This window comes from Pecten maximus, chromosome 11 (genome assembly GCF_902652985.1).
Source record: "Pecten maximus chromosome 11, xPecMax1.1, whole genome shotgun sequence".
NCBI lineage: Eukaryota > Metazoa > Mollusca > Bivalvia > Pectinida > Pectinidae > Pecten > Pecten maximus.
Window position 1 is genome coordinate 2395952 of NC_047025.1, and position 144179 is coordinate 2540130.

The following is a 144179-nucleotide window of genomic DNA, read 5'->3' on the forward strand; positions in this document are numbered from 1 at the left end:
CACTTTATTGGCTCTCATTCCTTAACATCCTCGCCAATTTCCAGCTTAATGGCACCAGTACTAGTGTAACTGGAGAAGAAGTTTGAAATGTGTTTTTCAAGATGGCTGCCATGGCGGCAATCTTGGATTTTGGATTTGCCCGAATAATAACATCACTTCGGCAGGACAATCTCAGGATCATTTCTAGTATGTTTGAGCTGAATCCAATAGGTGGAATTTGAGAAGAAATTTGAAATAGTTGTTATTCAGGAAAACCATGATTGTGCAATCATGTGGTGGCTCGTTAGGGCCAAGTATCAAATCTCGCATTCTCGCATTCTCGACCTTAGGTTGAAAACGCGAGAATGCGAAAACGCGAGAATGCGAAAACGCGAGAATACGAAAACTTGACGGCGAGAATGCGAAATCGCGACGGCGAGAGTGCGAGATTAATCTCGCGTTTTCGCCGTCGCGTTTTCACATTCTCGGTAATATTGTTTTCGATTTGTTTCTATTGTTATAGTTTTCAACGTAAAAGTTTATGCCTGGTATTTCAACTATTATCCATTCAATTTGGTATATTTATCAGTTACTTGTCTACGCATTGAAAACACATTTATCCAAAAAAAAAAAAAAAAAGAAGCGAGTAAAAAGAAACGTACCTTGAATTATGGGTATCCATAATTAGAATTTTGTGTGATATTTGCTGATATAACATTGTACAGCATAAAACCGTAGGATACATGTCATTTGGGTCAATTTCTCTTTTTTATTCAAGCTGTAACAGCAGCGCCACCTTACAGGTTTTGCTGGAAGTCCACAATTCTAACCTTGTCAGTTTTTTGTTTTTTTTTGTTTATCTAACCCAAAGATTTTAAAAGTTTGTTTATTTCCAAATGCAGAGAGCATACAGGTAGCATTAATACATTATTCAGAGAGAGAGATTTTAAAGGAGGCGGAGGACATACAGTTGATTTAATATCTTGTTTTCTGCATACGCCCCATGTCACAAGCGACAGCGGTACGACTGTGGGGTCATTTGAGTGACTTCTGTAAATGTTTCCAATTACAACTAGTAATTGTTCTTTATTTTATTATACCAGAAAATTGGCACTAGAACACGTTAAAGTGCTCGAAAGGCCTATAAAACAAGAAATATCTTTAAAATAGATAAACGGCATAGTTTTAATGCTTGTGATTATAATGTAAAACAGCTTGTGAAATAAATCAACGAACTACATGTAATGCGTTTCAGCACAGATAACAAAATTGTTAAATGCATATCTGCTTTTTGCATTTACCGCTACAATAACCAATCACATACATCAACTTGACCAGTAACGCCACCTGTCGCGTCATATCCGGGGCCCAAAGATCAGTTGGTACCTTCGGCACCACATCTGCGTACACATCGAAACAGGTCTAGCTACGCCACTGATACGAAATATATATTTGTCAGTGCTCTTACATAGACAGTTAATCTATAGAAGGAGTTGACGTGAATAAACTCACATTTCAAATTTTTGAACACTGATTGAGTTTAACTGCATGGTGACGTTATATAACCGTCATTGGTTAATTAATTCGATCTCGTGTATATCTAATTTTAATGTTGGAAATGTAAATGTTTATAGTGTCTCGTAAGTCTGATAAGTTTGGACATTTTAATGTATTATATCTATGTGCTTTAATGTATTTAAAAATGAGTGACACTTAAATATCTTATATTCTTTAAAATTATCTTCAATTTAGATGTGTTGGTAGTTAAATCAGATGACACATGTGTAATAAGTCATTTCCTTCAATAGGCTTCGTATTATTCTCTAGCTGTAGTCATTTAATTGGTCGTCTACTAATTGCCAAGATGATGACACCACCAAAGTGTAATCAACCAGTATACTATACCGGTCAGTTGAACCAACCATGGTATCTGTGCTGCTAGACAGTGTGTCGACGCAGGTTGTCGTTGAAATAATGAACACTAGTACTGTATCGCTAAATCTTTACCTAAATTAAACAAACAATTGCAGCATACATTTGTGTAATATACTTTGATGAATATCTCGTTTTGAACATATTTCTCAAGTAGTTGAATTTCTTTCTTCTTCTTTTTCTCTGTAAAAAAAGACATCAAGTAATTACTTCCTTTTATTTTACCTTGGTAAATTAAACCGTGATATTAGTATGTTGATTTGTTTTGAAGATTCACTCCATGCAGATAACCTTTCCTCGCGAGGCTTATTCCACCTTTCTATTTCAATAGGAAATTTAGAATGTGAAATTCTTAATATATATAGCTTACGTTGTTTTTTTTCGTCCGTAGCAAGATTTGGTTCAATTGGAAATTTAATGCTGGGTAATTTAAACTCTTGGATATGCCAGAGACTTGTACACGTCTCTGGATATATATTATTCCGGTATCAAAATGATATATGATAAGTCGGTATTCATATGAATCACGTAATGTAAAAAGGCATTGTTTCCATGAAAGAAGTTAAACTTCAATATGTCTCAGTATTACGTATAATGTGAAGGATCCAATATACTTATATCGTTTTCTATTTAATATATTCTTATCAAATGCACTGACTACCTGATAACGTACTAGTAACCGTCACGCCCCTTTGTTTTTCCATTGGCTTGGGTATAATCCATTAATCAGTCTCGACAATTACGACCCACTTTCATTTATCAACTATATACGGTCTATATTTCACCTATCGTATTTCGGAACTCCTCGTGCATGTGACCAATTCTACTGGTATATATAGAGGGCGCTGATATATGGATATCCATAATTCATTTATGGATATTTAAAATTGATTTATGGATATCCATAATTCAACTTGAATTATGGATACCCATCATTCATTTTTTAATATTTATAAATCTCTTGCTAATATCCATCAATGGACGAATTATGGATATCCATAAATACGTATTTATGGATATCCATACATCGAATTATGGATATTAGAATTAATTATGGATATTTATGATTATTTATGGATATACATAATTCATTTATGGATATCCATTAATAGTGACTTTTTTCCACTTTGGCTTTCCATACCTGGTGAGCCATATGGCCTTCTATCTATCATGTGAACATATAAATAAATAAATATTTTTTAAATGCACTAAACGTATAAAATTAAAAAGATGTTCTGAACGTGCAAGCAAATGATGTGTCTGTCATATAATTATATTTTTTTTTAATTTAAGTTCGATTCCGGATATTTTCTGCCCCAGCTTTAAATTTACACATTGCATATCACCGGAAGTAGATCGAAATGTCAAAACAACATTGCGTAAGCCTCCTGTAGGAAGGTCGGTTTCATAAAGCGAACGGTGTCGGCAGGTAAGATGCGCTTAGCACCGGGAAATGCGAATCTTTAAAATCAAACTTGTAAGATCTAAACATTTTCTACAAAATCAGACAAAACAATGATTGGTTTTCTGAATCTTAAAAAAGAAAAAATGCACGTACGCTGATGGAAGTTGATCCGGCAAAACCTGTGCACGTGTCGTTAAATTATACTATATTGTAACGTTAGTCATACTTAGAAGAATTATTTTATGGAAGACGAGATATGTTAATATTATCCCTGTGGTTACATTAAATGAAACAGCTGTTATACACTTGCTGTACATGTACGGCCGATCGTGACAAAATTTTAATTTTCTCATTGAGATGGTATACGTAGTGTCAGAGACATATATACAGATATATGTCTCTGGTAGTGTGTAAGACTTCTGTATGCATTGGATATTTTGCTGTCACGTCCGAGTTAAATTAAGATTTCATATGAAACCCATGCACGTACACGTGCCTAAATTTGCTACACTCCAATATTTGAGATATAGTGACAGTACATGTACAGCTAGACGATAGAGGGAGACTCCCGAGTTTGGATCTGAAATATAGACATAAATTGTCAGTATCTGAAGGTAACACTCTTTTAATACCTCATAACAACTGAAAATTCAACTAGTCTATTGTCTTGAGCATGAGACACAAACCAAGTTTTTATGACATTCGTGATCTTCCAAGTACATATAATTATAATGTAGGAGTGGAAAAATGCACGGCCAGACCAGAGTTCGAACCCAGGACCTCCGAACACTACCCGGATGCTCTACCGATTGAGCTACCTGGTCGCTGATGATCCACCCGGTCCAGTTCCACTACAATTGTGCGTGTTTTAATGGTTCAATCATGGAGATGGACATTTCAGCTGCATATATGCCTATATAGGGCAGCTACAGCGAGTGGTTATCGTGTCTTTACCAGAGTTAATTATAAGCATGGTCAGCTCTTGATGGGTGACCATTCCGTTGTACCCCCAGAGCACATTTGATGTACGATGATGTGTACCAATCACTTGGGGTCAAAATGAGATATAGCTAGTTATCGTTAAAAATAGAACTCATGATGTACTTTCTAAATTAATTGTGTATGAGCATTTCAATGAATTGTTATAAATCTTAGATTTGTTAACATCCTTCACCATAAGTGCTTCTATGTATCAACATTCTAGAGCTGTATAAAATAAGGTTACTGTTATCACGGACATAAACATTACTAATATATACATGTAGATATAATAGATAATAAATTGTTTTTATCCTTACGGACGAATTATAAAAGTAAAATAAAAAAAAAAACTTTCCGTTAGCGCTTTCGTCGCGTCATGGCGACTCTTCAGAATGATTTTATTTTCAAAATAGATGATTATGACGTCATAGACGTAGACATAGAGACAGTAATACACAACACAGAATGGCAACATATATTTATATATATATATATGTCCATGCTATAGAATTTCCGGTGTTTATACTTTATCTAATTCTGATAAAAATATGAATTTGACTGGGCAGAATGCTGGTGACCAGTAGCTCAAATCGTTGGAGCATCCGTCTATATTAGAGTTCAGAGGTCCCGGGTTCGAATCCTGGTCTGGTCATTGCATTTTTCCTCTATTGTTACATACTAATAGTATTCCAATTATTCTGATGTGAGGAGATTTGATTGAATATAAGCTGCAGTGTTTTGTTGTGTTGGAACAAAGCAGGATTTGGATATTGAAATTTAAAATGTGGTATTGAGCTCAATGTATGCAGTGTGTTACTGAAATGTTTTGTTTATTTATTTTTTCAGAATCACATCATCAAATCAGTTCAACATGGGGAAAGGAAGGAACCTGTTCAACTGTGGTGAAATCAATATTTTTGTATACTTTGTTGTCGCCATGTTTGGTGTTGGATCCTGGGTAGCGGTGAATGGATTGTGGGTAGAACTACCGGTAATGGTTCCCTACCTACCAGAGGGCTGGAAACTGCCATCGTATCTGACTGTGATCATCCAGCTAGCCAACGTTGGACCGATTCTGGTGACATTTGCTTATACATGTTCAAAAGATTCCTTGAATGAGAAGGCCATCGTGTATCTCATCCTTACAGTTGGAGCAGTGGCTTGCCTTCTATTAGCATTTTTCTGGCGGGCTACTTCTTATATTGCAGGAGAGGAACACAGCACAGCTTTGTTAGTTTTACAATTCTTCCTCGCCTGTGTGGACTGTACATCCTCTGTATTATTTTTACCATTCATGTCACTGTTTCGAGTCGAGTATATGACAGGATATTTTATCGGAGAAGGTCTAAGTGGATTAATTCCAAGTTTGGTTGCCCTTGGACAGGGAGTAGGCAAGATGACATGTCAAAACATCTCAATCGTAAACGAGACTACAAATATCTCTCACTATGAAATTCAACCATTTTATCATGAACCTACATTTCCAGTGGAGGATTTCTTCTTTTTCCTATTTGCAATGATGATAATGAGTGGATCGGCCTTTACGCTACTGAATTATCTCCCTTACTGCAAGAAAGAACATACAGTTGAATATGTGATGGAGGACAACACGGAGTCCAGCAGCTTAGGTAGCAACAGTAATAGTCATTACGAACTCTCCAGTGATCAGGGTACATTTCAGGGTGATTCGTACCATGACCCATCCACGGCAGGGCATTCCAACTCGGAATTAGTCCTGAGCAATAAAAAGAGGCCCAGTCTTGCCATATGTACTGATACCCATTCTGTATCTGCCAGAGAGTCGCTCAGTAAAAGGACATATATTTATTATCTGATTCTAATCGCATGGATCAGCGCTATTAGTAATGGAGTGCTGCCCTCAATCCAGACCTACTCATGTCTACCTTACGGGAACAGTGCGTACCATCTAGCAGTCACGTTATCCAGTATTTCCAATCCCGTCGCTTGTTTTGTAGCCTTTTTACTCCCAGTGGCCACCACGATTGTCATAAATGGCCTCACCTTGATTGGAACATGCCTGGCTGCGTTTATTTTGGTGACGGCCGTCCAAAGCCCCACTCCTTTGCTGTATGACAGTGAGGCTGGTCCAGCCGTAGTGGTAAGGAATTTGTTTCAAATATACATAAAACACGTCCAATTTTTAAGGATATTGAATCGTGTCCAAGCAGCTGAATACCATTGGGATAATGTTTTCAGTCAGAATACATATATATAATGTTCTGATTATGCATAAATGTAAAACAAGAAATATCTTTAGAAAAGATAATTCTGATTATGCATAAATGTAAAACAAGAAATATCTTTAGAAAAGATAAACGGCATAGTTTTAATGCTGGTGGTTATAATGTAAAACTGCTGGTGAAATAAATTATCAAACTAATTAATAAATGTGCAGTTTCAGCACAGATCACAAAATTATATCAGTTTGAATCATTTTTGGTGATAATAAGACTGTATTTGAATCAGGAATATGATTTTATTAATGTGTCATTTGAATAGATACATCTACTTAAGCTTATTCAGCTTGCATTCAATCTTAATTTTGTTTCGTCTTTAACTGCATGTCTGCATTGACCAATCGCATACTTCATCTTGACCAGTAATGCCACCTGTCGCGTCATATCCAGGAACAAAAGAAAATTATACGGCTATGCCGAAAAATGATAATAATAATGACATTATTATGTATGGAAGACCAGACAATATCTGCAGGCAGATTTTTTAACAGATTTACTATATATACATATAGCTAGTTCTTCTGGTCTTCTGTGATTATTATTTTTGCGTTTTATGTAGCAGACTCTACCAGTACTAACATAGAGAACTACCAATACCGGACGTTAGATCTTGTTTTCTTTGTAATGTTGAAAAATGAGTGTAAAGTCTTAAAGGCAAATAAGTTTATAAAATACTATGGTCCTTACAACACGGTTATGTTTGTGACGGATCAATATATGTGTATTGGGAGGGGATCTGGAGACTTCCAAGTTGTGGAAAGTTAGGTGGTAGATGAAATGAAAGCAAGCTATAGGTTTTCCTTTTGATCTGTGTGTGAAAGGTTTGTTCAAGCTCCCTGATTTTTTAATTCTTTTTTATTTTTTTTTTTTTTTTTTTTCAGATTATAGCCTGGGTCACATTTACGGCACTTATCTCATATTCCAAGGTTTCCATAGCAACATTCTTTAGGAAAGAAGGAAAGCAAGCTCTTCTGTGGTGTGGAGCCTTGACACAGGTGGGATCCGTTATTGGTGCTCTCCTCACTTATTTATTAGTTAATGTGTGGACTATTTTTGAAAGTGCTCCAGCATGTCCTTGACCTTGAGACAGGATAATGTCTTAAATATAACATATCAAGCTACTATGGTTACTATGATGTCAACTTCTTTATGATAAATGTTCGTTTGTGCCTTTATACATAAAAAATGTATATTACATTAAAATATGAAATTACGTATCATGTAAACATTACATTTATGTATGTATTACATCATATGTCATGAAATAATGTATGTATTACATATATGTACATAAATATTGATCAAGCAGAGGATTTAATGCATAGCAGTTATCTCCCTTCCTCTGTAATTACATCTATGTATATACATATATACAGTCAAACTTCGTTAACTTTAACTCGGATAACTCAAAGACCCTGTTTAAATCGAAGTATTACTCCAGTCCCAGCCAAAATTCTTATTTTTCTTAGTAATAAAAACTCGGATAAGTCGAACTCGGATATTCCGAAAAACTTGTTAATCCCGAAGTAAAATGTTGGTCATATCTTGTTATGATTATTATTTTAAATCAGAAAAGCGTGTTTCTGTTTAGGGATTTTTTTATTTAAAGATAGATATACCAATACGTCTACCTTGAAACTCGGTTAACTCGAAGACTCCGATAACTGAAAGTTTTTTCACGATCCCGATGACTTCAAGTTAACGAGGTTTGACTGTACTTTTATGGCTGGTGAACACTTTTTTAACAGAATAATTAATATTGAAGTAAAAAGGATTTCACTGAACTCAAGGTTAAACCAATATTATATTATTTTCATCTCAGTTAAATGTAAAGGTATGATTACTGTAAACTCATTCATTTTTTGGAGGAAGTTTAAGTTTCTTTTATTTTGTTCAAAATACTAGTCCTCAAGAAATTCTTTAGCAACGAGTTAATGTCCCCATGAAATAACATTTTTAGAGAGAAATATGAAATTGAACCCCAGAAAAAATATGAATTTATATTATGTATTTTTTATCTTATAAAAATTTGACCATGTAATATTTCATGTCTTGATGCCAAAAATCAAAAAACATTTTCATGAGAAACTACTGTTCTAGTTATACTTTTTAAAACTTTTTTTGTCTCATTAATAAATATGTTATGTATGTATTTGGGACCAGACTTATACTTTGATTTTAGATTTTAGGATTTCTTTCAAAGAGTGATCTGGATGTTGTTTTTGTGTATGAGTGTGTTTGAAGTATATTTAACCAGAGAACAATTTTTTTATATTTTTATTATATTTAAACAGAGCATGTAGCTGAATTTATTTGATTCTCAAATTTTATCAAAATGCATTATTAGCACACCTAGCTTTAAGGGCCAAGTGAGCTTATGCTGTGGTGCATTGTCTATCGTCCATTTGTCTGACATCTGTTGTCCATTGTCTATTCAGTGTCAAATTTTCCATTTAAACAACTTTTTCTCATTACTAAAGGGGCCTGGAGCCATGATATTTGGCTGATAAAAGCCTTTTGGATGAGCCCCCACAAAGTTTCAAAAGGACTAGAATCAAAGAATTTGACTGGTTGAATGTTATGTTGAAGCCAGACAAATTTTGTGAAAAAATACATTACCCTTGACTTAATTCAAGGTCAAAGGGGTCATATGTATTTGTTAAAATCTTTAAATGTTTAATTTGACTGAAAGGCCAAGAATCATGATATTTGGCTGGCTTCTGAGAGCTGTAGAGCCCCACAAAGTTTATGAAAAGAAAATGACCAAAATGCATATTCAAGGTCACAGGGGTCAAATTTGTTTAAATATTCCAACAACTTCTTTTCACAAATCAAAAGGCCTACAATCATATGTGGTGAATAAGTAGGCTCTTGGGATAAAGCCCTACAAACTTTGCTAAAAGGAATGACCTTGAAAGGCCTAGAATCAAGTTATTTTGATTAAATGAAAGGCAGAGAATCATCATACATGTCAATGCCAGGTGAGCAATGTCAGCCCATTTGGCCTTTTGTATACAGTAGATTCTTGTTTGTTCAAACTGACCATAATCACAGAATGAAGCGCCAATAATCACACAAACATGTATTGAAATGTACATTTGATGCGATGGACGCTGTATGAGATTATCTGAAATCCTTGTTAAAGATGAGACAGGTTGCTTCATTAGGTGCAGCATTGTCATGGTGTCCACCTATGTAAATTGCTTAAGGAGTGACATGTACAGGGTTATACGTTCATATTAAACAATTTAGATACAGAATTCTTATACATTCTAATACTGTTCATATAACTAGTAGTTTTAGACATGATTCCAATGATATTTTTTTGATTTTCGTCAAACTGATTTTGATTTGTTTTGATGACCTGGTATTGGTGAGATATAGGGATGGAAATTCACTAGTGAAATACTAGCTCTTGACTACCAATGTTCTGCTATCATTGGGGATGGATGTTTTGTCAAAGGACTAGCACTTGGCTGTACCAAAAATCTGGTATCGTCGGGAATGGAGGTTTATCAAAGGGCTAGCCCTTGACTACCAATATTGTGGTATCGTTGGGGATTGAGGTTTCTTCAGCTTCGCTGTACCAAAAATCCGGTATTGTCGGGGATGGAGATTTTATCAAAGGGCTAGTCCCTGACTACCAATATTGTGGTATCGTCGGGGATGGAGATTTAATCAAAGGGCTAGTACTTGGCTGTGTCAATATTCTGGTATTGTTAATGTTGAGGAAGGAGGTTTTGTCAAAGGACTAGTGCTTGCAATTGACTGTACCAATATTCTGGTATTGTCGGAGATGAAGGTTTTGTCAAAGGACTAGTGCTTGCAATTGACTGTACCAATATTCTGGTCTTGTCGGAGATGAAGGTTTTGTCAAAGAACTAGCATTTGGCTGTACCAATAACCTGGTATCATTGGTTATGGAGATTTTATCAAATGACTAGTATTTGACTTTACAGATGACCTGGCCCCTGTTTCATCAACTTAAAGAAATTCCTTACCTTTAACAGATCTTAAAGCATTACAGTATTTAACGGGAAAATCTTAGTTATGGGACCTTATCTAAATTCTATAATGCTTTCATTTGCTGATAAAACTGGTCCTGGGTATTGTTGGTGGAGCTTTTAATTTACGATTAAAGGGCTATTTACTTGACGGTATCAATATCATGGTAATTTTGATCTGTTATCAAATCTGATTGTTAAAAGTCAGCTTATAACTGGAATCTCTTTTTATTATTGTGAAGTATTTTATACAGGTATTTGCTGATTTCCATTAGCTTTGTTTTATTATAATGTACAATTTTATTCCGAAGTTTATTGTTATTTTACATAGATGTTTTTTCTGGTCATGTTGATATTTTTTTATGTGTTCTAGGATGTAAGCCTAATTACACTAATATTATAATCCAGCGGTTAGAGTGAATGTGTACCCATCTGTAGATTTTCTATCTTACTTCTTTCTGTGATGTTTCTTATATTAGTCTCCAAATGATATATATATATGACTTTAGCTGCGATTATGTAGCCTTGCCAAGAGTGTATATGTCAGAACGAAGACAGGATAAGATTATTGGTACTAATATGACATGCAAGTTAGCTTTGTATGTACTACACTATACACCCTGTGCAAAATAAAAGATAAGTTACTTTTTTGTTCTATTTGACTTTGAATAGTCCTTACTGTACACACTCTTCATTTAGAATTTGAATCTTTTTGATTGTGAAAATTGCCCTAGCGCATATTATTTTGATATCAATTTTATCTCGGAACTTCAAACGAAGGTAGATTGATCGCGGAAATTTCCCCCGCGCGTATTATTTTGATATCAATTTGCGTAGTCTCCAACTACAAACAAAGGTGGATCGATCGCGAAAATTATCACCACGAATGTAATTTACATATTGAAATTGTGAAATTAACCTCCCGCGAAAATAACCACGTTTACAGTATGACATATAAGAAAATACGAGAGACACGTTATATACTATTCAAACCAATGAACATAAAGCAGATATTATGGAAGAGCGTGTCTGTAATGGAATCTGAACGTTACAACAATCTCTGTCATCCCTAACCATCTGTCATAATATTAAAACAATATGTTCAAACTCTAAGTGAAGGGTGTGTACTGTTGTATAATTATAAGGTATGCTGTGTCATATTATATTTAATGTAAACATTCCACTGTCATACTGACGGGACCATGCATTATAGCGTGTTATTGGCTTTCAGTGCTCTTTTGTTTTTTGTGTTAATTATATATTTTTTGTACTGTTCAGTGTATGGATTCAGAGTACAATTTATTTTTATTGACAAACTAGTCATGATAACAGTAACGTTTTGATTTTCTGTCCTGCAGGTAGGGCGTAAGAATTGTACCTGCTGTCCCCATTGCATGATTTGTGAGAGGCGACTAAATTTGTTTTTACCTGTATTTGTGAACTAGTCAAAATAACAACAACATGATGCTGTTGATATCTTTTAAAAAAAGATCTAGGATTGAATAAAATTATATACACAGTTTCACATGTCGTACGGATAGATCAGTTTAAGTAATTATCCCCTCCTTTGCTTCAATGGGATCTGTCAATCCATGTGTCTGTGCATCCAATATTTTATGAGCTGCACTGGTATACCTTGAGCACCGTTAATGATCAACTGCTCTCCACAAAAATGTGCTCATCAGGCAACCACATTTGTATTTTATTTGTTAAGACTTCAATTTTGATGTTTCACACCTGAAGTACAGATAAGTCAGCCTGAGTATAATTATTCCCTCCTTTTGGGGGGTGTTACAATCTGTCAATCCATGTAACTGTTAGTTCGATATTTTACTAGCTTCATTTTGAAAACCGTTCAGTTGATCTCTACAAAACTTTGTTAGCACAACAGGCAAGCGCCTAAACGCCGTACTTTTGTATTTTATTTGTTAAGATTTCATTTTGATCTTTTGTCTGTTAACATGTCACCTATTCATAAAAACTTAAGGACACTTTGACATTAAAGTCCCATTTGTCGATTTTGCAAATGGTGGTCTCTATTTTATTTGAAAGGTTCTACCAACTACATGTCTAATCATTATATTGCCTAACCATATTGTTACGATGCATTGTAATCAACTAAGATTGACTATAGAAAGCTGGAAAAAATGGATTTGATTTTCAAAATTCTCCAGTTTTGGGAACAAACGTATGCACTGCATGGGCATCCCATCATTAAATGTTACAGGATACATGTTATTGGTATCAAACATCTTATTGAAATATGTTGAAAAGAGACGGACATTTTATTAATTTACATAAAAGGTAGAATTACATTGAAAAGAACAATGCTGAGTTTCCAAAGGCATGTGGTTAACGGAATTTCGTCGGATATCCATGGTCGATTATGATACACTATGCTAATTTAATAACATATATATACATGTATAAGGAAGCGTGTAGTTGCAATAGACCGTGGGTATCTGACGATGAACGAATATGTGATGTTTGCAATATATTTCACTTTTGTCGTGTAGGGTTTGCTGAGGAAGTGTTGACAGTAGTAAAACTTGAAATAATAAAACAGAATATACCAAAAAAATGGTGGTATTGTTTTTAATATGACTAGAATATCACGTTTAAATATAAATCCTGTCATTCAATGTTTTAGTAAAGATGTGACTTTATAATTCCATAAAATGAACTGAATGATAAAATTTTAGCCAATGATAATTATTGTATGAAGTTTTAGCCAATGATAATTATGGTATGAAATTTTAGCCAATGATAATTATTGTATGAAATTTTAGCCAATGATAATTATTGTATGAAATTTTAGCCAATGATAATTATTGTATGAAATTTCAGAACGTGAACATTTATTAAGATTATGTGTCTCCACCATACGGTACAACTTATATCAACTGACGTTATGACTGATGTATATCGATTGATGTATGAAATGGCTCATTTGGACCATTTGCCCTTGTCCATGTGGCACTGAAGAATTGTCCGTCAATGTTTTGTCTATTGTACTTTTATGACCGATGTAAGAGAACAGATTAGGCCAATTTCCCATGTCACCTCACGGGAACCAGATCCCAACTTACATGAACAACTGATTCGCTATTGACCATGTACTTTCACAGGAAGACAACGAACTAGACTTGACAAACACCGAGCCTTCTATTTTTGAACAATTCCAGTCTTTAACTGTAAATACCTCACTTATAACAGATGCTGATCATGATTGTCCATGTATAAGTATCATTTGTCACTGAAAAGGGAGATTAAAGAAACACAAAAGAAAGTTATATTTAATGAAGCGAATTGGGAACAGGTTATGTCGGACCTTTCCATCACCCATAAGACTGAAAAATACTAGACCAGTATTATTCATGAAATCTGACCACATTCAAATCAAATCTGAACAAATCCTCCCGGTAACTATCCTACTAAAACTTAAATACAAAATGTCTTTCCCTTGGGTAACACCATCTCTACAGTTAAAAGCTCAAAAGCTAAGCAGATGCAATCGGTTGAAAATGGGGGGGGGGGGGGGGCACAGCCATACAATACAAAAAGGGATTCGAAGCACACGTGGAAATATATTTTAATAAATGTTACTTTAATAGGACACCTATCCCTAAAAGTATGTATTATTGATGGACAATTCGTCATTCCACTTTGTCCACTCTGGATCTGTCCCCATGACTGGAAACTTATCTTCAACAAATCACTCCATCTGGATCTGTTTCCTGTTTTCTGTGACACTTATCCGGAAATCTATCTCCAACTAATGACACACTTTTGGATATGTTCCCACGACTAGAAACTTATCTTCAACAAATCACTCCATCTGGATCTGTTTCCTGTTTTCTGTGACACTTATCCGGAAATCTATCTTCAACTAATGGCAAACTTTTGGATATGTTCCCACGACTGGAAACGTATCTTCAACAAATCACTCCATCTGGATCCGTTTCCGTAACTGGAAATTATAATTAAGCATTGAACTGCTTTCATTTGGAAGTTATGGGCTGATGAATGCCAACTGGACAAAGGCAAATTTAATGACGTCATAACAAAGATTTGGAAGTTATGGACTCATAACTTCCAAGTGAGCTTGGTAAAGTTATATAGTGGGGCTGCAGTGTAAATGTAAATATTATTCAGTAAACACTGCATTTCAGATCTGTTTCCCATGACTTGAACTAAGCTCAAGTCTGAACTGGTTTTAAGAAGAGACAAACAGTAATATCATGTAAAGTAATGCAAGTTTTATCTATTTTACCGCGATTGTGGACCAAGTTATATCAACTTATGCATTGTATTAATCAGGCTTGTTAACCAGATTGAAGCTTGAGAGGGGTCTTACTGTGGCAGGAATCCGTAGTAACCAGGGGAAACCCACGTGGTCGGGCAGGTGACCCCATACCCATATCTTTTCACCTCCGATCGGAGAATCGTACCTCAGTCGTCTAGGTGAAAGATGTGTTACCAATCTGCCAACAAACTACCCAACAGCAGTAACATAATGAAGCTTATTGCCACAAAAACACATTTGATATAATTTACAATATAGATTCCACCGTGCTCGCTCTTGTAAACATCAGCTCATTTCTTTCACAAAAGACTGGTTTGTAATCGAAATGAAAGTAATCAAACTGATCACATCAGTATGGATTTAATAGTCAGCTTTCGACGAGATTTCTCACAGACAGAAACTTAATAACAACACAGTATCAGAAATAACACTCTCAACTTGATTTCTTCTTTTCTATCAAACGAACCCATCCTGTTGGTTTTCATGATGAAACCTCCCAATACTGTCACGGTTACCTCTCGAGTCCCCGAGGGAATAGTCTTAGGCCTGATATTGTTTCAGATCTATATAAAAGATCTGCATGAATATCTTGAACAAAGTACCCTCCATCTGTTTGTTGATGACAATCTACATTGTCATAAATTCACCTGCAGATCAACTAAAACGTCAGTCTTAAATCGGAAGCTGATTGGTAAGTTACCTTTCATGTAATCAAATGTTCTATCCTCACAAATTCAAAAATCAACATTACATCCTACATAGACATATCCTTGAAAAGTCTGATTGATGTAACATTATTTACACGCAAACCTAAAATTGGACCAATACAAACTCTCTGAAAGTGTCATTTAAAACTATTCAACCATTTACGTCGCAACCTAAAGATAAAGGCAGAAAATTTGAGAACCATACGTACAAAGCCGTCAAGTAAAACGTCAAAGAGTATATACAACAGGTGCACAGTCTGTGATCCTCTTAAAGAGTTGAAGTCATCAAATAGAGAATAGCAGCTTGATATGTCTGTTATAGATGCCACAACACCAATTTGGTATCGGAGATGATGGAATCCCTACAATGACAAACCCTTCAGACCCACATAACTTCAGGTCAAATCCCTTACTCATACAGACAGATATTGACAACGAAAGACTCTTGCAAATACTTCATTTACAGCTTCCCAATGGAATTCAATAACAATCCAATTTGTTTACGGTAGTTCTGTGGATGAGTTTAGTTATGCCTTCCCAGATCACGTTTCAAAGTTTGTTTTAATTTCCGTATATAGCCTTGGTTAAAAACAGCACACAACCCATATAATTTACTCTTAAATTGTTGATATTCGGGGCATGTACAATTTTTAGGCTTGTTATACAAATTACGAGACGTACAAAATAACTACTGAACATAATAGACCTAAAGGTTTAAAGCTCTACTGGTCTATTTATATTTTAAAGGTATAAACATTTTATTTCTCCTGTATAGCCAAAACATTACTACTGTTCTTACAAGGTTACAATTATTTGAATTGTATGCATGCATGCATGCGTTTAAAAAACATTAAGGTTATCTTTTGTATTGCGTTACAATGCAGGTTTGTTTTTGTATGACGATGTCTCGACTGCATGGTTGATAGCCCTGCCATAAAAACACGTCACGAACTACGAATTGCTTGCGTAAAAATCTACTACGTTTTGGATATAAATTCCCGGGCATTTACTGTTCAGAATGGACAACGGTCAATCAGCGATAGGTCAGTATACTAATATTTATCTTATACTGTAATGATTTATTATACTTATCAGATAATGGTACCGTTAGTTTGCACTTAAATATTGGAGAATGCACATTAAAACACACTGGTTCATACTACTACTGAGCACTGTATAGCTATATACACTTATGTTTACCTGTGCAAGTGTAATAACAATAATGGTTACCTGTGTAAGTGTAACGATAATAACATTTACCTGTGTAAGTGTAACGATAATAACATTTACCTGTGTAAATGTAACGATAATAACATTTACCTGTGTAAGTGTAACAACAATATTTTTACCTGTATCAGTGCAAGAACAATACTGTTTACCTGTCTGTGTGTAAGAACGATAATGTTTGCATGTGTATTTATAGCAGCAATAATGGTTACATGTGAAAATTTTACAACAATAAGATCTACCTGTTTATTTGTAACAGCAATAATGTTTCCTGTGTAAGTTTTACCTGTGTAATAGTAGAATCCGACAGATGGTATTGATTATAATGAAAGAAAAGGTTCTCATTGTAACAGTATGCAGCGAATTAGTGACGAATTTCCACATGACTTGCTGGAGTGCCCTTCACTGTCTGACTATAGAATTTTATATATGAATATTTAGGTCACGACCAAACATAAAAAATGCATGAATGAATTAATACCACTTACATAAAAAATACTGTAGAAAGTTTGTCCATTTAGAACATTATATGTCCTTCTTGATACAAAGGTATAACTAAATAACTAGATTTATTGATTGGTTTGACAGTATGAGGTCACTCCATTAAAACATGTACATTATTGCGAACACGGATATATATAGCGATTCAAACTGAAATAACAAACAAAGACACAGTCGTTAATAACATTTACATATAAAACAACATTGAAGTTACATTTTCTATTCACTTTTTCTTATATTCTTTCACAATACAATATATAAAGAAACATATTCTAAAATACAATATATAGTAATTATAGTGATCATCTGTAGTGGACCTTACTTTTTCATAATAAATATACATTTGTATCAAGAAGGACATATAGTGTTCTAAATGGACAAACTTTCTACAGTATTTTTTATGTAAGTGGTATTAATTCATTCATGCATTTTTTATGTTTGGTCGTGACCTAAATATTCATATATAAAATTCTATAGTCAGACAGTGAAGGGCACTCCAGCAAGTCATGTGGAAATTCGTCACTAATTCGCTGCATACTGTTACAATGAGAACCTTTTCTTTCATTATAATCAATACCATCTGTCGGATTCTACTATTACACAGGTAAAACTTACACAGGAAACATTATTGCTGTTACAAATAAACAGGTAGATCTTATTGTTGTAAAATTTTCACATGTAACCATTATTGCTGCTATAAATACACATGCAAACATTATCGTTCTTACACACAGACAGGTAAACAGTATTGTTCTTGCACTGATACAGGTAAAAATATTGTTGTTACACTTACACAGGTAAATGTTATTATCGTTACATTTACACAGGTAAATGTTATTATCGTTACACTTACACAGGTAAATGTTATTATCGTTACACTTACACAGGTAACCATTATTGTTATTACACTTGCACAGGTAAACATAAGTGTTGTTACACTTACACAGGTAAACATTAGTGTTATACTTACAATGATAACATTATTGTTGTTACACTTACGCAGGTAAACATTGTTGTAATAACACTTACACAGGTAAACATTATTGTTATTACACTTAAACATGTAAACATTATTGTTGTTACATTTACACAGGTAAACATAATTGTTGTTATACTTACACAGGTAAATATTATTGTTGTTACACTTATGCAGGTAAGCATTATTGTTATTACACTGGCACAGGTAAACATTATTGTTATTACACTTACACATGTAAGCATTATTGCTGTTACACTTACACAGGTAAACAATATTGTTGTTACACTTACACACGTAAACATTATTGTTCTTACACTGGCACAGGTAAACATTATTGTTGTTACACTACACATGTAAACATTATTGTTGTTACACTGGCACGGGTAAACATTATTGTTGTTACACTGGCACAGGTAAACATAATTGATATTACATTGGCCCAGGTAAACATTATTGTTGTTACACTTACACACGTAAACATTATTGCTCTTACACACAGACAGATCAAAAGTACACTTGTATTGTTTTTATACTGGCACAGGTAAACATTATTTTTTTACACTTAAACATGTAAACATTATTGTTGCTACACTTACACAGGTAAACATTATTGTTATGGCACTTAAACATGTAAACATTGTTGTTATTAATCTTACACATGTTAACGCTATTTTTGTTACACTTACACAGGTAAACATTATTGTTGTTACACTTACACATGTAAGCATTATTGTTATTACACTGGCACAGGTAAACATTGTTGTTATACTTACACAGCTAAACATTATTGTTATACTTACACAGGTAAACATTACTGCTGTTACACTTACACAGGTAAACATGATCGTTGTTACACTGACACAGGTAAATATTATTTTTGTTATACTTACACAGGTAACCATTATTGTTATTATACTTACACACGTAAACAGTGTTGTTGTTATACTTACACACGTAAACATGATTTTCTTGCATTATTTATGTTTGAATTTTACATTCCAACCTTCTAACACGTCGACCGTTGAATATAATGTTTATAATCTATTTCCTTTTCAGATTACTACTGATTGTCATTTGTAAAAGGGAATAGCAATGTGACATTATCGTACATCACACCACAGATTGGTCAGTCGAATTCGAAATACATGTATACCGAAACTCTTAAAAATCATAAATCTTCGTTTGTTTCCTATTTTAGTTAATACTTCATGTATAAGTGCACACAAACTGTTGTTTGACATCAAATTTAATTTTAGCAGAACTTTTGGGTATTATATATTTCATACTTAGTCAAGTGCATGCGAACAATATTCCTTGTTTTACATTTAAACCAAATATACATAAGGATCTATGTGTATGAATTTAGTCCTACACAGTGTATATTATGTGACCTGAGATCCTATATAATTCAATCGTGTTGGCTTGAGGTTTTCCAGATAAACTAATCACTTATTTTGGTTATAATGGAACATTTTCAAAAGTTAATACTGCACTATATGATTAGCTATTGCGGTTCATTGGTTATCATGTTCAATAACAGTGTAAATGAGAATGCATGTAGGAAAAGTATTGAAAATCACAATAGATATCAAGATAAATATGCTTTCAAAATGTATTCATTAAATTATTTGACCTATTTTATAATCGTTCATACATGTGCCTTGGTTTCAATTGTCCTTTGTTTGGTCAGCGAAAGACTTTTTTCAAATTTCCTATTTTCCTCGTAATCAAATTAGATCAATTGGAACCTACACTTGTAACATGAGAGAATTCCACGGGAACTTTCAGAGGAATAATAACTAGCATCAAAACATCTCAATATGGCCGCATATCAGTCATTTTATTTCTCCAATTAATTCAAAGACCAAAAACAAAACGTGACTATGGGGAATCTCTATATTAAGTTTAAGAAAAATCTCCCTGCTCTTCTTAAGAAATAGTGACAATCATCCTAACTATCAAAATCCAAGATATCTGTCTGTCTGTCTGTCACTTTATTTTCCCTATCAGGCTCAAAATTGATATCGACAGAATTGTGGATAATGGGAAACCTATATATCAAATTTGAAAAAAAAAAATCCTTCTATTACTTTTCCAAAAATAGTGGGACAAGGGGTGACGTTTCCTAAATGAGAAGTTTGAGAAAACTTATTGTATTTCCCAAGAAATAGTGATAGCAACAATGGTTTACTGACGGACGGACGCACGGACGCACGGACGCACGACGGACAGAAGACGTTTTGAATAGCTTACCAGCTGATGTTAAGCTAAAAACGTCATGGCGATAACATTATGTTACACTTGATAGTATATCAAAGTGTAGGAGTGTGTAATAAAGTTTGCGATTTGATTGTAGATGAGAGAGTGATACTACAGAAGAATTGGAAACTTCAAGATGCTTCGCCACAAGGAATGATGCTGAATACCAGATCGGCTGAGCTTTGTGGCGAAGATGTTTCTGAAATACTGTCTTATTTACCTGAAATAGAAGGCTTGGATGTCGTAGAACTGGGCGCAGGGATAGGGTAAGACTTAAGATGTCATATGATTAAACTGGAATGAAACATTGCATGCAATTGTTTCCCTCGTTTAAGCAGGATCGCATAACACCACAATTTGGATTCACATGGCCATAATGATATTACCTACCACTTAGTAAATGTTTGCCATCGGGAAATCGCATTCGGTAATTGGTTATTGCAGAAGATGTTCAATGTAGTATAGGAAATGTTCACGCGAAGAACAAAGGACTTTAACTCTGTTTATCGGAAACTAATAATAGCACTTTACCTCGTTCTTTTGATACGAACGTTCGCACGCCTTCACCCGCACGCCCTTAAAATGTGTAAAGTATGTGTATGATTTCGTAAAGATAAGCAATACAAACGACTATATTAAGCAATGCTCTGTACAGGTTTTATAAGATATTTTCAATAAAAAAAGTTGTCAAAAATATCCAGAAATCTATTTATGGAAACCATGCGCCTCAATTTACCAAAAAAAACATATGTTTATTATTATTATATTTGTGGACATTGCTTAGTCCTAGCAGCCCTTAATGTGTCATAATAGTTATGCGTGGAAACAGCCGAACATTATGAAATAATAATGTATGTGTGTCTCGAAGAAATCTCAAAGAAATTTACCTAACGAAGTAATAAGATAGTGATCCTAGCAGAACTTATACGTGAACAGCGTACACACTTGTGATACAGTGAGTATTTATTTAGATGGTCCAATTTTATGGTGACCAAGAGGCATTGCCAACAATTTCGCTTATTAATCTTAATAGTCGTAGACAGTTCTTAAAAGGTACAGAACAGCAAGAGATTTTGCAACTCGTGCGTATTATCCCTTTATGATGTCAGCATTACAATGACAATGATAAAAAGTGAATATCAATAATTCAATACCTTAATTCTAGCTTTTTTTTCTACTTACAGTCGTTTTACACGGTATTTAGCACAGAGAGCCAGACACGTGCTTGCTGTAGACTTTGTGGAGAAATTCATCGAGAAGAACAAGGAGGCCAACGGCAGCTTTGAAAACATAGATTACATCGTCGATGATGTAATGAACGTGCAGATACCTCCGACTAGTGCTGGATTTGTCTTCACCAATTGGCTGTTTATGTATTTTAACGATACAGCCGCTCGCCGTCTTCTTGAGAGGATAATAACTTGGCTGCCAGACAATGGACATATCTTCCTGAGAGAGTCTTGTATACATGGGTCAGGCATGTGAAATCTTCTTTCTCCTACATTTTATTTCGATAAGATGTAAATGTACGTTGTAAACAGCTGATGTAATACGTAAACACAAAGTCCATAACATTGGGTACTTACTAGACTGGCCACCAGCCCCTAAGTTTTTTGTTAGAACTGCTCCACTAAATTTTATACTAGATTATCTCCCCCTAGAATCAAACATATCCTAGTGACCAAAAGCATAAAGGTCAATTTTATTTATAATTTTAATATTCTAGAGACAGGGAGCCAGTCTAGGTACTTACTATCGAATTGTTTATTTTTACATGTCAGACCTTCAGTAGATCGCGAGTATAGCATTACTAAACACAACTTGTAAACATTTTACAGTAAACACCCCTATAGGTATATGCATGAACATATAAAGTATTATCAAAATTCGATGAGTATTTTATTTTCGCGTTATATCTAATGACCGTGAATATAGCGAAATGATATTCCCGTGAATATAAACAATTATACAGTACCCGTTAATTTTCATTGTCTTCCCATTATTTATTAATTAAAACATTCTTGTACAGATTTCTATATATATAATGTAGGACACATCACTGACTCCTTCACCTCAGTTTATGAACATTTATATGTAGATGATGGACGTGAGGTGTCATTTTAAGATTCCCTCTAAGATAATCAACATCACAATGTCAGCTAACGTCATGCATTACATATAACAATGTCTATTGCCAAAACTGATTATAATTCAGTAAGGATATCTCATAGCAATTTTTTATTACATCATTATCAAGTTCAACGAAAATCATAACAAACAAAAAACAAACAAAAAACAGGAAATGTAATATAAAGAGATAGGTCACAGTTTCATAACTATTTAAGTTTTAATTGAATACTACACATGTACATGTATATGTACCATTTAAGGTCAGACACATTATTTTGTGTACCATTTCGGACTGTAAAGAATGATTTATCAGGTGAATTAACATTTTTCAGGTGACATATCCCTCAACAACTCCACCACTTACTACCGTCACCCAAACGACTACGAGACACTCTTCCTCTCAGTTACTGAGCCCACAGATGATAAACAGGCTGTCTACGGTTTTAAGGTCATTGCTACGAGGCCTGTGGAAACATACCGAAAGGTACGTATACTGTAAGCGTGGAAATTTACGCGAGTGGAAAGTTGGGGTTTCCAGCGATGTTAATTTCCCTTAGAGGTCGACTTGAATAATTTTTGTCGGTAGACACCGCTCACCGATACAGGGCCTTCTACCACCAAAGTTGGTTCCCTTGGCTATATATTTCACCCATGTTAATTGATAATGCACATGCTTAATTGAACTAATTGCGTAGCTAGCTAGATTACTGAACTAAGACGCATATTGTCTGAAAACAAAACATTATTTATTTCAGCGAAATAGGAAATGTTAGACCATAAATCAAAAGCCAAAAAACACTAAAACAGTAAGTTCACCCCCAATAATAATTTTGGGTAAAATAAAAAACCTAAAAAGTTCGTGAACAAATGACAATTTTAATATATTCCATTTTCAGTCCTTTCAAAATGATTTAGCGTATAGCGAGCTTTATCATTCACCCTGACCCTTCCTAAAACTCACAACTTTACCATTTGTGCAAAGTGTTGATTTTAGTCTTAGATGTGTGTCACCCCAATGACTTGTTATATATAGGATATTTAACATGTTATTTTCACCATGTTCATTTTCATTTTCTGAAAACAAAGGACTATACTTTTTTTATTTCTCGCACGAAAAGTGCATATATTGTATATGTTCACGTTTGGAGTTAAATGCGAATGTATTCCCGTATGACTACAGAGTCTACTAATAACACAAACAAACTATTGTATTTGCTTCGTAGGGTATTTTGAAACACGACCTTAAAAAAATCAAACATATTTTATTCGGTGATGCATGAGGTATGTACGGAACAGGTGCAAAACCCGCGGATATAAGCCATTAGTACAGTTGCTTTTTTCATGTCGAAAGCTCGATCAAGGTAATATAAAGTTATCATATTTTTGTTTGTTAATTTGTTTTTTTTTTTTTTTTTTTTTGTTAAGCTATTCTTTAACAGGCACAATTCTCTGTTAAGGTGATGAAAAATGGAAACCAGATCACATGGCTTCTACAGAAAGTGAGGCGAGACGTCGATACCCCTTAGCTCTCCACGGAACGGAACTGGCTACGGATCCTCTAGTATGAGAATTTTAGCACGGTCATTGCAAAAAGTGTATATCACGGATAAAAGACACATGTATCATACGTTGATTTTCATATCGGTTGATAGATCAAACAAATGGTTCATTTTCAGCCAGTCCGTGGAACATTGAAACTTAATGTTTTGTAGATATTCGTGTTTCATATCTTGAGCATTATTGTTGGCACGGTACACATTAATATTTTAACTTTGTCATTTTTTATTTTATTTTTGTTTTTTTGAGACCTCACAATGCAAATGCAGGTGAACTATAATCTGTCACATCTGTGAGGAGCGAACTGTCTTGATTGATGTTTCCTACTTAATGTGTGTTACGACATTGAAAATACAAAATATTTCATCTCATTCATACGACAGGGGATGTTTTGTTCAAACTATTTTACTCATAATGAACATTTTTAATAAGGACAAATTTTAAAGGGATTCCATTCCACGTTTTTTCTTACAGAAGACATTGATGGTATGTCCTTTGTATTTGTCCAGAAACCTTGGTACTAAAGCAGAAAAACACTTGTTTCCGGGGACTTGCGGGCCACAAATATGACATACGGGCTCTGATTGGAAAACGTCAACATCATTTATATATTATATTCTCTTGTTGTGAATATTGCAATTAAAATTGTTTTCGTTTTGAAATTTTTTCTTTTTTACTGAGACAATCTTAGATAATTCAAGTATTCTGATCACCTGTCTTATGTGGCGTCATCACAGTACTGAGTACGCCATTCGTTTTCTCTTTTGTTTTTTATAACAAGTTGCATTTCAACATTTGAATTTGTAGGAGACCAATACTATATACATAAGTGTAAAATGATTCAGTTAAAATTCAATATATTTTACGGAAGGAGATATGTCTATATGAATATTTTTATCCAACCGGAAGAACGGAATTTACTACATCTGTTACTAAATCCTCAGGGGAGGCAACACTAAATAATTAATGCTATATTAAGTAGTTATTAGCTTACTCTATAACATGATAATAATGTTAACATCCCACTGTATACATGGAAGTAATTGCGTGATATAAGGAAATGAAAGTAGAATAATTTCGATTGGTTCTGAGGACGTGACCTTCGATTCACTAAAACATGGCGCTGATAACGAGGTTATATGGAACATTTTCTTTCGGAATGGCGATTCTGATAGAGGTACTGTAAATGGTATACTTGGTTGAAATATTTTTAAAAAGCATGATATGAAAAAATCGCAATGAATGACAGGACGGTAGTATCATTCTGGCAAGGCCTCGACCTCATGGCACGTGCACGATGTTTTGCACCTGTAACATAAACAGATAGGCCCAACAGAACAATGAAAGCATAACAAAACAACAAACAAATAATGATTATTAGGTAGTATAGCATATTTCTCGAAACTTTTATTTATGGTAGAAAGTTAAGTAATGAAATGACAAACAAATTAATATGCCGACAGTCGTGTTAACACGAGTAAGAGAATGGCTGTGAGGGATACGAATTGTGACGTTGTTTTATCGAATTTGAGTCAGAATTATGGCTTTGTTATTACAATATATGCCGGTTATCTGCTGGTTTCTTCCTGGAAGATGATTAGGTTAAGCTGCCACATTACTAAAGATTGTACTTTTTTATCCATCTTCACAAATATATTTGAAAATTATTGTTGCATATTGTTTGTTCAGGTTTGTGTTCAACATAATATATTTTGCAGTTGTTCCGAGACTTTATACCGTGATAGCTGAAACAGTGAGCGTTTACCTTGGTAATTTTAACCAAAGTTGAACCTAATTCAGTTGAGAGGAGAAACCTTTTCATATCAGACGAAGTTTTAACTATCGTTCATGTACAAATATATATTTGTTCATTGAATCACTCTATCCATTAACATGAGACACGTCGTCACCATCACTTTAATAAACAATAGTTCATTTTATAGTTTTTCTATTTATAGACTATATTATAACTTTTGCTATGAGAAGCACGCTTGACACTAATATTTATCAATCATGTTGCTAGTAGATTTAGCATAAATAGTTCATCTCAGTTGCACTGAACAGAATGTGGTGGGCCTTCAATATTGTTTTCAGCGAGGTAGCCATCAATCTCCTCCTCTATATGATCCTGACTTTTGATGGAGCTAATATATACCCTTAGGCATTCAACTGCATTCTGATTCGGGTAAATAATCAATTAAATGTAACTCAATGAATGGCGGAGTGTTATTAATGGAGAAAAGAACTCTTTTTTTCTGTATTCCATTAATTGCTACACTGCTTTCAGGATTGAGGTAATGAGGTATTCTTTGTCGTACATTTATTAGTTTACAACCCATATTATTTACACACATTAGTGCAAATGCCTAGTTAATAATATATATATTCTAAATCGTTTAACAATGAACAAACAAACAAACAAGATTCTGGTCAATGTGGCCTGATTCTTTCTCCGGGTGAAAACTATTCCAGAGTTGTACGATAGGAGACTGAAAGCGATGTCTTAAACAAGTAAATACATTAACATGATGTTTGACTCCACAATTGCTTATTAGATTATAAATTAAACCATTTCATTTTTTGCTATTGGACCTTTTTTCAATAGTATCCATTAAAAGAAGATAATTTTGTGTAATTAGGCTGGTTCTTTGTATGTATATATTATATCGAGTTAAGAAGTAATTCTAACAGTGTGGACGTGAAGAATAGACATACATTATTGTATGTCATAATCTGTCTTTAACTAATGATCGTGGTAAACACTTTTGGACAAAAAAAAAGGTATTCTTAACGACGTCTTTTAAATATCTACACTAGGTGTACGTACACTTTGTATGTCTCGATCTAACAGCTATGAGTACAAGCTCTAAAATATATTGGTTTCGAGATGGTCTCCTACAACTGTTAAAATTGCATGAACAGGGAGATAACCCACGGAGAAGTGATTTACAGATTCAAACACGTAATAGCAAATCTGCAATAAAATATGGTTATTATGGTTTTAAAAGACCATAAACATCTAAATATAATGCTTGAATCTAGTTTCTAGACGTGTGTCATTCAATCCAAAAAGGAAGAAGTTTTAAAGGGATGGTTCGAGCATGATACGCTATGTGACAGTTTACAATGTAATAATCTGCCTTCAGGACCCATCATATACTTAGTAGGTTTTTTGTATCATTTACATCACTTCATCTTAATCTGCAAATTTACATTAAACTTAATATTGTGTCAGATTTTAATCTTTTTATTTATCATGGGTTTCAGACATGGTAGGTGTTTGTTGGACCCGATGCCTGTAATTATCGTACCTGTACGATAGCATCACGGCTAAATATAGCGACGGTGTCCTACATATTGAATGGCTCGTCATCATTTAGATGTACTTCCCGTCCAACATAGATAAATAAAAAATATGATACAAACCTGGATAATGTCGAGGTCCTTCAACGGTCCGATTGTGTGAATATTAAACAACAACAAAGATTTTACTGTTGTATGGCAGCCAGCTATTGAGGACTCCCATTAATCTATGTGTATTTATTTATAGATCATCCTTAGTCGGGGATTTACGAACTTGTGCTACGATACTTATAGGTTTAAACATTGGGTTTGAGCGATAAAACTACTGTTATTTATTTTATACTTAACTTATCATTAAGTAACAGACTATCTATTAAAGACCTGCGCCATGTCTGCTGTATCCAACACGCTGATGATGACAATCGCTACAAGTCTGCTGACTTTCGTTTTACCTCAGGAGATGTTTACTTCGAAGATAGCTCCATGGGAGAACGAGGGTGATGTCTCCTTTGATAAGGTAAATGTTTAATACTAGGAATGTATATCTATAATGTATTCTACGTATTTATGTCAACTGATAAATCTGCTGTTTGTTATTTATAAAGCCTTGTGTAATATTGTGTGTCATGTCTGTCTAGCTATGGATAAACAGTCAAAGAAATATTGTTCTTTTAAAACCAATAAGATATGAATGTACAAACGGAGAATTTAGTAATCCCCATACTGTATGAATGTATTTATAGAATAAAAACAAATGTGCTTCTAACCACCGAAATAAAACAAACGGTACGTGGATAAAGCACTTGTGTTAGATCTTAATATGAAATGACGTCATAGAGTTATATATCTTTCCTGGTCTGTTCAGTGATGCAAGAGGCCAAAAGCGTTTGCATATAACAGGAAGGTCAGTAAAAAACTAAAATGGGTCAAGAATAAAAAATAAACATTGATGGTATATCTCTATTTTAATCTCTATGATAAATATATACGATAATACTCTATGATAAAGCCCTATGATAAATCTCACTAATAAATATCTCTGATAAATCTCTATGATAAATATGTATAACTTTCTCTGTGTTAAATCCAATGATAAATATGTTATAAATCTCTATAATAAATATATATGATAAATCTCTATGATAAATCTCACTAATGAATATCTCTGATAAATCTCTATGATAAATATGATAATTCTCTGTGTGAAACCTCAATGATAAAGCTCTGTTATAAATCTCTATAATAAATATCTATGATAAATTTCTATTATCAATCTCTACAATAAATCCGTATAAGTCTCCATGATAAATCTGTATTATCAATATCTATGATAAATGTTTATGATAATTCTCTACGTTTCATCTCAATAATAACTCTTTATGACAAATCCCTATTTTAAATCTCTATGTCTATGGTAAATTTCTCTATGATAAAGTTTTAGGATAAATCTCCCTGATAAATATTTATGTTAAATCTCTAAAATACATCTCTACGATCAATCTCTATAAAAAGAATCCCTGATAAATCTCTATAATAAATCGCTACGATAAATATCTATAATAAATCACTATGATAAATCTCTATGATAAATTCCTGTGATAAATGTATGATGTTGTATATAACACATGTCTCAACATTGTTGTTGTGGTATTAAGTACCGATTGTCTCATACAAAAGGAACCAATTGTTATTATATTGGTGTTATTCACATACTGCACAATAGAATGAACCTAACTCACCGAAATTGACTTCATACCTTATGTTAGAGACTACTATTGTTTCCATGATACAAAGACAATGATTATAATTAGACACGTGATTTGTTGTGACTTTTTGATTCAGGATGATCAGTTCCACTGTACAGAATACAGAATGCAGGTTAACAAGTCCTATATTGGTAAGAATACATAAAAAGTAGTCCCCATAAATCTATTAAATTCAATATTATTTTGTGTTCAGTATGAAATGGTAATACACATTGGATAAGAACAAACTTTATTACATTTTACCAGCGAAATACCGAAAATTATTCACTCTGTAAAAAATATGTTTTCACTAGTGAATATCCTATATACCCATGAACTCATAAAATCAGTCTTCAAAATGGCAAGAATTTGATGCTATTTTGTGTGCGTCATTTAAAAAAAAAATGACTGTATTTTAAAAGTTACTTAGCATTTATTAATTTTTTTTTAAATCAAATATACTTAATCTATTATGCTGTCTTAGCCCTTATTCTCGATTTAACTCAACGTAATATTGCAAATTTACAAGGCCTAGATTTAGATTTACATTTTATTTCACATGCATATATTGGAATAAAACAATAAATTATTTCATAAATTTAGTGTAAATATATAACACGTGTTGCTTGTATTTGTATAGAATATAACACACTTGAAAAGTACGAGGGTATGTTTTGGATCCGACTACAAGTAGCCTATGTACAATAACTTGTAAATCCTGCGATTGAGCTTGAAATTTTCATTCAAAGGTTTTATAATTGATTTTCCATTGTTTGTACGCAGCATGCGGCTTTCTGATTGGTTAAAAAATCCAAAAAAATTGTACATGAAACATGTTTAAATTTTGAAAATCAATTCCAAAAAATAATTATAAGCGTTGATGTCAAGTCTTTTTTCAGTTTCATAGGGGTATAGAAAAAAATAGTTTTTTTTCATACTCCAATGAAACTAAAACAATTGACACCAATGCTTAAGTATTTAATGATTAATTTCTTATTGGATTCTGTGTTTTTATTACAGTTCAGTACAATCCACTGAATGATGTCAATATGGCTCATCACGTCCTGGTATTTGGTTGTTGTGAGCAGTACAATACGGAAGGAGATGGAACATGGTTAGTTTTTATTTGTAGATATGAGATAAGTACACAGATAATACTCACTCACTTGAGAAACAATTACTGGCTATATGATACAAGGAATTAAACAAAAACTTTAGTTGAAATATTAGACAGTCAAAGTCAAATGTGGGACAAGTCTTGTTAACGTCTTTGCCCGAGCTTTTTTCATGTCTCAATACCAGGAAATATGGTCATTTGTGTGTTTATCAGTATGACATTTGTTGGGAGTAAGAAAGTGGTACTGGACTATTCATTATACGATTTGACGGACTAGACATATGAGCGTGGATATGTTTTACAAACATGTCCTTAAGGACATTAATCAAACAGGATGTCAGTGGGTATGACGTACAGACATGGCCTTAACGACAGTTACCGTACAGGATGTCAGTGGGTATGACGTACAGACATGGCCTTAACGACAGTAACCATACAGGATGTCAATGGGTATGACATAGAGACATAGCCTTAACGACAGTAACCTTACAGGGTGTCAGTGGGTATGACGTACAGACATGGCCTTAACGACAGTAACCATACAGGGTGTCAGTGGGTATGACGTACAGACATGGCCTTAACGACAGTAACCGTACAGGATGTCAGTGGGTATGACGTACAGACATGGCCTTAACGACAGTCACCATACAGGATGTCAGTGAGTATGACGTACAGTCTCGGCCTTAACGACAGTAACCGTACAGGATGTCAGTGGGTATGAGTTACAGTCACGGCCTTAACGACAGTAACCGTACAGTATGTCAGTGTGTATGACGTACAGACATGGCCTTAACGACAGTAACCTTACAGGGTGTCAGTGGGTATGACGTATAGACATGGCCTTAACGACAGTAACCGTACAGGATGTCAGTGGGTATGACGTATAGACATGGCCTTAACGACAGTAACCGTACAGTATGTCAGTGGGTATGATGTACAGATATGGCCTTAACGACAGTAACCGTACAGAATGTCAGTGGGTATGATGTACAGATATGGCCTTAACGACAGTAACCGTACAGGATGTCAGTGGGTATGATTTACAGACATGGCCTTAACGACAGTAACCATACAGGATGTCAGTGGGTATGACGTACAGATATGGCCTTAACGACAGTTACCGTACAGGATGTCAGTGGGTATGACGTACAGACATGGCCTTAACGACAGTAACCGTAAAGGATGTCAGTGGGTATGACTTACAGACATGTCCTTAACGACAGTAACCGTACAGGATGTCAGTGGGTATGACTTACAGATATGGCCTTAACGACAGTAACCGTACAGGATGTCAGTGGGTATGACGTACAGACATGGCCTTAACGATAATAACCGTACAGGATGTAAGTGGGTAGGACGTACAGACATGGCCTTAACGACAGTAACCATACAGGATGTCAATGGGTATGACATAGAGACATAGCCTTAACGACAGTAACCTTACAGGGTGTCAGTGGGTATGACGTACAGACATGGCCTTAACGACAGTAACCGTAAAGGATGTCAGTGGGTATGACTTACAGACATGGCCTTAACGACAGTAACCGTACATGTTGTCAGTGGGTATGAGTTACAGTCTCGGCCTTCACGACAGTAACCGTACAGTATGTCAGTGGGTATGACATAGAGACATAGCCTTAACGACAGTAACCGTACAGCATGTTAGTGAGTATGACGTACAGACATAGCCTTAACGACAGTAACCGTACAGGATGTCAGTGAGTATGACGTACAGACATGGCCTTAACGACAGTAACCATACAGTATGTCAGTGGGTATGACGTACAGTCATGGCCTTAACGACAGTAACCGTACAGGTTGTCAGTGGGTATGAGTTACAGTCACGGCCTTAACGACAGTAACCGTACAGTATGTCAGTGGGTATGACGTACAGACATGGCCTTAACGACAGTAACCGTACAGGACACCAGCTGCTTCATTTTCGTTAGACACCTGCATACTTGTTGATAATGGATATAATATATTCACAGGAACTGTCGGAAGATTTGTCGCAGTACAGAGCCTATACGGTTTGCCTGGTCCAGCATTACTCTTAGCCAAGGTGAGCATTAAACTATTAACAGCGACCAGCTTTACACACCCAGGCCTTTTATTTACAGAAATTTCCATCTTTAGTTATTAACTCCTGAAGAATACCGTGAACGCCGTTATTTTATCATGTTTTGCCTTACTTTTGATTTTCAATAATTAGTGTTTACAGAAAAATATCAAGGGTTGGAGAAAGTTTTATTCATAGCTTAAGGCAGATGGCCCATCAGAGAAACAGAGCAAAATGCATTAGAAATGCAATACAAAATAATAAATAGAGAATTAATCTCTTACACAATATTCAATATATTTTTTGTTATCGAATCAAGAACATATCAAAGTGGTTCTTTGCTTATTTGATTCAAGACTAAATTTACCTTAAGTTGACAAGTCTCTGTTGTTCTGATTATGGGTTCAGTACTTCACTTTGATATGCTTTCTATTGTCACGTGTTTGTTTGTTATCGTTAGCTTTCTGATGTTGTGACCATATTTACATATCTATTTTACGAAAATATTATAATATCACATTTAATTATAAGCTCTGAAAAAACATAATCATACCCCGCTTCGCTTGGTAAAGTATCATGCCCCAGCCCCTAACCCCCAAATCCACCCAAACCCCCTCCCCACTGAAATCGACATACCTCAGACAAATTCGAATCCGGTCGTGATGATCATGGTCTGGTCTTTTCCAACAGACCAATTATATTTGGTGATGACGAAAACGGATCAAAATGAAGAGTTAGCAAGTGCTGTTGGAGAACAGCATAGCTCGTCTCGCAAATGTTTGTCAATACATAATTAAAATATATTAATTGTTATGATTTCGCAAATTGCATTAATAATATAACACTGTAACAGTTCTGTAGCATTCGTATCTTCTGAATATTTTGATAAAACACTTCATATGTGCATGTATTGGATATATCTTAGGAACGTTCGGAATCGGCTTGATTGATAAATTATCAAGGTCATTTACTACAAATAGTTGGGTTTTTTTAAAGACAATTCATTCATTTGATTAATACACAACTGACTATATTGATTGTCAGAGTAAATTATAGAATATCCCGTTTTCTTGTTTCCGTTTCCTAATTACGACCTTGGGTTACTAACCGATACATTTTACAAATGTAAAAGGACATCCCAAGAGTCGTATCAGTAGGACTGTTGACGTGACTAGAATATATACGTCCGTCATATCTGGTTTGGAGTTTGCTTTATTACGATGGCGGAGCTTGTACAAGAACAGGCACTCCTGGGACCCTGGCTGTTGTGCAGACTTTTAATCCTAAACAAACAGACCAACACATATCATTGTTAGTATTATGGTCGTTTTGACCTCATCATTTACAACTATCGCCAAAATGATGGACAGCACCAAAAAGGTCGTAAAACGATTGAAGCAGTTAGGTTTAAAGTCAGAACAAACAATGCTCACAAACAAAGAAATAAAACAATGTCATAAACATCTTACACTGACGGCTGTGATCATATTCAATGAGTTATTTCCGGACACACAACTTCTTAACCGGAAGTGCGGTTTCCTTCTATGCGTGGGCTGGCTGTCTGAACATCAGTTAGACCTATATATATCAAACTGTTACATTTCACACGTATGGTGGGGGAAATACAAAGGAATTATTCATTTTATTTTCTACAATAGATAAAGAGGTAAGTATAGCATGCGTATAAAACAATATGGTTTGCTTTTCGGCAAAAAGAATGATGCTTGGTTTTACCAGTTGAGGATGCTTGTTATACTAGATAAACAGAACCGAATAGGTCGTGTATTAAACTCTGTTGTAGACTTTAGAGCACTAGACATTGACGAGATGTATCCATTTTTAAAATCTTAATATACATGTACTTCGTATGATATTGTAGGTTATGGTTATGAAAATACTCTACAGGCTACACAAGGTTTACCGCAAATGGTATGATACATACAGGGACCAAAGGTGGCCGAGTGGTTAAAGTGTCCCGACACTTTATCGCTAGCCCTCTATCTCTGGTTGCACGTTCGAAACCATCTTGGTTGCGAGTTCGAAACCCACGTGGAGCAGTTGCCTGGTACTGACCGTAGGTCGGTGGTTATTCTCCGGGTACTCTGGCTTTCCTTCACCTCCAAAACCAGGCACTTCCTTAAATGACCCTGGCTGTTAATAGGACGTTAAACAAAATAAACCCAAAACCTGATACATTTCTGTACTTACCAAAACATGGTCTGATACAACCTTTGCTTTACCACAAATGGTCTGAAACTTCATTGGCGTAACCACAAATGGCCTGACACACACTGTGCTTTGTCAATCTTTATTATCTTGACCTCTTACTGTATCATTACGATAACACGGGATGTTACTCTTGTTTTTCAATTTCCAGAATCTGATGGAGAGATCCGATTCAAGTAATTCAATTTTATTGCGGATATACAGCTCTACCTAAATTTTATATATTTACGTCTATAATACTTGTTAAATGTTTTATAGCAAAACATATCCTCTTCTAAATTATTAATCATATTTTACTCGCCCCGTTCTTTGTGGGTTATCTTTAATGCACATATATAACAATGTATTATAGTAACGTAGACATATTTACGTACCAGTACATACTGAAGTGTCAATATACAGGCCTGACCTCAAGTGTTGTTATCATGTTTCATAAAGGTCAAGGACGCTACTTCAGGACCGTCTTTCTTTCTTTAATATACACACGAGTTACGTGTTTTGATTATAGTATATATAAAGGAAAGTCTGCTGACTGGATGCTGCTGGTCTTGTTTCTGTTAAATTCATATTGTATTTCCATTTTGTATAAGTGTGTGAAGGAGAATGAAGTGTGCGAAATATTTGACATTGTGAATGGAACATACTATCTGTTAACATAGAATTTGAAAACATTAGGTGTATTTTATACCAAATCTCACCATGTTTTGTTTGTGTTATTGTCTTAACCGTTTTGCAGATTTTCTTTGTTTCGTTTCATTGTTTTTGTACTACATGTGCATACCTTCTTCGTTCTGAATTTATTCAACTCAAAAAATAATTATCGGATGGTTTATCATTAAGAATTATAAAATATATCTCTTAAATTATATCATGCAACCAAGCAATCAAAGATTTATCCAATATGTTAGCATTTCTTATAATGGACAGGGTTAACTGTGTGGATCTTACATGTACCATGCATGGTATCGACATTGAATAAATACAGGATCGTAATGTGTGTACTTTTTATATTGATATGTTCCTCTTATAAAACAAAAAGTTGTCTTATGATTAATTGTCGGGTTTTGTTTTGTTTTTGTTTTTTGTTTTTTGTTTTTTTGTTTTTTTTTGTTTTTTTTTACTCAAAATATTTTTCCGTGTGTTTTTTTAATCATCAAGATGAAGTATTTTATTTCGCTCCTTATTTCCCAGATACAAGGATATTTCCTTATTTTTTTATTTTGGATCTTATCATACCGAGTTTTATAGTCACACTGTCGTATTGATATGGTTTCTGATATTGAATATATATATATACATGTACATGTATATATGTCAGGTCTATTACACCAATATCACTATTAATATCGGTTTAGGTGACGGAGGTGTTGTGGACGCCGTGAGTGGAGACGAATATATCCCAACATATGGTGTTGAGGAGGGGGAAGAATTGACTCTAGTCAGGGAGTTGCTGGTTTACGGAACTGACACACACTTACAGATTCAAGCAGAGTAAGGTTCTTATACCATACGTTTTAAGGCACGATAAGCCTCCTGTTAAATTTGATGTCATGCAGAAATTAATGTTCCTTTCTGCCATATCTATATATGTAAGTATATAAATCCAGAAATTGGCATGGATGACCCTGGGATAATGAGTTTTTTTTTTAAATTTATAATTTGATTTGACACGAGCTTTCAAGCATATAATTCGTATCAAATTATCCAATGTGTTAATACACGTAACTTCTATTTGACATGAACGCAAATGTAATATTATATTTACTCAATTAGTCATATCTATGCCGTTTCAATGTTGATAATTCGTGTATGTCTTGTAGGTACGCATTGTTTGCAGTAGAAGTGATAGCTCATTTTATGAATTCTTATATAGCCATTTTATGTTATATATAAACAGTGTTTTGGTATATCGTAAAGGTATTCACATATAAATTCTGATAGATGTAAATTGATTTAAATATGAAATCAAATATGAAAAGATGTAATATTGGAATCAATACAATGTTTGTATTTGATTGTATTTCTCGCGTTTGATTATGATTATGATTTAATAGTTTAAACAACAGAAACATATTTCGCTTTTAATTGATAAAATTTGTTTCATCAGGGAAGATTCATCACAACCTGACGTCACCATAAACTCTGATGAATCTGATACCGAGCAATATGATACGGATACAGAAAAAGGTACGGTTTTACAAGTTATAATGCACGTTTATCTGTTCCTGTTGGTGTTGATGATTCAAGTATCATTCTTTTTAAATCAAGGCAACTCGGAGCGAACATATGCAGGTTATCATCGGCGGATATTGCATTAACATATTTTTGATAATGACTTTCCATTGGCTACACACATGGGTACCTTGACGCGATATAGGGGCGCTATCAAATATGACGTAAGATTGAACGTCAGTGTATTAAAATGTCCCTTGTTACATTTGTGGTGGATGCAGACAGATAAAATGGCTGACGCTGAGAGGGTGTTATTGAGATATTCAGTTGAATGTTGAAATGATTTAATTAAAGTATCAATGTGATGTATTTAATCCATTATGACCTTGTTGATGGGATACTTTTGCATGAAAGTATTGTCTAGTGATGGGATATTGCCCTATCAGGCCCTATCCAACCATAAGACAATACAACGATATAATAGTGTCCCTCAAAATGGCAACAGAAGACGATAATATTCATATTGCCCTTATCACGATTATCGAGAATGAAGCTTCGCCAAATATCAATAAAACTGTTGATACATTTTCTGACAACGTAAGTGAAGCAAAGAAGCAATGGCCCGAATGTAGAATAAGTATAGATGAATGATTTGTTACATACTTATTGGTATGCCTATTGATTCAACTGTCCCCTCCCTAAATATCATTTGAGATTGTGATTTGACACGGATTTGAGCCAGATCTGTATGGCGGGAGTCGTCGATGTAGCAATTGAAGCTTACTCTTCCAGAATGCATGGTTTTATTCTCTTTTGCAGGAATTACTATTAAAAAATCTATATTATAATGTCAGTTTTCTTTGTTGCTTATGAGTTTATTACTCAAAAAGTTGAATTTGATTACGAAAAAAAAAACACGTTTTTTTTTTGTTTTTTTTTAAGTTTTCTTGAATCTCTTGTTGCAGATAATACCAAATCGTCAATGAAAGAGTACTGGAATGAGCACTCGAAAGATGCATCAATGGAGGAAATGATGCTGGACAACGACGCTGAAGAACTCAGTAAAGATGAACTACCTGAGATATTATCGTATCTTCCCACATATGATTACTTGGATATTGTCGAACTTGGAGCCGGTATAGGGTAAGTACGACTAGTGAAATTAGTTTACCATACTTATCTTTAACTCTGACTGCTTTATAAGACACAAACAATGCCATTAATACACATTTCATTTGCATAGCAACGTACCATATGTCAATTAAACTTTCTAATGCTTGCAATACACGTTTATCATCACTACACCTGTAAAGGTTGTAAATTTCTAACTTGCTTTATATCACACACCAATACCGTAAAACTACGGTATATCGAACTCTGATAACTCGAAATCCCTGCTATTCTCGAAGTAAAGCGTAGTCAGGGGGAACAACTCTTATTACTCACTAGGTGGCGTCATCACCACCTAGTGTCAGTTCTTTGCTTGACAGTATTGTATATATTTGTTAGTTTTCTGTTTATACACCTTAATTAGTTGGTATTTGGTTAATGTTTTATGTGCAGCTCAAGTAGAGGACATAGGTAAATATTCAGAAATAAAACTGTTTACATTTTATTTATCAATTTGTTTATTAAATTGTTTCTATGGTAAAAAAAATTATCCATAGATGTTTTTGGTATCTCAAATACTCGGTACATCTCGAAGTCTTTTATGACCCTTCTAACTTTGAGATAGCTAGGTTCGACTGCAAACTATCAGGTTGTTTTGCCTCGATTTTGAGACCATAAAACAACGTTATACAAACACAGCTTACTTATATTTTTATCTGCCTAGACGATTTACTACTCACTTGGCGAAAAGAGCGAGGAAAGTACTGGCTGTTGATTTCATGGAAAATTTTATCGAAAAGAATCGGGAAATCAATAAGAATTTTACAAATATCGACTACCTTGCTGAGGATGTGATGGCCATGAAGTTAAAAGCTAACGAATGGGACCTTGTGTTTTCTAACTGGCTGTATATGTACTTGGATAATGACGAGTTGACCTACTTCCTACAGAACTCGCTGACCTGGCTCCGTACAGATGGATATATGTTCTGTCGGGAATCCTGTCTTCAGCAGTCCGGTATATCTACATTTTCCTTTCTTTACAATAGTTCAAATTTTGTACGTATCATTTTTTTTTTTTTTTTTTTTTAATATTTGGGGACATATTGTTTTTTGCTCCGTTTCTTTTTTTATTAGTATTATTCTTGTTTTTTCCACTTTCTTTGGCCATGCTTCCAATACGTTTCTGAATAAAAAGCCGAAGGGAGGACTTGAATGAAAATTTTATAAGTGTTTGTGTAAGACCGATTGTGCGCAAGAGTATTTTCATTTTTTTGATCCGTCATCTGAACGGTCAGCTGGACCGAAGCCTCTGATTGGTCAAACTTTAAATATTGTCCTGTTTTGATGAAAGGCAAAAAGGTACAGTAAAAGGTAGCTTAAAAACACTATTGGGATATCAGCTACTTTATTTACGACTGCGGGGGTCGTTTTGGGGATATAAGTAATGATCCTCGTTACGACAAGAACTTGTTGTTCATGCAATTAACAGAATGTAAGTATCTTAATTGCACAGGATTGCTGTTGATGTGCATAGACAAAGCTATAGACATCATGTTTATTGATATTATACTGTAAGAGCATCTACATATAGGTGTTTGAAATGTACATTTCATAAAAGAGATATCTTATAGCTTGTACATTAATGATTTACATTACTGATTCTTTTGTATCATACGTATCTTTCATGGCTCTGATTTGGTTATTTGAATTTCACCTTTAATTTTATAAAAATAACTTTTCATTTCAAGGAAGCAAGCTGAGAACCATTAATCCGACCTACTACCGAGATCCCTTGGTGTACGACTCTTTGCTCGCTAGTGTTACCATTCCCACAGAGGACGGCCAGGCATTTTACGGATTTGAGAGAGTCTTCTCTAAATCAGTCGATACCTATGTCAAGGTAATAATAATGATAATTCAGTATTTAGTTTAAACAATATTTTGTTGATATTCAAGTACTTGCACACAACATCACAATACAAATCATACATACATATAGGATTGGAAAACAAGTTAAAAGTTTATACTAATTCCTTTCCTTACTTAATTATTTGATAAGTATTGTATGGTTTAGTTGCCAAAATGTGTATTGATGTGGTAGTGAAGTTGTCTTTGGTGAAAACTGTTATCAAAAGGAAGTCATAGACATTCAAACTGATATGCAAGTACGTTTTTTGAATGAAAACGTTTTCATTCAAAAGACGTCTATTTAATGAGTATCGGAGTCGGAAGCCTTTTTTCGGCTATGAATCAATTCACCAAAGACATGGTTGAAGTAATATTAAATCATTATTTGCAGATTCATGAGATATCACAAGAACAGAAAAATGAGATAGGTTAGCGACATAGTCCCGTAACTTGGAGACGCTTCATGACAATATTTATCTTTTCTTTTAAAAACTGTTCATTATATTTAAACGGTTGCATATTTTTTAAACTATCACGTGTTTTCGAGATGGTTAATTGATATAGACATTTTCAAACAAAAAAGGAGAGCATGAAAAAAATATGGAAAAAAAAATAATTAAAAAAGAAAAACAAAGGTAGATTTAAGGAACAAGAAAAAGAAACCTCGACTTCATAGAATGCATCTAGCGTAGTAAGATAACATTTGAGCTGTTTAATTTTTGTCAGATGAAAAACAACGATAATCAGTTGGTATGGTTGGTACAGAAGGTTCGGCGTCTATACAATACTAGTAAAGACTTTGTTCCTCTCCCTGAACTCAGGGAACAGCGACATCTTGAAATGTCTCGCACTCTACGTCGAGAGGAATTGGTCGGTAAAGGATTCATTAAAACTGGCGGAATTGAAATCGCTAAGGTTTGTATTAATATGTTTATTAATCCTATACCGGTGGACCCGGGGGACTGTAGGTTTCTTCTCTGCCCATCTGCTTGTCTGTCTGTCTGTCCGGTCTGTTCGTCCGTCCGCTCAATTTTCCGCACTTTTCTCAGCCATGTTTCAAGGTATGTTAATGAAAGTTGGTATGTAACTTCAGCATGAGTAACTTCAGATCATGTTCGTCCTTCAGGAGTTTTTCATCAAGGTTAAGGTCACCGTTACTATTTTTAGCGGGGGCTAGAAGAGGGACATGTACTCCTTAGCAATACTCGCAAAATGTTTGTTTATAAAACAAGCAATAAAAATAAATTTGATGCTGGTCCATGTGTAGTTTTGGAATTAACAATTTCCTTACTTTAAAAAGATAATGTATCCGAATTGATTTATCGTTTGCGTCGTTGTGACTTTCCTGCCTCGTTACTTTTAGCACGCGATTTAAATTGCATTTGACATTATTTGAGATTACGAATTGCGACGTTGAAACAGAAGACGGTTACTCTTCTGGAGCATTGGTCATAAATGTATTGATTTACTCTTGTTTCCCTTATTGCTATATATTCCATGTTTCATACATATGGATTTTTAAATTATTCCTTCGCATGGTATTATCCTTTTATATTACATTATATATCTTCACAACGTTCTTTATTATATGTGTAATTAGATATCAAGGAATTATCCACTATATTAGTTACACATCAGCTATTACAATTAAGTAACAAATGTCGCAAATGCGTTTTACATTATTTTCAGCGATGTTGGGATGTAATGTCGATTTGATCTTTTGTTAAGATGGCGGCGGACATGTTAAATCTTCAAGAAGGTCAAAGAGTTCTAGACTTAAGTTGTGGAATCGGAGGATTTAGTATATATATTGCAAAGGTACATGGATACACTTTTACATTATCCTTCCAATAAAAAATGTATAAGTTACCTGTCCTAATTACATATTACAAAGTATTTTATTGACATTTAAAATCCGTATTGTTTGATGATGCTTTCGAAGAGATACACGCACAATTCTGTACATAGATTAGGTAGGTAAGAAAAGCGAAATTGTTGTTTATATATTTAAACAGCAGAGAAATCAACCATTTTTGTGTATTGCCCTAAATATATTTTCAGATAATTTCATTAATATTACTTAGTGTTTGGCACACTTGCAACTTATAATTTTCTCGTCTGTCTTTATCCAGACGTACGGTGTAGAAGTTGTGGCTAGTGATGGTTCATCAACTGCGATACACATTGCACGTGAAAGAGCAAAGGAGGCTGGCGTACAACAGGTGAGTGTGTCATACCTAATACATGTAATGTTATCCATAAAACCCCGATACTTAAATTAACAAGCTCAGGAGTAATGTATGTTTTTGTAGGTCTTATGTACATTTCATAGTACATTTATATGCAAGGGGCCGCGGTGGCAAAGTGGTTAAGTTGTCCCGACACTTTATCACTAGCCCTCCACCTCTGTGTTGAGAGTTCGTAACTTACGTGGGGCAGTTGCTAGGTACTGACCGTAGGCCGGTGGTTTTTCTCCGGGAACTCCGGCTTTCCTCCACCTCCAAAACCTGGCATGTCCTTAAATGACCCTGGCTGTTAATAGGACGTTAAACAAAAACAACCCAAATTATGCGCAACTTAATATGCAAATACGTAAAATTATATACATATATATATTTTTAAGATGTTAAATGAACAATTTTGAAAATTCATGTGAAAATTCTGCAGCAGTTTATAAACCTGTGGACGAAATCGTTGATTAAGAGTTCACTAAAACCAATGAAAATTGTAATATAAAAAAAAACACACACACACACACGAAAATTTGAGATTTTAAAGTGCAATTAACTGTTATTTAGGTTTTCTGAAGTTTGTATTTAGATCTATTTCAGACGTTGATGTTGGAACAGGCGTACTTAACTGTATACAGAAGATTATTTTTATGGGTATAGAATGTGAAATAACTGTAGTTGTTGCAACTGGCTAACACTTTTCTCTAAAACCATTCACTGATATGCATTATATCGGTAGGTTCTCAGTTTCTCGGCGTGATCTCAGTTTAATGTGTGCTGAAGACATCGACTATTATGTATTTCTAATTAAAAGCTTTTCTAGTAATGTTTTAATGTTATGTATGTAATGCTGACAAATCGGTCTTCAATAAAATAATAAATAAACTAACAAAATGCAATATCTACCTTACTTTTAGCAGGTTAAGTTTGAGGTCGCATCTACAGAAAGACGAATACACGCCCCTGAGTCATTTGACGTCATATACAGTCGTGACGTCCTCGCAGATGTCAAAGATAAAGTGTCATTGTTACAGCGTCTATACGTAAGTTCTGCCTGAATCTGTACTTGGGGAAATATATCTTATATTTCGTATAAATTATTTTTGTTCCTCTTTTATTAAACTAGTGTTGCATATTTGATACATGATTATATATTAGCAAGAGCTGCTAGCTAAATAAGCACTTAACATATTCTCAGAATGTTTGCTCTTGTGTATATTTGGTTCAATTTCAAATATTGACATTAAAAGAATGATTGAATTTGTAACAAATCTAAAATTAGTTCAGAACATACAAGACAATAAAAAAACAAATATGTAAGTATCTAATTAACTACTTCTAATTTATATTATTATAGGCTACCAGCATTGCATGGCAGTGTAATGTTACATACTGACAAATTTAAATTAGGTTTTAAAGTCAATATTCAATTATGACCGTCCAAATTATAACATTTGGCTTATAAGTTCTAAATGGTAGACCACTAGAATTCCTGTTTACAGATCATGTTATAGACTGGCCCCCTGTCTCTAGAATATTAAAATTATAAATAAAATTGAGCTTTATGATTTTGATCCCTAGGATATGTCTGATTCTAGAGTTTCAAACTAGGGGCAGATAATCTGGTATTAGAGTTTAGCTTGGAAATTCTTTAAAAAAATTAGGGTCTGGTGGCCAGTCTAATCAGGTTAATACATCAATCAGGATATAAAACCGAAATACCCACGACCAGAATCAAAAAATAATGTCAAAATTGCCCTTCAATTTGAAAGCCAAAGACTCAATCTTCTAGTATGCGTCCATTTTGTCCATTAAATCCATTGAAATTATACAGCGTTTTTCTTGATCACCAGGACGCTTTGAAGGCGGGAGGTAGAGTGTTGATGGCGGATTTCTGTATTGACGATGATGTAGAGGATATAGAATTAGATACTGATGTATTCATAGAAGATCTCGACCATAATAGTAATGTCCCAAGCAAGGTATGTCAGCCGTTTCAGATCATCGTCTTTAAAACAGAATCACTCGTTAACGATTTTGTCTATTGAAATATTTTACATTCAGCCTCAAATGGCCAAATCTCCTGTTATTCTTGGAGTTGCATGGACAATGCACATAATTATTAAGAGTTAAAGAATACATGAGCATGATAAAAAATGTTTGCCTACATTGAGAGTGTGACAAAGAAATCTCAACTCGAGGGCCAGATTCTTGGTTGCCTAATCCATGGCCTCGCCGATGGCCATTTGATATGTTTAGCCTGAGGGTTAATACTTAATTGTAACAATTCATAATTGCCATTATTTTTTTTCCATTGTTAGCTACATTGTTTTTTTCAACTATTATATCCATTGTAATTTCCTTTGTCCTTTACAAGTTATGTGTCAATTAATACTCATGTGTGGCATAACAAGGCAGTCCATCTCAAGCTTTGAAATCATACCAATAACATTATGCAAGATAATATAGGTGTCAAATCACTGCCATTTATAGAATACTAATATTGTAATTCATATACTATTAAGTTATATACTTTCAGTCTCAATTTCATATCGATGTACGTTTACAAACATCATAAGTTCTAATGGCAAGCGTCTGTTGCCATATGAACGATATGCTTTGCAAACATGCGAGCTTTTTCAATAATTTCACTCCACATATTATGATGATATAATATAAAATATATGTAATGTCATGCGGATAAGTTTCAGTGATACTTAGATCACGTTACAGGTACTTTCAACGGGAGGAATGATTGACATCATGAAAGAAGTTGGCTTCGTTAAGGTTTCAGCTATAGACAGAACTGATGCTATCCTAAGGGCACTGGAAAACGAGTTATTTCTCGTTAAGGTGAGCAATGTGTGTGCTGTGTAGTAGACATGAAACAGGAAAACATGCTTAAATATATTAAAAATAATCCCGAAATAAATCACTCAACAGTTTTTCCACATTTACAGTATATTTCGGACAATGTTGTATTTCGCTTTTTTTTTTTTTTTTTTTTTTGTGTTTCTGCTTTCTTTTATTTATTTGTTTGAATTACCATTGAGTTATAAGTGGACGAATTATCCACAAATATTATCTTTTTTGTATTGTTGTACTATATTTTCATAAACGCATTACTACAATATGTATTCTTCTATGTATTTGAATATAGGTCATACATCTTAATATATTTGTATACAAAGGGCAAATACCTGGTGAGATACGAAGATTTCCACAATGTTGACATACACATAAGAATATGAATATAAAACAGAAAGTTTGATATCACTGGACAATTTTATTTCGATTTCAGGAACAATCAAATGCTGAATGTTTGGACACACTTACGATTAGGCGACAAATTCTCAACAAGCTAAAGAGTGGCAATTCATGGATGATGATATACGCAGAAAAACAAACGAAATAAACAAATAATACACACATATATATAAACATGTATATACAACATAAAGATACACCATATCATAATTCCCACAATTAATATCAATTGCCAAACATGACTCATTGGACATCTCTTTTCTACCGTCACATCGTACCCTCATCTTCATTTTTAGAGATAGTTCCGCTATGCGTTTCGCTTGATATATTGTCAACGTTCAGTATATCGCCGAAATTGTGTCCAATAAGAAATAACATTATGAATGGAACATGCTTTACTTCACACATACGTCATCAATATGGTAGCTTTCTGAGACATTCCGTTATTTGTTGGATACTATACAAACTATAAACAATTATAAACCAGAAAAAAAAGTGATGATATATCTATTATTATTTTAATGTTTACATAATATTTATAAATGTACGAGTTGTCCTCTACTTAGCTCTTTAAAACGAAATGTCATATCAATTTTACAGTTTAAAGATTTAATGCTGTAGCCTATATGTGATCGAGAAGCAACCAAGAAATATATGCACTTAAATATCAAATATGTCTTTATTATCCGGTTTTATTGGTCAACTCAAAACATATATATGAAAAATGTATATTGATGATAAATTGCCTTACTTTACAGTGGTTGGCATGCATCAGCAAAAACACTCGGATAGTTATTAAGAAAAGTTTTCCAAATATTTTTGGAATTTTTTTCCCCCACTTTTTCCTGACATGTTAGGATATGGAAAAATATAATAAATGATATTAACATTTACTTATTGGTGTACGTATACATTTGCATTGATGTGTTAAATCACTAATACCATTCATTTCCATCATCAGTTTTTGAATGAATCTTATAGCATATAATAATTCATACGTTCCCATATCATGATTCATGATTTATAACAAATAGGAACCATCGTAAAGGTTTATACCATCCTACGTGTTAGCGCTACTTCAGTAAAAGGGGTTTTTTAAATGTTAGAATAGTGAAATGCTGTTATTTATTTAATCTTAGAAAAAGCCCGCCCGCTGCTGTATATACATGTTCCATTATTAAAAACATCATCAGCCAGACTAACGCTAAACTTGTTTTGTATTTTCTTGACAAAATTTAGGAGGAAATCATTCTAGCTACAGTCTCCATGTTATCACTAGGTATATGAGTGAATGACTTCCCGTTAAGGCTATCTTGCATAACTTTATCTTGATACGTTATTTACATAGCGATAGGGCAATGCTATCCAGTACATGTCGACGATACTAGGCATTCCCATACACACATACATATACACACGATATCAGCTACACAATCGCTGATAAACCGGATCTATTCATGATTGTTTCACGATTCAGAAAAGGAAAATGAAGAGGATCGTCACACATATCCGCTTGTCATTACACATTATGTGGTAAGTTGAGATATTTCTCTATATTCTAGCTAATTTTGTATCAATTTAATAAATTTCTGTAAGCTTTATTTATTGATAACAATTGCGAAATCAAGTTATGTTAGCTTATATTCACTACTATTGTACTCAAGAATAAATATATTTATGTACGGGTCAGATTTATCAGCGGTTATTTTCCATCTAACACTAGATCCTTGCAAACGCATGTCTGCAGGATACACATTGTTTTAAATGTTAATATGGGGCAAATAATTAATCCCAAAATTATGGACAATGAAAAAATGTTTTCATTGTTCACACTGTTGGAATTACTTCTTTGTTCCATATATTGCTGTACATCTATATATATTTTGTCCATCTTTGCATCATTGTGGTACATAGTAGCTATAAAGTTACAGAAATATTCAGGTCATAAATATAATTAATATTAATTGATTTCAGACTGTGTAATTACACCAACCTATATTAAGATATTATTGCGACATTATCTATCAACATGGTACGGACCCACGTGGAAGTTCGCTTCATAGTTAATAAGAATTACGAACTTACTTTAGTTTATTAACAATGTATGTGTTGCCGAATGATGTGATGGTTGGGTATTTACCGTGAAAAAGCACACACGTTATATATTCTATTTACAATTAGATGATTGAATTTGTAACGGAAATCGACCAGCTAAAATATTTGTTAAGACGAATAAAACAGGAAGATACTGGTAATGCATCTAACTGGATACGAAACGTCAGCTTAATATTATCAGGATTCACAAGGGGAAATAACTCTTACAAGCTGTACTCAAATGCAGGTCTCACGTTCATCTGGAAACCTTTTTCTTCAGAGGTAGCATTTCATGAGTGTTCGATATCCGGATATTTTCTTCTTGGTAAATTTGTGCTAACTTTATTAAAACTTATAAATACTGGCGGATCCGTGAAAATGTACAGATAACCAGGTTGAATCCACAACAGAGTAGCAAGTATTAACTTATAAATCTAAAACAGACAAACAAGATATCAATATCCAAAAATTGCTGAAAATGCATCATGCAGCTGTTTTGAAGTGATTTAAAACTTTAATAAATATTTTGAAAACAATGTACATGTATTGACCTATTGTACATTTACAGAAGCAACTACTGACAGTTTTCGAAGATGGATAGACGTAATGGATGTAGTAAAAGTGAAGTAAACTTCGTCGTTTATTTCATTGTTGTCTTGTTCGGTATTGGATCATGGGTAGCAGTCAATGGCATGTGGGTGGAACTACCCATCCTGGTCCCAAACCTACCAGAAGGGTGGAAACTACCGTCCTATCTGACTGTCATAATCCAACTGGCAAACGTCGGCCCACTTCTTGTCATCGTATCCTATCTGTGCTGCAAGGACAAGCTGAATGAGAAAGCCATGATATATATCATTCTCATAATAGGAACTGTAGCTTGTGTGCTGTTGGCGTTTTTCTGGAAGGAGACATCAGATGTATTCGGCGAGGATCATAGCGTTGCGTTGTTTGTCCTCGACTTTTTCCTCTCCGTCGTCGATTGTACATCGTCTGTATTGTTTCTTCCTTTCATGGCACTATTCCATGTCAAGTATATGACTGCGTTGTATATTGGGGAAGGCCTAAGTGGACTGCTCCCAAGCCTAGTAGCCCTTGGACAAGGAGTTGGCAAGGTGACTTGTCAGAATGTTTCGGTTACAAACCAAACGACAAACATTTCAAATTATCACATAAAGCCTGTGTATCAAAATCCTTCGTTTCCGGTGGAGTACTTTTGCTTCTTTCTTTGCGGTATGATGCTGGTATGTGGTTTGGCATTCACGTTGCTGAATTACCTCCCCTATTGCAAAAAAGAACATATATCACGAAAAATTACCACTGGAAATGAAATGTATGAACTGAAAGGCAAAGACGAATCACAAATGAAGGGACATTCCAAAAGCATCGGCCCTGCAACAATGGCCTTATACCTATCTCTCATAGCAGTGATCAACAGCCTCACAAATGGCGTCTTGTCTGGAATTCAATCTTACTCGTGTATACCATACGGAAATGACGCCTACCACCTGACAGTAACTATCTCTAAAATTGCTAATCCGGTTGTATGTTTTTTGGCCTTTCTTCTTCCGGTCTCATCCGCCATTGCTATCACCATCTTTGTTACTATGGGAACGGGAATATCTGCCTACATCATACTGATGGCTAGTCAAAGTCCGACTCCGTGGATGTATGACGAACCAGCTGGTCCACCATTGATGGTAAGCATATTGTATCACTTATTTCAAGTTTAGACGTCTTTATATCCTATATCCTAACTCCCATTCTAACCCACCTTCTAACCCTAATCCTAAGTTTTATCCTAACCCCCATCCTAAACTCCATCCTAACCCACACCCTAACCCTCATTCTAACCTCCATCTTAACCCTCACTCTAATCTCCATCTTAACCCTCATCCTAACCTTTATCCGAACCCTCAACCTAATGTCCATCCTAACCCTCATCCTTACCATTATCCTAACCCCTATTCTAACCTCGATCCTAACCCAAACCCTAACCCTAATCCTTACTCTAATCCTAACCCTCATCCTTACCCTCATCCTAACATTCATCCTTACCTTTATCCTAACCCCTATCATAACCTCCATCATAACCCCCATCATTACCCACAGCCTTACGCTAATCCTATCATTTTCCCTCACCCTTATCCTAATCTTTATCCTAAACATATGTATCCAGTAATGTGACTTTCCAGAATCGCATTCGTAACCAAGTGTAAGCAAATTACCCTGAAATATTTGAATTTCAATAATTCTCATTTTTATCTATTTATTTATTTATAATTATTTATTATTGATTAGAGCACTACATTGTATATCATTATTTTGTGTACAGATATCTGCTTGGGTGATAATGGGCTCCCTGATGACGTTCTCGAAAGTCTCCATCGCCTCTATTCTGAGACAGGAAGGGAAGGCGGCCTTGTTGTGGTGTGGTGTTGTTACACAGTTAGGCTCACTTATCGGTGCCATTCTGAGTTACATTTTAGTCAACGTGATGACCTTTATTTGAGAGCGCACCTGTCTGTAAATAAGGAACAATTCATTGATATCAATTCCGTCACCGAGATTGAACCAACAAACTAGCAAAGTACAATGCATAAGTTTTCACAATAAGAGATGCTGGATACGAACCATTTGATAAAGTGTTGTGAAATGTTAAGACAAGAGCGCTTCGGTCAGATACTGTAAATTGTATATTTTAGCGGTTTTCTGATTTTAATATTTTCGCTTGAATTTGTGTTAATGCAACGTCTTCCTTTTGTTTTATAATGATTATTGTATCTTACATATTTATTAAAAGTGTCGTTCTACTAACTTATTAGTGTGTTTATCAATTAGTATTTGATAATGCACATAAATTTTCAATTCAAAACAACATATTGTTTAAAGTATATAACATTCCAGATCACCTTCTCATGTTTCATATTTTCAATTTAGATCAAATGTACTTATTTCATTTTTTTACTTTACCTGTTTCAGCTCTCAGAACACAAGAACAATCAATAAATTGTATATCTAATTCTATGTACATTTCTATTAGATTTGGATTTTGAATGGTGTTTGCTATATGTGAATGGTGCGAGTGCATTTGTCCTTAACATTTATAATCGAATTGTTAGCAAACAACGTCCCATGCTTAACTACGAAAAATATAAACCGACATTCAGCTTGTCTCCACATGAATGACTGGTTTGCTTAGAAACGCGTGCATTTGTGACATTTTCATTTCATTTAAAATATAGTAGTGCGTTAATCATGACAGTTACATGAGTATTAATGTGGTCACCTTAAACCATGACAACAACAATATGAACCTCAATAAATTGTGTAGTTCAACCTATTGAAGGAGTAAGTTTTTGTTTTCACTGTGAATCCTGTTATGATGATACTTGTTTAATCAGAAATATCTTATCCACAGAAACCTTAAGGTTCATGACCAGACTTCCAGTAAATATTATTTACTTTTGAAATAGTTTGTACAAACACCAGGGTGTTTGCGAGATTAGCTATGGTTTTACCTGTGTTTCTTTTGAAAATGGAACACTTTGTATTCACAAAGGCCTACCAACTCGTCCTAATAAACCAAATTGTTGATTCGTTTACAGAGAGAAAAAGTAGAAACTTCTTTTTTTAAATCCAACTCAAAACAGGTAACAGGTACGAAATTATACTTTTCCATGGATAACCATATTACATTTACAAAGGTACTCCTATGCTTGAATTTTTAAATATACATTTTAGATTTTAAATTTCAGTGTTGCAAACTCACCTACCCTATGTAACAACAGACCACTTCAGAGGGGGTTGGTACATGTGTCAATGATTTTTTTTTTTTGGTATCTATAATCAATACTCAGGTAAAATATTGATAGCAGTACCTTTCAGACAAATGGATAAACAACTTGTTTTATTTTTATAATGATGCTAGTTCCAGAAATGGCTCTGGATTTTTTTGAAAGTAAATATTTTTTACCATTTGATTTGCTAATATTGGGCAATGTATAGGTGAAATACACAGATGGTGTGTCCTTGGATTGTAAAAGTGCAAGGTAACCTTGGGTCCACTGCGGGTACAGTATACATTTTCAATGGAATCTTACATAACAACGTGTGTCAGCTTCGTTAAATACCCAACGCAGTACCTCACCAGCAAAACCTGTTCGGAAGCTAGAAAGGTGTCTGCGGTCAAGCATGACGGTGTTACAATAGGATTCAATGAGAGTGTTGTCTCAATAGCCCTGGGCATATACGGACCAGGTGTGATTACCGTAGTCGCTTCGTAAGAAGCCCTGGGTTTACAGGTAAAATAAACCTGAACGGAGATTTATGTTAGAAGTGTGGACATGTACCTTAAACTATTTGATAAGAAACGATTCACAAATGTAAATGTACAAAAAACAATGCAATGAAGAGCACCATCAGACATCCATGGTTCTATGAATCAGTAGCTGCGTTCATTGTTCTTGACTACTGAGAATAACTATCTGGCCATGACTTATCCCTATGAAATAAAGAGGCCCGTAAGTTAAGGAGATTTGTAAAACGATACCTTGGTCAATATCTCTTATTTGACATTTCTTTGATATCTTACTAAATTGATGTGTAAAGATGCTGTTCGATGATGACCAAAATTTAGATCTGAAGTTCCTTCATATATACAAGCCTAGTAAAGGTCACTTTCTGTACCTCATTGTTATAAACATGTTTCTTTACCGTCTCGCATAAACAGTCTTCAAAGGCTAAAGGCACTGAATCAGTTAGATATCAGAAATGATTTGAGAGTAGTATATAGAAGGAAAATACAACACGAAATACCAAAGAGATGCTGGTTAATCAAAAATGTAGGAAAATTTTATAATTGACATCAGGGTCTCATTTTGAAACAAATATTTTGATATATCATTTTCATTTATACATATTGGAAACATTTACAAAGGATGAATGATATAGCGGAAACATGTTTCAGGAACATAAATATTTTAGCGTTGATGTTATTTTAACGGGTTTTGCGCTATAGGCCTTCTGCTAAATTATTATTGTGCTAATTTCAGTTTATCTGCATTTGTTTCTATGGCAATCCTAGTTGGTGGGCTAATACATCATTCCGCTTATCTGTTTTAATTTGGTTTTCCGCTAACTTTTGAGTACGCCAAAATATTTATGTTCACAGTATAACATAAATAGAAACGTTGATAATAATCTACCCATCATCTTCTCCATGTTGCTGATATTCAGATGTGTTAACAAATGAAGCTAATGTAGTAGAAGTAGCAAAATGCACGGCCAAACCCTAATTGCTAAGGGAAAATTAAATCTCGAATGACGACGTGCAAATATAACGGAAGGTAACTTATCATCAAGGTTCTATTCTACAGAGAATGACTAACTTGGAGTGAGGGTGGCTGAATTATCAAGGTTCCACTCTACCGAAATTGACTTACTGGGAGTGAGGGTGACTGGATTATCAAGGTTCCACTCTACCGACATTGACTTACTGGGAGTGAGGGTGACTGGATTATCAAGGTTCCGCTCTACTGACAATGACTAACTGGGAGTGAGGGTGACTGGATTATCAAGGTTCCACTCTACCGACAATGACTTACTGGGAGGGAGGGTGACTGGGTTATCAAGGTTCCACTCTTCCAACAATGACTTACTGGGGGTGAGGGTGAATGGTTTATCAAGGTTCCACTCTACCGACATTGTCTTACTGGGGGTGAGGGTGAATGGTTTATCAAGGTTCCACTCTACCGACATTGTCTTACTGGGAGTGAGGGTGAATGGTTTATCAAGGTTCCACTCTACACAGGCAATATTCCTTCACGTGAAGTGAAATTTTTCACGTGAATTTCACGTGAAAAGGGCAAAAAAGTGAAGTTCACGTGAAATTTTTCACGTGAATTTCACATGAATTTCACATGAAAAATTTCACGTCAATTTCACATGAAAAAAATCACATGAATTTCACGTGAGCTTTACATAAATTTCACATGCTGTTTACATTAGTTTTACTTGAAAAAAACTAATAATCATTGTATTGATAAACAAGATGCTAATATGTTATAATTTATAAAGAAGCCTTTCAAAAATATAGCAAACAAAGCAAAAAAACATCAAATAGATTCATAATGTTTTATTCAATCAATATTTAACAATATAACAACATTTACACACCTTATTTACTTAACATCTTCTACCCTCCCTTCCATTCTCATTTTCGGTCATGTGAAATTTATGTAAAGCTCACGTGAAATTCATGTGAATTTTTTCATGTGAAATTCACGTGAAATTTTTCATGTGAAATTCATGTGAAAAATTTCACGTGAATTTCACTTTTTTGCCCTTTTCACGTGAAATTCACGTGAAAAATTTCACGTGAATTTCACGTGAGGGAATATTGCCTGTGTACCGACATTGACTTACTGGGAGTGAGAGTGACTGGATTATCCATATTTCGATCTACTGATAATTACTTGGTGAATATATTTTAAGCGGTTTGCTTCAGATGACTTGCTTTTTTAACGTTTGCGGCTTGAAACTATATAGCCTATATTATGTGTATTTGATAAGTAATTGTATCGATTCCGCTGTGGACTCTCTCCAGCCCTTTATCTTTTCTAGGCCTTAGAAGAGTTGCAAAGAGGTGATATGATATCGGCTCGTTATTGCTGATTGCCAGTAGGTGAATTAGATACTCGTGTTTATTTAAGGGGCTTGGTTGAATATTTGGACCAGATTTCACCCTTTGTTAAATACAACGGACGTTCTACAGCCTACTTATTTATAGAAAATGAATGTGTCTAATATAAAAGAAAATGGAAATTCCATAATTGTCAGTGTGTTTACGGAAGAGAGTTTTTACATCAAACGTAATTGTATTAGTACTTGATGATCAAGCTAATATTAATGCAAATCAGGCGTGTAGTCTTTCCTCCTTTGTGTTGGATTCCATTACGCCATTCCATATATTGCCAGGGTTGTATGAGTGATTGAAATGAAAGGCAGCCGATTACAATAGTTCCAAGAGTATTGTGAAAAATGAATATATATAGATATTTTTAAGCGGTCAGGTCATCTGAAGAACAATTACTTTTGATAATATTAGTGAAATGCAGAAGAGAAACATTTCGTTTTTTGTTAGTTTGTTTGTTTTGTTGTTTGTTTGTTTGTTTTGTTTTTTTGTTGGACCTGGTGTCTAGAGTGCATTAAATCTCTTTTAGTTTCTAACAGCACTGACGAGTCCTATAAAGACAAAACAGTTGTATGGTGTCCCTAACATCACTGACGATTTCTATAAAGACGAAACAGCTGCATGGTGTAGTTTCTTTCATTTTAGCTTTGTTGTATCACAACTAGTTATGACCCCATAGCAAAAAATATTGTTTATCATCCAAGATCATATGTTAGAATTTGTATTGATATTAATGAAGTGACGTGCAGAAACGTTGTTTTTATAGAAAATGCTACGCATTTAGTATATCGTATGTGTTGATAAGTGTTGCCTTAATATAGTAGAGAAGTTGTCCTAACCGCAAAATATATATCTAAGTCTATAGCTACTGATATTATAAGAAAAGATCGTAGCATGTTAAATGTCAAACGATCTTATTAGAATATGCATTGTCAATACACACTACGCCATGGATATCCTCCGATGACCATTAAGGCGTCATATTATGGTCATCTTACAATCAACAATTAACACAGCTGACAAAGTTACCCCCGGCCATATTGAGAGAATAAAAAATGAGGATATCTTTGAACTGCGTTCATGGTCGCAGGTTAAAACTTTTTATCTAATTGATTTGATTAGATCTAATGAAGTTGTTTAGAAAGAAATGCATATTACAAAATTAATATCTAAAATTATTCGCCTGACCTTTGAACAGTGCTGGGCGATAAGCTCTACAACTACAATCACCCAAGGTTTGACTTTACCACGCAAGGAAGTTTAAAATCTTAAAAAGAGTAGTACCCTTTGACAATATAGACGTCATTTTAAAATGATTTGGTGTATAAAACTTCTGAAATCGATTAAGTGATGTAGTAAACACACATCACATTTTCAGTATTTTAATATCAGTTTACAATTTTCTATATTCCCTTATCAATTTTCTCAATTTTAGAGCCCAGCATCGACGTGTCCTAGAAGGACGAAACAGGTGTACGATGTCTCCAACATCAATGACGAGTCCTAGAACAACCAAGAAATTATATGATTCTCTTGCATCAATGACGCATCTTTGAACAACAAAACAGGTATATGATATCTATACCATCACTGACGAGTTCTAGAACGACAAAACGGGTATATAATGTTCCTAGAATCAATGACGAATCCTTGAACGACAAAACAGATATATGATGTCCCGAGCATCAATAACGAATCCTAGAAGGACAAAACAGGTATTGTGTAGTTCTATTATACTTAAACTGTTGCTTAATCTATACATTGATGGTTTATTCCTTCAAATATCATATTATATCAATACAGTGGAATTACATAATAGACTACTCAACATGACCATCCTTCCTTATTCATGTATTTTTGTAGACACAATGTAAAGTCGAAATTCATACATTTGTGTTGAATAAAAGAGCAGTGAAATGAATAGCGGACCTATCACTACTTCGATATATTATAATGTGGCTGACCTTTTAAACGGCTATTGCTATCCTTAAGTATGGCTCGGGTACCATTTATATGTCAATTGGATATTGAAATGCCAATGAAACAAATTGTTGGCCTTAATAGAATCCGTACGAACCCAAATAATAATGTTCAATACTTTAACTGAAAACAGCTAAACGGATCAATAAGGGTATAAAGTCACCATCGCCACGGCGCTTTGATTAGTTGAAGGGACAACATGAAGTTCTATACTGTAGTATGTATTGTCTTGTGTAAGTATGTACGGTTATTATTTATTAAACAAATAATTAATTTGATATAGTGAATTATACAGTTACATCAACTTCTTTTAGTTTAGTTGTTCGAAAGCAATTGTTTCATGATTTTACAATATTGAGCCAAAGTCATGGGGGTTTTTCAATGTTTTTACGACGTGAAAGTCATCAGACCATGGTGGAGAGATGTTATTACGACGTGAAAATTGTCGGACCTTGGTGGAGAGATGTTATTACGACGTGAAGATTGTCGGACCTTGGTGGGGAGATTTATTACGACCTGAAAATTGTCGGACCTTGGTGAAAAAAAGCGACACGTCTAAAAGTTGAAGATTTGCTGATTTATACTTATTATCAGTCAAACAAAGTTTTAGATAATTAAAATATTGTATTTCATAAGTCGTATCGTCATTTTTTTTACAAATTGAGACAAATTCTTTGTGAGCAAAAACTATTAGTTGATAAATTAATCGCCTGTATTGAACTTATTTCTCTACATTTACAGTTATGGATGTTGGACTTTGCTTTAGGATCCGTAGACATGATATCAGACGTATACTTGCACTACACAACAGTCTCCGGCAGCAACTAGCAAATGGAATTTACAACTCCGCAGTGGCGAACATGAAGAAAATGGTAAATATTATTTCTAAATTCAAAAATGGCAATTATTGGGTGAAGACAGAATTTTATACACAAATGTCGGTGGCTAAATTGTATCCAGTGAAGTGGATATGCTTTGTGGTGTAAGGTGTGATGGGAGAAAGATGACATTAAAATCGGCAGGACGATTCGGTAACATTTAATTCATTTGGACACCACGATATAAAAAACGTACGAAATAACATTCAAATCGGCAGGACGATTCGGTTACATTTAATTCATTTTGACACAACAATGTAAAAGATGTACGAAATGGCATTCAAAGTGTAGCAAAATAAAGATATTTCGTTACACTTACGTCACTGAGGTCAATCAATGTACGAAAACATCAACAAAGGGGGATGTGATCTATAGTTCCTTTAATTTGTTTTCATTTTATTTGAGATTTCATGAACCTCGTCTCGAGATTTTATTTATTTTTTCTTGCTAAGGTCTCGTAAAACAATAAAATTGTAAGACTAGTTTCATAAAATATAACATAAAATTAAAACTCATCTAAGATTATATATATATGTGATTTCGATTTCTATTTTTGATGCGGTAAAGTTGTCCTACAACTAGGGCAATTCAAAGTAGTCTAATGATTGGAGATCAGTCATTCACGTTTAAAATTTTCTGATGATGATGTGGAATCTATTCGTACACCCGAACCATCGAATCTACTGTAAGCACAAATGTACTCGTTAGACAAGTAAGACAACCAACATGAAAGCTTCATTTTCAAAAATAGAAACACCTGGAGGAGTATACCGTTATATTTTAAAACCAGCAGACCGTCCACGAGCCAAGAGCCTTGAGATTCAGAACAAACATCTTTGAGAACCATCAGCAGTTAATTTGTCAAAATCATGTTGATGAAAAAGATCACCATTTGTTTTGTAATTGTATTCCGCCTTTTCTGTGAAATGAACCGATAAACAATGACAGCGTACGTGGCCTCAAAAACTGACCAACGCTTACACAAACATCTTATCAAAGAGATGATCGATTGCGGCATTGTATCTTTGTATAATATAGCTGAACTCTAACGCCTCTTTGCGGCGTTCCATGGGATATTTATGACAGCTTTTATGAATGACTGCGTTCTATAACTCACGTCGTTGGCTTGATCGATACACATATCAATATAGTTACAATGAAAATCTACCATTGTACTCGTAGAAATATCAATTATCTTTGTGTAAATTGTTAAGTGCGCGTGTTCTTATATTAACCTAGGTATACAAATAATAATTAAACAGTTCACTTTCTTTCCCTGTACATCAGAGCCGAGTGTCTTAAAAGGTGATAAGCTTAATCACTTAATTAGTGAACATTTATTTTCTTCTTTACTTCAAAACCTGTGTATGTGTGTATTACTGAGGAGCATTATAGCTTCATAATTTGATAGATACAATTTAATGTTTATTTACCTGAAATCAGAAAGATGCCAAGCGAAGCACAAACGGTAGGAGGGTGGCAATAGTGTAAAGTATATAACACTTGGAGGGTGTGGGTGCTAATAGTGTAAAGTATATAACACTTGGAGGGCGTGGGTACTAATAGTGTAAAGTATATAACACTTGGAGGGCGTGGGTACTAATAGTGTAAAGTATATAACACTCGGAGGGCGTGGGTACTAATAGTGTAAAGTATATAACACTTGGAGGGCGTGGGTACTAATAGTGTAAAGTATATAACACTTGGAGGCCGTGGGTACTAATAGTGTAAAGTATATAACACTTGGAGGGCGTGGGTACTAATAGTGTAAAGTATATAACACTTGGAGGGCCTTGGGTACTAATAGTGTAAAGTATATAACACTTGGAGGGCGTGGGTACTAATAGTGTAAAGTATATAACACTTGGAGGGCTTGGGTACTAATAGTGTAAAGTATATAACACTTGAAGGGCTGGGGTACTAATAGTGTAAAGTATATAACACTCGGAGGGCGTGGGTACTAATAGTGTAAAGTATATAACACTCGGAGGGCGTGGGTACTAATAGTGTAAAGTATATAACACTTGGAGGGCGTGGGTGCTAATAGTGTAAAGTATATAACACTTGGAGGGCGTGGGTACTAATAGTGTAAAGTATATAACACTCGGAGGGCGTGGGTACTAATAGTGTAAAGTATATAACACTTGGAGGGCGTGGGTGCTAATAATGTAAAGTATATAACACTCGGAGGGCGTGGGTACTAATAGCGTAAAGTATATAACACTCGGAGGGCGTGGGTACTAATAGTGTAAAGTATATAACACTTGGAGGGTGTGGGTGCTAATAGTGTAAAGTATATAACACTCGGAGGGCGTGGGTACTAATAGTGTAAAGTATATAACACTTGGAGGGCGTGGTTACTAATAATGTAAAGTATATAACACTTGGAGGGCGTGGGTACTAATAGTGTAAAGTATATAACACTTGGAGGGCGTGGGTACTAATAGTGTAAAGTATATAACACTTGGTGGGCGTGGGTACTAATAGTGTAAAGTATATAACACTTGGAGGGCGTGGGTACTAATAGTGTAAAGTATATAACACTTGGAGGGCGTGGGTACTAATAGTGTAAAGTATATAACACTTGGAGGGCGTGGGTACTAATAGTGTAAAGTATATAACACTTGGAGGGCGTGGGTACTAATAATGTAAAGTATATAACAATTGGAGGGCGTGGGTACTAATAGTGTAAAGTATATAACACTTGGAGGGCGTGGGTACTAATAGTGTAAAGTATATAACACTTGGTGGGCGTGGGTACTAAAAGTGTAAAGTATATAACACTTGGAGGGCGTGGGTACTAATAGTGTAAAGTATATAACACTTGGAGGGCGGCGTGGGTACTTATAGTGTAAAGTATATAACACTTGGAGGGCTTGGTTACTAATAGTGTAAAGTATATAACACTTGGAGGGCGTGGGTACTAATAGTGTAAAGTATATAACACTTGGAGGGTGTGGGTACTAATAGTGTAAATATATAACACTTGGAGGGCGTGGGTACTAATAGTGTAAAGTATATAACACTTGGAGGGCTTGGGTACTAATAGTGTAAAGTATATAACACTTGGAGGGCGTGGGTACTAATAGTGTAAAGTATATAACACTTGGAGGGCGTGGGTACTAATAGTGTAAAATTTATAACACTCGGAGGGCGTGGGTACTAATAGTGTAAAGTATATAACACTTGGAGGGCGTGGGTGCTAATAGTGTAAAGTATATAACACTCGGAGGGCGTGGGTACTAATAGCGTAAAGTATATAACACTCGGAGGGCGTGGGTACTAATAGTGTAAAGTATATAACACTTGGAGGGTGTGGGTGCTAATAGTGTAAAGTATATAACACTCGGAGGGCGTGGGTACTAAAAGTGTAAAGTATATAACACTTGGAGGGCTTGGGTACTAATAGTGTAAAGTATATAACACTTGGAGGGCGTAGGTACTAATAGTGTAAAGTATATAACACTTTGAGGGCGTGGGTACTAATAGTGTAAAGTATATAACACTTGGAGGGCTTGGGTACTAATAGTGTAAAGTATATAACACTTGAAGGGCGTGGGTACTAATAGTGTAAAATATATAACACTCGGAGGGCGTGGGTACTAACAGTGTAAAGTATATAACACTTGAAGGGCGTGGGTACTAATAGTGTAAAGTATATAACACTTGAAGGGCGTGGGTACTAATAGTGTAAAATATATAACACTCGGAGGGCGTGGGTACTAATAGTGTAAAATTTATAACACTCGGAGGGCGTGGGTACTAATAGTGTAAAGTATATAACACTTGGAGGGCGTGGGTGCTAATAGTGTAAAGTATATAACACTTGGAGGGCGTGGGTACTAATAGTGTAAAGTATATAACACTTGGAGGGCTTGGGTACTAATAGTGTAAAGTATATAACACTTGGAGGGCTTGGGTACTAATAGTGTAAAGTATATAACACTTGGAGGGCGTGGGTACTAATAATGTAAAGTATATAACACTTGGAGGGCGTGGGTACTAATAGTGTAAAATATATAACACTTGGAGGGCGTGGGTACTAATAGTGTAAAGTATATCTAATTGTTTGGAGGTCGTGGGCGGTAAGTGTGTGAAGTATGTAACATTTTGTATTTTGTACAAAAGTTAATAGCTGTCTAGTCTTGATTTAGATCGATCCTCTTACGCTTAATCGGGCATACAGCACCTTAAATTTCGATAATTTATATATAAATATACATCCCTGCTTTCAATCGATCATGTTTACTTTGTCGGCAATACAGCACATTCAGGATATCGCCCAAAGATAGCAATTTTTTTTTTTTATTATTTTATTTTTCAGACGTGGAGTACCTCCCTCCAAGATCAGATGGACGATATATTGAACTGTAATATGTTGACAAACAGTCGACTCAGAAACCTCGAACTTAACGTCGGCCAGCTCCGTGGTAGACATTACCAAAGTGTAATTCAAATATGGTTTCACGAAATTGTATTTTTCCGTCCTGAATACCAGATGTGTACCAGTTCAGACCGGTGTACCCACTTATTAAAGGTGAGTTGCCCTACTTATTAAAGGTGAGGTGTCCCACTTATTAAAGGCGAGATGTCCCACTTATTAAAGGTGAGATGCCCTACTTACTAAAAGTGATATGTCCCACTTATTAAAGGCGAGATGTCCCACTTATTAAAGGCGAGATGTCCCACTTACTAAAGGTGAGATGTTCCACTTACTAAAGGTGAGATGTCCCATTTATTAAAGGTGAAATGTCCCACTTACTGAAGGTGAGATGTCCCACTTACTAAAGGTGAGATGTCCCACTTACTGAAGGTGAGATGTCCCACTTACTAAAGGTGAGATGTCCCACTTACTAAAGGTGAGATGTCCCACTTACTAAAGGTGAAATGTCCCACTTACTGAAGGTGAGATGTCCCACTTACTAAAGGTGAGATGTCCCACTTACTAAAGGTGAGATGTCCCACTTACTAAAGGTGAAATGTCCCACTTACTGAAGGTGAGATGTCCCACTTACTAAAGGTGAGATGTCCCACTTACTAAAGGTGAGATGTCCCATTTATTAAAGGTGAAATGTCCCACTTACTGAAGGTGAGATGTCCCACTTACTGAAGGTGAGATGTCCCACTTACTAAAGGTGAGATGTCCCACTTACTAAAGGTGAGATGTCCCACTTATTAAAGGTGAGTTGTCCCACTTACTAAAGGTGAGATGTCCCCCTTACTAAAGGTGAGATGTCCCACTTACTAAAGGTGAGTTGCCCCACTTACTAAAGGTGAGATGCCCCACTTACTAAAGGTGAGATGTCCCACTTACTAAAGGTGAGATGTCCCACTTACTAAAGGTGAGTTGCCCTACTTACTAAAGGTGAGATGTCCCCCTTACTAAAGGTGAGATGTCCCCCTTACTAAAGGTGAGATGTCCCACTTACTAAAGGTGAGTTGTCCTACTTACTAAAGGTGAGTTGCCCCACTTACTAAAGGTGAGTTGCCCCACTTACTAAAGGTGAGATGTCCCACTTATTAAAGATGAGATGTCCCACTTCTCAGACATATCACATTTATAGCGATTTTTAACAGAAGCGATATAATTTCCTTTCCGGATTCCGGCAAGAACAAAATTTTCAGTGCTCCTTTTCTTTCTCTCTCTCTTATTTCTTTTGCCAAATCATAATATTTCGAAACTGAAGTGTATATTGTGTCCAAGTGACGTTCATAACAGGGAAGAGTTATCGCCCTTCGCACGTTCTTCTACATGTACGTGTGATAGGAGGTTTCAAGCATCCTTAACCCCGAGCCCCCGAGCCCCCGAGCCGCATTGTTCCGCCACTGATATAAAAAAAATTGTTTACAACATTTTCTTTGGCGTATGTAGTCTCAATCCTATCCTGTTGCACTATGTTCATTGACATATATTATATTATGTTTCCAGATGATCAAAGCCAATAACGACCAGGTCGGTTGTTCTATCAAACGATGCTCTGCCAACAGAAATATGTTTGGGTGTCTTTACAGGGCAAGGTATTGGTTGCACTCGATTTTTTTCTTTTTTTTTTTCTAAACTCAACTTTATGTTTTATGTAATCTGAATGACTACTATTGACCGTTTTAGTTAATATCAAGCTCAGCGTTTGTCAAAAATTTACATTAAAAGTACATTTTACACACCGATTCCTGGACACATCGGCTCGTTAATTAAGGTATCTGCGAAAGCAACACACAAAAAACAGTACAACCAATTATTCCGTCATAGAAGTATTGCTCACACATCTTCTAATTATATTCCCAATTGTATTTTTTCGGTCTATTGTCTTTAAAAACAATAGAGAATACCGATATAATAAAAGAATCGTAATCATGACTCAAAATCAATCAACAGGGGATAAATATGATTAAAAGGAGTAAGCGAATTCTTCGTTATCAACAAGATTGAGTTTGAAACTTGCTTTAAACTATACTGATATTCTACACGTATATGCATCCGTAACTCTAATCCCGCCGTGACCTGTAGCTCATTTTAGGTAAAACTTATATATATATATTTATATTGACATATATAAATCGTATAAGTTTAAATCACTCAGGGTTTGTTTGTTTTTTGTTTTTTTTTCTGTTATGCTTTTACTTGAGCATATTGGAATATTCACTATATCGCTATTGTATCAGTAGAAAGTTTGTTTTCTGCCGTGTATTTAAGCATCTTTGTATTTTATGTTTAGTGTAGAATCATTTTCACCTTATCCGCTGTACAGACCCGGAGAAGCTTGCACTAAATGCCAAGGGGACACATCCTTTTGCGAAAATGGGTTATGTGGTAAGGAAATGTTTTACTTTTGTCACTTCCGTCTGACGAAATCCTTCTAAACAATATCAATTGAAATATCACCATGGCAATATCAATATACGTTGTACATATTATGTTATGATAAAGCTTTTCAGTAATAATTATTGAATTTTTTGTCTCTGATTTTAACAGTACCCTGTGATACCCATCCAAGTAGGTGCGGTAAGTACATTAATTATAACTTTTTTTCCTTGCTGTGAATTTATATCTGTCAAAACAATTCTGAATAAAAATCATTTGATATTATTTTAATGAAAGTGTGACAATATTTGCATACTATGTGTTTTTTATTACATATATCTGAAGCAAGAATATTTTAGTCTGAAAAAACGTTTTTACATGCAAATATTCAGGTGTTTGGTTAAAAATGTATTATATCGTCATTTAAAGGGCATTTCTTCGTTCGGACAGCAGAAACACGCAAAATTTCTATTGATGAAATCTATAATCGAGCAAGGATTAATTATATGAGTGTTTGTGCCTCCTAGTAATGAAATTAACGCCGAAATGTACAGAAAAAAAAGACTAATCGTACACAAAAAAAGTCTGTCTTTGCGGTAATTAGTGATACTTCAGGGTGACTTAAGACTATTCAGGACTTAATACTTGAAGAAGTTCGATTTACCTTCCGAGTAAAACTGTCGTTTTAATGTAAAGATTATAACTTTTACTACTTGGAAAAAATACAGATTTCCATTAAGTTACATTTTGACGACCTAAACTTTATTCAAACGAAGGAATGTCCCTTTAAAACAGAAAACTGTGACGGTTTTAGCATGCAAATTATGTTTATATCAAAACACATTTGTTTACAAGTAAAACAAGCAGTCTCAAACACCAATATATATTTGACATTCACAGATTGCCGAAAAACATGCCATAAGCATTTAATCGGGTCGGGCGTCCTAAATACCACGACGTGCCAGTGCCGGTGTCGGTACGGAATGGGTCCAAACTGTGACGGTAACTTCGATTCTTTGTCAAATCTGATTTTCACTCTTTTTGGCCCCGGATATGACGCGACAGGTGGCGTTACTGGTCAAGATGAAGCATGTGATTGGTCAGTGTAGCGGTAAATGCAAAATGCAGATATGTAGTTAAAAACGAAACAAAGTTAGGATTGAATGCAAGCTGAATATGTGGATGTATTTTTTTTCAATTGACACATTTAAACTTATATTCCTGATTCAATTGCAGTCTTATTATCACCAAAAATGATTCAAACTGATTTATTTCCATTGCTGAAACGCATTAGTTTGTCTATTTATTTCACCAGCAGTTTTACATTATAACCACCAACATTAAAACTATGCCGTTTATCTTTTTTAAAGATAGTTCTTATTAATTCTTTCTCTTGTAACAACTCTTTCCAATAATTTCTATTGGTCCCTGATATGATATTTTCCTTGTCTTATTTTAATCCGTTTATAATAACTGGTTTTCAATGTTGGGAGTTCCGTTCTATTTTAGCAGCATATTACCTGATAAACTCATTCAATTTTGTTATTGATAGATTCTATGTATTTTGGTAGCTTATGATTTTTACCTTTTTCTTGTATTTAAACTGAATTATGGCTTACAAACGGTTCATTAACGGTTATGTCACGTAACAAACAAAATCTTTAATGTGAATGGCTCCGTGTCAGAAATTCATCATTAGCATATATGCTATTCTTTATGTGAAGAAAGTTAAACTGACATTGGGTCGCTATTTCTATTAGCACAATGTATCGTATACACTATGTGTTGGTGATCCGAAGATATAGATTTGAATTTCCTGTCCTAGTTGTACCGAGAGAAATATATATAATATATGTACAATTCGTATCCATGTATGTAAATACATTGCGATCCAGGTATTCTATATCACCTTATAGACGACTTTCACAATGATCATGTCAGGGTATCGGGCCGACCATCACTGCACCATTGAAACGTTCTTTTTTTAAGAGCAGCGGTATAGGCTGCGGGCATTTCTGGCTAGGCGATTGGGTGCCGTAGGTCGTGAGTTCGAGGCCCGGTCAGGGCACGAGTCAAAAAGTTGTCTTCCTTCGTCATTTGTGTTGCTAAGTTATATATATATATATATATATATATGTAAGTGGCACTTGAATATCAACTTTCTTATTGTTGTTATGGGGACTAAGAACAGTATTTGTAACTTGTGGCCTCTATAAGATAACTTGCCCCATTTTATAGGTGTGTATGATGTTCTATAATGCATCTAAGATTTCACTATTTACTAGGATACATTTTAGAGCTTTTGAGAAGGTGACTTTAACCGGCTTTGACCTAGATCTGTAAGGCGGGTGTCATCAATGAAATAGAGGACGCTTACCCTATCCACACGCCTGGTCATATTCTCCTGTACGTTTTGAAGGGTTTCCACGAAAATCGATATTTTCATTGAGTTTTGCCTTTGTTTTGTCGACTGTATATTGGAATGATAGCTTCGTTATTCGGTCAGTATTCTTTGTTTTGTTTTTGTTTGTTTATCGTCTATGTCCGCGCCTTGGCGACCACTTTTTCAGAAGTGTGTATTTTTAAATTCCGGTTCGCCAAAATTATGTTACATAAATAACTTTTTTTTTGTTATGCTTAGAAACGATCACAGAATGTGATGGTTCATTTAGACAAAAACAAGGAATACCGACATAATACCGAACCGAGCTCAATATCAATTAAACTTAGGCAAAATATAAACAAAAAATTAGAATTGCATAGAGACCATTGAAACCGTACAAGGAGAATAAGACAAGGCGTTCCGGAAGAAAAAGCGTCTCCCAGGACTAGATATCTGATATAAGGATATATACCTCAATTGTATAGATAGTAATATATATCCCTTTTATCTACAGTGGAGTGTATCAACCCAGAACAGTATGAAGGTTGGGATATATGTTCGTTAATCACTCCGGAGGAGTGCGCCTCGCCCGATCCAGATGAGAGGTCAATGTTGGCGGAATTTTGTCCGGAGCAATGTTCTTGCCGTAAGTACATCACACACTCAAAATTCACGTGACTATTGTTAATTTTAAACAAAGCGAGAGATGTTAAAAAAAAATAGGATTGGCTGTATTCTGTATTCATATGAATACATCCCCAAGACATAAATTGTCATCAATACCAATTCATGCTGTCGGAGGGTCCGTACTCTTGAATCCAATGGTCTTCGTGCTCAAACATGAAATCTGTGTTAATCTATTTTCGGTAAACTCGCTTAAATCACGAAATAATGCTTTAAGAGAAAAGCCTTAACATTGGAAAAATTCTTCATTTGAAGCCTTTTGAAAATGTCTTCACATCATTGGAAAAATATTGATTCAGATATAATATTTATTTACCAAAATCATTTTAGCATTTGAGCATGAGTACGGTTTCTTACGAACTCGCAATCCAGAATTGGCAGAGTTCGAAATCTACGTGGGGCAGTTGCCAGGTACTGACCGTAGGCCGGTGGTTTTTCTCCGGGTACTCCGGCTTTCCTCCACCTCCAAAACCTGACATGTCCTTAAATGACTCTGACTGTTAATAGGACGTTTAACAAAAACAAACCAACGTACGGTTTCTTAAATATGGTCACAGATCTCCCTGGAAGTCGTGATGTTGCCGTTTAACACACATAAGTTCAATTACCAAATCCCAGCGGTTCAATCTCATTTAAATCAAATCTCGCATTTTTTTTTATCCTACCTTAACTGAAGATATGGATGTTTTATAGCAAATGATAGATTTCTATCGTAGATATTGAATATTTGTGATGAAAACAAAGACAGAATAGTGAATCACAAGAACCACCGGGTCTTGGTCATTAATTGGTAATATCAAAGCTTGGATTTGAGTCATTATCTTTCTGAGAGTCTTCAATTTTCACGAATCCTTCAGACTAATTATCTTCACATAGGAAATACGTTGCGGCCGTTAGAATGTCTGCTGGAATCTACCTTCCCACCTCGGGGAGATGCGCTGTTATGTAACGTTTCATTTGTGTTTTCAGAACGCTATCCCACAGTAGCAAGCTCAGACGAAAAGGATTAAAAGCCTAAATATGAAGATTCTAAAATCTTGGACAATGGATTTTGGACGATTCCTTAAAGCGATATCTGCGAATACTCATCGTTTTGTCATGAACAAAAGTTCCTACATCATTTTGTCCGCTTCCAATCACTCTGCGTCGACAAGAAGAGGACAGAAACTCCATGGAATGACTATCCGGACCCCTGTGCTCCTTTCGGAACACAAGAGTAGCCAGAAAACGCAATTACGTGAAATTTGTTTTTATGCAACTATGGCACAAAATATTCATCAATGTCAGATTTGTATTATCTTCGTCCAAAAAAAAAATATGATGTTTGAAAAATACTTTTAGAATTAATACCATGATTTCGAAGAGCATGTGCTAATGGCGAATTTCTGGGGCTTTACTGTTTAAAACTGTTCTGAGGAGGTATTTTCATTGACGGAAGTTTTATAACTTAACCATTTCATGCGAATTTTATTCAATTTACTAATTCTTCGCTGCTCTTACAAAATGTTCTGAGAGGAAGAATTTTCATTGACGGAAGTTTTATAACTTCAACATTTCTTGTGAATTTAATATATTTCATTAATTTTGAGTTTTCATGCGAATTTTATTCAATTTACTTATTTTTCTCTGCCCTTACAAAATGTTCTGAGAGGAAGAATTTTCATTGACGGAAGTTTTATAACTTGACCATTTTTTGTGAATTTGATTTATTTTATTAATTTTAAATTGATGTAAATGTAGTAGTTAATAATCCTATTAGTTACACGGATTAACGATAGCTATATTGGCTAAATGTTTAAGTTTTTACACCGTATCCAACACCTTGATGTACATTCTAGAAATATCGAAAGCTCCATGTCCGGTATTACTTGTATATAAATCATGATATTAAAAACACGTATAGCATGTAAGTCTAACAATTTAAAGCGCATGAAGATATAATGAAAGTGCTCATGCTTAACAGATAAGCGTGTTTTGATATTTTATATATATCATATGTATAATATACAGGTGTCCTAATATGTGAAGTATATATGTATATTGTCCTCAGCACGTGTAAAATTGTCTTCCTTAGTAATTTGAATTTCTTTTGATAGTGTATATTGTGTAACCTGGTTTAAGAAAGGATAACATAAAACTCTTTTCCCTGTGATTTCGTTGACATTTTGCGTCCGGAGATAACATTCAGCAGTTTTCTCTGTATATTATATTTTTACATTTTTTGGAGTAAGACAGAATAGAGCCAAACGGATTAAACATCATCACTCTTTCGACCTTCTAGGCCTCGTCATTGGTGCTAAGGGCCTAATGTGATCATGGGAGACGACCCAAACTCGAAATAGGTCAAACAAAATTGAAAAAAATGGGGGGGGGGGGGGGGGGGGGGGGGCAAAACAAAAAACAAATACAACAACAACAACAAACAAACAAAAGCAAAACAAAACAAAAATATAAAAACAAAATAACAATAAAAAGCGTAATTTTCAATATTGGATTCCCAAAGAACGTCAAATACATGTGTTTATTATTGAACAGTGTCACTATTCAACTGAATTAAACGTGATACGCCGGTTACAATAAACATATGGGCCCCCCAAAAAACCCACCAACAGTGTCTACCACCTGCAATTGCAATGAATTCGTACAAAAGACACCCAAGATATTAATACATTTTAAAACAATTTGAGAGTAAGGTACGGTAGAGACAATTTGAATCAAACTGCACCATATACAAAAAATGTAGCTGTTTCATCCTTCTAGGTCTCGTCAATGATGTTAGGGGCATCAAACAGCTGCTTCGTCCTTCAAGGACTGAACAGAGATGTTAGGGACATCAAACAGCTGCTTCGTCCTTCTAGGACTTGTCAATGATGTTAGGTACATCATACAGATGTTTCGTCCTTCTAGGACTTGTCAATGATGTTAGGGACATCATACAGATGTTTCGTCCTTCTAGGTCTCGTCTGTGATGTTAGGGACATCATACAGATGTTTCGTCCTTCTAGGACTTGTCAATGATGTTAGGGACATTATACAGATGTTTCGTCCTTCTAGGTCTCGTCTGTGATGTTAGGGACATCATACAGATGTTTCGTCCTTCTAGGTCTCGTCTGTGATGTTAGGGACACCATACAGATGTTTCGTCCTTCTAGGACTTGTCAATGATGTTAGAGATATCATACAGCTGTTTCGTCCTTCTAGGTCTTGTCAGTGATTCTAAGGGAGGCGACCCTAAAAATGGTGAGTTACTTTTACTAAGGTAATTTCACCGCGACTATTTTTTTTATTATTATTTTTTTATTTTATTTTTTTTTTACTCCGGATACGGATGAGTTCTTGATTTAGTTAATTATCTCACAGACTAAGGAAAATAGACATCAAACGCAGAAATATATATGAGTAGAACATATTCCCATATACAGATTGTCGGTAGTATTACTCTGACGAAAATGTGTAAGCTGTTAATTTGGGTTATCCCTCTTAGATTACCGACAGTTTGTGGTTACAAGTCTGTGGGAGACAATCATCCATTGTATCTATTTCATTCCTTAAAGGGACATTCCTTCGTTTGAATAAAGTTTAGGTCATCAAAATTAAACTTACTGGAAAATTTATTAAGTCCTGAAAATTCTTAATTCGACCCGAAGTATCACTAATTACCACAAAGACATACGGTATTTGTACATTTGAATACGACACGCCTTTTTTCTTGTACATTTCGGCGTTAATTTCATTACGTGTAGGCACAGACACTCATATAATCATCGTTCAGACATAGATCAATAGAAAGTGTGCATGTTTCTGATGTCCGAACGAAGGTATGCCCCTTTACATTGGTCCGAATATCAAACAAAGTATTCAGTTCTGTCGAATATTTCACGACAAAGAGAGAAACGAACATCAGGTGTTTATATCAGCGTCACAGCGATTTCACGTTTAAGAGACGATTGTCTAACATGACAAGATAAATGTCAATGATTTATTAAATATTTCATTCCTTTGGACCGTATTCTTGTAACCATTCTCATGCCCAAACATGAAATCTGTGCTCAGCCGACCTTTCTTTAAACTCACTTAAAGAATAAAAAACGGTTTAAAAGAAAGACTTAAACATTGAAAAATATCTCACTTTCGGATATTTTGTAAGAAATATTAAAAATATAATTCAGATATCAGATTTATTACCAAAAGTATCTGAGCCTGAGCACAAAATGTGTATTTTAGAACGAGCATGGTTCCACGACTACGAGCCCAGGTCAATGTATTGTAGACATTGTATGTCATTTTATGTTGTGTAATATGTCTGTTAAGACCAGAAAAGAAATAAACTGATATAAATATACAATGTTTTAGATTTTCTCTAAAAAGACAGACTTAATTAAAAGAAGAAAAAGAACGTTGCGGTAGTTGTATACAAGACAAGTGTAGCTATATATACAGTTGGTTCCGACGTCGTACTCGGTTGATATCTTTTTCCGGGGTTAATAAAATCGTGTATCAACCTTACCAAAAGGCTATAATTTTAAAACATAATATACTACAGTTTTGTTGTGTTTTTTTTTTTTTTTTTTTTTTGTTTAACGTCCTATTAACAGCCAGGGTCATTTAAGGACGTGTCCGGTTTTGGAGGTAGAGAAAAGCCGAAGAACCCGGAGAAAAACCACCAGCCTACGGTCAGTACATGGCAACTGCCCCACCGTAGGTTTCGAACTCGCAACCCAGTGGTGAAGGGCTAGTGATATACATACTAGAGAAGAAACTTCTTATTTAATATCAGATAACTTTACAGATCTTACAGCGACCCTTATATCACACAAAGCATTATATTCATAGAACTGTTCATTCGCTTTCATATGTTACACGTTTGTTACAACTAAGCTGTATGATAAGCCTCATTTTTCCATTTCTAGATAGTAACACACCAGTTTCCCCAATTTACGATAATAACACGATATTCAAGGACATGTTCCCATTATCACGATTACCGAGACAGATGACAACTAAGACAATGGAAAAGTTATATGTCCCGTTTGCAAATAATCTATTTCCTTGTGAGATATGACGTCAGACCTGTCTCATGCTTGCTGATATGCCTATTTTTACACCCTAATTCTCATTTTGATACTGTCCCGGATTTGACCTAGATTTGTATGGCAGGTGTCATTGATGAACCAGGAGACGCATACCGAAACGTCTGGTGTTATTATCCAGGTAATTTTTCAAGGGTCTCCATGCAAATCTATATCTTATCAATTTTGAGTTAGAATTATTGTTTCGTTATCATGTCAGTTTTCCCTGTTTTTTTTTGTTGTTGTTGTTGTTTTGGGTTTTTTTTTTTTTTGTTTTTTTTTTTTAATATTTTAACAACATATGTATAGATGTTTACTTAATTACAACACAATAACAATGAGAAAATGAAATGTCTGAAATCTTTTATGAAAACAATTAACATGTGTTATAAAAGCGTATGTATTTACTGATTTCTTTCACGGGAACGCACATTTTCATGTATGTAAAATGCTACATCTGTTACTATGCATGTATGTAAAGCACGCGCGTGCACGGCTATGTGGCGCACACTGCCGTCACTATCGCCTTACACCATCTTATCTCCGCACAGTGGCAGACAAAACATCGAGTGAAACCCCATCATCTGTTTATCGCCCCTGTTCATCTACAGCTCATCGAAACACGGTGACTAAGCTTGTCACGTGAGGTCATCGCCGTCAACACCCACTATTGGTGTCGTGTGCAAGCCGTTATAACAATGCATTTCAATAGTGCTTATATAATAATTTAAGTAAGTATATAACAAGGGCAGTATAATCGTCTGGAGTTCGCAAAATTTATAACTTTTAATGTGTTGCCGAATGTAATCAAGTTTATAGTTAATCTGATTCGAAAAAAGTATAGATGTCGTGGTATCTCTGAACTAACCGCATACTGCATTGTACTTAGTTTCCCATTGTTTTTTCTTCTTTTTGTTGTTGTCTGTTGGGTTTTTTTTTTGTTTTTTTGTTGTTTTTTTTTTTGCCTTTTTGTCTTTTTTTCAGTTTTGTTTGTGACAATATTTTTCATTAGCTTGTTAATTTTGTCTTATAAACCAATAAATCAAAAAATAAACAATATTAGCCTATATTATTTTCATAAAAGCAATTTTGCAGACCTGTGTCATTCCGTTTTTGTTCCACAAAGAAATTTGAAATAAACCGTGTGCTGTTGCAAAAACAAGCAAATAAATTTTCGCTACAGAAGATTTCATTTTTACTTAAAAATTAAATGAGAAGACACTAGATTGTTATATCGGGTTTAGAGACGGAAAATTCCACTCTACACACAATCTGCACAAAATTCACAAAATAATTTATCGATCTATACATCGACATACCTATTCATCATCAACTGACATCCTAACATGTTTAATTTCAATTGTAAATTTTAAAAACTTCTGCGATTAACATGTGTTTTATTCACAAAGAGCAATTGCCAATCACGAGTTATTGACTCACCGTTAATTTGTGAGAAGATCCACATTTTAAACTCATTGATTATATGTTGCAAAATATCACAAAGGATAAGTTCGGGTTTTGTTCAGTTTAGTTTGACTTCGTCTGCCCTGTTTTAACATTTATATATATGTCGTAGCGCATTGGGTTTCATTTATAGCTGACTTTGTGCAAATTGTTTAAACTGTTGAACTTTGACTTTAAACACCATGTTAAATGCTTAAATAAGAGTATTTTTTGAGGAGAAAAAAAACTTGAAAATTTGTAGATGATTTTTACACTTAATAAAATGTTGTTTTTTTATGAAATAGTTAATGCTTACCATTAAATAGACAAGGCCAACAGAAAAGAAAATTATTATCTGGGTCAACAAAGCGGTATTTTCAGACAGTGATACTATATATTGTATGTTAAATTGCTATGGCAGCAGAATCGAAATAACATAATAGTTTCGTTTGAGGCGATAAAAAAAACTTACATAACGCGAATGTTCCTTACCACAACATAGCGGTTACCTAACTAATCCAGACATACTCAGGCATAAAAAAACGTGGGGCGATAACTCTTCTGGTTAGATATGCAGAAAAGCGTGAAGTGTCGACAGAAAGAAAAATCTTACGGAGCACAGATAATTAATCTATTCCGTAGGTTTTCCTGTTGTCCCTTTTCTGTTTAATTTGACGTTGATCGATTTCTGTTCGTGTCAAAACAGGTGGGATGTCGACAAGGCCTTTCACTTCATGGACGCCATTTGTAATCAGAGGGAGCCTGCCATAGGTCTACCTCAACAACCCCACGGAAGGACTTGTTGATGGCTGGAAGAACAACTGTTACACATATTAATACGAAATGACAAAAACTGAGTCCGTAACAGTTAAGCACCTTTTCGGTTTAGAGACCGGAAATTGGATCAAGATCATTAAAGTGTTTTGAACAGGTGGGGAAAATGAAGCATCTGTGCAATATGTGAAGTGTTGGTTACGCTTAGCGCGCTTTCAATGTCTGTTTCAGATTTTTAAGCATACATAATTTGTAGGCCAAGTGAAGTTTAATTCGCCGGAACCAAGACTGGAAACTGATGGTACCCATATGGTCAAAGTGGGAGGATATGAATAACTACTCTAATTAGCAATGCTTTCATTTGGAAAATTTGAAAGCGCAGTAATGTTACACTCTAATGGATGTCTACACGTTTGTCGGCCGACAATGTTTACTTCCGGTTGTTTTCCGTAAAAAAAGTTTCTTTAGATATTACATGCTCAGTTAAAGCTAAATTTCCTTCCGCATAAAGTATTTCCCATTGAATACCCGTAGCATGGTACGGCCTTGTGCAATATGATCCTTTAATAGTTTTATTCTTGTTCGTTTTTCACATTATACATGTATCTAAAACAGGGGACTATTGTACAATCATTGATTTCTTTCTGTAATAATTTCCCCCCTTTTTCTCTTTTTTTTTTTTTTTTTTTTCGTATTCAGGCGAACAAAGACCACTTCTTATTGTTTCGCTAAATTTCGATTTGAACAATTTTTCATTCATTCACTTGCAACAGACAATCTTTATGCTACCAAATTATCCAACTTTAAAACTTCAATGACTGCTTTTCATTGATTATACCATTACTTTTAACTAAGTTTTACAGTTGCTGTGGAATCAAGATTTTTTTAGATAAATTACACAATCACCAGTCCCATACTGCCAGCTTGTACTGGCAAAAGTCGTTCGGCAGAATTCTACGTAAAACTAAAGAAGGGGAAATATTTGAAGTATCAATGCATTTTGCAATTCTTGATTCTGAACTCAAATAAATTTCGTCCGTTTTATGATTTGCACGCTTTTTCATTTCTTCAATTATCAATTTATTATTAGATGGCAAAGGTGAGCCAATGCCAGTCTTGGAAAGAGGATAATGCTATGAGCGTGCAAACAGTCGAACCATGGCTATTGTATAGTCTTAATGTGTTTGTTGATGTTTGCTGAAGTTCGGGAGTGTTCGGGAGTGTTCGGGGTGCTCAAGGTGTTCATGGTGCTCGGTGATGTTCACAGTTTCTTGATGGTGTTATGGGACGTTTGGAAGTGCTCGATGGTGCTCGCTGGAGTTTCATCTTGACTTTAACTCGTGTAAACTTCATCACGCCACACCAAGCTTTTAAAACAGTACCCAAAGTCAAAATATGTCTAATTATTCAATAATACGTAACTATATAAAATGATAATGCATGAATTAGTTCAATGCAGGATCTTAAACTTTTTATTCATGACATTTTAAAATACCACACTGGTGTAGCTTAGGGTACACAAGTTTCAAAATTGTCTTGGAGATGTTCTACATGAAGATTTTAAGAATGTAATAATATTATAATGATGATGATGATGATGCTGATGCTGACGACAACGACGACGACGACGATGACGATGATGATGATGATGATGATGATGATCTTTTAAAACAATACTCAAAGTCAAAATTTGTCAGATAATTGTATTGTAACTACATTTTTTTTGTATTTTTTTGTATTTTAAATGATAATATACGAATAAGTTCAATGCAAAATTTTTGTTTTAGAAGATTTTAGTTTAGTCTTAAATCATACAGTGTTTCACATGACAACCAATATTAGGAATAAGGTGACTAACATCTCAAATGTTGATCTATTCAGCGTTAATCATCACTAAGTACAAATCGATCGTCAGATCATGACGAATCGATGAGATATACAGTATATCTATGACACACGATTCCTACGCAGTTGGCATTGGCCACTGTGTACGCGGATTCAGAACGGGTTGTTCGATGATTGTAGACCACCTCAAGGCCAAGGAGAATCTGTTGCCAATTTAGCAAACAAAAGAGTTTTCATTCATAGAAGTAGTGGTCGGGAATCTGAATCATTGCGAGGCCCGGTTAAAACCGCCTCCCGGCACGTGAGCTACCAAGGTAATGCACGTTCACATACAGATATTGGTCCGTGCATTAGTTATGCAAATCTATCGCGTTTCATCCACCAATCAGATAACGCGTTACAAATGGATATTTCCCAGAGGTCACTCTGTCTCTGGGATCAATCAGAAAGCTATAGATCTGACACCCCACGGCATTATGGGTATTATATACGTTTGTAGTAGCACGCGTTCTAAACACTGCACAGCATCAGACTTGCCGTCACAGAAAGACAAGGATTGTTGTAAACACTGACGTTTTATTTATTTGTTTAAATGGAATCGTCGGACTTCTTAGACAGAAACAAGATATCACCCAATACATGTGTGTTTTAGTGGTGATATATATATATATATATATGTCAAGTAGTAATAACGACATATATATATATGTATAACGTTCCTGTGATATATTTCAATATCCTTCAATGCCAGCTTGAATCAATTTAATTTAACTCAGACAACATGATGTTTCCATTCAAAAACTTCCCAAAACACTTACGAAAACTAAATTTCGCATGTCACAAGAAAACTGTGTGACAACAGATAAATGTCACTTTGAATTACAATTACGACAAGGACACTAAAATAGTAATGTACACGCCTTATTTTTCCTCTCCTCCATTCAAGTACTGTTTGGTTTTTTTTTTAGCAATTTTGGAGGACCTACAACTGTTTACAGTCATCACAGAGATGACAGCTCGCTAAAACATGTCGAATGAAACAACAGGATAACGTCATTACTACTAATGGTATCGTCCTATTCTTTTTATTTTGAGTACTATCCGTCACGTCCTCCAGTTCCGGACGGCCGTGACGGATATTAGAATGTTTGAACTCTTGTAAAGGTGTGAGTTGTTCGCCTTTATGCTTCCAAGGCAGCTTCTATCGGACTTCTAAATATGAATATACATTGTAGAATAATTGTAAATTTCTGTATTCAATTTGATAGAGTGATGGGTACATCATATTCTTTCAATGATTACAGACACAAAATTCATCCAAACGAGCATTTTACTAAACTAAATTAGGTGATCATGGTCATTTCAGCGTTTCTATTTCCTTGTTTACGGCGTGGTATAAAGTGCCGATTTTGTTTAGGAATAAATTATTGTCATTACCACCGAAACGTGCTTGAAATTAAATTTTCCGATCCATTCACTGTTAATGTAAACAAACAGACGCGCCACAGACTACACTTCCGGTTCTGCCCCTACCGCTGTGACATTTTTCGTCTGTACAGGAAAGTGAAACCATGGAGGGAGCAGGAAATGGCGGTTATCGGTAGTGTAAACACCTGTATAGGGGGAGGGTGATGATGGCCGACATATGGCAGGAAGTTTGGGGTTAATTCGGGACGTTCGAATCCACTTTTTTTCCACAAACCACTGCGAGTGCGACATGAAGATAAAAAGTTTTGATTAAAGCTGGCGGCCTGTGGAACCTGGAGTGCGGAGTAATATCGGGATCCGGGATCCTGGTCTAAACCATGCTGGGCATCAACTTTTTTTTTAATTCTGATAAAATGTAAAGGACGTCATATGGAAGGTACCAATTACTCTAGTGTAAACTGATTTTATCCTGTTTAATCAAAACACTGGTTAATGCTGATAAAAATTAATCCTTTCTTTTATTGTATAAAACACTTCATGACTTTGATTCTTTGTTTGCATTTTTTTTTTTTTTTTTTTTATTATTATTATTTTTTATTCATTTAGTATATACAAATATGATATATTGATATATATTAATCTATATGACTATCCTTTTCTACGATAACGTTCACTTGAAAAACAAGAGTAAATATACTGGTCATCAACTTGCAATACTAGTCATAGTATATGTATAAATGTATATATTTTAGTATAATATTTCTTTGTCATGGAATCAAATTCTACGTTTTTGAGATCAGTGACATTTATGCAGCACAGATCTTTAAACTCGTGTGGAAAATACATAGATAAATAACACTCAAATGACCGTGTACATCTGGAAAAGCTGTGAAATTTCACACATTATAAAGAGACACCCCATATCACAGCGCCACTGTGATACCAGAGTTATCTAACCCAGCGTTATCGCCCTTATCGCCGTACAAAGTCATATCGACGCTTTCAACGCACCCAGATTGCAAGCATCTTATCTATCCTGATGTGTCACCGGCCATTGACGACAGCGTGTTGTTTGGAATTCAATTTGATTTTTAAAGTTATCAGGCAAAGAGAGAGCAGGCCGGATATCAGACAAACTCGGCATGTCCTTATAAGATTTTTCAATATAAATCTGCATTATAACAAACAAGGTAAATTACTTTAGTAAGGTTTAAAAGAAGTTTGATTACGCGATTGTACATTTCACACTTGTGTTTGAAAATATAACGATCTTCGATTTTCGCGGTGGCCGAGTGGTTAAGGTGTACCGACACTTTATCACTAGCCCTCCACCTCTGGGTTGCGAGTTCGAAACCTACGTGGGGCAGTTGCCAGGTACTGACCGTAGGTCGGTGGTTTTTCTCCGGGTACTCCGGCTTTCCTCCACCTCCAAAACCTGGCACATCCTTAAATGACCCTGGCTGTTAATAGGACGTGAAACAAAAACCAAACCAAAAAATAATGATCTTCCTCGGTATAAAGCCTGTTATCAAATATTTTATATTTTGCTGCCTTAGTTAATGTTTCACAATTTTAATGGAACACGACAGATAATTTTTTTGGATATTTAAAAATTAAAATTTCATTTTTAATTTTAACGTTAACTTTTGAGATTTATTAATTCTTAGTTAATTTCTCTGTGATTATATTCCAGATAACTCTTCCTTTATATCAGGTTAAAGTTCAAATTCATTTTTATTTAAGTATCAAACACACAATACAATTTCTTCGTAAAAGTAAGGCATGTCCATCCAGTAGCGACTTATTAAGACGCTGTGATATATATAATAAAATGCAGTCTAAAATACCGTACACTTAAAGATTATTAGGTAAGAATATTCTATGTTATTAAAAGTAGCTACGTTATGTTACATGATTAAAAGCTGAGAAAAATATTTCTTTACATATTCTATTTTCAGTGAGCACAGTCGCCCCTTTCCGATTTCAAAGGAAAGTGACCAAGATTTGATGTTAAACAGCATACCTGATTTCTCTCTCAATTTAACGTTTATTATTAATGGATTTCACTCATGGTCCTGTCGTTAGCTAAATTCAGCTATTCTTAAAGTCTTAAAACATCAATGGTCTGTTGAGAGGTAGTGAACGTCCATCCCATGTCACCCCTCGTAGCCAAGTTACCGGAATATTTGGATATGACGGAAAGACTCGAGTGGTTTTCCGATTAATATGGTATTCCGTTAGGGCCAAATTTCCAATATCGCTCCTTCGCTCCTTCGACCTAAACGCAAAGGAGCGAAAACATGATGGCAAAGGAGCGAAAACACGATGGCGAAGGAGCGAAAGGGGCGAAACCACAATGGTGACGTTTCAATGACCACTCTGTCACACTCATCAGACAAATAACCAGTGTAAAGCATTTGCGCACTGAGCTTTTAAGTGTACGAGATTGTAAATAAATCGACATGTCTTTCTCGTCCACACTACAATCTGTGTACAGTGATATGGCAAACTGTGTACAAGACGATTCGGGTGACGAGAAGTCGATTCGGGTGACGAGAAGTCGATTCGCCTTCGCTTTGTTTGATGTGCGAGCGAAAGTATATGGGCCCACTCGTCCCGGTTTAGAACCAGTCCACTCTGACTTGTCCAGATGGCTTCCTTCACCTGCCACTTGAAAACATTGTTCTGTCTGTCAATCACTCAAGTCAATGACGTGACTCTATGATGTTACACAAACCTTGGATTTGATCTGTGATCTGTAATTGCGGTTTATTGATATAGGACTGATTTTTTCCGACCTGATCTTGTAAACTCCCCCGCCATCTTGGGTTTCTACGTCTTTTTGGTGTTCTCGAAGACGGACTCCAAACCGTCTCCTGGTTCTCGCATCCGAATCTATAGACATTTCTCGAGTTCCATGGACGCGATAAAACCTCTGGATCGTTTAGGATAATCCCTTTATGTACGGGATGACACACTCAAACTATAGGTGTTTGTGTCAGGTAACCCACTTATAAACTACAGGTGTGTGTGTCAGGTGACACACTCATAAACTACATGTGTGTGTCAGATAACACACTCATAAACTACATGTGTGTGTGTCAGGTAACACACTTATAAAGTACAGGTGTGTGTGTCAGGTAACACACTCATAAACTACAGGTGTGTGTCAGGTAACACACTCATAAACTACAGGTGTGTGTCAGAAAACACACTCATAAACTACAGGTGTGTGTGTCAGGTAACACACTCATAAACTACAGGTGTGTGTCAAGTAACACACTCATAAACTACAGGTGTGTGTCAGGTAACACACTCGTAAACTGCAGGTGTGTGTCAGGTAACACACTCATAAACTACAGGTGTGTGTCAGGTAACACACTCATAAACTACAGGTGTGCGTCAGGTGACACACTCATAAACTACGGTGTGTGTCAGGTGACACACTCATAAACTACAGGTGTGTGTCAGGTGACACACTCATAAACTACAGGTGTGTGTCAGGTGACACACTCATAAACTACAGGTGTGTGTCAGGTAACACACTCATAAACTACAGGTGTGTGTTAGGTAACACACTCATGAACTACAGGTGTGTGTGTCAGGTGACACACTCATAAACTACAGGTGTGTGTGTCAGGTAACACACTCATAAACTACAGGTGTGTGTGTGTCAGGTAACACACTCATAAACTACAGGTGTGTGTCAGGTAACACACTCATAAACTACAGGTGTGTGTGTTAGGTAACACACTCATAAACTACAGGTGTGTGTTAGGTAACACACTCATTAACTACAGGTGTGTGTTAGGTAACACACTCATAAACTACAGGTGTGTGTTAGGTAAAACACTCATTAACTACAGGTGTGTGTTAGGTAACACACTCATTAACTACAGGTGTGTGTTAGGTAACACACTCATTAACTACAGGTGTGTGTTAGGTAACACACTCATAAACTACAGGTGTGTGTTAGGTAACACACTCATTAACTACAGGTGTGTGTTAGGTAACACACTCATTAACTACAGGTGTGTGTTAGGTAACACACTCATAAACTACAGGTGTGTGTTAGGTAACACACTCATTAACTACAGGTGTGTGTTAGGTAACACACTCATAAACTACAGGTGTGTGTTAGGTAACACACTCATTAACTACAGGTGTGTATCAGGTTTAAAAATCATGGGCGATTCTCAAAAATAGAAGTCAACGCCCGTCAAGTCCGAATATTGTTCGCATGTCATTAATCTTAAAAACACAAAGTTAACATATTCTTTAATCTACTTATAAAAAATGTGTGTTTGAAATTAGTTTCTCTTAGCGATATATTAGGGACAAGTTTTAAAGCAAATACAAAATATGTAGCTACAAGTATTGTTCTGTGTAACATTATAACATTGTGTTTATACATTATAACTTTGTGTTAATACATTATAACTTGCAGGTAGGGCGTAAGAATGTTGTACCTGCTGCCCCCATTGCATGATCGTAAGAGGCGACTAAACTTGGGATCTTATCTTTTCTCTTCTTTCTGAACAACTTTCTTCTTCCTAATGTCTCCCTTGACAATGCCTCACTTTTGGTCTTCAGTTGAGCGTTCGCCGCTGTGAGGAAGGTTTTGGGTTCTGTCCTCTAGCCGAGACATACCAGAATCTTTAAAAATGGTAGTTGCTACTCCTGCTTAGCGCTCAGCATATTTGGAGTGGGACGACTGGTTGGCCCGTTGTCAGTATAATGTGACCGGGTGGGGTGTGCTGCTGGGTGTCTTCGGCAGTATGCTCCAGTGAGATAGCACTTTAAATCGGCAAAAGTTCCGGCCTATCACAAGGAGACTTAACACGAACATACCACAGCCTCCCATAACACACATACGCACTCGCCACACGCATACATACCGCACGCACGGGATGCCGTCCTTAAATGACCTTAGATGTTAATAGGACGTTAAACAAAATAAACCAAACCAAACCAAACCAAATTATAACTTGATGTTCATACATTATAACTTTGTGATATTACATTATCAATTTGTGTTAATACAGAGTACATTATAACGTTTTGTTAATACATTATAACTTGTGTTAATACATTATAACTTGATGTTAATACATTATAACTTTGTGTTAATACATTATAACTTGATGTTAATACATTATAACTTTGTGTTAATACATTATAACTTGATGTTAATACATTATAACTTGATGTTAATACATTATAACTTTGTGTTAATACATTATAACTTGATGTTAATACATTATAACTTGATGTTAATACATTATAACTTGATGTTAATACATTATAACTTGTGTTAATACATTATAACTTGATGTTAATACATTATAACTTTGTGATATTACATTATCAATTTGTGTTAATACAGAGTACATTATAACGTTTTGTTAATACATTAAAACTTTGTGTTAATACATTATAACGTTTCGGAACACCACATTTGCCCAGTCTCAGCTTCAGTTGTACTTAGATAGCTAAAACATCTGTATTGGAAAACATTGTGACACATATATTTTCTATACCATTATGGTGGCGAAAAAAAAACGTTAAAAAACTTTTAGACGAAAATGTGCCTGATTCTGTTTTAACCATATTGGTGGTATCTAGTTCCCTAGTAAGACCCTAACGATCCTCAGGTCCCCGACACATGTTCGCCAGACTCTGTATCAGCCTCTTGTCTCTCCGTTGTCATGGTAACCACTCCATCCTCCACACGACGGCAGTGTGTCACTGTGGCTTCATATCGCTCCGCAATCTGTGCACGTGCCGATATAACCCCGAGTAAGTCACACAAGCCCACGTGAGCCCGAATTTATTCTTTTTATAAACCTTATAGTTTCGGAGTATTCCATTCACATTGATACAAAAAATTCCACATGTTTCTGAATTTCGTCGTTATGGGGCCTAATTATTTTTCCGGGTCCAGCCTTTGTCAAAAAATTGTTTTATTAACATAAGTTTAATTTAAACTTTATATACAAGACACCGATTCTGCCGCTTATGAAGGTTCTAACCGCATATACTGAACACATTACTGCCCGGTGCCCACACAAATGTTAAGAGGAATTTTACGTTTCGCTTAATGGCGAAGTGATTATATACACTTAAATCCTGGAATCATGTTTTGGTTTCTATTTCAAAATACTTGCTTTGAGGAGCCACTATTAAGAAATAGCTTCAGACATCCGTCATAAGAACAGTATATATAATTATCCTTGCAATATACATAAAGTCGTTTTAAAAGCCCTTGGAATGTTTATGAAACACAGGGAAAGTCCCTGAAACCGTTGTTTGTCGACCGTTTTAGACTCTAGGGCGGCTTCTGTTGGTTTTAAATATCCAAATTTTGATGGTGTTCGCGTCGTGGACATAACAAAGTCGTAATTCATATTTCCTATATGACAACTTAAGAGTTAAAGTGCGGCCGTAAAACACGTACGATAAAAACTGTTATCAGCCTTTTGACATAAAAAGAAAGAATTTGATAAGAACGTAAACTTTTGAAGAAAATTGACAACACACATTCTTCGCGACTTATATTTTTAAGTTAAATAAGAAAACGTTGAAATACATCAGCGTTCTTTAAGAGGACGAAACCGAAACCTAAGAAAGGGAATACTGATTAAAAAGTTTATAATCGTACGAACCGTGAACGAAAATAGGCCCGAAATAACAGTCGCCATTCTCCAACAGAAATTCCATCGCTTTATTACAAGGTTAGTCCGTCATGAAAGGCGGAGCTAAGAACAATGCACTTTTATATGTATACATGAAAGACTTCATACATTTCATCTTTTAAAAAGTACATTTCAATGTGCTATTATTGTAAAGGTATAATATAACTATTCAATAACTCCACTTCCTGTGATAGAACCATGGTTGGCTATTAATCTTCCAAAATGACGTGGTAAATTTTTTTCAAAATATTCACAAAAAAAAATATCTTGATAAAGGATGATACAAATTTTAATTGTAATGCATGCAACGTCTTAAAGATTCGATTGAAAAATTTAATTTAAAAAAAGGAAGGTTCATTTTTTAAACTACCCATTACTGGCGTGAAGTACATTTCAATAGAGATATGATATGACTTTTTAAAATATTATTTTACGTTTCATATCAAAAGGCGATAAGAGGCACAGTATCTACGCTGGTATCCCGCTATGACAACTACTTTCCAAGACATTGCTGGGTGTATTGGCAATTGATGAGTCATGTCCATTTCTTTTGGGTGTATGTATGAGTTGTCATTGTGTTTTATGAAAACAGTGACGTTATCCTTTGATAAGAACTGATTTTTTAAATGTAAATTATCTTTTACATCATCGGCTTGATGTTTGTCTCAAAGATAATTGTACTTATCAAATATATTTTAATTAATTGTATCGACACTCTCTGTAGAGCTGCATGTCTTCACAGATATGTTACATGCTATACATGCTTATTAGAATAAGACTGAGATTCGACAAAAGGCCCATGGGCCTGATATCAGGTGGCAGTACCCCAATCTGAATTTTTCAATAGTGTACGATTCAGATGAACATTTTTTGTAACCACGTCATTGTCGAAGAACGATCTGAAAATGTATGAAGAAAATAATTTCAACAGACTAATCATTTTTATTTCTGCCAAAAACAAAAAAATAGACATCGCACGAGCCATTTTTACTGCGTAAAGAACGACACAACATTCTATGAAATTTTAATCTACAGCCATTAAATCGTAAATTGATAGTCTATGGAGAGTTTATACTGTAGTGCATTCTAAGGTTTCATTATTTTGATTAATGAGTGTTAACACAGGTGTTGATTTGAAACGTTTTTATTTTTGAGTTGTTGTTGTGTGAAAATAAAAGTCAGTTATGTTAGGAAACAAAAGTCATTTGCAGTCATGTTACTTGTCATTCAACAAAGCACAGACTTTGTCACTTACATCAAACACAGATTTTGTCACTTACATCAAACACAGACTTTGTCACTTACATCAAACACAGACTTTGTCACTTACATCAAACACAGACTGTGTCACTTACAACAAAGCACAGACTTTGTCACTTACATCAAACACAGACTTTGTCACTTACATCAAACACAGACTTTGTCACTTACATCAAACACAGACTTTGTCACTTACATCAAACACAGACTTTGTCACTTACATCAAACACAGATTTTGTCACTTACATCAAACACAGACTTTGTCACTTACATCAAACACAGACTTTGTCACTTACATCAAACACAGACTTTGTCACTTACATCAAACACAGACTTTGTCATTCGTTTTGTCACTTACACCAAACATATATTTTGTCATTTCCACTGAACATTGTCACTTACACCAAACACAGATTTTGTCACTTACACCAAACACAGATTTTGTCACTTACACCAAACACAGATTTTATCACTTACACCAAACACAGATTTTGTCACTTACACCAAACACAGATTTTGTCACTTACACCAACCTCAGAATTGGTCACTAACACTAAACTCAGATTTCACAGAATTCTCACTTACATCAAAACTCAGATTTTGTCACTTTCACCAAACACAGATTTTGTCACTTACATCAAAACTTAGATTTTGGCACTTGCACTAAACTCAGATTTCACAGATTTTGTCACTTACATCAAACACAGATTTTGTCACTTACACCAAACACAGATTTTGTCACTTACACTAAACACAGATTTTGTCACTTACACCAAACACAGATTTTGTCACTTACACTTAACACAGACTTTGTCACTTACACCAAACACAGATTTTGTCACTTACACTAAACACAGATTTTGTCACTTACACCAAACACAGAGTTTGTCACTTACACCAAACACAGATTTTGTCACTTACACCAAACACAGATTTTGTCACTTACACCAAACACAGATTTTGTCACTTACACTAAACACAGAGTTTGTCACTCTCACCAGTTTCCTTTCCTGTAAACCCCTTAAGTATCTACCCTGTCAGGACATTATACTCCCCCGTGTGTTTTGTCCGTTACGACATGGTCAGGCCCTTTTCCGACCTTTTGTATACTAAAGTAAGAATGTTTTGACAACTCTGTAAACCAACGTATGTGATGTTTCGTATGTTCCCGAGTTTATACAACACAAACCAGTCACCAGACAGGAATTTATATAAATACTCGGGCCAGGAGATCAGGGATGTTCTGGACCCCGGACATTGAAATACTCGTATCTGATTATGGTTTGTGAAGCATGTAGATAATTGTACAATAAACGACATTGTTTAGAAATTAAAGTTTACACAAAACACAAAATGAAGCAAGGATTTTTTTTTTTTTTTTGCATATTCATCTTCATAAGTTGATTTACTGACGATGCAAAGCGAAACTAGCTCTGATAAGTATTCAAAACTTGTGCCATGCGATATAGCGGAATCCCCAATTCCGGTAAATGTAATACCATTATAAAGCTGATGAAAAGTAATTTGTTTAAACACGGACACGCAACCATACAAATATAATGCGATTTTATCATTTTAACAATAGCCAGACGGGATCTGATGTCCCGAATGGTAGCAGTTACACCGACGTTAGACATTCTAGCTATTACAGAAAGACCATCGCATGTGAATTTTCACCAAAACTTTCTCACAACAAGCATAAAGGCGTGCTGATAAGATCGTGTACGGTGTTCACGGTGACCTAAGCTGGTGAAGTAAACACTCGCGCGCGTGCTGTCAAGGCAATTCATTCAAAACCTATCTCAAGTCTACCGCACTTAGCCGTCGGTGGCTGGTAGAAATTTGAGTAGACCCCTGGACACCCCCCTCCTCCCCGCCTCTAGTAGCTCCGCGGAGCCGACGTACACACTCCCTGATAAACAAAACATCGCCAAGAAAGCGAGTTGTTCATTTGCCACTTGTTGAGTGCAAAGGGGGCTGCCGGTCTCGAGCCGTTACCGCGTGCGCACGAGCACTACTGTAGTACAACACTTGGAACTTTACCAAACTCGTGTAGGGTGTAGTAAACCTGTAGCCATGCCGCGGGCATTTCTCATCACAAATCGGCGATATTTATCCAAAAGACATTCCACATCTGTCCAGCAATCGGACAAAACGTTACCAAACGTTCAATTTGAAGTTATCTACCAAAAGAATATTGGTAAGTATTTTTATTTTTTCAAAAAGTTACGAAACATGCAGATTTTTCTATGAATTTTCTGTTTACTTTGTATGTATGTATCTTTAGCTGTGTGGGGATGGCATCTTGTTTTCCATGACCATCGGACCTCAGTCAAAAATCACTTCTTATAGAACATCGTATGGTATAACAATAGATAAATGAAAATAATTGTCTTCCTTGATCGGTAATTAAATCATAGATGACTTCATTATGCAAGAAATTGTTCCAGTATGGTAGTTTTCTGCCAAAGATTAAAATGTCGCTAATATCTTGTTAGATCATATTCACGCCAATTATTTTTAGGTCTAGGTCTAATTAATTCCATAGAAATAAAATTTTCAATATTGCATTATTTTTCGGTAACGTACGTTTCCTTACTTCTGTATGTCACGAAGCACTGATTTTGCAATTACTGAAGATAGGCTGAAGAATACCACATCAAATGTTGAGTAATATCGTAAAAACGAAATTTCCACCAATTGTCCATGCCGATCTGAACTTAAACGTTATGCAACTTTTATCGTTGACGTAATCTATCATTAAAAGTTTAAATTATTATATCATCGAATCCAATAAAATAAAATGATTATTGAATATAGAGAATCAAATATTGCTTGTCGCGATGAAACACTTAGTTGTTTTTCGGAAATGTTTATAAAACATATCATATGCTTATTGGAAAAAAAATGAAAACGTTCCTTAAAATCACAATGAAAGTGTTCGTTTTCGTATGTATTCGTCTTCACCTAAACGTTGGTTTCTTGACTATACAAAATTAATTTATTGACAAAATGACAAAACTGTACCAAAACTATGACCAGATATGACTCGTTATGATTGTACTAAAAATGAGTCAATCTTCTTTAACGAAAATGCACGTGAAACCAACACCCTTGGTCTTCTTTAATGTTTTCCTTGACGGGAAAGTTTCTAACTTTGTAAAGAACTATACACACCGGAATCAAAAAGAACGGTGCCGGCACTTGTTCGAGGAGGGTAAAATGCTGCCAAGAGTACAATTGGTCACGGACATTTGTGTTCTTTGACCAAGTTTCGTGTTTCCTTTGTGGGTCCCTGTCTGAGCTTCAGTGTCGGCACCATTACTCTGGTAAAGACCCCAGTAATAGTTAATTACACCATATTGACATTTTAATGATTCACACAGTTGTAGGCGTATATTAATAATTCCTCAAACAGGTATACAACTTTCATATTGTCTTTATAGCCCCTGTATTCTGTCTTATTGTCGTAGAACTTTAGCTAGAAGCATTGTAACGACACTAAACAACGCTCAAATGAACTTTGAGGATCACGCAAACATGAAGAAATAGATCTTCCTGTGCCAGCATCATTTCATGCTATTTTGATGTGGTATATTTTAATGATAGAGGTAATCAAGGTTTTATAATCGGTAAACTATTACTAAATCTCGTTTGCGAAATAGATATGGAAATTGGTTTATTAAGAAGGCGAAATGGCAAAATACAATTAGTCTGCACATGTGTAACATTGGTAGGATCCATACAGATTCTATCCTCCCCATTACTTTCCTCCCTCCCAGCTCAACCTAAACCCCCTCCCTCAACCCTTTCCATATCCCCCTCCCCCTATTCCAGCTCCTCCGGGCCCCCTCCCCTCCCAGTAACCCCTCCTCCCAGCGCCCGCGCAAGGCTCCCTTTGTTCGATGGGAGGACAGTTTCTCGACTTACAGTGCCTTACGCTCGGTAATGGCATTTCAATAGAAGTCACGTGACACATAATCTGCCATTCATAATTTGTTTTCATTTGTCACGAGTTAGCGAGAGGCAGCTCTGCTACTGCTCGTGGTATAACCAGTAGGGCCGTTAATGGCCTCCCGGCACACTGCAAAAAGGAGTCGGCAAAATTTAGAGATAATTACTGTTGTAATTGTTTGTAAATATAGGTAGATTACATTTGCTTCCTACCAACAAGTCTGCGGTGTATATTTCGTTATTATGATAGATAATTAACCTTGGTCAACTTAATTATTCCCCAGTACAAACATGACAATTCCCAACACACACATCAGTCATAGCTTAGTCATTATATATATATACACAGCCAGTGTACAAGGATAACATTTCAGATAGTCTGAGTCTAATAATGATAATGTTGTCAAAAACATTGGCCAAATATGACATCAGGAAAATTCACTGGTAGATTTCATCTTGGTGAGGAAGCATGCAAAGTTTAGGGATGTTATCAGAAAATTCTTTTGTTAAACTACAGAAATTTATAAACTGAACATAAATTTAGAAGATTTCATGAAATTTATTTAAACCAACAGATGAATAAAAGGGATGGGGGTACTTTTATATCGTATAAGTCATATAACTATCTAAACCTTTTTTTGTAAGTAAGTAAAAAACAACAACCAAAAAAGGTCGCCATTTTGTCTGTCGAAGCCAAATCATGAGGTTCAAATCAAAGTGTTACTCTGTGTGACGTCATAATATATGTCAAACAAAAGATTATGACAACAATTGAAAGACGGTTTGTAAATGTTTAACTGTTTCTGTATAATAAATTTGCAATATTAATATTTTAGCCATATCCTTAATCGGCTGTTTTGTATTACAGATGTTTCGCCGGTGTCGTCAAGCCTGCCGCCTCCCCCTCCCCCGCCCCACTTATCGTCTGACGACGGCGACAGTGACTACAGCAGCTACACGTCATCGCCTCGCCATGAGTCCAGACCGGACTTGTCACCCAAAATGGATTGCCGATTCGACTGCTCCGACCACATTTCACTATTATTCGATTTCATCAACCAAAGTCCGAGAAAAACAGCATGCAAAGACTTTTATGAACACGAGTCCGAGGCCGTGCGAGTACTAAATTTTGACGAGCCAGATTATTCCTCTTGCACAAAAGTGTTGTCACCTTTGCAAGAGCTGGTGCATCAGCCGTTCGGACGCGTACCTTCGGATAGCTCTGGACTTACTGACTCTCACATATGTCTGGAGTGCGGAAAGCGGTACAGTACGTCAAGCAACCTTGCACGTCATCGACAAACTCATCGCAGCGTAAGTGACAAGAAAGCCAGGAAGTGCCCCCATTGTGAGAAGGTCTATGTGTCTATGCCAGCATACAGCATGCACGTTCGAACCCACAGCCAAGGGTGTGAGTGTATGTACTGCGGAAAGCGCTTCAGTCGACCATGGCTGCTGCAGGGGCATATTCGAACACACACGGGCGAGAAACCATTCTCCTGTCCAAAATGCGGCAAATGCTTTGCAGACAAATCAAACTTGCGCGCGCACATTCAGACGCACTCACCGGACAAACCATATATCTGTGGCCGGTGTGGCAAGGCTTTCGCCCTGAAGAGCTATCTATACAAACACGAGGAGTCGTCCTGTATGAGAGGACAGAGGAATAAAAAATCAGTGGACCTTGACGACATTGTGTCTGAACCGGAAGAACAAAGAATAGTACCTAGTCAACAATCATCAGACCCAACAATGATGCCGGTTTGGTAACTATGGATACCGTCGTTTGACGTTGAGAATTTAAGATAACTTTGGCCTTTTACTTGGACGAGTTTTCTGCTGACCAATAATAACATGCGAGGATTATAGAGGACCAATCAGATTTTTGTATTACGTCACTTTTTTTTTGCAAATGTTTGTATTGTTTCTACAGATGAACAGTAACCTTTCAATAAGTATCCTTTTAAAGATACTCAAACATTTCCGACATTTCAGCTTCAAACTATTCCTTCTAACACAACATGGAGATTTCAAAACATATTTTAACTGTAAGCATTCCAGACATCGCTTTGATACTGTAACGAATTTCATCCATCATTTTAGGTAGAATATTTCATAGGGCACGTTAAACTTTATCAATTCACATTGTAATAGAATATAACATTTATTTTAGTTCTGATATTTTTTCAAAGTAGTAAAGGACGCAAATCCTTTCTACTGATGCTATGTTTATTTTATCCAAATTGTTTTGGTGTCAACGATACAGATTTTATTATATTTATTATTTTATCCTGCGTTCAAACAAAACAATATATTTGTTTACATGTTACTAATATTGACGTAAATTTGACGTCATTATCGGGACCGATGACATCACGATTGGAAGTAAAATAGTGACGTCATACGTTATATTTTGATACTTTTGTTGACTCATATTTAGGCGTGAATTACAGAGGGCAATATTTTTATTCAAACCATTTTGAAATTTACTAAGACTTGTTCATTTTTCTCATGATCACTGTCGACAATATCACATCAAATGCGATAAATAATCAGCTCAAAATAGTTTTCGTCATTAAGACTTGTGTACTACGTGTGATTCTAGATCACGCGCGCGCATTCCCAATCACTGTTTTTTTCTGACGTCTAGATCAGTAGTGAACGACTCCATTCGTTAAAAAGGTGCTATTTTGCTACTTTCCTTGTAGAAATGTTTTTATTTATCATATTGATAAGAAATGGCAGCATGGTTAATGTATTTGCATATGATGATGGTGTAAAAGAACATGTAGCCTTGAGCCATGAATCACAAATCGATAAGTGACTCAGTGTGCCTCCAAATGGTTTCAACAACTGCAGCGATGCTCTACCTACCCGACTGGTAAGTTCCCACGAGATATCGTCAATGTTTGTTGTTCCACTTTGGCCAGCATTCAAGGCTATCTACTTACCTGCTTCTCTATACACACAATATCTAATTATAGTTTTGCCTCATTCTGAGTCACACCAGTTATGACGTCATGTAGAATTATTTTTAGATGACCAATGAAAATGACTTGTCTGTTTTTTGAACACACCTTCGTTTTTAAAAACAAAAAAACGACTTTAATTGTTTTGCATTGATGTTTTCTCCCGAATTATGAATATGTTAAATCATCATTTACCTTTGTACATGATTCCCTCGGTTAAAGTTTGTAAATGAGGGCGGTTTTGTGTTATTTGAAGCTTTCGAATCTTTGCTGTGTCTCGATATTGGTGTGTTGTTTTTGTAAGTTTCCGTATATTTATCTGAAGTAAAAATAACTTATTCGTTTGTATGGCGATTTAATTTATACCATTATGGACTTGATGTAGCAGGAAAGAACGACTTGTTACTATTTTTGGTAACAACAATAGGAAAGGAGGTCGACATATCAAAGATAAAAACCCTCATCATTTTTTTATTTTTTTTTTTTTACCCTAGCAATTTTATGCGTTGCTAGCTATGCATCCTTTTTTAAAAACTATTTGGCATTTTAATGCAGTAAAACCTCATTTTCTCGACTTCTCCTTTACCCCAAACTTCAAATACATTTCAACTGAAAATTTGTTTACAAATAGTGCTTATTTTATAAATACGAATGTTATGTATTTATTGGAGATGCGTTACAAGATCCTTAAGTTATTGTAGACATTAATTTATTTAATTTATCAATAGTATATATTGTTTATAGCAAACTAATTATTATAAGATGATTTTTAGACAGAGATAGATCGTCTATCCTAGAGCGCTGTCCACTTATTTATTTCTTAAACGTATTTTGTGTAAATAAACTAGAGAACCGTTGTATAGGCCGAAATGTTTAGAGTAGGAAATTATGATATGCAATTCAAATTGAATATGATTTTTCTATTTTAGCCGTAAATGTGACCAGTGGTGTTGAATTTTTAATTTTCTGGTTTTATTTTTAGGTCATTTGTCATACCGACATTAAAATCAACAAGGTTGAAAGCCACTTTGATTTACGTTAATTGTTTCATTAATTATGTCTGAGTCAAACTCAAATATTCATCACCCAATCGATGTATAATTCATTTAATGTACATTTTTTATTATTTTTGTGGTGTTTTTATTTTTTGGTCGGTATAACAGGTGGTTTTGATTATTTAACAAAAAAAAAGTATTTAAACGAACTTAATATACAACATCAATAAAATTAGATAATGTTTGCTAAATTCCTCGAACAAATTTTATAATAAGGATAATCTGTCTATACATATGTAAGTCAAGAAATAATATATTATTCAAATAACAATGTTTTTATCTTTACCTGAGAAAATGCCAGTCTTGTCCCATCTCTCTCCGATGGACATGTTTATCTTTTTTCTTATTTTTTTTTTATAATTTTACTGTACATATTTGTCCATATATTTATTACGTGTGTTTGTGTGCCGTGTTGTGAGTCCTAAATCGTATTTATCAATATTTATTCAAATATTTATTACAAAATAATAAGACAACATTTTTGAAAGTTTTTCTACTTATTTATTTTTCTACGAGTTTGCATTAAATTTTTAAATGCTTCATATAATGTAAAATATATTTAAGGAACGATTCATTGATTATTATAATCAAACATCTTTCACATTACATAAAACATTTATCAACTTAACTTATAGTCCTTGTGAAATATTGTAAATTGTTTCTATAACTTAATTTGCTGTTGAGAAACTTTTACTTAAGTTGAGAAAATTATTTAATCTTGGTGATATCTAAACAATGTAGGTGACTTCATATAAATAACATCAATCTTAATAAGATATTTTTTTAAGGACATGACTATACATATTTTACTTATAATGTAGTAAAATGTTTTTTATAAGAGCTCATTCCAATTTCAAGCATTGACAAATCCACAAACAAAATACGAAAAACATTTCATTTCCGGTAATATACATCCTCTACATCTTCATCTCTCTTTCATTCACATCTAATTAAATGTAATTAATCATCGACATTGTTCATGTGGAGATTTTTACTTTTGTTACCGAGCTTGAGTGCCTTATGACAATAGACGCCTTGTAAAGGTGTCGCGAAAGTTTGTACTATGCATTAGATGTGGAATATATTTCTAAGATATTTGGGCGAGTGAGAAATAAAATCTTGGTTTTTATATAATATTTGTTTTCTTATTATTAATTATCTTTACCAGTTAAGTTTTCGTTTGTGATGAAGTGATAGCCGCCCTGTGCATCAGTGGCAGTTGCTATGCCTTGTGGTTCCTTTGTCACAGCCATAAATCACATTTCAATGTGACTGAACCTAGATTGACCTAGATTTGTGTGACCACGTGATCGATGAAACAGAAGACGGTAACTCACCAGCAGCACCTGGTCCAAATCACATTGTTCTTTTTTAATGTCTACAAGCAAATCTAGATTTTGATTCCTCGTAATAAAAGCTTATCAGAACACGTTACAGAGACCTTGTAAAGATGGACGATATGTTGACTCTAAATGGCAATCTTTTTATTGACAATGTCGGCCAGATATATCCTGAGGAACCAGAAAACAAGGACACTACAAACTCTTCAACATCAGCGGCTTAACTCAATCAACTTCCCTTACAACGTAACCAGCATGGACTGCAGTAAGCAGTACGATATGCATGGTGATTTCTATTATCCAGATTGTGATTTTCCATTTCTAGATAGTAAGATCCCTACTTCCCCTACCTTTGGTGTTGACATATTCTTGTTGATTCGATATTCAGAAGTGTGTTTCCATTGTTGACTCACTGACTGAAGAGGCAAGTGGATGAAGACCACGGAGAAGATTTTAGGTCGACATCAAGGTCTCATTTGGGAGTATACTATTTCTGTAAACGATATCAAGCCAGACGTGTCCGATCCTTGTTGATATGCCTAGTGACTCCAACATCCGTTTGACCTAGATTTGTAACGCGGGTGTCGTCGTTGGAGCAGAAGACACTTTATCCAATAACACCAATAGGCTGTTCAAAACGCACCGCATGGACCGTTTGACCTAGATTTGTAAAGTAGGTGTCGTCGATGAAACAGAAGACGCTTTGTCTTTGGAGCGCATGGGTTTAGTCTTTCTGTACCTTTTCATTGATCTCCATGTAAGTCTATATTTTGGTTCACATTTTGCTTTTATTTTATCGATTTTGAGTTAGAGTTATGCTTTCGTTTCAGTTTTTTTGCTGTTATGATATACCGACAAATAGCTTCTTTTGTTATCTCTGGGGAACAGGTTTGGTCAATGATAATGCTATTGAAAAAAGTTGTATTTACCTGAACATTCAGACAAATAATATTTGGGAACGGTCCTTGGTACCGGTTTTACGAATAATGAAATGGTAACTGCATACTTATCCTCTTGTAGAATACCTGCTGTGTTCCTTATCGAGACAACGGTAAGGAAAGCATCTAAACAACACCACATATTTGTCTTGTTTGTTTGTTTGTTTGTTTGTTTGGTAGATCTAGATTTTCATGAAAATGAAGCTATGGTTATGTTTTATGCGGATGATTGTCAACATGAAGCGGAATAAATTTAGCTTAGCTAAAAATACTGGAAGATAGAAAATAAGCACTATGTCAGCATGAACTACAGATTTGAGGGTGTGGGAAACGATGACACTTAATGACTAGAATGTTAAAGGTGATATGAACTGAATAGACACAACTCAACGTCAGGATCTGAGAAAAAAATCTTAAACAACAGAAATTGGGGGGGGGGGCGACAACAAAAGCCACAGGAACTGGGGAGAGGACAAAAAACAAGAACTGGGGGACGACAATAATAACAAAAGGAACTGATGGGACGACAGCAAAAACAACAGAAACTGAGGTACGATAATCAAAACAACAGGAACTAGGCAGACGACAATGACAGTCAAAACAACAGAAACTGAGGTACGATAACCAAAACAACAGGAACTAGGCAGACGACAATGACAATCAAAACAACAGAAACTGAGGTACGATAACCAAAACAACAGGAACTAGGCAGACGACAATGACAATCAAAACAACAGGAACTGAGGTACGATAACCAAAACAACAGGAACTAGGCAGACGACAATGACAATCAAAACAACAGAAACTGAGGTACGATAACCAAAACAACAGGAACTAGGCAGACGACAATGACAATCAAAACAACAGAAACTGAGGTACGATAACCAAAACAACAGGAACTAGGCAGACGACAATGACAATCAAAACAACAGGAACTGAGAAGATGACAGAAAAAACAAAAGGAACTGGTCGTGACGACAACAAAAACAAAAGGAACTGGTCGTGACGACAACAAAAACAAAAGGAACTGGTCGTGACGAGAACAAAAACAACAGGAACCGGGGGACGACAGCAAAAACAACAGGAACTGGGGGGACGAGTACAAAAACAACAGCAACCGGAGGGACGACAGCAAAAACAACAGTAACTGGGGGGAGACAACAAAAACAACAAAAACTGGGGGAGACAACAAAGACAACAGTAGGAAATACTGAAAGTTTCTCAAGGATGGAACAAAAGACAAACAATGTTAACACCGTTCAAAACAAATACTATTTGTTACGTTATAACCAAAATTAAGTAAACTGCATAATTCGGCTGTTTGACCTTCTAAGACTCATCAGTATTGCTTAGGACTAAAATGAGAACAGGAACACCAGCTTAACCAGAGAATGAAAACAATCTATTATCAATAATTACCTAACCCTCTCATAAATAGTTACGTCACAATCGTGGAAAAACCTGACATACACACTTAAGCTAACTGATAAATAAAATGTTTGCATTACGCGTTTTATAAGCTGAACATCGATTTGTTCTATCATCAAAACAAAATGCACTACAACATTGAATGGGTGATTTACGAATGTAAAGGAAGGTTTTGATAATTTATCTCGCTTGCTATTGAAGGGATGGGGTATTTTATGCTCGGACGGACAACTGCATATAATTTTCTAAATTAAGATTGGCGATTATACGTGTTACACTACCAATATGGAATGAAAGGCAGTCGTATTGTCTGGTTTTTAAAGACTCGAGATGCCTTATATTAAAGTTAAAGCAATCTTATCAGTCTTAATTTTTAATGTAAACAGCAAGGTCATCATAATGTCAAGTATTTGAAATTCAACTCGGTACCATCATATGTTTTTACTTATAGACCCATTTTCAAATCCAAAGTCATCTTCTTGTCTACCAGGAATCATCTTCCTTTAATAGAACGCAGAAAACCAATTAAATTTTAACTTTCTCTTCGCTCAGTAGGGGACATACTAAGAGGCAGGCGCGCAGTCTCGTGCAGTTTCATGCTGCACGTGTACCATCCCGCGCGACGGGACTCCTATTATCGTTACTGCTGTCAATTACGTCTGGCTAGTAATGTTAGAGGTTTTTCATTGCCACTGTTTATACTGGAGTTGGTTTTGTCTTTTACTTATCCTCTCCTGGTTCAATTTTATGCTCGAGAGCCCAGTCATTTTCAACCGGAATTAGTATTTGGCGCGCATTACATCTGTCACTTGAACATTTTTATTGGAATAAATTACTTTCATTTTACACTCCGGGTTGTCATTCTATTGAAAAATTCATCACATCTGTGGTCGCTTGCTTAATTTTCTCATTCTAAACGAAGATATCAGAGGCCGAAGTAAAGAGAGAGTAAAAAGTTTTTTCTCGAAATATTTGAGTTCTCCGAAATAGTTTACGCGAAGTTGGAACTGTACCGTTAATGCCAGGAGCGACGGGGTTCCTGTTTCTACAATTAGCCGTGTTTCCATTAATCTGCCACAAGTGTGCCCTGCCGGGCTGCCAGCTCCCTAGGGCCTACAAATGAATGCCACGGAGCAAACTAGCAACCATGTTTTCAAAACAAAAACTCAACTGTTTTTATATAAGGAACCCTTCGTCTATATTTTAGCTCCGATTATTGGTTTTGAAGTAGAACACTCAGAAATCCCACTTTAATGTATACATCGTATCGTTTCAGTTATTCTTTAAGTTAAATGTAATTATAATTATATATTGATGTTAGGGTACCATCATAACATAAAACAATTTAGATAAATTTTGATCCTGTTTTCAAAGATATGAGTTACTTTTTATTTTAATTTTATTTAATTTAGAATTGAAGTGGAAAACGTTGCTGTCTGACATTGTGTGCAATTTTTTTTATCACCTACTCAGGATATAAAAAAACATATTTTAAAGAGATAGTACTTTCGTAAAAATGTCTTGATTGTTCTGATAAACCTTGGGGACATAATGCAAAGTAATTTAACTCCTTTCTTAATGAGTTTCACTACTTTCCTCACACATTAGACCACAAGAAGATATCAAAACTTATAACTGTGTGATTGATATATGATATCTTTCACACGAATTGATGTTTTGCGCTTAACACATTTTCAAAAGGTAGTATCTCATTAAACATCTAGGCACACGTATTTGAAAATATCATAGCAATTATTACAGGGTGAAAATCAACACGCGAAGATAGCTTACACTATCACATAATTTAAGTATACTCATTTTCGTTTGGTTTCAAAGAATGACAGAAGACGAAAGCGCCGTGCTAAATACTTATAATGAAATACTAGTAGCACTTATAATGAAATACTAGTAGTTTTATGTAGAGGAGCTTTTGGTGCATTTATGAATTATTAATTTGATTCTAGATCTTATTTATAAATTAACATGTAGTAAACTACCACAAAATATAATTATTAATGACACTATAAATATTTGATATACACTATATCATAATTGTTCTATCACAGAGTTATATTTTCACTTATGACGCGGGGTGACTCATATATTCTGAACACCTATCTCCGAAAATGTATATACTCGTATAGTATATGTCCAGAACGAGATGAGTAAATCAAGCAAGATATCTGAACTATATTCCAGGTAACTGTTTAATGGGCTGCCAATTTGATGTCAGATCTGTTTGGATAAAAATCGTCACCAATAATCTACTATGATATCAACAGTAGATAGCTATCAGCGAAACAAAAGCCATGAATTTCATCGGATGATGAATACTTTAAAAAAAAACATGGATTTCTTTTTTCTTTTTTTTTCTCTCTCTCTCTCTCTCTCTCTCTGATGTTATTCTGTCACTATCAGTAGTGTGAAAGTGTTTTTCCTTTTTTATTTATTTACACACAGACACGAGACATATCAAGGTTTTATAGTGATTATCTGAGTTTCTTAGACACTTGTCAGCTTTAAAACCGCCCAACAAAGTCAAGTCTGCAACAGCTTGCCCGACGTTTGTACAGGCTTCCAAACACACGTCTTGTGTTAAGTTGTCAGGTGGGGGAGAAAACGTAGATTCTGTGTGGGGATAGATAGCGCCCCGCACTCCACCATTCTTTTCACTTTCATTTTAGCTTAATCTATATTTTTTCTCGGTGAATCATGCATATTTATCATTATACTTACAAACGAACTCGAACCGAAAAGCATGCTATCACACTATTTGTGCATTTGATGGAAATTTAAAGAAAAAAAAACACTAAATAACATTTAATTCTGACAGCGACTGGTGTCTTACAAGGCAAACCGCTGATAAATCAATTTTAGTCAGAAATAATTTGAATACTGTATTATTTCTTATCTTAAGTCGTTGATTTTAAGATATTTCCTTCAAATTCTTTGCATTTTAACTAGACGAATACGTTCTTTAGGATATTGTAGGAACTCCGCTTCGGTCGCCAATGAATTTCGAACATAAAGGCTTTATTATCAAACAGACGTATATCTATATAATGGCATGCCTCTTCCTTTATCATAAGATGTGTACAAACATTTTTAACATTGTAGAAATATTTCTCGAATTGCGGCATTGAAAGTCGTCTGTTCAAGAAAAAGAAAACACAAAAATGGATTTAAATCCTAGTCAGAACAGTTAAGATGAACATAACAATTTTGAACAAGATAAACTGACACAACATTTCGGTTTTTAATTGTTTTACTGGCTCCGAGTCTTAAAACAGATAATTATGCAACAAAGTGTTACCTAGACACCAAAATAGTAAAAATACCATCAACAGTGTCAAGTCTTTTTATATGTTTCTGGACTTGGTTTTGCTGTTTGACCAGAATGTCTATGTAACGTATGTGTGAAACGCCAGAGAAGAAGACGTTTAATGTCGATCCTGAGTCTATTCTTCCCTTGTGTGGAGGGGACAAGCCAGACTAGATTGTGACTGCCACTAGGCGCTAGATAAACAGCTTCTGGTAGAGTTAACCCGACCACCGCGTGACTCGCGTGGCCAGGTTCTACAACTGTCGTAAACGTTGCCCTAAACTTATCTCATGAACGGAGGTTTGTCAGTTGTTTTGTTTTTGCTCAGCAAATGATTGCAGAGATATAGAGTTAACGGCTTCACATGGCATCTCCACATTTGTACATGTAATGCATGTGCATAATAATTTTTCGTTACGCGTATGTTTATGCGCGAGACAGCCTGAATAGTGTGCTGCAAAATGCACTCGTGTGTTTGTGTTTTGTAAGTGGGCATATTCTTACACAACATCTGAATTTGATCTAATTTAACACATGTATTTCTCCCAACAAGCCTGCACAAATTCGCTGGCTGTTCTTTCCAATTTTGCTAATTCACCACTGAAGTAACAGAAAATATTCTTATTGGAATGTTTACCAAGAGACTTAGGGAGTAAAATAAAATAATGCCGTGCAGAAGGAATGAATAAAAAACCAAACACTGGAGAAGTAAATTACTTAAGTGTATATCGCGCTCACCAGATCCTCCCCCAAGCCATTCGCTTCATTTCAGCATTTACTTGGGTCTAACTCTCCTAATTGCTCAACCATTGTCTACTCTCTCTCTCTCTCTCTCTCTCTCTCTCTCTCTCTCTCTCTCTCTCTCTCTCTCTCTCTCTCTCTCTCTCGTCTTATTCCTCCTCCTTCTTTTCCTCCTTCTCCTCCTCCTGTTCTCTCTTTCTCTTCAATAGTCCTTTCCTGCTCACGTGCCAGTATTCTATAGTCCTTTTCCTGCTCACGTGCCAGTATTCTATAGTCCTTTACTCCTCACGTGCCAGTATTCTATAGTCCTTTCCCCCTCACATGCCAGTATTCTATAGTCCTTTCCTCCTCACGTGCCAGTATTCTATGGTCGCTACCCCATTTTCAATCCTGCAACAATCAGCGTCCCCACTCCATTCCCCCTCCCCATGGTATAACATTACACGAGCCAACTGGCATGGCTTCTAACGCTGCACCGGGAATGTGCACGCGGCTGTAACGAGTGTTAAAGTGTTTCGCTACCGCTAATCAAATGTCAAGGTCATCCACAACATCCCATCAAATAATGTTTATATAATAAATTAATTATCCTCCAGTAATCTATGTTATAGCTACATTTTATAACTAATGGCAAGTTGTGTATGTATGATGTATGTATGTGTGTGTGCGTGTGTGTGTTAACTACTACAGTTACTCTACACATGATTCACACATTTGATTTTACACATGAGTACTACCACGAAATGTAAAACAAAATTATAATTTTCAAATTTTGCATTAAAATTTAATTCTTCCAGAAATATAATTTATGTTGAAGTTTTGTTTCCCTTCTGAATGATAAAGCATTGTTGTATATCTAAATATAACTGTGGTTCTACATCTCTTTCTGGATTAGTCATATGTAGGTAAATTGTCGAATGTAATCTGGAAGTGTCCGTGGGTCTCCGGTCTGGCGATAATTACGTGTCCCTTGCCTTCTTTAACATCTGGTAAACGCTACTAAGATATCTAGTATATCCAGAAAACATTACTCTACCGTAAAAATATGTCGGCACTAGACAAGCGACATTTGCGTAAACATTGTGAAAAACACACTGGTCTGGAAACGGGAATAATTGGGTACTGATCTTGGACTACTAGAAATAAACAAGCATCACTTGGAATACTGAAAAATCGTCCTGCTCTGATCTAGGAAACATTGTATACTGTCAGTTGCCCTGTGCTGTATAAGTGACATTGTATTAGTGTTAAAGTATTGATGATATAGTATTGGTGATGTAGTATTGTGATATAGTATTGGTGATATAGTATTGGTGATATAGTATTGGTGATATAGTATTGGTGATATAGTATTGATATAGTATTGGTGATATAGTATTGGTGATGTAGTATTGGTGATATAGTATTGGTGATGTAGTATTGGTGATATAGTATTAGTGATATAGTATTGGTGATGTAGTATTGGTGATATAGTATTGGTGATATAATATTGGTGATATAGTATTGATGATGTAGTATTGGTGTATAGTATTGATGATGTAGTATTGGTGATATAGTATTGGTGATATAGTATTGGTGATATAGTATTGGTGTATAGTATTGGTGATATAGTATTGGTGATATAGTATTGGTGATATAATATTGGTGATATAGTACTGGTGATATAGTATTGGTGATATAGTATTGGTGATATAGTATTGGTGATATAGTATTGGTGATATAGTATTGGTGATATAGTATTGATGATGTAGTATTGGTGTATAGTATTGATGATGTAGTATTGGTGATATAGTATTGGTGATATAGTATTGGTGATATAATATTGGTGATATAGTATTGGTGATATAGTATTGATGATATAATATTGGTGATATACTATTGGTGATATAGTATTGGTGATATAGTATTGGTGATATAGTATTGGTGATATAGTATTGGTGATATAATATTGGTGATATAGTATTGGTGAAATAGTATTGGTGATATAGTATTGGTTATATAGAATTGGTGATATAGTATTGTGATATATTATTTGTGATATAGTATTGGTGATATAGTATTGGTGATATAGTATTGGTGATATAGTATAGGTGATATAGTATTGATGATATAGTATTAGTGATATAGTATTGGTGATATAGTATTGGTGATATAGTATAGGTGATATAGTATTGATGATATAGTATTAGTGATATAGTATTGGTGATATAGTATTGGTGATATAGTATTGATGTATAGTATTAGTGATATAGTATTGGTGATGTAGTATAGTGATAAAGTATTGGTGATATAGTATTAGTGATATAGTATAGGTGATATAGTATTGATGATATAGTATTGGTGATATAGTATAGGTGATATAGTATTGGTGATATATATTGGTGATAAAGTATTGGTGATATAGTATTGGTGATATAGTATTGGTGATATAGTATTGGTGATGTAGTATTGTGATATAGTATTGGTGATATAGTATTGGTGATATAGTATAGGTGATATAGTATTGTGATATAGTATTAGTGATATAGTATTGGTGATATAATATTGGTGATATAGTATTGATGATATAGTATTGGTGATATAGTATTGGTATTGGTGATAAAGTATTGGTGATATAGTATTGGTGATGTAGTATTGTGATATAGTATTGGTGATATAGTATTGGTGATATAGTATTGGTGATGTAGTATTGTGATATAGTATTGGTGATATAGTATTGGTGATATAGTATAGGCGATATAGTATTGGTGATATAGTATACATGATATAGTATTAGTGATATAGTATTGATGATATAGTATTGGTGATATAGTATTGGTGATATAGTATTGGTTATATAGTATTGGTGATATAGTATTGGTGATATAGTATTGGTGATATAGTATTGGTGTATAGTATTGGTGATATAGTATACGTGATATAGTATTGGTGATATAGTATACGTGATATAGTATTAGTGATATAGTATTGTGATATAGTATTGGTGATATAGTATTTGTTATATAGTATTGGTGATATAGTATTGGTGATATAGTATTGGTGATATAGTATTGTGATATAGTATTGATATATAGTATTGGTGATATAGTATTGGTGATATAGTATTGGTGATATAGTATTGGTGATATAGTATTGGTGATATTGTATTGGTGATATAGTATTGGTGATATAGTATTGTGATATAGTATTGATATATAGTATTGGTGATATAGTATTGGTGATATAGTATTGGTGATATAGTATTGGTGATATTGTATTGGTGATATAGTATTGGTTATATAGTATTGGTGATATAGTATTGATGATATAGTATTGGTGATATAGTATTGGTGATATAGTATTGGTGATATAGTATTGGTGATATATATTGGTGATATAGTATTGGTATTGGTGATATAGTATTGGTGATATAGTATTGGTGATATAGTATTGGTGTATAGTATTGGTGATATAGTATACGTGATATAGTATTGGTGATATAGTATACGTGATATAGTATTGTGATATAGTATTGTGATATAGTATTGGTGATATAGTACTGGTGATATAGTATAGGTGATATAGTATTGATGATATAGTATTAGTGATATAGTATTGATGATATAGTATTGGTGATATAGTATTGTGATATAGTATTGGTGATATAGTATTGATGATATAGTATTGGTGATATAGTATTGGTATTAGTGATATAGTATTGGTGATATAGTATTGGTGATATAGTATTGTGATATAGTATTGGTGATATAGTATTGGTGATATAGTATAGGTGATATAGTATTGGTGATATATATTGGTGATATAGTATTGGTGATATAGTATTGGTGATATAGTATTGGTGATATAGTATTGGTGATGTAGTATTGTGATATAGTATTGGTGATATAGTATTGGTGATATAGTATAGGTGATATAGTATTGTGATATAGTGTTAGTGATATAGTATTGGTGATATAGTATTGGTGATATAGTATTGATGATATAGTATTGATGATATAGTATTGGTGATATAGTATTGGTGATATAGTATTGGTGATATAGTATTGGTATTGGTGATATAGTATTGTGATATAGTATTGATATAGTATTGGTGATATAGTATTGTGATATAGTATTGATATATAGTATTGGTGATATAGTATTGGTGATATAGTATTGGTGATATAGTATTGGTGATATAGTATTGGTGATATTGTATTGGTGATATAGTATAGGTGATATAGTATTGTGATATAGTGTTAGTGATATAGTATTGGTGATATAGTATTGGTCTTGTAGTATTGGTGATATAGTATTGGTGATGTAGTATTGGTGATATAGTATTGGTGATGTAGTATTGGTGATATAGTATTGGTGATGTAGTATTGTGATATAGTATTGGTGATATAGTATTGGTGATATAGTATAGGTGATATAGTATTGGTGATATATATTGGTGATAAAGTATTGGTGATATAGTATTGGTGATATAGTATTAGTGATATAGTATACGTGATATAGTATTGTGATATACTATTGGGATATAGTATTGGTGATATAGTATTAGTGATATAGTATTGGTGATATAGTATTGGTGATATAGCATTGGTGATATAGTATTGGTATATAGTATTGGTGATATAGTATTAGAGATATAGTATTGTGATATAGTATTGTGATATAGTATTGATGATATAGTATTGTGATATAGTATTGTGATATAGTATTGGTGATATAGTATTGGTGATATAGTATGGGTGATATAGTATTGGTGATATAGTATAGGTGATATAGTATTGGTGATATATATTGGTGATAAAGTATTGGTGATATAGTATTGGTGATATAGTATTAGTGATATAGTATACGTGATATAGTATTGTGATATACTATTGGGATATAGTATTGGTGATATAGTATTAGTGATATAGTATTGGTGATATAGTATTGGTGATATAGCATTGGTGATATAGTATTGGTATATAGTATTGGTGATATAGTATTAGAGATATAGTATTGTGATATAGTATTGTGATATAGTATTGATGATATAGTATTGTGATATAGTATTGTGATATAGTATTGGTGATATAGTATTGGTGATATAGTATGGGTGATATAGTATTGGTGATATAGTATTGATGATATAGTATTGTGATATAGTATTGTGATATAGTATTGGTGATATCGTATTTGTTATATAGTATTGGTGATATAGTATTGGTGATATAGTATTGGCGATATAGTATTGGTGATATAGTATTGATGATATAGTATTGGTGATGTAGTATTAGTGATATAGTATTTGTTATACAGTATTATTTACAGACTTATCGATGCTTACAAGTTTTATTAATCAACAGTTGGGAGACTGGAAATTTCCTCGGGTATCAGTCAGTTTTCTCTGATCAAAAAACACTTGGGTGGCGATATCATTTTTTCTAAACAAGATTTAATTCGGACACTCTAAATTCCCCCTATTCTTCGGAGATACTGCCAAATTTTTCCTTAGTCTGATAAACCAAATCTTTGGGATATGAGTAAATTTCCCTTGGGCTTCAAACTTGATAAACCGTGATCTGCTTTAAAAAAATAATTGCAAATTACTAATCGTTAATATGGAAATGTGTTTAACATTGCGAGGCGTAATTGCTACCAAGTGTTCAAGGCCGCAATGGTGAGGTCAACATGGCAGGCGATATTGATGTTGGTGTAACGGGGAAGATGAGGTAGGTAGGTCCAGTTCGTCATGATTTGTGTACATTTCTCTACCATGACTGTACTTTATAAACTATCTCCGAGACTGCCAAACGACAAACTGTATGATATTCTCAAATAAGCATATGGCATTACTCGTGGGACACTTTCCATTACCCGTATAGATGGGGATGTAAATTGGTCTGGCACTTGGAACTGGCTAACCCCCAAACCACCGATAACGCCGGCTATGCTAATCGCTGTTTTAATTATACGACCATCATAGCGAATATAATTACTTATTTGATTTTCTTGCAATCAAATTAATTACAAAAAAACGCAAATTGCATCACAGATGTATCCTCCCGTTCCATAATTTTGGCAGCATGTTGATATCAAAACGACAGAAGACGAATGATATAATAAGTATTAAGGAAGCGCTTCTTTGATGTGAATGACTTTCAGCCAATTCTTAACAGTATTCTCAGTTGTACATCACTTCAGTTGATTAAAATGCATTTTTGTCAACCTCATGCTTTGACTGTGTTACAACAGCTTAAGTAAGATAATAATACCCATTGTCTGTCGTTTTGGGTAGAGTAATTCAAACTACGGAATGCATTGTCTGTTTTTCTAGACTGAGTAAGTCAAATTATTGAAAACTTGTACATTATCTGTCTTTTTAGACAATGTAGGTCAAATTACTGATATCCAATAATTGTCTGTCTTTCTGGACAATAAAGGTCAAATCACTGATATCCATTGACTGTCTTTTTAGGTAAATTAAGTCAAATTACTGATACACATTGTTTTCTTTCTTGACAAAGCAATTCAATGTCAATTATTTGTTATTGATAACCAGATTTTACAGACAAATAAAGACGAATTTAACATACATTACCAATCGGTGAAATACAATCAACTTTTTACGTAGCAAATTCTACATTGGATAGTTGAAACTTGTGTGACGTCACAATCCTATGCATCAATCATCGCGTGATTGCGTTATTAACTCTAACTTCGTCGTTAACATCTGGCAAGCTGAGAAAGTGCCAAATAAACTTAAACTCATTTTACAGCAATATCGAAACCTAATATATAAGCTCATCCTTTCTTTTTTAAGTTAGATGGAAGTGCGCGAGGGGTTCCTACTGTTGGAGAAAACCGGAGTACACCACGAAAGTGTGTTAATACCTAAGTCCACAAAGGCGATGATATGCAGGCGACTTACGCTTTAGTCTGATCCTATTTTTTTTTTTTTTTTTTATTTCATTTTTTAAGGTTTCGGTGTTTTCAATCAAATAATACCAGTTATTTCAGCATTATCAATCTAAATGTACGGGCATAATTTTGTATTTGTAAATTTTTGCGAAAAGTGCTGATATCGTTTGTGTCTTTTGTGCAATTGTTTGGGATTACAGGTGGTAGACACTGATGGAGGATATCATTTCTCTGAAGTTCATTGTAACCTGCCTTTCACGTTTTAATTCATGTGAATTATTGACACTCTTTAGAATATACACATGTACTTTTGTGTTGTTTTTTAATCCAATATTTAAAATCATTAAATTTATTGAATTAACTTTATCGCCTCTTATAATCACGCTAGGTCCTAAGCATCACTGTGGAGTCCTAGAGAGACAAAACAGTTGCCTGATATCTCGACCATCACCTACGAGTCCGAGAAGGACAAAACAGTTTTCTGATATCCCTACCATCACCGACGAGTCCTAGGACGAAACAATTGTCTGACGGGGTGTCAGAAACATACTGAACCATCAATGACGAGTCCTAGAAGGACGAAACAGTTGTCTGATACCCCTACCATCACTGACGAGTTCTAGGACGAAACAGTTGTCTGATATCTCGACCATCACCGACGAATCCTAGAAGGACGTAACAGTCTGATATCCCTACCATCAGTGACGAGTCCTAAAAGGGCGAAACAGTTGTCTGACACCCCTACCATCACTGACGAGTCCTAGAAGGACGAAACAGTTTTCTGATATCCCTACCATCAATGACGAGTCCTAGAAGGACGAAACAGTTTTCTGATACCCCTACCATCACTGACGAGTCCTAGAAGGACGTAACAGTTGTCTGACACCCCTACCATCACTGACGAGTCCTAGAAGGACGAAACAGTTGTTTGATATCTCGACCATCACTGACGAGTCCTAGAAGGACGTAACAGTCTGATACCCCTACCATCACTGACGAGTCCTAAAAGGACGAAACAGTTTTCTGAAATCTCGACCATCACTGACGAGTCCTAGAAGGGCGAAACAGTTTTCTGATATCCCTACCATCACTGACGAGTCCTAGAGGGACGAAACAGTTGTCTGATACCCCTACCATCACTGACGAGTCCTAGAAGGACGTAACAGTTGTCTGATACCCCTACCATCACTGACGAGTCCTAGAAGGACGAAACAGTTGTCTGATACCCCTACCATCACTGACGAGTCCTAAAAGGACGAAACAGTTGTCTGACACCCCTACCATCAATGACGAGTCCTAGAGGGACGAAACAGTTGTTTGATATCTCGACCATCACCTACGAGTCCTAGAAAGACGAAACAGTTGTCTGATATCTCGACCATCACTGACGAGTCCTAGAAAGACGAAACAGTTGTCTGACACCCCTACCATCAATGACGAGTCCTAGAAGAAAACAGCTGTATGATACAATTTAACTCCTTTTTTCTCTACTGAACAAACTCTCAGTTTGGTTTGTATGGTGTTGATATCATGAATTAAGACCGTTTCAGTTTCATTTGAAATACTAAATGATAAATTTCTCTCTAGAATTCCACAGGTGTCAGGCAAATCAACAGTGACAAATGCATTTAAAACTCTTCCGTCCAATCTTAAGCTACAACAGCTTCGGCCATTACTTTTGCCTGCCACTTGACATCCAATAAAAAGAGGAATAACACTTAACTGCTGATTAGAGTATTCTAACTTCCGGTTTGACTGGCAATGAATGGAATATCTGAATCTATGTACACACAGGCATGGGAATTAGGCTAACGTATTTATATATTTGTATAGTATACACAGAGGGTCCATTGTTCAAGCTCCCTATATTTGGATACTCCACACGGCAAAGTTCCAAATTGGCACCGATTCTCCTACTACAGCGTATACATATAGTATGGTAAGTTGGCAAGATTTCAAAGCCATAATTTGTCTCGACAGCTTTCACAACCACATAAAACTCCCATGTATATAGACACGATAATCACACAGACCATGGCGGATGGCTGCTATTTCCTGGTTTCTTCAATGATAATAATTAAAAAAACGTCTAAAAATTTGTTCTGGTCTGTCCACGTTTTGAAGGTCTCATTCAAGGAAGAAATTCAATGTTTCATGAAAGAAGCATAACCGGCAAACTGGTAGACCTTTCCCATGCGAATTAGGAGTAAGTTAAATGGAAATTCCCACGAAGCATCTTTTTCTGGTTTTAATAAGATCTGCATAGAAGTTAACAATGAACGCCGAGGTCTTTCCGGAGAGACAAAGGACAGTATAGAGTGGATTATAATTGGCTCTTCCCCTTCCGACACAACGAACTCATTAAAAGCAACAAGTTACTTATGACATAACAATTACCTCATTAACTTGACTCTATGTTTAAAATATTTTGAGTCCATTCACAAAAAAAAACTAGCAAGTGAAGGGCCCGGAAATATCAGCGACATGTTTTTAATGCGACAACGAAGAATAGCCTTAATTTGAATTCTTTGTTAAAATAATTGTCTAAAAGAATTATATTACTAGACATCATTGCCACATGGACAGGAAATGCAGAACACATTTTATTTTATTTTATTTTTATCTAAATGCGGGCGATTTAATGGGTAATTTGTAGTCCGGTAATAAACTTTGTCATATGAAGACATTGCTAATGAAATGAAATTAATAAAAACGTTCGTATGTATGTCCCATTTCTAAAATTATAATCAACCATATCGGAATTCCCATAATGCACTCAGGAAATGTCCATTTCCGTTTTCAGAGTTGATTATATATTTCTAATTTTACAAACATACCTGTATACATTATACATAGAATTCAATGGTTTCATTATTATGTTTTCATCTTCTTCCTTGAATAATTTATTAATAGACGTATTATTCATTGATAATATTCTTTACTTATATAATTGTTTTGAGTGTGTCAAACGTATGATATATTAATTAAAAGTAAAATTTTGCTAAAAGTTTAACTGCATAACGATATAGTTTTAAAGCAGTTCAGATATACGTCATTTTTGCTTTTGGGTCGAAATGACCCTTTGGCCCAGTAAATGTTTGCTTTTATGCGTTCTGAATTTCGATAACTAATTTTAATGGGTTAATGTTTATTTTATATTTCATATATCATATTTGAGTAATATATGCACAGATACACAGCGACACGCGTCAAGAGTTCGAATTTCGTATATTTTTTTTCTATTAGCTCACGCGGGTAACGCATTAGACTGGACCTGATGCACACTTCAAAGTTATAAAACTTAATTGCTTTAAAGCAAAAACCAACTGCTTTGAATTGGTTTGTGTTCATAAAGAAACAGTTCTGGTGGGTTCTGAATAATTTAAACAAGATGTTGTAACTTCATTAGCATCAACATCAACAGCTAAAACTTAAGAAGGAGAGCTGAATGTCTAGCACTCGTAAAACACTGGAGGAGTACCTCAATGTCGTATCGGCACTAGGTGTCGCTTCCTATCAAGCTAAACCTTTCTCCAGGTTCTTCAGTCTCAATGGCCAACGTCTGGAAAGTGAATTATGTTTATTCACATTTCCGACTTTTGCTTTTGATATTAGTTCTCCGTATAAAAGATCACGATATATTTTCTGTGTTGCACATCCGGTGATGATGTGCATTACAGATGGACTCCACTGTGAAAACAAACCAGAATCTTTGGAATGGTACAGCTACAAGTCGTCCCTAACGACCGCCACCTGCTCTGACCGCGGTGGAATACCACCTTACACAATGTGCTTACCAAAAGGTGAATATTTGTGACATTCCGCTGGCTGGAGAAAAAAATAGTCCTCGGAACACTACCACCTTAGCCTTGTACGAATTATCAGAATGCTTCCAGGAATAGGTAGATCTATGAATAACTGCTCGTACATTTCACATACATACTCACTCACGTGCATATTGTCGACAGGAGAAATGCATTACCTGTTGGTAGACGATGGCGCAATGCATGCCGGTACCTAACACTGTTCGTTACCTGTTGCTTTAACGCGAGATCAAAATACATTTATGTGCGCATCTTGAATTAATTGTGAAAGAAATCAACGTTGTGCATACTTTGTTACACTGCATTCATGTTGCAGTACTGAAGTGTATACGTCTATTCTTAAGAGAACGGAATACTTCTTTTTTCATCTGCATACAAAGACTAATGATAGAAACCAGTGTGATTAATTGATAACGGGTGTCCATTAATTACCAATAAACACTAAACAATTATCTGTTAACTATCAATTAAAATCAAACAATGATCCATTAACTATCAATTAAACCTGAACTATCAATTAAAATCAAACAACTATCCATTAACTATAAATTAAACCTAATCAACAACATATTAATTAGCACTTAAAACCTAACAACTATCCATTAAGTATAAATTAAAACTGACCAACTATACATTAACTGGCAATACAAACTAAACAATTATCCATTAAGTACCAGTTGAAACTAAAATATCCATTCACTATCAATTGATACTGAACAGCTATCATTTTAAACTAAACAAATATTCATTAACTAACAATTTAAACTTAACAACTAAGGAGTTAATGCCTTATCCAGAACAAAAGAGTATTGGTGATCCTCCATGCTTACTAGCTGTATTTGACAAAAACATCATGACTGGTTTGACACGTGGTATCCTCTGTTAGATTTCGCTGTGTTACATATTGGTGGTCGGGATTTATAATGTTCCTGTAGTGTTTTGATATCTGACCGATTTTTGTTGTCTTTTCTCGTTCTTGTTTATTCTTTGAGATTTTTCTGCTTAATAAGACTACTAGTGTAAAGTATTATTGATATTTGTGAATTCACAATCGGCATGCATAAGACGATCAACATGTCTTGCTTTTTTTCTTTTTTATTGTCTATGATAACAACAGCTAATTTCTATATACATATGTACCTCACATATCTTATTGTCTCCTTTGTATTCCTTATATTGTATAAACCATTGTTTATAATGATTCCAATACCTACGATGTATTTATGTATCTGTTTGTCACGTTCTGGATACTTGAACTCTACGAATGGCTATCGTCTTGATCCTTGAAAGAAATTTGTTTTGTTTACGCTCTCCCTCGGCGGTGTACTTGGAGGGCCGTAGACACATCGTAACTTGTAATCATAACCATATCATCGATGAATTTGTTTATTCTTTGATCGCTCGCTTCCTTTATGAAGACTTTACACTAATCATCGACTTCCTCATTTCGTCTACCTAAAGGAGGTATAAAGTCATCGTTATGGAAACAATTAACTTCTTAGGGAAGTGAAAGGATAAGCGTTTCTCTTGCATGTTATCGTGATTAAAAAATATCTTTCAAGCGTCGGAGAGACAAAGAATTTTAAAGGGGATCGCGGAAAGGTAGAAACGTTCGAAACAACAAAGTCCGGAACTCTTTTGTGGCTATTTAATGAAATAATAACAAAAAGAAGGGAGAGAGCTTTGATAAATTTGTAAGACCTCAAATTGGATTGCAATAGGTTGTTCAAATCTGTCTGATTATAGCTGCGAAAAGAGTCTGGATTTTGTTAGCTTCACCAACGTTGTGTGTTTATGTTGTGAATGTACATGAAAAGAATGTTAAAAAGATCTGAAGAACTTCGTATTTTTGTCAAAACTTCATTCTGCCGACTGATAAAAACAAACAAAACAAATCTACTAACACAAATACACAGTTTTATGAATCTCTCCCAGCCAGCAGTTTCCTGTAAAGAATAGATTAAAAGTCTAGAGTAGTTCTCGGCTCAAGTCGGTTATGAACACCACATGCATTTACGTAACTCATTGCCACATCATAGCACATGGTACCAAGCAGCGGTTTGTGGGATTTGTTGGAAACGCTAATTTATTGCCGGAATAGTCGCGTGCCACTATCCAAGACGAAAAAAAAAATGCTTTAAGTGTCTAAACAGAAAGTTTATGCGTTTCTCAAATGAACTAGGGTTTCGGCGTATGTATTACAGACGTGTACACTGTTACAGACTTGCATTAGCTCACGTGCATATGCACGACCTGTACCGGCCTGTCAATAGCGATCGATCACACTGTCATACCGACACAGTGTGTTACAGTAATAGCTACAAGTCACATGTACTGTAGTGCAGTCAATCGCGATAAAAAATGTGTCACATCCACATTATGATAATTATGCTAATTTTGTATATTAGCTTAATTAGCACGTGAAACGGAGATAACATCAACCTCTAACCGACATGTAATTAGCGTGCAATCATTGCATCTTGACGCACATAAATTTTTACCAGTAACTCGATAGGAAATAATTTCACACAATGGAGATCGGTTTTAAAGGATATTATATCATTCTGCAAAGTTTGGTACGCCATACCTTTATATCCAAATAATGGCCCAGAAATTTGTTATATCTAGATTCCAATGTATCATTGTTAACAGTACCAAACTTCAATGAAACAGAGATATGTGAAAAATAATCCAAGCAAAAATTGCGAAAGTTTTTTTTTATTTAAATATTTTGTCTTCCAGAGTGTGAATATCGCTAACAAGGAGGAAATACTTGAGCTCCATCTACCTCTTCGCATGCTTGTTTAAGTCTGGGAGGAGAGTGGACTTGTTCCATACACAACGAAATATGATAATAGGTCACTATCAATTCAATAATTGCATTGATGTCTTGTAGGAATAGCGAATGACAGCAACATATTGGCCGATTGCTGGCGTAATGCGATGGCGCTCTTGAGAGACCAGTGCATTATCTAACCGTGGCGGTAAAGTTTGGTACGCCGGGCGATCTCTCCCTTACAAATATGGCGTAATGGTATGTGGACCATAACAGTCAAATCTGCATTGTAATTTTAGAGTGTTGTATCAAAGCAAGCATACTCATCAATTGCTGTTTGTTTTTAACTTAGTACATTTGTATTTTTACCACAGGGAGGAATCTCATCCAGACATTTCAAGGATATAATTCATGTCAAATTCCAATAAGCTGTTTTGCCTTGAAGGAGGTGCAAAAGAGCCATTGAAATTGTATATATGTAATACGAGGATTGATTGATATGTTGTGAGCCTCGTATTGAAGGAGGTTCTCAAAGATGTTCTTTTTAAGTCCTACTATTCCCTGACTATATAGGGCCGTGTACCCAAGGATTGGTCTCATTTGTAAGTGTAAACAAGACAAGCGACTTTTGCAAATGGACAAAATCGGTTAGGGTTAGGGTCTGTCATTGTCGCAGCTGCCATTCACGATGATGATGATGATGATGATGATGAACGAGTATGCTGCTATGAAGATGATGATGGCTGAAGTGTCATATTGTATTTGTTGTCATATTAAAATTATTAAAAAAAGAAATTCTGTTTATGATTACAGCAATAGTGATGTTGTCCTATCATCGAATATTCAATATATATATATGCACATCCTCCAAAAGTTCTGTTACACTTAGAACGTTTAAATCGAATGTCTAGCCTACAAAATTTGAGAAAAAGTGTTGTAATATCCATATGATAGTCCATTTGTAAGTGACGATTGCAGATTATTTGAAAAATACCTCACTTCTTTGAAGTTGCAGTGAGAGGGAATGGAGGGTCCTATTTTATATAATGTTCAAAAATGAATAAAAATATGGCTTTTTTTTACTGACACGAATAAAAGATATTGTTTAACTGATAAACAGTAAAAAAAATGTAAGAGATGCATTTTTGAAATTTATATTAAGCAAAGAGGGAAACCAGAATGTTGCATTTTGAGGATTTCCATTGTAACAAAATATATGCACTGTTGAAAAATGAACATGAACATTTGAAATCAAGAACAACAAAAAATCCTAAGAAGTTATGATTCTAACAAACTGTAATAAAGACTTCGAGGAAGCACGTTTTCAGTCGCCTATACACACTAAGATAAGTCCCATATACACGTAGACTGTAACAATTTATCAGGTCCCTGTGAGCAAATTGTGTACAGTAAACATGGGATGTGTTTGTATTGATATGTCAAACTGGACATCGCAAGTATTTTGTGACGGCACGTGCCAAACCCCTATGACAGATGTCTACAAACATTACACGCATGAAATCCACACTCTGGCATTGAGACAACTTGGGCAACTGAGTCCTACTAGTATACGGTATTGCTTAATTATTCCCGAATCTCGCTGGTAAACCTTTGCTGTCTTTTCCAATAAGCCATTCCATCAAGCGAAATTATGTATATAAACGAGTTCTAGACACTCGGACATATGCAGTATATTAGAAGTGAAACTGTATCTCGATTTTAGATGGAAGACGCGTGTCCCGATACCCTCGACATGTTGTTCTGTGAAGGCCTGTGAGGATTATGCATTAGGACAAATTAAAGCGAATTAGCAAAATGTCATAACCGACAATGTTGAGTATTTCCAAGGGAAATTTTAAATGGAGGGTCCGTTACCATCAAAGTATTTCAAGATGTGTTTGTTAATATAGACGAAGGTTAGTTTCATTTTCGCGTGTACGTCATAAGCTTTGCATTTTAGTTATACCAAATTTACCTACGGTATAATAATGGCAATGAGTAAATGTGTTGATACGACAGTGTGCCTTTAAAGTCAGTGTTGGCAATGCTATTTTTCTGATAGAAATTAAGCAATGCAAAATTATTTTCTCGCGTCAATAGACGAAGGCTCTTGCAATTTCTTCATTTCAGTATGAATTGATGTTCGCGAAAAAAATAATGAAATTTCGTAGGAACTTCATGGTAACTTGATATCCATTCACCAATTGGGAGATGAATAAATATGATTTATAATATGAATGCATCGCCAAAAAGAAAGAAGAGAGGTCTAATATTATTTCCAAATTTGTCCATATACTTATTGTTGTTGTACAATTTGTCAATGCCCGGCTGTGCTGAGAGAGGAAAAAAATCGGATATTTGATACATCACTGAGGAAGAGTTAACCAATTTAGTGTTTAATTAATGAAACAAAATCTTAATTACTGTTGGGTGTATATTGTTTCATTGTACTATTTCAAATTGAGAACATTTGTGTATACAATAAAATTTATTATAGAGCTATAAATGAAAATCCGCGAGTGCTGCATTTGATTGAATCTGAGGAATGGCATGTGTCAGTGTGCGCTGAATTAGTGGGTATAAATGTATGTCCTTATCAGCGAACCCCAACCCTGACCATAAGGGCTACTTTAGGTCAATCCCGGCTCGTGGCATCCAGCCCCTCTTGTCCCGAATCACGTCTCACAAATAACAAACATTCCAATCACATCAACTCTACAAGATTGATGTACACTTGGGGGTCAAATGGCGTAGGTCTAGTCACATCCAGCATGGTGGACAATGGTCAGTGGTCAGGTTTATTGAAACTTTGTGGTCACTACGAGAGATGTTTCGTAGATTTACACTTGTTGTGTGTCAAATAGATATATCTTAATGAGTTTGGCTTGAAAGCTGTTTTATTTCTTCAGCAAAATTGACGTGAAATAAAGTGGTTTTTTTTTTTTATTTCAAGTGGTTGATTTAATATTATATTACACGAGATTAGCGCGAAAACAAGTAGTTATATTTCTAATGGTTGATCCTATAGAGGTAGTCTTATTTTGAGTGGTTGATCCGATAAAGGTAGTCTTATTTTCTTAATTTGTTTGATCAATAGAGATAGTTTTATTTTGAGTGGCTGATCCAATAGAGGAAGTTTTATTTCAAGTGGTTGATCCGATAGAGGTATTTTATTTTGAGTGGTTGATCCGATAGAGATCGTTTTATTTTGAGTGGTTGATCCAATAGAGGTAGTTTCATTTTGAGTGGTTGATCCTAAAGAGAAGTTTTATTTTGAGTGGTTGATCTTATACAGATAGTTTTATTTTGAGTGATTGATCCCTTAGAGGTTGTTTTATTTTCAGTTGTTGATCAAAAAGAGGTAGTTTCATTTTGACTGTTTGATCCAATAGAGATAGTTTTATTTTGACTGTTCGATCCAATAAAGATAGTTTTATTTTGAGTGGTTGATCCAATAGAGATAGTTTTATTTTGACTGTTTGATCCAATACAGATAGTTTTATTTTGACTGTTTGATCCAATACAGATAGTTTTATTTTGACTGTTCGATCCAATACAGATAGTTTTATTTTGAGTGGTTGATCCAATAGAGATACATGTGTAGTTTTATTTTCAGTTGTTAATTCAATACAGATAGTTTTATTTTCAGTGGTTGATCCTTGATTCCAATCACCAGTTATTGTGTCTGAGATGCCAGGTTTACTTGACTCTGTTTTCTGTACACGGGAGTCGATTTTTACGTGTCTTGAACTACTGGTTTCGATAAAATAAATGGGCTCGTTTGATGTATTATCTTTTAATGGTCAGTTGCGGTGACGCGTTCCATATGTGCTCATGATCTGATCTCTCCGACCTTTCCCGTTTTTAATCTTGAACATGAAATGACCACTGCTTTCAGCTTCTTTCATAAACGGGCTTTGATCTCGGACGAAAAATATAAAATGTTACCGTCATGTCAAAGGTGGTCATGTTAAACATGAAATGATAAAACAAGGTCCATTTATGTTTGTCATAAATAACCCGCTATCGCGCTCTGCCTGTCCACGTGTTCACGCCATTTAGTGTTAAACCTTGGGTGAACCTGCAAAGTCATCATCGCTTTCCACTCTTTAAAATTTATTAATGCCATAATCAGCAATAATGGATACCGTCTCAGGAAATTTCCTCGTCGGAAAATTTATAAATAACTCCGCGTCTCAACGAAAAAGCAAATTATAATTAAGGCGAATTGTGTTCAACTTTTGGGATACTGTCCCGGGAAATTTCGCTGACAGTAAATTCATCATTTACTCTGCATCTCCACGGAAGAGAAAGTAAGAATGAAAGCGAATTGTTTTCAACTTTAAAATGCGGATCTTAAATTTTAAATATATTAAATAGATGAAACTGGGCTAATTTAGGATTTCTTTCTTTGACCACATCTTAATTGTAAGATTAATTGATTTTTGCAAGTTTACAAAGATATTTTACATTATTAGTTCGGTGTCCTGATTGAAAAAGTATTGTAGTTTTATTTAAAATTGCGATATAATTTTGTAAGGAGAAATCCGGAATCAAGCCCGATGTATTTCACGGGAGAGGGGTGTCCAAACGAGGGGCGATGTCTAATCAGAAAATAGAAACGTGAGTGGAGGTTAATTATGTACTGAAGATTTTAGTTCCACTTCGAAAACAGGTTGGGCGAGGGGGAAGGAGAATGAGGGGGCTAAAGGATAGCGTCGTGTCGTCTCCGAGCGTCCTTCCGCACTTTCGCTTGACCGGGCTCTATCTCATACATGGGCGACCTACATTTTGACCTCTGACCTACATCGAATAAAAAATTGATCTAGGCTCTATCTTCTACACGACTTGTCACTTGAACTTATTACTTTGGGTATGAGTTCACCAAGTTGAGGCGGTATGTCAAATGTCATAGGTATGTCACAGTGACCTACATTATGACCTTTGACCTACATCCGGTGGTAGGGGCTGCAATTCGCTAACTTTACTTGTTGGATCTAAACGGTCCTTTTGTAACCGTGAACTTATGATAAGCGAATTAGTTCACCTAAAACATGAATTGCATGATATAAAAAGTTGATGAAGGCAACCTCAAACTTAATATGTTTTAGACGCTCCATAAATCTGTTTTTCACATATGGTCATTATTTGGAAAATATTTTGAATTCTTGAATGAGTTTAAGGATGACTTAGCCTTCAACTTGACTTTCACTTTTTAAATACGGAAATGATTGGCAGGATAACACGAGTATCGGCTAGCCGGCCGTCGCCACAGCGCTGTATATACGGGGTATTAGAGCTCATTACGTCATTACGCACGGTTATGAATGTCCTCCATTATTTTTTTACTTTAAAATCTTGTCTATAAACTTCCATCATAAACAAATGGATGTACGAAACATAATATCTTATGGCAAAAGCTTTAAATCCAGACGTAGTATAATGTCCCTCTCAAATCTCTACAAACCGGAAGTCGTCTCTGACATGACAGGTGCCCAAATGGCATGCTGGGAAAGAAAACCTATTCAAGTAATCCATCACTACGTACTGTTTTCTCAAGATTAGAGGGGTCAATCGTTTATGAAAACAAAATGTTGGACATGACCTGATGTTCTTAAAATCCCGTAATCTGTTCTTAAACCCACGGCCTTATGTTATTTTACGATATTATCGAGATATATTCTTAACAATAATAGTAAAATATATATAATTTATAATTATTACAGAGATGGACCATTCCATTGTTTCCGTTAGAACAATCGTCCCGTATATACGATCCCGAACATGATCTTCGCTCACGGGTGCCTTCCTCCCTCCCTCTATCAACCCCTCCTTTGCCATTTTTCGCGTCACTCTCCAAGCATCACCATCGAAACCACACAAAACCTTTCTGGAAACAGTACCCACTTTTTATCTATCATGCGTGCGCATTTGAGATTTTTTTATCTGAGATGCCCTCTGTTAAAATTCTCTTTGTGTCTGAGAGAGTATTAGTTGTATTATATAATATGCAACTGGTGGTGCGCGTATCTTTAATGAAACATAAATAACGCCAGCCCGGGGATCAGATAGCACGTGATGAAAGCCGATTGTAATCTTCATATTTGTCGCCAGGAAATGTGAAGCTTCAGAGTGCGTGCACGGTCACTCGGCAGACATGTGCACGCGTCACTACGGAATGTGAAGGGAACATGAGTCTTAAAGATTTGAAATGATTACGTTCCGTATTTTTTGTAACGGAAGTTGCTTTCGATAGTAGTAAACATTTCTGTTTTTCTTTTAAAAGAGTTGTCGTTTTTAAAAGTTTCTTTTTAGAAGTGGGTTTTTTTTGGCGTATGTATGTCGGATTTTGAGGGGATTCGTCCTTCAACACTCAGAGTAATGAAACTAAAATGTGTGCGAATTTAAAATCTATTCAAATAGGCGCGAGTGTATGAGTTACGGGCGGGACTTCTGTTCATTGAAAACTTACCATAATTCTCCATAGTAATGGAAGCTTTTAAATGACATTTCTGATAAAAGAAATTTGCTGAATAACCTCAAAATGTATGATACGTGGAAGCAGGGCATTTGTGATAGTCTGTATTACGAAAATGTACTAACGACCTTATTCTCTTTTGTTCACAATTTTTAATATAGCATCGACAAAATATTCATTGGTATGAAAGGATCATGTATATATAATATTTTCACATTAAAAAAATCATTTAAAACATAACATCGTCAATAAGTCAATAAACCATGTTTTGTTACGATCTCGTCGAGAAAAAAGAAACTGGTACAAAGTTGTTCCGTGTTGATGAAACCTTGATTTGACCTCCGTAAAAGACTGTAATTGGGTATATGAAACAAATTATTTTTATTTCTGATTCACGAACCGTTAAACCGTTGAAAGCAGAATTAACGAAATCATATTTTGAATCGATCTCATCGAGAAATAAGAAACTGGTACACAGTTGCTCTTTATTGATGAAACCTTGATTTGACCTCCGTAAAACACTGTAATTAGGTATATGAAATAAATACTTTTTATTTCTGCAATTCACTAACCGTTAAATCGTTGATAGCACAAAGAATGAACGAAATCATGTTTTGTTACGATCTCGTCGAGAAAAAAGAAACTGGTACATAGTTGCTCCGTGTTGATGAAACCTTGAATTGACCTCCGTAAAAGACTATAATTGGGTATATAAAATAAATTATTTTCATTTCTGATTCACCACTATTCATCAATTTGCCGATGGCATTGAACAAGACATGCTCTGCATCAATGTAAACAAATGGTTCTTGTTAAGAGTTTGCGGAGATAGTACTGGTGCAGACAGAGTTCACTGCCGTGATGTACAGATATGTTAACATAGATTAGTTAGCATTATACAAATCTGATACTAAACCCCAGGTAATGTATACAAAAATAACTGGAGGATAAACTTTTGATTGTAAATACACAAACCGGTTTACCCACGACGAGAAGAATATATACAGCTGTTGATCATCGGAACAACTCTTACATTTGTGTGTCGGTAACACTTACCTTGATTGAATTTTGAGTAATGAGCATAGTAGTATATCCAGGTAGGAAATAAAATGCATTGTGAGTTGGGTTTTTTTTGTTTTTGTTTTTGTTTTTTTGGTGTTTTTTTTTTTTTTTTTGTGTGTGTTTTCCCCCCATTGCCATCAGTTGGCATTTACAGGCAATATGACTGCAATTTGTCAACATACGAATTTGTCAAGTCCTACGGTGGTAAAAGAACTGGATAGTAACGCCAGTAATATATGGACACCTCTGTATATGATATGGAATTCATTAACCTCGTTATAACAAGATATCTTTCTTGTAATAACGATATACTGAAATTGTCATCTTGTTATTACAATAGAAGAAAAATAAATCCATGTGACACGTACAGGCCGCCGTAGTCGGGTACCTTCCATGGGAAATAAACCGCTCACTTAGTGACGATAAGTTTGTCTGTGGTTTAGAGATGAAATCCTTCAGTAGTTACTGTCACTTTAGGTACTTTGGCAAATTTACACAAAGCAATGTTAAGGCTGTGTAGATTGGCGATATATCTTTCAGAGTACGTACGTACAGCGATAGTATACTGGCGGCGCGTTCGATGTTGTCCGGAACAGTTTGTTATGATGCACACACCCGACAAAGCTGAAGAGGAAGGCGAGTGATGCCGCGCGCGGTGATAAAGACAGAAACTGACCGGAGATCAACAAACGGACTGACCTTATCGGAGCAGTGATATATGAAATAGTGCCAGCCTGCTGACAGCTATGATTGGTCACTTATCAGTACCGGTCGGGGGTTAATTAGCCCCTCCGCCGATTTCTTCCTCGCCTCTGTGATAATGGTACGGTGGCTATCTGACCGGAGTCTAGTGCTGCCACCTGTTGGTGGTGTCAGATCTAACCATTAGCCCCCGGAGCATCAGGTGAAAGCTGATTTACGCCATTTCGTTATCGATACGTCCGAGGTGTTTGGGACTATATAATTTCTACAACTGACTGTGGCAGGCGATGTTGGATGACATGGTAGATTAGAAATTAGCCGACCATTATGATTAGGTATAAAACACTAACTTGGTGGCATTTAGTCTGTGTAAACAACACTTTAGAACCTCTTACCTGTTCTAATAGAGCTGCCGGTATTGACATGGAGCGTTTCTTGATGAAATGTGTTTATTGCAGAATCTAATCAGGACTTCAAAGGTTTTATATGATATGTGAAGGAAGGCAATAACAATGGTTTTAATTCTTACAATATATATCCACAATTTCAATGAAATTTTGCAGAAACCTTCCATGGCCAAAGGTCATCTAAACTTGTGAATTATGTTGTCCCGTCCCCCAGGGGGCCTGAGGTGTGGAGCATAATAGATCAAATTGACTAAAATTTCAAAAAGCTTTTTCTCAAGGCCCAGATATGTTAGAATCAAGTGTTCCTATAAATTGAAGGGTACAAAAATTGTGAATTTCATGAACTTTAGGTTTCACGTTTCCCCCTGGGGGGAGGTAACATTTACTACAGTTTATTTAAGGAATATCATTTCGAGCATCATTTATTGAATTACTAATGGAAATAATTCAAAACTGATTAGAATTATAAGTTTGGGGTGACAGTTTGATGCTATGCACATATTGGCCCTGACTGACACCAAGGGGGTGAATGGCGGGGTCAAAATCGGTGGAATTGACTGAAATAAATGTAAATTAGAAATGTTAGGTGGCCTTTAAGGTCCAAAGTCCTCTTATTGTTAATGAGTTCTAAACGTGAATAAGAAAAATTGCATGTCCAAGAGCAACTGTATTTACAAATACAATAAGATTTTGTCCGGTTTACGGGAAATAAAAAGATGTTATAGAATGTGATAATAGTGTAATTGAAAGATAAGAAACTACTCTGTTGTCTTTGAAAATTTAGTACCATCGTCAAATTCTAGCTTTATCTGACTTCTCCCCGATAGAACATTTATGGGACGAGTTGGACAGAAGGATGAGATGTAGGCCGTACCCTGTATGCAACATCGCTCAGTTGACACTGGATGAGGAATGGAACCGTTTGACAATGAACAGTGTTAATACCCTGCACTAGAGTCCGTACAACTAGTGTAAATATTGGGGCAGTAGGTGGGGTGAGGGATGGGGATGGGGTTTGGGGTGGGGGTGGGGGGATACACGATATTGGTTGGCTTAGAACGATATTCTTTTCGAGAGGGATACTTGGATCAACATGAAATTTGACTTTGGTACCAAATGTGCATAGATGACAGAGTAGTTCTGTAGCTTTCAATTACACCATTATTGCCTTATACAACATATTTTGTATTTCCCGAAGTAAACCGGGCAATATCGAATTGCGTGTCCCATTCCCGTTCAGTATATGCATGTATGTATGTGTGTAGGGGATGTGGGTGTGGATTTGGGTGGGAGTGTCTGTATATGTCCAATAGCTACCATATCACCATTCATGAAACAGTTTAAACCTTTACCATGGCGGTAGGGAATATTTCGTGAAGACCCCGACGAGGCTTTATTGATAACATGTACAAACATCAGCGACATGACGTGTGCATATGTGAAATCACTTTTATAAAAAAGAAATATGGTGTATTCAAAGTTCACACGCACTTTCAGGGTTCATGGCAGCATATGGGGACATGCCGTCAACGATGCTTGTATCGAAATATCGTTTGGCATACATTTTTTTTTCGGTCGGGAGAACATTTGCCTATGTTTATTATTTCTTTATGTGCCTTCTGTGTAGTACCAAATACCACTTTTATCCTCCCTTCGAGTTCCCATTGACAAAGAGGAGGCATTGCAGCGCCAGCTGACTGGAGTACGGGGTCAATTTAACGACAAGAAATATCTCCGTAATATCAGATGTTTGAGACGTCAAGGTGAAATTTAACAAGAAAAATCTTCGTAATATCATATTTCAGTCCAAGGTGAAATTATCCGTGATTTTGTCTGGTATATTTTATGAAAAATAACCATAGAACACATTCACAATTTTTCACATGTTTTGTCAAGTACGACGTCTGTTCCTTTTTGGCAAGACTTGGCAACAAACTGGGACCACTTGGCCGGGTCCGCGCCGGAGTATTGACAAACTCTCCCGGGATAGCGAATTGATATTTGTGACAACTTGACACGAAATTGCCGAATGTGTGCAATGCATTAAGTAAAGTTGTATATAAGTTGACATTTAATAGACTGCACTCGATTGGAACGCTGCTTTAGAGTAGTTCTAAGGAGTAGCCGTCTTTTCTTGTGTTTATTTAATATCGAAACACTAGCACAACTTTTACGATTTTTAAGAGGTCCTTGTCCAGAAGTGTCTCGGCGTCTGCTCTTAGATTGTCTACGTATGCATGTGAATATTGATCATACAGATTTGGAAATACCACATATTAAACTAAAATCTGACTTCAAATGAATACAAAACGAACACGTCCCTCGCCATAATTGATATATTCATTTAATTAACAAAAATGTAACAGGTCGGTTTAAAATACACATTCACAAAAATACGAAACGAAACAGTCATCTAAGTGTTTTGCATCAATGGAACTTCAAATATTAATTTGAATGGTAAATTCTTGAAATTTCTTCTTTAGGACATACAGGTACATGTAATTTTTACCGTTATTTCTGACACGGGGTAAATAATTTCGAATATTGACCGAGAAATGTTCTATTTCCTCTCTGCACGTGATTATGCAGATTTAAACTTTCTTTTACAACAATGGTGAACCAAATTATATCAATTAATATTAATCACGCTTGGTTGCCCGGATGGAAGTGCGCGTGGGGTCTTACTGTGGGAGGAAACCAGAGTACCCCGGGGAAAACCAACGTGGTCGGGCATGCGCAGGTGTCCCCATATATTTTTTATGTCCGATCGGGGAATCGAACCCCGGTCGCCTAGCTTAAGCACTAGTATGTTACCACTGTATCATCCGACCAAGTGATTATGTGTATATACAACGAGGACGAGGATATTTTGCAATTAAATTAATAACGAAGGCCGCAGGCCTGAGTTATTAATTAAAATTGCAAAATATCCGAGTCCGAGTTGTATATCCTGCAACAATACACGAGTCATCGTTAATTATTTCTATTCTACCATGTACTGTTTAGTTCTGAGATCGACCTCTTTCTAATAGAAAAACAGCAAAGAAACCCAGAGAAAACCTTGTAATTTATTTCTTGAGTATTGCATTATTTGTTGTCGAAATATACAGGCAATACAGTACTACGATAAGAGCATCTATCATATGGCATTGATTTTGAAAATTTAAAAAAAAAAAGGATAAAAAAAGGGGGCCTCCGTAGGATTCGAACTCGCGTCTTGATAAAAATTTATTGAAAGACTAACCCATTAGCCCACTCGGCTATAGTAACCTTTTATAAAATGGGTGAATATTATATATATAAACTGTAACAGCCGTGACTCACGACCGTGTATTATTGGCACGATGTCCAATCTATCTTCTGTGGTGTGAAGACGATATGCCAATGTCATTATCACAGGATCGAGTGTTTGCCTCAAATGAATCACACGGCCTTGAAATTCCAGTAAGACATTTAGCGCTTGACTTGACTATCGGATGTAGATCGAGTCGGTCCTAATATTTTAGCGTACCACGAGATGACATTTTCGCGATGGTGTCTCAACTTTGCCAGCGTCGTTATCAATTCACTGAAATTCTTGGAATAAAATGTATGATTTGTTTTTCTAAACTTGTTCTGATGTTTTAGTACTGCTAATATTTGTTTATCAATATAATTATTCCGGATATGTCGTTCGTGTCTGGTTTCATAGAGTTCGATATTAGTCACGCCTTGCACTGTAGCTCTTCAATCAATAACGTAATAAAGTTCACTTCCGAAGTTTCATTTCAATGTCGTGTTTCGTTTCTCTTCATCCCATTCACAAGGCTTGTATTTTTGTCAATGTAAGAATCTTCTTCTTCCGGTAGGGGTCCTCCAGTCTCCAGGGAATACTGGGACCTATTTATCCATTCCCTAATAAAATCGGGGTCACCCTGTAAGTTCATTCGGCTAACCTCGGCCGATTCCAGTACCCTTCATCTTAGATGGAGTTACGGAATCGGCCGAGATGTGACGAGTGCCTGTAAGTTATATGTAAAATACAAAAAAAAAATGTAATATGTCCGCTCATCTGCAACATATTGACCAATGGCTTGATTATTTTTTTTCTGAGAACATGTACCGCTTCCAATCATGATCGTAATATGTATTTTAGGGGAATTCTTTCATGCAATAATGAAAACGAAAAATGTCTTTGATTTATGGGTGAAGCTCCATTAAATTAAAGTCTATGTCTATTTTTTATTGGGTATGCTGTTCATTTTAATTAATTTATGTCATAGCTACATTTTAACGTATTTCAAAAATGTGTGCAAAATTTTCAAAGTAGATTAAATAGGTAAAATCTACCACCAAATTTGAGAAGACGTAATCGGCGATTGACAGGATAGCTGTGACTAATCAGTTACCAGATTACACGTGGTATCTAAGGAGTTTCATGCACGCGCAGCACGGGCCGACACTATATGCACGGTCGGAGGCGGTTGAATGTTTACACCCTGCCATCGGTTGTGTATTAATGCGCGGTAGTAATTGCTGCAGCATCAGAACAACTCGAGAATAACAGAGAAACTCTCGACACGTGACCTTGAAAAGGTCCAGACGCTATCGCTCGTTCTCGCACAGCACGTGTTTTTGCCATCAAGCAGACGGAGGTTAATCATTATTTGTAAAGTGTGCGCGGCTTCAGCTTTGAGAGTCCGTCTGTTACGTCTGGTTTCGTCACGACCGAAATCCACAAAGAATCTCAACTAGAAGGTCGAATATAAGTAAAACTGCAACAGATATCAACAACAAGTATACTTTATTGTGGGAACTCAAGGTCACATGTCCCCGCTGTAAATATTTTGGTAACTCAGGCCACCTCCCTTGTAAATAAAATGTGGCCCTCAGGTCACCTCCCCTTATATACAATGTGATCCCTCCGGTCACCTCCCCTTGTATACAATGTGACCCCTCAAGTCACCTCCCCCTTGTATACAATGTGACCCCCTCAGGTCACATCCCCCTTGTATACAATGTGACCCCCTCAGGTCACCTCCCCCTTTTATACAATGTGACCCCTCAAGTCACCTCCCCCTTGTATACAATGTGACCCCCTCAAGTCCCCTCCCCCTTCTATACAATGTGACCCCTCAAGTCACCTCCTCCTTCTATACAATGTGACCCCCTAAGGTCACCTCCCCTTGTATACAATGTGAGCCCGTCAGGTCGCCCCCCCCCCCCCCTTCTATACAATGTGACCCCCTCAGGTCACCTCCCCTTGTATAGAATGTGACCCCCTCAAGTCACCTCCCCTTGTATACAATGTGACCCCTCAGGTCACCTCCCCCTTGTATACAATGTGACCCCCTCAGGTCACATCCCACCTATGTATACAATGTGACCCCCTCAAGTCACCTCCCCTTGTATACAATGTGACCCCTCAGGTCACCTCCCCCTTGTATACAATGTGACCCCCTCAGGTCACCCCTTGTATACAATGTGACCCCCTCAGGTCACCTCAACTTGTATACAATGTGACCCCCTCAGGTCCCCCCCTTCTATACAATGTGACCCCCTCAGGTCCCTCCCCCCTTGTATACAATGTGACCCCTCAGGTCACCTCCCCCTTGTATACAATGTGACCCCCTCAGGTCACATCCCACCTATGTATACAATGTGACCCCCTCAAGTCACCTCCCCTTGTATACAATGTTACCCCGTCAGGTCACCTCCCCCTTGTATACAATGTGACCCCGTCAGGTCACCTCCCCCTTGTATACAATGTGACCCCCTCAGGTCACCTCCCCCCTGTATACAATGTGATCCCCTCAGGTCACCTCCCCTTGTATACAATGTGACCCCCTCAGGTCACATCCCCCTTGTATACAATGTGACCCCCTCAGGTCACCTCCCCTGTATACAAATGTGACCCCCTCAGGTCACCTCCCCTTGTATACAATGTGACCCCTCAGGTCACCTCCCCCTTGTATACAATGTGACCCCTCAGGTCACCTCCCCCTTGTATACAATGTGACCCCTCAGGTCACCTCCCCTTGTATACAATGTGACCCCCTCAGGTCACCTCCCCCTTGTATACAATGTGACCCCCTCAAGTCACCTCCCCTTGTATACAATGTGACCCTCAGGTCACCTCCCCTTGTATACAATGTGACCCCTCAGGTCACCTCCCCTTGTATACAATGTGACCCCCTCAGGTCACCTCCCCTTGTATACAATGTGACCCCTCAGGTCACCTCCCCTTGTATACAATGTGACCCCCTCAGGTCACCTCCCCTTGTATACAATGTGACCCCCTCAGGTCACCTCCCCTTGTATACAATGTGACCCCTCAGGTCACCTCCCCCTTGTATACAATGTGACCCCCTAAGGTCACCTCCCCTTGTATACAATGTGACCCCGTCAGGTCACCCCCCCCCCCCTTCTATACAATGTGACCCCCTCAGGTCACCTCCCCTTGTATAGAATGTGACCCCCCTCAGGTCACCTCCCCTTGTATACAATGTGACCCCTCAGGTCACCTCCCCCTTGTATATAATGTGACCCCCTCAAGTCACCTCCCCTTGTATACAATGTGACCCCTCAGGTCACCTCCCCCTTGTATACAATGTGACCCCGTCAGGTCTCCCCCTTGTATACAATGTGACCCCCTCAGGTCACCTCCCCCCTGTATACAATGTGATCCCCTCAGGTCACCTCCCCTTGTATACAATGTGACCCCCTCAGGTCACATCCCCCTTGTATACAATGTGACCCCCTCAGGTCATATCCCGTTGTATACAATGTGATCCCCTCAGGTCACCTCCCCTTGTATACAGTGTGATCCCCTCAGGTCACCTCCCTCTTGTATACAATGTGACCCCCTCAGGTCACCTCCCCCTTGTATACAATGTGACCCCCTCAGGTCACCTCCCTCTTGTATACAATGTGACCCCTCAAGTCATCTCCCCCTTGTATACAATGTGACCCCCTCAAGTCACCTCCCCTTGTATACAATGTGACCCCTCAGGTCACCTCCCCCTTGTATACAATGTGACCCCCTCAGGTCACCCCCCTTGTATACAATGTGACCCCCTCAGGTCACCTCACCTTGTATACAATGTGACCCCCTCAGGTCCCCCCCCTTGTATACAATGTGACCCCCTCAGGTCCCTCCCCCCTTGTATACAATGTGACCCCTCAGGTCACCTCCCCCTTGTATACAATGTGACCCCCTCAGGTCACATCCCACCTATGTATACAATGTGACCCCCTCAAGTCACCTCCCCTTGTATACAATGTTACCCCGTCAGGTCACCTCCCCCTTGTATACAATGTGACCCCGTCAGGTCACCTCCCCCTTGTATACAATGTGACCCCCTCAGGTCACCTCCCCCCTGTATACAATGAGATCCCCTCAGGTCACCTCCCCTTGTATACAATGTGACCCCCTCAGGTCACATCCCCCTTGTATACAATGTGACCCCCTCAGGTCACATCCCGTTGTATACAATGTGATCCCCTCAGGTCACCTCCCCTTGTATACAATGTGATCCCCTCAGGTCACCTCCCTCTTGTATACAATGTGACCCCCTCAGGTCACCTCCCCCTTGTATACAATGTGAGCCCCTCAGGTCACCTCCCCCTTGTATACAATGTGACCCCTCAAGTCATCTCCCCCTTGTATACAATGTGACCCCCTCAGGTCACCTCCCCCTTGTATACAATGTGACCCCTCAAGTCATCTCCCCCTTGTATACAATGTGACCCCCTCAGGTCACCTCCCCCTTGTATACAATGTGACCCCTCAAGTCACCTCTCGTTGTATACAATGTGACCCCCTCAGGTCACATCCCCCTTGTATACAATGTGACCCCCTCAGGTCACCTCCCTTGTATACAATGTGACCCCCTCAGGTCACCTCCCCCTTGTATACAATGTGACCCCCTCAAGTCACCTCCCCTTGTATACAATGTGACCCCTCAAGTCACCTCCCCCTTGTATACAATGTGACCCCCTCAGGTCACCTCCCCCTTGTATACAATGTGACCCCGTCAGGTCACCTCCCCCCTTGTATACAATGTGACCCCCTCAGGTCACCTCCCCTTGTATACAATGTGACCCCCTCAGGTCACCTCCCCTTGTATACAATGTGACCCCTCAGGTCACCTCCCCCTTGTATACAATGTGACCCCCTCAGGTCACCTCCCCCCTTGTATACAATGTGACCCCCTCAAGTCACCTCCCCTTGTATACAATGTGACCCCTCAGGTCACCTCCCCCTTGTATACAATGTGACCCCCTCAGGTCACCTCCCCCTTGTATACAATGTGACCCCTCAGGTCACCTCCCCCCTGTATACAATGTGATCCCCTCAGGTCACCTCCCCTTGTATACAATGTGACCCCCTCAGGTCACCTCCCCCTTGTATACAATGTGACCCCCTCAGGTCACCTCCCCCTTCTATACAATGTGATCCCCTCAGGTCACCTCCCCTTGTATACAATGTGATCCCCTCAGGTCACCTCCCTCTTGTATACAATGTGACCCCCTCAGGTCACCTCCCCCTTGTATACAATGTGAGCCCCTCAGGTCACATCCCCCTTGTATACAATGTGACCCCCTCAGGTCACCTCCCCTTGTATACAATGTGACCCCCTCAGGTCACCTCCCCTTGTATACAATGTGACCCCCTCAAGTCACCTCCCCTTGTATATCATGTGACCATTTCAGGTCACCTCCTCCTTCTATACAATGTGACCCCCTCAGGTCACCTCCCCCTTCTATACAATGTGACCCCCTCAGGTCACCTCCCCTTGTATAGAATGTGACCCCCTCAGGTCACCTCCCCTTGTATACAATGTGACCCCTCAGGTCACCTCCCCCTTGTATACAATGTGACCCCCTCAAGTCACCTCCCCCTTGTATACAATGTGACCCCTCAGGTCACCTCCCCCTTGTATACAATGTGACCCCCTCAGGTCACCTCCCCCTTGTATACAATGTGACCCCCTCAGGTCACCTCCCCTTGTATACAATGTGACCCCTCAGGTCACCTCCCCCTTGTATACAATGTGACCCCCTCAGGTCACCTCCCCCTTGTATACAATGTGATCCCCTCAGGTCACCTCCCCCTTGTATACAATGTGACCCCCTCAGGTCACCTCCCCCTTGTATACAATGTGACCCCCTCAGGTCACCTCCCCTTGTATACAATGTGATCCCCTCAGGTCACCTCCCCTTGTATACAATGTGATCCCCTCAGGTCACCTCCCCTCTTGTATACAATGTGACCCCCTCAGGTCACCTCCCCCTTGTATACAATGTGACCCCCTCAGGTCACCTCCCCCTTGTATACAATGTGACCCCTCAAGTCACCTCCCCCTTGTATACAATGTGACCCCCTCAGGTCACCTCCCCTTGTATACAATGTGACCCCCTCAGGTCACCTCCCCCTTGTATACAATGTGACCCCCTCAGGTCACCTCCCCTTGTATACAATGTGACCCCTCAGGTCACCTCCCCCTTGTATACAATGTGACCCCCTCAGGTCACCTCCCCCTTGTATACAATGTGACCCCCTCAGGTCACCTCCCCCTTGTATACAATGTGACCCCCTCAGGTCACCTCCCCTTGTATACAATGTGACCCCCTCAGGTCACCTCCCCCTTGTATACAATGTGACCCCCTCAGGTCACCTCCCCCTTGTATACAATGTGACCCCCTCAGGTCACCTCCCCCTTGTATACAATGTGACCCCTCAGGTCACCTCCCCTTGTATACAATGTGACCCCCTCAGGTCACCTCCCCCTTGTATACAATGTGACCCCTCAGGTCACCTCCCCCTTGTATACAATGTGACCCCCTCAGGTCACCTCCCCCTTGTATACAATGTGACCCCTCAGGTCACCTCCCCTTGTATACAATGTGACCCCCTCAGGTCACATCCCCCTTGTATACAATGTGACCCCCTCAGGTCACATCCCGTTGTATACAATGTGATCCCCTCAGGTCACCTCCCCTTGTATACAATGTGATCCCCTCAGGTCACCTCCCTCTTGTATACAATGTGACCCCCTCAGGTCACCTCCCCCTTGTATACAATGTGAGCCCCTCAGGTCACCTCCCCCTTGTATACAATGTGACCCCTCAAGTCATCTCCCCCTTGTATACAATGTGACCCCCTCAGGTCACCTCCCCCTTGTATACAATGTGACCCCTCAAGTCATCTCCCCCTTGTATACAATGTGACCCCCTCAGGTCACCTCCCCCTTGTATACAATGTGACCCCTCAAGTCACCTTCCCTTGTATACAATGTGACCCCCTCAGGTCACCTCCCCCTTGTATACAATGTGACCCCCTCAGGTCACCTCCCCTTTGTATACAATGTGACCCCCTCAGGTCACCTCCCCTTCTATACAATGTGACCCCCTCAAGTCACCTCCCCTTGTATATCATGTGACCATTTCAGGTCACCTCCTCCTTCTATACAATGTGACCCCCTAAGGTCACCTCCCCTTGTATACAATGTGACCCCGTCAGGTCACCCCCCCCCCCCTTCTATACAATGTGACCCCCTCAGGTCACCTCCCCTTGTATAGAATGTGACCCCCTCAGGTCACCTCCCCTTGTATACAATGTGACCCCTCAGGTCACCTCCCCCTTGTATACAATGTGACCCCCTCAGGTCACATCCCACCTATGTATACAATGTGACCCCCTCAAGTCACCTCCCCTTGTATACAATGTGACCCCTCAGGTCACCTCCCCCTTGTATACAATGTGACCCCCTCAGGTCTCCCCCTTGTATACAATGTGACCCCCTCAGGTCACCTCAACTTGTATACAATGTGACCCCGTCAGGTCACCTCCCCCTTGTATACAATGTGACCCCCTCAGGTCACCTCCCCCCTGTATACAATGTGATCCCCTCAGGTCACCTCCCCTTGTATACAATGTGACCCCCTCAGGTCACCTCCCCCTTGTATACAATGTGACCCCCTCAGGTCATATCCCGTTGTATACAATGTGATCCCCTCAGGTCACCTCCCCTTGTATACAGTGTGATCCCCTCAGCTCACCTCCCTCTTGTATACAATGTGACCCCCTCAGGTCACCTCCCCCTTGTATACAATGTGACCCCCTCAGGTCACCTCCCTCTTGTATACAATGTGACCCCTCAAGTCATCCTCCCCTTGTATACAATGTGACCCCCTCAGGTCACCTCCCCCTTGTATACAATGTGAGCCCCTCAAGTCACCTCCCCTTGTATACAATGTGACCCCCTCAGGTCACCTCCCCTTGTATACAATGTGACCCCCTCATGTCACCTCCCTCTTGTATACAATGTGACCCCCTCAGGTCACCTCCCCTCTTGTATACAATGTGACCCCCTCAGGTCACCTCCCCCTTATATTCAATGTGACCCCCTCAGGTCACCTCCCCCTTGTATACAATGTGACCCCCGTCAGGTCACCTCCCCCTTGTATACAATGTGACCCCCTCAGGTCACCTCCCCCCTGTATATAATGTGACCCCCTCAGGTCACCGAACCCCCTTGTATACAATGTGACCCCCTCAGGTCACCTCAACTTGTATACAATGTGACCCCGTCAGGTCACCCCCCCCCCCCCCCTATATACAATGTGACCCCTCAGGTCACCTACCCCTTCTATACAATGTGACCCCCTCAGGTCCCCCCCTCCCACCCCCCTTCTATACAATGTGACCCCTTCGAGTCACCTCTTCTTTTAATACACGCCTACACGAGACGTCTGTCCGTCTGTCAGAATATCCAAGTCTGGTGTCAGGGCCAGAGGAAACTCGGGCTACAATGGATTGTGATCGACATTGGCAATATAATTCAGAATGCAATAGATATATACACATACCGTTATCTTTTATTGTAACATATGTTTCTGTAAAATCTCTTTGCAGTATTTTATTTGTTTATCTATGACAAACAAACTACAGACATGTGTAATAATACGACAGGCTATATTTGTAAACAAAAATAAGTCTGATTTTACTTGTTCTTATCTTTAAAATGACGACATTGTGACCATTATTATTACAAATCCAAAGTGGTATCGTCATACCTCTCATCACTACACCGGTAATGCTGAGAAGCGGTTAGGACAATCAAAAAGCGAGTATGCGACAACGCGATAATGCGACAGATAAATTTAATCACTTTGTCGTTAAATCTGTTCCGCTTATGGACAACGTTAAAGGAAATCAGATATACGTATGATGCGAATAGCATTGTTTTCAGTGTTTTATATAGGCGCTGCCTTTTTAACTGTCGCTGTCATCTGCATATGGTCGGATTCCCATCATGTTAATACTAGATACACTTGTACCGATACCGATCTCGTTAAAACGAATACGAGATAATACGAGATCGTCATATCAAGGCCGGTAAGTCGTATCTGGAAGAAACATGTAAGCTAACATTACCAGGTGACACTAGTAGATTTCCTGTCGTGAGAAGCATTTTGCAAAATCTCAATTATTAATCTTATTCACAAAATATATGTCTGGAAATATTTCGAACGCGTACAAAATGAAGTATCAACAAACTGAGCAATATTTGTACAGGTGAAAACTCTACATAATGATTTACGGAAAATTATGAGTAATTCTTTGATCATAACTTTACTGGTGTCGTATATCAGACTGCCAGAAGCATCACATATTTTCCTACATGTAAAGTGCAGTTCTATCGTTACCAGTCTACATACACTTCTTAAGTACACCACCGAAACATCCATCTTAGTTAGCTAATAATGTCCGTCCATAACTCTAATTACGAGTGTGCGCTATAGACATTTTCACAACTGCTGTTATACATGCATAATTGCCATAATCTGTTTCCATGTATATTCAGGAGCGTTTTCCCACGGCAGAATTCCGGATAACCGTTGCTGATTCACTCCTTTAGAAACCACTTGTGTGTACCTGTGTTGTGTTAGGCTGCCGTTGTGAAAAAAATATTGATGCGCGCTTTCATTTATTCTGTTTATCTGTTGATAATACAGAACAGGAGCATTTCTCAGGGACTTATCGCTCGATTCATGACCATTAGACCACCATCTGTTCTCTTTATGATGATACTTACCTCATCGGGCCAGATCGCTTCACCCTCATAAAGTAAAGCTGTCCGGTTGCGCGGTGAAGGCCGCATATCAATAATATAGACCCCCTGCCGAGCACGCCCTCTGGAGTAAGAAGAGGAATATTCCCCCATCTTGATAACATATTTCTTCATCTAATTCTTATATGATGAGTATTTCACGTACATTTTTTTATATCGCCGAATCCAACAGCTATCTTAGATTGATGAAACTATTTTGTTATAAAGACACTCACTTGGTGTAGATTTCTGCAATGGGCTCGTCTCATGTAAGATTAGCGCTGCACAATGTTGGTATGTAGGTATGATAAGATAAGAATATAAAATTGAATAATGACTTTAATGTGTGTATGTGTTTTGCATTTCAATGCAATTTCGGTCATCAAAATGTTTGAGCCTATAGAAATATTTGTGACCAGATTCCAAAGGCTTTATAAAATTTGTAGACAGTGAAATACAGCTGGAGGAGACAACTTCGTGCACAACGATCTTTGAAATCAAAGAAAACAGCATTTGTTAATCTATTTATTTGATTGATTGATTTATTTTTATTTATTTATCAATTTATTTATTTTGTTGATTTGTCTATTTTTATATTTTATTCATTTTATTTTATTTTTAAATCTACTTTTTGTGTTTATTTATTTATTTATTTCATTTATTTGTTTTATTTATTTATCTATTTTATGATTTATTCAATTTTATTTTGTATTTTTTTATCTACTTTTAGTATTTGCTTTAGTTATTTATTTCATATATTCATATATTTCATTTATTTATTTATTTATTTTATTTATCTATTTTTATAACCTATTTTTTTTTTTTTATTATTATTTTTACGCTTTACCTCGCATACATGTATTACTCATTGAACGGCGACCTGTTCTTTCATGATCTTTAATTTTTGTTTCGAAGTAACTTTTCTGTAAAAGGCAAAGAAAAAAAAAGCTTTCTTGTGTATTAAATGTACGGTTCACGAAAGAAAGTTGTGAGGGAGAAACTAAACACAAAATGGTGGACACCGACGATAGATCACTTGTAAGGCAGTTATTATATCAAAATTTTAACTTAAAATGTGTGCTGGAAAGAAACAATAAGGTCATCGTTATATTCCATTGCTAAATCTCAAATGCTTAGAACATTCAGTTTGGAGGTCACCTTCTTCGAATCTTGTCTTGAAGCAGTTGTAGTTTTCCTTTTGTCAAAATATGTATGGCATAGACATTTCTTCTGTGTCGTTAACTTACGGTACCCCGCGTGTTTAGGTTCTGATTGCGAATTTATGACGTCATTACTCCGGCTTAGCAATGTATAAAAGTAAAAATGGTTATTTAAAGAAATTAAATATTCTACTCGTTCAATGTATATGTCTGATTGACGCAGAACATAAAAATGAAATTGAAATTAAAACTCAAATCTGAAAATCATTTTTGTGAGATAAAAGTATGACGAATAGCTGATAAGGATAAATTTGAAACAGAACATGAAAGTTAGATAAGACCCAAGGTTTATGATAATCGCCTATCTGAAACAGAACATAAAAATGGGCAGGACCCAACAGGACGTTTTATGATCACGGTTACTCGAGTTATACCGAGATAGAAAACGATGATTTTTCGCTTTTCTATATAAATAACCTTGCGAAGTGTTAAACGATTTAGAATCTAACCCACTGACCCATATTTGTCTATATACTATGACTTGGCTACATGGTCTTGTTTGATGTGAAAAGATAAACGAAAATTCTCATAGACATGTTTATCATACGTGTTTGTCGACAAATCCCACAGGTAGGACAATTTTTAGCTGTTCTGAACATTTTTGAGAGTGCTTTTTAATAACCCTTTATGCTGCATAATAGAGCTGCTTAATCCTTCTAGAACTCTTCAGTGACACTTGAAGCCAAGAAGGAAGGGGAATCAGAAAGATCAAATTGGACCTATTTTAAACGAACGTTAAAATAAAGAGGGGGAGGGGCATCACTCCTTAATTTGATCAACTTTGTCATCTTCCGTTATTGATTAATAATACCTTCTTCCAACATGTTCCTGTCCTACCTCTCGGAACATCCACGGTCCAGTTGGACACGTCGTGACTGGAGATCTTCGTAGTATGTCCACGGTCCAGTTGACACGTCGTGACTGGCGACCTTCGTAGTATGTCCACGGTCCAGTTGACACGTCGTGGCTGGCGACCTTCGTAGTATGTCCACGGTCCAGTTGACACGTCGTGACTGGCGACCTTCGTAGTATGTCCACGGTCCATTGGACACGTCGTGACTGGCGATCTTTGTAGTACATCCACGGTCCATTGGACACGTCGTAACTGGCGATCTTCGTAGTACGTCCACGGTCCAGTTGGACACGTCGTGACTGGAGATCTTTGCAGTACGTCCACGGTCCAGTTGGACACTTCGTGACTGGCGATCTTCGCATTATCCGAAATGATGACTAAGGAGACTTTTTTCATAACCGGTCCGAATTATCGTGACAATTGGAATATGAACTTTCAAAAAACTTACGGATTTTATGGAATAATATGCAAGAGACTAGGAAAAACGAGTATATGTATACTGTATTGGATTCATTGTCGGAGTGGTTGAATCCATTAGGTCCATAATTCTTAAAACAACAGGCAGCTAGAACTCCAAAATGAAAACAAACAAAACACAAGTCTGTGTATCTTGATCCCGATGTCAAAACCACACTTAACGATCTACTTGACAGGTTTGTGGTTGTGCCTGCAGATAAGACATCCAGTAGCTAGTCTTGATGGATAACAAGGGGAGCCCTACTTGCACTTTATTCGAGTTTCGGTAAGACGAAATACAGACCAATTATACTTAGGTATTGCAATCTTAAAGTATTGCAATCTTTCAAAATACCAAATAACGAGAGGGATGCAGACCTACTTCGTTTATATTGGATTCTTAGACTTTCACAATAATCCTTATAAACAACGTTTTATTGCTAGGTCCAGAAGTTGCTGAAATATGACCTTATTCAAACTTTTTTCTGCCATTCTTAGTACTAGAAAGTCTTGGTTGCAATCCTATTGGGATACTGTTTACTTCAGATGTGAATTTAATGGCATGTGAATTTTAAGTTCTCTAAAGAATTCTTGATCATTCTTGAGCATCCGCTTCTAAAATGGTCCTCTCATTACACTAGCGTTCCCAATTAAGAAACGCCTCCGTTCTCTTGTGATGAGAGAGTTCTTTTCCATGAAAGGCGAACAGCCTTATACACACATACATCGTTAACCATACCACTAGCTTCCCAAAGAAATGGAATCGTGAAAAGGATTAAATTTCTGTTGGACAGCATCGTTGATAAGTTTGGTGACAAATTCTTCCGACAGACCGTATTGCCGTACCTGTGGTAACAAACTTAGTCCTCTCTTGACCGACGTGTTGTTTTCAAGCGAAACTAGTAATATTAACGACTTCATCAGAACAGGTAACAGAGACTTGTGAAGTCCTTCAATTTTACCTTTATGTAATTATATTGACAATACGTTATCTTTAAATAACAAAACACTTTATCGACCGTTTCGATAGGACTTGAAATCAGGGACACTGCAGACTTTTCAACATTTGTGACTTACCTCCATCTTTACTTAAAACTAAGCTGTGTGATAACGTGATGCTTTTAACCTCCCAATTGTTAATTTTCCATTTCTTGATAGTAGCATATCTGTTCCCCTACCTAAGTTGTCCCAGTTAATTTTTCCATTTCTATAAAATAACATACTTGTTTCCCCTACCTACATTGTCCCCGTTGTTAACTTTCCATTCTATAAGGTAACATTCGTGTTTCCCCTACCTAAGTTGTCCAAGATGTTAACTTTCCATTTCTATCAGGTAGCATACCTGTCCCCCCCCCCCCCCCCCCCCCCCCACCCCCCACCCCCTTCCAGATAGTAACATACCAGCTTCCCTGACCTACGATATCCCAGTTGATTCGATATTCAAGAACTTAACGATATCCAAGACAGACTTTGACTACTGACGAGAAATTAACAACACAATTTTCAAGAGATACATGCTGATGAAGATCATGGGAAAGTTTTATGATCTCTCTTGGAATAATCAATTCTTCGTTTTTGCAATTTGAAGTCAGACGTGCCCGAAGCTTGTTAGATATGCATAGGTACCAAATCCTTCCGTAAGTGTTGATGACGTCATTTTAGGGACGTATACGTGTCTGTGTGGGTTGTGCTGGTCTGGACAGGGAACTTTCTTATAATAATGTATACGTAATTCGTGTTCTTCAGAAACCTCCGCACGGCAAAGACCAATTAAAATTTTAATAAGATAACAACGAACCGTTTCTAGACTTGTGTGCCCTGTTCCTGTAACTTAATTAACGAGTCTCGTGAGTTTTAGACGCATATCCTGTGGTTGGTCTATAGTGGTTGTCTCCAGAAACGGTTTTGATGTTACTGATGGAACACCGCATCACCTCCCCATAATTAGTGTCACTCCGCCCAATACTCGAACTCAATAGTCGAGAGAAATTAGTTCATTCAACGCCTCTTAACGAAGAAAGAGAAGCCAAGAAGGAAACAGTGATATCATTTGTGGCGTACATTAAAACAATTTTTTTGAAGTTTCGGTCGTCATAATGTCTCCTTGAGTGAAGACAAAGTAACGGAAGGCTAACGAATACTTCATTAATAATTTCGAGAGGCGTTTTAATCCAAGATGGCTGCCTTTTGGTTAGCTAGAATTAATGCTGCGGTGTCTGTCATTTTAATCATGCTTTGGTCTCGCCCCCATCGCCGAGTTCAGCAGAGCGGAACCCCAACTCATCACTTATCTGCCTAATTGGAGATCGGGGAAGCTTGTCTGGAAAGTCAAAGGAGTAAGGCTCCTTAGAAACGGTCGTTATCACACAGACGCGGTTAACACACCGGATAGTAATCGAACGGGACAGGGCGTGAAGGCGTGAACTTCTGGTGTGGTGTACCACAAGGATTGCCCGTCGAAATAACCACTTACACGCCTTTGTCCCTACATCAACGAATGTCAGTGGAAGAATCAGTGCACGGAGCACCCGTACTCCTAGAGATCATATCAACATTGGTATTGTCGACGCGAGTTATCTTTATGCTTGACAGACATAAAAAGTGCATCGCTCGTTCAATCTACACTTGGGATACATTTGTAGGTCTACACAATCCCGCAAATTCATCATAATGGAGCATACTTATACAAGTTTACATAATTCGCATTTTCTACATATATTTCTCTGGTTGCGGTAGAGGTTATCTTGGGTATGGAGAGTAAACCTTTGATACTAGATTTGTGCAGGGTTTTACAGTCCACCCCTGTCATCTCGAGATGTGACAACTCAAAGAATACTAAGCTAAAAGTAAAAACCCAGTCCCGACAATGAAGTTATATATAGAAAATACTCGGGTACTTCAAATACACTGGATATCTCAAAGTTTGTTTTATGACTTCTCTTACTTCGCATAAAAAAAGTTCGGTTATATACAATGTATATATTTTCTTCTTCTTCCTCTTCTTCTTCTTCTTCTTCTTCTTCTTCTTCTTCTTCTCAGACTAAGAGTCAGACTCACAGAATTGAGTGCAGTTGACCCTGGGAAGTCGCATATAAGAGGAAACATAGTTTAAAAACATTTTCATTCAATTTTTTTTTAATTTTTTTTATTATATTAAATAAAATCATGCAACTTATTAAGAGTAGATGGTAACCAGCAAGGGCGGAACTGAAGAATTTCAGATCCGTCTCGCTTGCTGGAGAGGATGGCAGAGAGTTCAAGTAAGTTATGATACTAGGGAAGAAAGAATATTTGTATACATTTTTGTTTCTGTTATTAGGCTATGTGTCGTTGGCAGTTCATAGAGACGATCTTGTGATTTTTTCACAAATAAGTTAACAATGATATTGGCAGAGGATGTAATGATAATGAAATATCAGTATTTATTTATTGGTATTACAATTAGTTTTGGGTTATTAATTAGGCCATAATCTGTTCATGATACTCATAATACCGTTGCCACGCTGCGCGCGTTAGCTTGTGTACATCTATACATTACCCTCCCTCCCCGTTCGGACGGAGTCATCAACTTGATGGCCAGAAGGCGTCTTAATAGTGTCGTAATGTTCATTTTCTGATAACGCGCCATGACAGCTCGTGTTATGGCCTATTGAGTATGTTTGACATCTCAACCTGACGTCACAATGGCGTCCAGCCACAACAATGCCGACTTTCCCGGTGAAATGGGTGGGGAATGCGCAAGGCTACGAAATTACATGCCTGCTCTGATTCAAAACACCTGTCCACAGTGGTCCGTTCCGCCACGTCCAGCACGTGAAATACACGCGGGGGTTTGGTTACGGGGCTTTGCAGTGTGAGTAGTTAACCCCACTTGACCTCGCCACGAGAGGCGGGGTCAAGGACGTGATGTTAGGAGGTCCCCACCATGGAGTCCACTTCAGAACCCAGGGGCTCAATGACATGGCCATATACCTTAGAATTAATCATTTAAAGTCATTTGTGATACTAGAACCCCATGCTACTTAGTAATTCAAGTCCGTGTCATATTAACATGTTGAAGCCACTTATATGTAATTATTTATCCTCTCGCAGGTACACGTATAAACAAATCCGAGTGATATTGATAATTTTCAAATAAATTCATTACCACTATTCCAATGATTTGATAGTTAACATGAAGCGCAAGTAACATTTATATTTACAAACAGAGTCGACCGAATTCCAGTTAGTATTTTTTGCATACGAGTGTATTTCCAAACGTCATCATCATATCATTGTTAAACGATAGGTATTCTATGCGTGTTTTGTGGTACACATGGTTTTCACAATTGCCCCATTTCTATATCGATATCCTACGTGTGAGCAAGTCTTTTAATTTCTCAGTAACTTCAATGTAGAGCGTGTCCCCATTCACCACACACAAGCGTATGAATATATTATGTAAATATTGGGGTACTACTTTCTTCTTCTTTCCAAAGGTTCATGGTTTTACAAACAAACGCCGTGTCTCATTTTGACATCAATTTCAAATATTTTTTTATTTCATTAAATATTTAAACAACTGAGAAATTGATGTAATAAATCAAGTATTGCGATTTATAATTGAAACGAGTGAACTATTTGCTTCAGCTATCTGTCAACGGCTTTTGCCAATGGTTGTCGTCCATGGATAAACTCGACGTCAAAATAATTTTGAACGTAGATCACATCAGATAAACGTTTGTAGCTTTAATATTTGAATTCTGGTAATGTTGTAAATATAAGTATGAACCATTTATATTTTCTTCAATTGATGAGACCGTTTATGAACAATTCAAGAACTCCATTAGATTTATAATCAAATCGATTATCAAAAAGTAAAAGTTGATTTATTTTTGCATGAGAAAATTAAGTATAAGATTGGTCTAATGACATTTCTGTCAAATGGCATGTTAAATACCTTAGTACGCCAGGTCAGGCTATGTGCAATTTACGTAGGTCACATGACACAATTTACCAAGGACACAAGACACAATTTATCAAGGTCACATGACACAATTTACCACGGTCACATGACACAATTTACCAAGGTCACATGACACAATTAACCACGGCCACATGACACAATTTACCACGGCCATATGACACAATTTACCACGGCCATATGACACAATTTACCAACTTGCCTGATTTATCATAATTGCTTGGATGGTATATAAATAAGGGATCGACGTCACGCCGTGAAAAGATGACGTCACCACCAAAATTAATTCGGGCAGGTCTCGTA

The 144179-nt window shown here is 36.3% G+C and overlaps 5 protein-coding genes across 11 annotated transcripts; all 5 read left to right on the plus strand.

Moving 5' to 3' along the window:
• Positions 1-3260: 3260 nt before the first annotated feature.
• On the plus strand, positions 3261-13131 carry LOC117337618 (solute carrier family 52, riboflavin transporter, member 3-B-like). 2 transcript variants are annotated; one of them, XM_033898682.1, is made up of 3 exons: positions 3261-3340; positions 5144-6416; positions 7437-13131. In XM_033898682.1, exons 2-3 carry the CDS (start codon positions 5169-5171, stop codon positions 7632-7634), a joined length of 1446 nt encoding a protein of 481 aa, XP_033754573.1. In that variant the 5' UTR covers positions 3261-3340; positions 5144-5168; the 3' UTR covers positions 7635-13131. The 2 variants fall into 2 exon arrangements, with proteins under 2 accessions (XP_033754573.1, XP_033754574.1); XM_033898683.1 differs by lacking the exon at positions 3261-3340 and adding an exon at positions 3726-3930.
• A 3338-nt stretch (positions 13132-16469) lies between these two features.
• Positions 16470-24887, plus strand: LOC117338527 (phosphoethanolamine N-methyltransferase-like). Of its 4 annotated transcripts, none has more exons than XM_033899883.1 (6): positions 16470-16615; positions 20636-20804; positions 21723-22015; positions 23001-23152; positions 24126-24229; positions 24700-24887. In XM_033899883.1, the coding sequence occupies exons 1-5, from the start codon at positions 16591-16593 to the stop codon at positions 24192-24194; spliced, it is 708 nt and encodes a 235-aa protein (XP_033755774.1). In that variant the 5' UTR covers positions 16470-16590; the 3' UTR covers positions 24195-24229; positions 24700-24887. The 4 variants fall into 4 exon arrangements, with proteins under 4 accessions (XP_033755774.1, XP_033755775.1, XP_033755773.1 ...); XM_033899884.1 differs by having other exon boundaries at positions 24735-24887; XM_033899882.1 differs by having other exon boundaries at positions 16472-16615; positions 24126-24887.
• A 2987-nt stretch (positions 24888-27874) lies between these two features.
• Positions 27875-46303, plus strand: LOC117337662 (phosphoethanolamine N-methyltransferase 3-like). Of its 3 annotated transcripts, none has more exons than XM_033898755.1 (16): positions 27875-28045; positions 29371-29425; positions 30294-30387; positions 32382-32452; positions 36031-36166; positions 36783-36862; positions 37813-37990; positions 38682-38974; positions 39708-39859; positions 40594-40782; positions 41596-41685; positions 42000-42089; positions 43016-43141; positions 43952-44080; positions 44820-44951; positions 45400-46303. In XM_033898755.1, exons 1-16 carry the CDS (start codon positions 27917-27919, stop codon positions 45511-45513), a joined length of 2058 nt encoding a protein of 685 aa, XP_033754646.1. In that variant the 5' UTR covers positions 27875-27916; the 3' UTR covers positions 45514-46303. The 3 variants fall into 3 exon arrangements, with proteins under 3 accessions (XP_033754646.1, XP_033754648.1, XP_033754647.1); XM_033898757.1 differs by having other exon boundaries at positions 44832-44951; XM_033898756.1 differs by having other exon boundaries at positions 43019-43141.
• Positions 46304-46465: 162 nt separating this feature from the next.
• LOC117337663 (riboflavin transporter 2-like) lies at positions 46466-50807 on the plus strand. Its single transcript, XM_033898758.1, has 3 exons — positions 46466-46898; positions 48028-49159; positions 49795-50807. Exons 2-3 carry the CDS (start codon positions 48053-48055, stop codon positions 49969-49971), a joined length of 1284 nt encoding a protein of 427 aa, XP_033754649.1. The 5' UTR covers positions 46466-46898; positions 48028-48052; the 3' UTR covers positions 49972-50807.
• A 36563-nt stretch (positions 50808-87370) lies between these two features.
• Positions 87371-92018, plus strand: LOC117337951 (zinc finger protein SNAI2-like). Its single transcript, XM_033899110.1, has 2 exons — positions 87371-87594; positions 90217-92018. Exons 1-2 carry the CDS (start codon positions 87471-87473, stop codon positions 91116-91118), a joined length of 1026 nt encoding a protein of 341 aa, XP_033755001.1. The 5' UTR covers positions 87371-87470; the 3' UTR covers positions 91119-92018.
• The last annotated feature ends 52161 nt before the right edge of the window (positions 92019-144179 follow it).

Excerpts from the sequence above, each read along its gene's own strand:
- LOC117337662 (XM_033898755.1), top strand. The coding sequence starts at position 27,917 with ATGTCTGCTGTATCCAACACGCTGATGATGACAATCGCTACAAGTCTG. Across the intron at positions 32,453-36,030 it reads CAGCATTACTCTTAGCCAAG|GTGACGGAGGTGTTGTGGAC; the intron begins GTGAGCATTAAA and ends ATATCGGTTTAG. Across the intron at positions 38,975-39,707 it reads ATCCTGTCTTCAGCAGTCCG|GAAGCAAGCTGAGAACCATT; the intron begins GTATATCTACAT and ends TTTCATTTCAAG.
- LOC117337951 (XM_033899110.1), top strand. The coding sequence starts at position 87,471 with ATGCCGCGGGCATTTCTCATCACAAATCGGCGATATTTATCCAAAAGA. Across the intron at positions 87,595-90,216 it reads TATCTACCAAAAGAATATTG|ATGTTTCGCCGGTGTCGTCA; the intron begins GTAAGTATTTTT and ends TTTGTATTACAG.
- LOC117338527 (XM_033899883.1), top strand. The coding sequence starts at position 16,591 with ATGGACAACGGTCAATCAGCGATAG. Across the intron at positions 16,616-20,635 it reads CAACGGTCAATCAGCGATAG|ATGAGAGAGTGATACTACAG; the intron begins GTCAGTATACTA and ends ATTTGATTGTAG. Across the intron at positions 20,805-21,722 it reads GAACTGGGCGCAGGGATAGG|TCGTTTTACACGGTATTTAG; the intron begins GTAAGACTTAAG and ends TTCTACTTACAG.
- LOC117337618 (XM_033898682.1), top strand. The coding sequence starts at position 5,169 with ATGGGGAAAGGAAGGAACCTGTTCAACTGTGGTGAAATCAATATTTTT. Across the intron at positions 6,417-7,436 it reads AGGCTGGTCCAGCCGTAGTG|ATTATAGCCTGGGTCACATT; the intron begins GTAAGGAATTTG and ends TTTTTTTTTCAG.
- LOC117337663 (XM_033898758.1), top strand. The coding sequence starts at position 48,053 with ATGGATAGACGTAATGGATGTAGTAAAAGTGAAGTAAACTTCGTCGTT. Across the intron at positions 49,160-49,794 it reads CAGCTGGTCCACCATTGATG|ATATCTGCTTGGGTGATAAT; the intron begins GTAAGCATATTG and ends TTTTGTGTACAG.